At 38.4% G+C, this 144,179-nt stretch overlaps 1 protein-coding gene, 2 long non-coding RNA genes and 1 other non-coding gene across 11 annotated transcripts; 2 read left to right on the top strand and 2 right to left on the bottom strand.

Moving 5' to 3' along the window:
* The first annotated feature begins 14,783 nt into the window (after window positions 1-14,783).
* On the top strand, window positions 14,784-18,488 carry LOC137850302 (uncharacterized). The gene is made up of 4 exons (XR_011092451.1): window positions 14,784-14,845; window positions 14,967-15,104; window positions 15,204-15,272; window positions 17,275-18,488. It is a non-coding gene; the product is annotated as an uncharacterized lncRNA (long non-coding RNA).
* LOC137850303 (uncharacterized) lies at window positions 15,340-15,981 on the bottom strand. The gene is made up of 2 exons (XR_011092452.1): window positions 15,857-15,981; window positions 15,340-15,720 (listed from the first exon to the last, which is right to left on the bottom strand). It is a non-coding gene; the product is annotated as an uncharacterized lncRNA (long non-coding RNA).
* Window positions 18,489-33,999: 15,511 nt separating the features above from the next.
* Window positions 34,000-130,477, bottom strand: ADAMTS20 (ADAM metallopeptidase with thrombospondin type 1 motif 20). Of its 8 annotated transcripts, none has more exons than XR_011091994.1 (39): window positions 129,979-130,476; window positions 129,437-129,783; window positions 115,610-115,772; window positions 110,078-110,340; window positions 99,957-100,040; window positions 99,142-99,266; window positions 98,203-98,243; window positions 97,779-97,884; window positions 96,608-96,754; window positions 95,826-95,967; window positions 94,513-94,617; window positions 88,001-88,146; window positions 86,406-86,587; window positions 86,173-86,333; window positions 84,829-84,946; window positions 80,858-80,953; window positions 79,464-79,630; window positions 79,217-79,346; window positions 78,028-78,154; window positions 77,145-77,355; window positions 76,434-76,598; window positions 75,631-75,795; window positions 73,711-73,833; window positions 72,275-72,382; window positions 70,910-71,074; window positions 70,423-70,713; window positions 69,949-70,110; window positions 68,477-68,653; window positions 48,733-48,900; window positions 45,687-45,860; window positions 41,598-41,768; window positions 40,533-40,733; window positions 40,270-40,399; window positions 40,022-40,116; window positions 39,839-39,933; window positions 39,271-39,404; window positions 38,626-38,694; window positions 36,405-36,509; window positions 34,000-35,735 (listed from the first exon to the last, which is right to left on the bottom strand). XR_011091994.1 is itself a non-coding variant. In XM_068669383.1 (39 exons), the coding sequence occupies exons 1-39, from the start codon at window positions 130,067-130,069 to the stop codon at window positions 35,646-35,648; spliced, it is 5,763 nt and encodes a 1,920-aa protein (XP_068525484.1). In that variant the 5' UTR covers window positions 130,070-130,476; the 3' UTR covers window positions 34,000-35,645. The 8 variants fall into 8 exon arrangements, 7 of the variants coding, with proteins under 7 accessions (XP_068525484.1, XP_068525486.1, XP_068525485.1 ...); XM_068669383.1 differs by having other exon boundaries at window positions 38,626-38,717; XM_068669385.1 differs by having other exon boundaries at window positions 38,626-38,717; window positions 84,853-84,946.
* Window positions 130,478-136,721: 6,244 nt separating this feature from the next.
* On the top strand, window positions 136,722-136,793 carry TRNAH-GUG (transfer RNA histidin (anticodon GUG)). The gene has a single exon. It is a non-coding gene; the product is annotated as a tRNA-His (tRNA).
* The last annotated feature ends 7,386 nt before the right edge of the window (window positions 136,794-144,179 follow it).

The following is a 144,179-nucleotide window of genomic DNA, read 5'->3' as shown; positions in this document are numbered from 1 at the left end:
AAACCTGAGGTAGCCTTTCTCCTTGCTTTCTCCTCCCTTTCTCCTTGCCTTCTTTCTGCTGATTCATCAGCTCATGGAAAGCTTCATCAGGGTATACAAAGACGAGTAACCAGGACCTGGCAAGGGGATGGGGTGTATGAGGTCAGAACAGGATCTGCCTTTTGACTCTTTTCACCTGCTTTCCAAATCTAGCAGACTTTAAACATTTAAAAATAAAAGTTTTTAGAATAACAGAACAAAACCTGTTTTATTTCTTGCCCCAGCAGGATAACCTGTGAAAAGCTGAGATGTCTCCCAGTACTAGGAGTGATGTGCAGAGAGGGATCCCTTTGGGAGAGCTTCATAGCCCACACAAGCCTTGGGTGCTCAGGGATTTTCCTGCCACTGAGCTGTGAGGACCTCCTCAGACGTCCCTGACGCTGACAGCCAAGTTTTGGAAAGTCTTGCTGTGAAGGCTTGGACAAAGTCAGTGGTACAAAACATGATAGGGATTAGTAGTGACTCTGAGCATCAGAATCCCCTACACACCTGCTCAGATTAACTGAAGAACATGCCAAAATGTTGCTGCTGGCTCTCATATGTTGTCCTCAGTGTTAACTATAAGAGTTGTGCTGGAGCAGCAACAGTATGAGAAAGAGAGACCAAAAATCTTTCTGACTAGCCTGGTAGGAGTCACCTCCCCAAACCTGAGACAATCTGGAGTGAAGCACTTGGTCTGTGCCCATGGTCTGCACTTGATCTGGGTGCTGAAGGGCCATGGGTTTTCCCCCACACTCCGCAGATACTTAGGAGAGCATAGGCTCTTCCACCAACTACAGGAGAGCAGAGCAGAGCAGCCCAGATATCTGCCAGAGGTGACAGAGACAGCTTCCAGCTGATTCTCACATGCATTACCGTTCTGCCTCTTTAAAATATCTGTACTGCAACACAAGCAAGGATAGGGCAGAATAAATTGTGTTCTCTACCTTTTCTCATCACTGACACAGAAGCTGAATGAAGTGGCAGTCATCACTTGGATATGGGCAGCTATGCACAAGAAAATTGAGCGTTTCTAAGGAAAAAATAAAATAAAAATAAAAAAATAACCTGGATCTTTGCCTGATGATTAAATTATTTGAATTTCTGAATTCCAGTTATTTCCCCAAATGGTCCAAAATGTATTTGCTAGCTGTCTCAAAGTATTATGAATCAGCTGGGAGCTGACACAGACCCCAGGACATATCATTCACCCTGGCCAGAAAAAGCTACAGAACAAAGAACAGAGCTCATAAACCATATCCATTGGGCTCTGGCCAAGCAGTGACTGCGATAAGGGAGGTGACTGAGTGGGAAAATTAGTTTGATTAACTTTATCAGCAGGAAGGTGAGGAGTGGAAAATCCCTAAGCAGGAGAACAAAGGGGCAGAGGTGATAGAGCAGTGGTTTGAAGACTGAGAAGGCTTTGGGCAAAAAGGAGGAACTAAGGGGCATGCTTTCCGGGAGAGGACTTCTCTCCTCTGCACCATCATCCAAAGAAAGAGAAACCTAGAAGGAGAGGAGTGGACTCTGGAAGAGGGCAGGAGATTGTGTGCCTCAGGGTAAAATCATACAAAATCTGTGAAGAAGGAGTGGGTAAGGAAGATGACTGTTTCTGGAACTAATGCTGGTCTTGAACCAGAAGAGCTTACTGTTGGTCTTCAACCAAAACATCTCTGGATTTTCCCAGACATGTCTTTTTTTCTTCTCTACCCAGAATCTTTATCAGGAGAAAGGAAGTTTTTTGCCCTTTTGTCTGGCAGTGCAAAGAGAAGGAGAAACAATGCTAATGGAGTTGCCAGATTTCCAGAAGTCACAAACAAAACGCCATTGCACATGACAGACTACGCAGCACTTAAATTGTGAGGCAGGGGTATTCCAGAAACACTGGGCTTCTTGAATATGCCCTTTATGAACATGCACTGAACATGCACTCATGAAAAGCACCGCTCATGCTCCAGAGAGTGGAGACATACCGTGCATTGTCCTAGCAGTTGTTTGGAGGAGCTTCCAAAGATCCAGCAAGGTGCAGAGTCTCAGGTGTTCCTTTGCTAAGATCTCTGTTTCTCCTGTGCTGTCTGCTCTCAGGTAGGATGGTGATGGTCCTTTGGAGAGCCTGGGTGTCATCAATTACTTCACATTGCTTCAAATATCATGTTGTTTCAAATATCAAGCCTCTATTAGGAGCTAAATGATAAATTAAAACTGATGCTAAATTTTTGGCAAAGGGTGTATTTGCCTGCCAAGGAAATTATGGTGGGACTTAGGATGGCCATAGTCCATAGGCCATGTCATAGTCCATTTTCTTGAGGAGTAAGAGACACAAAGATTGTGCCCTTGAAATATATGAGAGAGGCTAAGAAAAAAAAAAAAAAAAAGAAAAAGAAAATAAATAGTGCTTTGGGACATCTGCAAGCATGAGAGCACACAGATCTAGCATTCTCTCAGCAGAGAGCAGTCTGACAGATAACTAGGAAGGGAAATTGTATTAGAGCTTAGCTAATCACTTTTCTTCCAGAAACATTAAATAGCTCTTCCTGCATATGAGGGGACCGAAGCAAGCAATGGGGAAGATATTCCTCCAAGGTGACCCACTAAGCCAAGTGACAGAGCTAAGAATAGACTCTGTCTCCCAAATCCTCAGTCGGACCTGCAAATACCCACCTCTTGTGCGATCATCACAGCAAGACTAAGGACATGCCAAGGTCACTGCGGGGAAGTAGAGGTAACTTGAAAGATTGTACTGTGACTACTGGGGCACAAGGCTCTGGGATTTTTCAGGGAATGCCATGAAAAAGGGGGTACCAGGATGACCATGTGTTTAAATGTGTTGACTGCCCACATTAGCACACAAAATACATAAAATAATATGGAATAAATACTGTCAGGTTGTGCCGGAGAGTGTGAACCTCTGTCACGATGACTTAACCTGCTACTGGGGAAAGTGAGGGGTCATTTGCGGTGAATCGCTGCTGAGATATGCTGTGTCTTGAAAGCACCTTTCCCAGGCACATTCCCTATCAGGAGAGGCTGCTGATACATGGTCAGTGATGCTGTTGCTTTCTTTCAGCCAGTTACTAGGAAAAATAACCATGTCTTTCACCCTGTACAAATGACCACATCATTGCAACAACCTCTCCTCAGTACTTTTGAAAAGACATTTCACGCCTGAGTGGTTCTTAACTGGCCATGTACCTACCTCACATCCGTCTCAGCTTGTATGTTATTTTCTATAGACAGAGCCTTTTTGAGACAGCTCTGGCTACACAGAAAGGGAAACTTTGTGTTCTGTCACTGCTGAGGATGAATCCTGGCTTTGGGGACAGTGAGCACCAGATAATTGGAGCAAAGCGTGACAGAGTGAATGGTAAAAGAAAGAATATGTTCAGGAGCAAGAGAAAAACCAGCAATAAATGGCCAGCAGCAAGCCATAAAGATAAAGACAGACACAGTGCTGTCTGCAGTTCACACCTCAGAGGCTCCTGCGGTTGTCTGACGACATCTAAAGAGCATGTAGTTGCTTCTCATTTTTCAAAATGGATTTCAGATCTAATTACCAAAGTAACATCAAAACCCAGAGGTAAATTCACAAACTCAGAACATTGCTCTGAGGGCTGTATCTCTGCAAGAGACCACAACATGTGTGTGAGGGGAGAAGCCAACTGTAACCTACTGTGATAAAAACTTCCCAGCATTTCCTCCTATTTAGAAACAAATCCAACAACTCCAGGAGTGTCCTTTTGCCAGAGGGTGAATGCAGTGACTGAAGACATTACCCTGCCATGGCAGTGATCTTCCCACCCCTCTGGTGCCTGCAGCTACAGGCTCCATACTGAGAACATCCCGGAAAGACCGGTCCTCTCTTATCCCCAGCCCTCTGACCACGGTGTCTGCAGGTGGCTCCATGTGCATCACGAGGGTGCAGCACAGCCCACGCACTGTGTCACAGCCTTACAGTGATATTTCAAAACACCCCCTGTCACTTGATAGTTTTTCCAGTCCGCTGCATCTTTCTGAGCACAAATGGATAGCAGGAGGGTCAAAGAAGTGCCCGAGGACAGTTCTGCATGTGCCTACAGACTGCAGGTGGAGTGTGGTGCAGGGACACACAGTGGTCCCGGCAATGACAACGGAGCTATGGGCTGCTGTACAGAGGTAGCTGGAAAATATTGCACACCACATGGGAATTTCCCTTCAAAGAGCAGATATTTCCCAAGCCATGGGACTTACAGGAATGCAAATGCACTTGAGCAGAAGGGAAATCCCCAGGTATATTGAAGGCTGGACCTGGACAGCAGAATGAGAGACCATGAGCTCCTCAGGACAATGCAGAACGGAGAAAGTCCAAGTCAGGGACTCCATTCCTCACAGGAGAAGTAGACAGGGTGTGGAGTCTCTGTGCTGCTGATCAGACGCGGTGTGCGTTGACCTGCATCCCAGCTCTCTTTCAGCAAACAGATTGTGCAGAAAGACTGTGACCACTTACTGCAGCGAGGGAGTGAGATCATTTATTCCAGCAATGTCATTGCTTGCCACCGCAAGGAGAGCGTTCCTGCAGCACAGTCTCTTGGCAATATCATTCTGTTATCAAGCATCATAAATCTTTTTGATGAAGAGCAAGCTATTAAATGTGCAGAGCTTAGCTAGTAATGCACTAAAAGTGTATGGGAGGTGTTCACTGCTTCCTGAGCACTTTCCTGGGATGTCTGTGTAACCTTTCCCGGTGTCAGCTTTCTTTCAATCTCTCAGTATCTTAGCAGCAATAAAATATTGAAGAGTGACTTCATTTGTTGCCTTTTACCTCTGGGAGCCTATGGTGAATTTGTCTCAAGTTTTTAAAGAGTGTGTTCTCTGTGGATGGATGGAGAACAGGTGTACCAAACTGACCCTGTTTTCCTTTATGTGCTTTATCCTACAGCTGAAAGTGTTCAGCTTGGAGCTGTATGTCAACATCTCAAACCTTGAAAATCTGACAGGTTGGGAATCACACACGCTCACAGAATAATCAGTTAGCCATAGTGATTATGTGTGTGCTGCAGCTGAGACTTACAGGGACAGGCTTTGGAAAGCGCAGATGGTCTTCTAGGAATCACTCAAGTGCACAACGTTTCACTGCAGCTAGCAGAGCTAGTGCTGAAGAAGGAAGTCATTTTAATGAAGGCTTTGGCTTCCAAGAATATGATCAAAAAATTTCTCTGTCCCAAGCCTGAGGCCAAAGCTTTGGCCCAACACATCACACGATGTACTCTGATTTTGTCCAAATGAGTACACAGAAGGCAAAGGAGTGTCACTAAGAAAGAGAGCAAATAATAACGTTTCAATGTTTCTTTTAACCTGTTCTCAGCTATCCTTCATTCTTGTGCAGAAAAAAAAAAAAGGATTAGTTAAAGCCTGGGCACTAACCATTTTAACCTCTTTTGTTTTGCACTGGAATGAAATAGATACACCTGAAAATGGGTCCAGAGGTAACTTAGTTTTTATCTGCTGAAGTATAGCAGGGCTTGCTGTCCACAGTGCGCACAGGAAAATCTCCTGGACAGGCTGTCCCCCTGCTAATGCTTGGCTCCTGCTTGCTTAGTGGGCACCACAGAAGCATTCAGCAGCATCGGTGTTCAGAGGTTTAGCAGCTAGCTTGGCTCCAAATCAGCAGCTAAGCATGGTTTTAACCAACAGTGTGACCAGTCCTTCAGCTTCCAGAGAGCTATGGATGTGTGTCACTAACAGGAATTTGTGCAAGGGAAAGCCGAGCTCTTGCAAATGGAAAGGGAAATAAACAACTCTAAGTAAATCTTGGCCAAATGCAAAATGAGTCAACAGCACTCAGAAAACCCTGCTCAGTTTGCAATGCTTAGGGACTGTTAGTTTCCTCCCCTCAGAAATTAAGGGTGATGCTATGGTTTCAAAATGCAATATTTCCTTTAGAAAATGTCTCCTAAATATAGCTTTAAAATTACTTCACCCGAATTAAAAGATTAAAAGGGGTCCCTGCATTGGGTCAGCCCTTGCCTGGCTGCCTGGCTGCTTGTGAGCCTGCATAGATGATCACCAGGGCATAGAAGTCATATATATTGTTCATAGTCATATATAGTCATATATATTGTTCATCTTGAAATCAAGTGAGCTGGTCGTGGGAACGCACTGTATTTGAAGCTATCCCCTTTGTGGTATTTAGAGCCTGAAGTTCAGTAAATCACCTGTTCAAGTTTGCTAACATCACATCCATTTGCCTGATGCCTCTCTGACCATCAGTTCGGTCATTATATTTTTGAAGAGCAAAAATAACGAAAAATTTGAATGAGAGCACTCATAGAGCAAAACAAAAACTAGCAGTCCTATCTTCGTGTGATCTTAATGAAGTGCCTTCATAAGTCACTGAGCACAGCTATTGCCCACCTTCCTATTGTGGTCTTGTTCCTGCAAGGTCATGAGGCAGTATGTAGGCTTGAGGAGGCACCTGCAGGGAGCCCTGAATGATGTGAGCTGTCTTGTTTCTCCACCTCCATGTGATTTATAGTCCTTCTCTCCACTTCCAGCTTGTGTTTTATGCTTAATGCAGCTGAGCACAGGGGCTGTACATTTTTAAAGGAAGCACATTCCAAAATAATTTGTCTCACTTTTTAAAATCTGAACAAACTCTATCAATAGTTTTTAGATCCACACCCGTTCATTTATTGCTTTGTGAATGTTAATTTTCAAGTATGCTGAACTAATATGACAGCATTGCAGCTGTGCAGAAGGAAGATGGTTAAAAATAGCTGTAGCTCTACATCCGCAAATAACAACCTTTCGCTCATCACCTCCACGTCCAAGCATGACAATGCCAGGCCAACCACATCAGTTCAATGCCAGATGCCTTGTGCAAGTGCACACTTGTGCTGAATGAGGAATAGAGTACTAGAGGAAAGGGAATCCCACAAATGAGGGGAGGAATTGCACTGCAGGAAGATGAGAGGAGTGATTTGTGCAGGGAAGGTGCCAGTGGGAAAGCGGGGAGCTGTGCTTGGCAGGAGAGAGCCAAACAACAAACAGATGTGGGAAAGGTGATGTTCACCTACCAAAAGCAAGTTCTGACCTGGAAAAGGATGGTGAGGTGCAGGTGTTTTAATATCTATTCCCAATATAGATTCTCCACATCTTAGACAACTTTGAGATGTAAGGCTCCCCACAGGGGTGGCTCAGTGTCTCACAAGTATGTGACAGAGGAGGGATGTGAAGTTGTTCCTCCTTAGGCAGAGTCCAGTGTCAATAACCACCAGACTGCCCTTCCTCTCTGTGTAGGCAGCTAGAGCTGACAGTCATTTCTTGCTTCACAGCGCTGTTAAGTCATTGAATTTTTTTTAACAGATGTTCACATGCTACCATCAAGAATGTTCACGTACATGTAGAAACATATACAGATAATAAAATCATGTTCATTACATTGCTTAAAGATTACACCCTTTTGATGGGCAAATTATTTGGCTTGAGTTTTGTTTTCATGTTTCCTGACCTTATTGCTCACTGTTCAGGGCTTGCCAAAGACACCTCACCGTTTAAAATACTAAAACTTTGAGAGCTGCCTGCCTTATATCTAATGATCTAACTAATGATCTAACAAATAGATCATTAAAAAAATCCTACTGCACAAATTCGTGTTAAAGAGATGAAAACTGTAAGCATAATAATTTGCATTTTTTTTTATTGTCTTAATTGAAAGCACTCCCCCTCCTTCCTCCTCCTCTTTAAACACCAGAGGAAAAAAACAAAACAAAACAAAACAAAAAACCACACATATTATTGTCCAGATATCAGAGAGAAAGGGAAGCTAGCTTCTGGTCAAAACCTGCTTAAAAGATTTATGTCATCAAATACATAAAGACGGGGCTTGGGGCAAGAAAATGATGGGTTGTAGGAAAGGGCTGGTTGTAAGAAAGTGTTAACACATTTATTATAGCTCTAGGGAAAGGTGTATTTTACATTCTTATCAGACCAGCTGTTAAACTATAAAGGCACTAAATTTTGCATCTGGTTTTGAAAACCCAGACAGAGTCACATGATTGACGCAATACTGGGTTGATCAGATCTATTTTTTAGCTATAAAATGCCTTTTTACATTAGACATAAAACCGAAGAGTCTGGTCATTATGGCCTACACACAGCAATGGTATTTCGACTTGTATTAATTTTGTTGTCAAAGATACAGCTGTTGTAGGAAATATTTAGAATTTTTAGTACCATCTGGTGTGCTGAAAGAAGAAGAAGTGCTTTAAACGTTGGCATAAATCCATTTTCTAAGTGGTTAATATTGGTGCTTTGAGAAAGGGGCTGTCAGAGCAGAAGATGAGAGGAGTTGTTAATCCGGGCTGTTTTCATCCTTCTATTGCACTACAAACCCTACCCTGCCTTGATAAAACAAACATGTTTATGACTCTTAGAGTCCTCAGAATGGTTCATCATTACTAAATACATTTGCATTATCAAACCTTTTTTTCAGGATTTGACATTCAGCTATGCTGGGAAATGATAGGCTCATGGATTGCACAAGCCAGGAAGCAGAGGGAGCCGAGACTTGGTGCAGAGGCTGTTGTAACACCTCCTTGTGGGGGTGAGTACTGCCTGATGGCCCCTCCGCAGTGATTGTACCTCCCTTTTCCTCTCCTCAGCCAGAGCAAGCAGAAATCTTACTGCTTTAACTTGCTTTTTCCGTGCAGATAACTGAATATGGGATCAACCTTTATTGTACATTTAGTTCAGAAAGAAAAAATTGAGCTTCTGTGGAAATGTTAGACAAGTGTGCTGCAGTGCACATCTAATGTCTTCAACTGAGGAGTCATTTCCTATTGTGGTGACTCAGGTTAGAGAAGTAGCAGCAGCTCAGAAGTAATAGAGCATTTCTATGGGGGAGCCCTGGAATCTTCATTCACTGAGTCTCCTTTGTAACCACAGCACTAAGACAATCTTAAAAACATGGAAACTGAAGAAGACAAAAATTAAGTATTTTGTTCCAGAGAAAACAATGAGTTGAAAACTCCCCCACAAAAATATTTTCTTCCAGTCACCAAAAGCCCGTTTGGAATCAAAATGCAGACTTCAGCATCCGGATGCTTAAATCTGTAGAGTCAATGCTGCAACTGTCCCCTTAACAAAGGAGATTTTGAAGCTGAAGACTGTTGGCATTGCCTAAATCCTACAAAGTTTGGGGGAAAAAAGCTACTGCATATCTGTGGAGACTAGGAACTCTGTGTTCTGGGGCTGCACCTACATGTGCATCCTTCCTGGAAGACTCTTGGAAATGGGCTGTAAGTTAACTTTATTGACTCTATGATACTGAAGACCCTCAACAATTAATAGTGAGCATGTATTTTATTTTTGCCTCATATTCCTCTCCTTTACAAAGCCATGCTTTGGTTATACATACTTCTTTCACAGCTGTCTACAGTGGGGGCAGAGTAGATGTTTTGAATACCATTTTCAATAAACATTAGAATTAGATGTTCTTAATCACAAGCTTGATAAAATTTAAAGTCTTTCTAAAGGGTAGCTGCATCGCCACACCATAGAGTGGAAATCAAGTCCAGGAACTGAAAACAAGACTGAGACTCATCATAATTATCTCCCATTGGAAAAGTACTTGGTTTTGCACTGGCATTTTGTAGCAGCAGGAGACCATCCTGTGATGATATTCTCTTCCACTGACATTATCACTTAATTCCCTTCTTTTTGAAGGTTTTTATAGGGATTGGGTGCAGCTGTTTCTCATCAGCCCCTTCTTATTAGAGTTTCTAAGAATCCTGATTAATTTAGAGCCCATTTCAGCTGCTGCTTAAGGAGGCTGAACATCTTGCCCTCACCCTTCTGAGTCTGCTTTCCCAATGGCTTTTAAAACATTGTGTGCAGTATTAGAAATTTCCTTCTGCTGTTAATGAGCAAATGTATGCATAAATTTCTCTGTATTAGAGGCATTTGTCTTTTTCTCAGGAGCTTAATTGTTTCCTCCCCCCTCCCCCACCCTTTTAATTTCTTGAAATGTGTCTAATTTGTAGGGTAGTATAAAAAGGCGTGGGAGTACATTTAAGCTGTAAGGAGGCACTTACAGAGCCTGGTGCTGGAAGGGGTTGAGTAATGCTAAGCTCTGCCTGAAAACAGGTCACTCACTGTATCTTGCAGGAATGGGTCTCTGTGGTTCTTTTACCAAGTGGGTTGCGTGTGTGTTTTCAGAAACTTAGCATACAAACCTTCCTAGATAAAAGAGGCATCTCCTTTCTCAGTTCCCAAGGGCGGCTGTCTTTTGGTGGCTGGTGAACACTATGCTGTGTTTGTGCTTCTGGTAGCTTTTCAAGCATATATTGATAGATTCTGGGCAAACCAGATTTTGGGGACACTGAGAATGTAGTTAAAGTGTTAGAGAATTAGAAAAGCAGAGAATGGTGCCCTGAAGACACTAAAAGAACAGTGACTGAAGAAAAATGCATTTTGGGGATGAGAAAAGAAAATCTCTTGAAGCGTTGAAGAGATGACTTTAGAAAACCAATTACTTGAGAACAGACACGTAAAATTCTAGATGAGTCCTCTGCATAGGCTACAAGTGCTTCTAACCACTTTTTGTTTCAAATGTCCCTAAAACTACTAGATGTAGTTATTTTGTTGATTTCCTACAAGTACCATTACAGACATAACAAAACTCATTTCAGTCTAAAGTTTTACGAAGTAAAACTTCTGGTTTGGTCCTTCTTAACTACATACCTTAGACACATTTCAGTAAATGTCATTTCTCTTCACCAGAAAAAGCCTCTTGATTCTTTAATATGGTGTGGCCTTGGTTTTGGGCTCTTTCAAAGATGAGATAGAAGTCATCCCATTAAAACTTTTCAAGAGTTCTTCCCAGACTTTAAGATGGTTTGGAAACCATTTGGCTCCTGAATTGAGCAAATTTTTTTCTGAATCCAGAAGCAAGTGCACTGCTAAAGCATCTGAAGAATTTTCACCAATAAATTTCAAATACAGTTTTCCTTTAGCGAATGAAACAATGGTTCTGCAGTTGTTTACTCTGTGCTTTTAGGGCATTGGGAGTTTACAATGAAAACAAAGATAGCACAGAACTGTTAAAAGGTGAAGAAATCACCTAATTATTGATTATGTTGTGTGACAGAGCCTACAAGATTCAAACCAGTTGTACTCTACTGTATAAATGATGCATATTGCATAACGCTTTTACCAGATTATTGTGGATAGAAGGTTGAATTGAGGAAAAACAACAGATTTCCTCTTAGATTGCTCAAAAAACTACGTAGAACCATCATAAGATTCTTGTTTTATATACTGGTTATTGTTTCTTTAAATGATTTAGAAATACCTTAGTTTTATGCAGGGTATCTAATCAGCCTTACCCAGATAATGTCATATACAGAGAGTAAACATTGCCTTTAACTGGGGATAGGATCATGCAGCTTGAGGTTCTGCAACCTCTTAAGCCACATTTGGAGTCTGTAACTTTTAAGTATCTGATTTCAGATTTCAGCCTGCCTTTTCTTCCCAAGCATGAAGGTTTTTTTTTTTTCTTTTTCTTTTTTTTTTTTTTTTCTTCCCTAAGTTAATGCCATAGACATACTAGTGTTACTGCAATGCTTTCATTTTCTCACTGGATTACTCCTCCTATTTTCACATTCCTGTGGAATCTCAATTAAGAATAGTGGAAACAGAGAAATAATCAATTTACAGTTAAATTTCCAAACCTGTCTTGTTAAAATAGGTCAGAAATTTTCTAAAGCAATCCTGATATTTTCCTCTTTCCAAAAGGAAAATGTAACCCTTGAGGAAGGTAACACATTTGCAGCTAGGATGTTCTAGAGAAAAAGTCTGTGGTGGACCTTATTTTCAACAATACAGTAGTTCAATTAAAAATCCCTTCATAAACAGACATTAATTTCAAAAATTCAGGCCTGTCACACCATCACATCTAAGCTGTACAATCTTTCCCTGCTTCATCTAATTTCATCCTCAGGTAGTGATTTACCTATAAGTCACTAAGTGAGCAGTGAAGCTCACTTGCTTACAGAATCCCAACCTTGGTTTTAATAAACACCTCTATAAAGTTGTGGTGGGAGACTGCTGATCTGCAGAAGTTGTTTACAGTTCAGGTTTCCCTGCGAAGGAGTGCTTCACAAACAAGTGTCCACAAACACATACTGACCTCAGCCCATTACCTTATTTTTTCTCTGCTTCATTTAGTTGTAGCATAAGAAATTCTTCATTCATACAGCAGAGTAAATGTCATGAAGAGCCTGGGGTGAGGAAGAGAGTAACAAGGAAAGCCTACAATAGACAGAGAAAAACAAAAGCTTGACTTACTACAGCAGTGCAAAAAAGAAAAAGTTGAGCGGAGCCTGATGAAAAGCTAAGGAAAGAGATAGGAGCCTTACCAAGCGAGGCAGAGATTTTGATCGACTGATATTTAATTTAACTGAGCAAGTGAATGTAGTGTTTAATAAAAGAATTATGGAGTTATTTTTCTGGTAATATTACTCTTCAGTAATGTAGTTAAATTCTGTTAGTTAGAAGTTACATGATAGTTAACTGACTGCTGTATGCATGAGCCATGTGCCAGGCAGGCTCACGGAGAAAACTGGGCAGCGCAGGGACTCGTGGTGGCACAGCCAACACTGTGAGGTTTGTAACTGGGTGCACTATCAGAGTTTTTGCTATTCACAGCCTTTTGCTACTAAGATTACAGAGAGCACACTAAACTTTATTTTCCCATCTAAGAAGCTTTGGGTTTTCTGCTGCTAAAAACAAAGACGGGCCATGGATGTAGAACTAATTTACTAACTGGATGTTTGTTCTCCCTCCATCTTGTTTTACTTCGCTATCAAAACATATTTTGTTTCTGTTAATCTAGAAATTTAAACTGTAGTAATCTAGGGCTATTTACCCTGAATGAGACTATTCACACAGAGTTTTAATATGCTATAGCTTATATAAATTGACTTCACACCTTTAGCTGATTGATTTATTTAGCTTTCCTGAGTGACCCTTTGTAGGCAGTCCAAACTGTTTCATTAGTAAAATGAGGACTACCCTTCAGGCTGTATCTCTTTCAGCTGTTCTCAGACCCTATTCAGCCCTTTTTCATTATCCTGAAAATTTAAAAGCTTGCAAGGGGCCTGAGGCCAAGTTTAGCCTACTGCTGTGGAGTATTCTTATGATCCAGCCTTTCTTTTGCCCCCATGTGAGTTTGTTTCTACCTCCATTCCTACAACACTTTTTTCTTTCCTCATAAGCAAATTTGCAGAATCAAACCTCCCAGCCTTGTGCCAGCCTGGACACCTTCTTGCCTCCATTTTTCTATTTTCCCTATCTGACATTTTTTCTGCTTCTTAACGTCATTGTATTAATTCGGTATTTTTTCCTGCAACCTTTTTCAACAACTCGGATGTCTGTGTCAGATGCATTTCCTACCAACCAACTAGCCCAAGTCAAAAGCTGTAATGTAGGAAATGCATGAGTGCCCCCTCTTGTCTGCTCTCAAGTAAAACAGCTCAGCCACCTTTGCCGTGGAAGGAAAGCAGAATAAAGTCATTTTACTTAATCCATCAATTTGCATTTATTTACAGATTGAAATGGAATAAAATAGAGATGTTCACAGCCTGATAAAAGGAGATCTGTGCACATGCTTGCAGGCTGAAAGGCTGTGCTGTTCTTTTTTTGGTGGGGAGGGGATTCAGAAGTACAGACATATGTACCATAGCACAGGCATTAGGTTTTCTGCCTACTCCACATTCTTCATTGTTTTATCTGCAGACAGAGAAATGCTTTTGGTATTGCTTTGATCAGAGAGATCATAGCTAATAAAACATTCTCTTTTTTCTCAGCCCTGCTTGAACCTTGGGATTCACTTTTCCTTGAAACAGGATCTTCAAAATGGTTATTCTGTGATATGAAGTCTGATTTCCCAGATAGTCAGACCCATAAATATTAAGAATCTCATAGCCCCTCTAGAATAATTTAGAAAAAAATATATGTCAATCCTTTTGAAATTTCCTAGATGATGAGCATCAAAATGGCAAACGAAGGCCACAAGAAAAGAATTAGCTGCCTTTTTTTTTTTTTTTTCTCTCTCTTTTTTTTTTTTCTTTAGAAGGATGAATTCATCTGCTGTTACTGTAGCTTTACTGTCATCTTAAGGAATTCTGCAAAACCAGCAGGGCTGCTGTCAGGGTAAGATGAACAACCTCACAAAGAAGGCTGTACGACAGGATTTATGGGGAATTGGGTCCATGCTATGGTCTCTATGTCCATGTTTTGTTGTGTGAGTGTTGATGGGGGGCTTTATTTACTTATTTATCTCTTTACCAATTTGTTTTAGCAAGGTCTTCGCTAAATTAGAAAGAATAACCAGCCCACAGCTCAGCAACGCCATGTCTGAGCATTGTGTGACTGAAGACCCAGGGACAGGCAGTCCTAAGCATGCAGGGAAACCTCCAGCTCCTTGCAGTTAGATGAATATGGAGAGCTCTTTGAACACAAAACTGTGGGTTTATTCATTTCCTCATAAAGAGCCCTGAAAAGTTTTCATCTTCAATTGAAATTCTGCAATGCAACCTGATTTTTTGTCTCTCTGTCTTGTCTCCATTTTCCTGCATTGCTTTTGGTTTGCTGGCTGCAAAGTGACCCCTTGAGACAAAGCTAATCTTATTTCAGGAACCGTGCCTGCAAAACAGGGAGATGACTGTGGAGTTCTGGGTAGTATTAAAGAAAAACGAAACACAATGCAGCATTAAAGCCCGTGTGAAGCCAGTGCTTGTAAGCAGTGCCAAGCTGACAGTTACAGGGAAGAAAGGCTCTGATTTAACGGGTAATGTGCAAGCCAAGGGCCATACTATCCTGCTAACATTTCTAGATATTAGGGCTGAGTCTATATTGTCTAATCAATATGGCACAGTGCCTGGCCTAATTAGCTCCATTTCTTTAATTAGGCCAGGCAGGATGCTACGCTGATGTGGTCATGCTGCTTTGGGACCTTAGCGAGCACCTCTGCAGGGCACAGCTCTGTGCCACATAGACCTGCCAGCTTGCTGCTGTTTGAGATCCCACTCTGTGCCATACTGGACATGGTAGATGTAGTCTTTGTTCATTGTCAAGACTTTGCTGAACCCTAGGATTTAGTCAAATGACCAAGGAATGACTGTGTGTTTGTGTTCTCTACTGGGAAGTGAATGATCCTACAGCTCTTTGTGGACCCAAATGGCAACCATGGTGCATGCATCTACCTCATAAAAAAGGTATTCATACATGCCAGTCTCTCCTTTCTAGTAGTAGCAAGTTCATGTCTGGTCTTTGACTCGCAGCGGAGATGTTATGGGTCAAGTTGCCCTAGAGTAGTGGACATCCCCTCTGGTGGCACATTGAACAGGAAGCCCACAAAGCACATTAATTCACCTGTAGAAACCTATAGCTAGTAAACAAAATAGGTGAAAATTCATGAATTTTGTTTAAAACTGTAGTTTGTTCCATTTAAATTTCAACCTTAAATTTTATGAGCTTTAGTGTGTTTCCCCAGCAGCAAGGTTTCTGAGATCATGCCTTCTGTGCATCTGTCCTGGAGGGTCTCCTTGCACTCGTTGCCTTGTCTCACGTAAGCTGATGGAGCTTTTAAAGATACTCAGTTTCTACAGGGTTTGTAGGAATGGGTGCCTGGGTGGAGGTCAGCCGCTGCTCGTGGAGTTAGACCTTAGGGTGGGAGAGTGCCAATGAGGGTTCTGCAGAAAGCACATTTAAGGACTCTGCCTTATTAGCCTCCAAATAATTGACTCCTCAGTCACAGTTTCTGTCTCTGAGGTAGATTCCACAGAGGAGATCTGCATACCTCACTCTTATTAAAACTGAGTTGAAAAGTCAGTCAGCCACGAACAACAAGTCCACCAGAAACCAGGTTTGATGAGTCCCAGAGCCTGGAGCAAGGATGGCTCTCCCAGCCCTGCCTGTGCGCAGGGTGGGCTGATATCAACCTCCTTGTTAATGTCGCCTAAGTCACTGGGTGATGAGATTCACCTGCCTCTGATTTAATCTGTTTTTTCATTCAAGAACTCAAATGCTAACTTATTATTTTTATTTTCTGTACAGCTTTGGGGTATTTTCACTTTCTTAGGATACTGTTCCCAGATGAGACTTCAGTGTACTGCCTCTGATCTGTACCAGAAAGAATTACAGATGTTTCAAAGGAAATGTGCAGAAACCACGCAACTGAAACAGAATAAATTATGCTTAAAATCAAGGAAATGTCCTAATAAGTGAGAAATGCACCAATTTCTCCTTGAGCTTTTTCAGTGCCACTACCACCTGTGTTTATTATTTATTTATTTATTTATTTTGCTTTACAGTATGGTACAGCAGCTGGTTCTTCCACATGAAGAAGTCTGTAGTAAGGCTGAAGTATTAAAGGATTTTTTAGAATTTCTTAATTTTCTCACTTCAGGTTACTTTAGGCAGGTGTACTTAACAGGCAGGTGTATGTCAGGTTACTTAACAGGCAGGTGTATGTCTTTTTCCCTGTGGGACAAAAAAAAAAAAAAAAAAAAGTGAGGCTTTGTGTTGTGTACCCTCCCTGACAAACTGTGGGACAAACATTTGACTCAGGCACCAAGCATAGCCACAGGTGTCTGCAAAAGTGCTCCCACAGCAACAAAATGAGCCCCTGCACTCGTCTGGGTGACATGTCTCTTTTCTGTTTGCAATGGGCTGAATTTGGAGAGGAATTTCTAATTTGTTTTCTCCCTATAGCTGTATCCCAGGTGAAGCTGCAAACATCAGTGGCAGGCAATGAGTGGCATGCCTTGGCTATTTGCTTTACGATGAGATTTTGGTTTACTTAGCAGTGCACATTGCCTGGATATACACGTGCTCCAGCAACATAAAATACTTCTGGTATCCTAATTTTAGGTTATTTTTTTTTATCAGTTTCCTCTTGGAAACAATGAAATAAAAACCTTACCCAAAAAGCCTGGCCCAAAATCTCAGAAAACCTGGTTCAACAGAAGTTACCATTTTTTTATGCCTTTCTTGCCATACTAGAGTCATGAATCAAATACTTAATGAGATCTTTTCAAAACTTGCTTGTTCTTTTCAAGTCCTTCTGAAGGAAAAGCATTTCCACTAATTTTGGGAATGAAAATACATCTTAGTGTTTTTCTGAGAGGTGGAAGGTATTTTTCTAGAAAAGTTTATTTATTTATTTATTTATTTAATGGATTTTCTGCTTCTGTGTTTTATTTCTTTAATTTACAGGATACTTATTATCTGACTATACCTGAACATCACTGTATCTTATGAGATTCCTTGAAGAACTTTGGTATTCATAGTAATAACATGCATGAGATGAGATCATCTGGCCTGTTACGGCAGAAATATGTAATTCCACAAGAATTTTATTGTAATTTAGCATGCACTTATGTCTGCTTATTTGAAAGTTTATCTGGATAATGAATTGTATCCCTTAGGCATTTTGTAATAGTTCTTATTTTAGTAATAGTATATCTTCAGTGCATTTCTAATACCAAAGAGTCCATGTCAAACATAATGATCAAAACTGAGCATAGTTTCTTCAGCGTAATTTAGCACAAATTTGAACTATGTATTTTATAGCTATGTATTTGAATTATGCAAACTAGTGACTCAAAATAATTTTCAAAGTGCTAATGGAAAGCACACCAGATTTTCCCAATTTGAAAAATGCAAATCTCTTAAGCCTTTGCTCAGCTCCCAGACTTAGTGTATTTTGATGCATCTTCGTTCTTAAAGCTCTACAGTACCGTGTCCGTAGGAGCACCTCTCACAGTACCAGGATCTTGCTGTCCTGAGTTTGGTTTATAAATATGTAATTTATTTTTTGTAGTTCACAAGTAACCTACAGCTACCACATCGCCTGTTTTTGTAACGTGTGATCCCTGGTTGTCTGGTCTGTGTGTAGAAAGACGTTGTGCATTTTCTCATGGAAGACAAATGAGCCACAATGAATCACAAGGTTGTCTTTAATATTCCCCTTCCACAGTGTAACGCTAACCAGTATGCCCAGTTAGGGCTAATATGCCGCCTAGATCTGCACATGACAAATGTGATCCTGTGCCACTTCATACACTGCAACCTATTGTCTCCCCATGTGTCTTCCCCAGAGCAGCCAGTCACGCATTCCCTGGGTATGTTGTCATGGCCACAAGGATTGTTTTCCTTTGGAGTCTAATAATAAGTCAATTAGAGCAGGATTAGCCTCTGGGAAATGAAACCAGTTACTCCCTCTCTCCCAGGATGAGGACCTTAAATGATCTGCCTGAACATTTTCCTCTCCTTCCTTTGTTTTTCCTGCAATCCAGCAAATCACTTCTCCTCTAATTAGCTTGCCAGTAGGCATCTATCAAATGTTTCTCTTGTTAACTTACAGCACCAGCCAGAAGGGTGCTTTGTAGCGCCTTGTCGGGGTTCTGCCAAGTTTAGTGTCTGGCAGAGCTGGAAAACAAACAGTCCCCCATATATATCTCCCCATCTCTTCCTCCACCTTCCCCTCGTCGTCCCCCCCACCCCCTCCCCCCCCCCCAAAAAAAAAGAAAAAAAAAGAAAAAAAAAAAAAAAAAGCTCTGCCTGACTCTGTGCTGCATTTTCACCCAGGAACAAGCTCATTTTTCTCCCTGGCTGTAGCTCTCATTTCACTCTGCAGGCACTTGGGAAGAGTCATGGTGGAGCCCTTTCTTCTAAACACCAGCATGCCAGTGTTTAGACAAGGGGAATACACTTCTGGTCACGGTTTTCATTTCCTGGATTAAGACAGGCAGAAAAAAAAATGTAGTTGTGAGTATAAATCACTTTTGGCCTTGTTCTGTGTTAAAAGATAAGCAAATTCAAAATATCAGCCAGCCTGCCAAGCCTACAATTTAAAGGATCAACACTGTCTCCTTCCGATCCCATCTGACTCTACCCCAACTCCAGGAAAACTTGATCCCACTGGCCAGGCTGGTCCTGAAAGCCACTGTCCCAGTGGAGCATCATTTGCACTGGAAGGCCCTTGGCATTATGAAATCCACCAGGAGAGGCAGCTGAGGCTGTGGAGCAGCAGTCACAGGAAACTCATGGAAAGAGCAGGGCACAGAGACATGTTCCTGCTGTCACCACAGCTGTGTGAGGTTTCCCCACATTCCCTGCTACTGCCCCAAGCTACATAGATGGTACTCCGTAGTGTGTAGGACTTGTGGGCTTGCATTATGTATGAGATGCAGGATGCATGTCTCACTGTGCCCAATCACTTCAGGGCCACAACCATCAGTAAGCAAGAAGTGGGGGCAGAACATGACAACAAAATCTGCTGACAAATGAGTTTGTGAGGAGCTGTAAGACAAAACCCTGGAAATACCCTGGGGCCTGAGGACCCCTTCTAGGTCATTCCTCTGAGTCCTAGAAAATGCATGTCTTATGCTTCTTAACGAACCACAGTCAATGTAGTGCTACAAACACCCAGCTGTAACATGGCACAATTTATGCAAAGAGCATAGTAGAAGAGTTTCAGATTAAGAGAATCACAGCATGTATTTTTGCAAGCAAGGCTGAGAAAAGCTATTGGTTCTCAAATCTGGAAAAGCAGCTTCTGCTTTTAGCTTTCCTACCTGCTGTCTGCTCCCTGCAAGGAGCCTGCAGATACAGCTGAATGCTCTGGGTGCTCTGCATGGTGCTGTGATCTGAATTGCACGCTCATGAATCTTCATCTTCGGGACTGCTGAACATGTCCTATATTTTAAAGTTAATAAAGCAAATATCAGTTGACAGGATATGAGAGGTTCGTGTCAGACAGAGCCAGTAAGAGAGACAAATGTGGACATGTGCATGCAGAAAATGTTCAGGCATTCGTCAAGCACAGCTTAATCAACTCCGATGATGGGGTCGTGCACGGTGTTCAGCAGCACCAGCACCCAGCCGTCCAAGCTGGACTCGCTGTGGGGCGGACAGGCTGCTGGGCTCTTCTCAGCATCCTCCTCCTGGCACCAGGGCTGTGATTAACAGCCTGGCCAGGCTGGGCCAGGGGCCTCCTGATAAATTCAGTGCTTTAGAACAAAGCCGTCATTCTCTTGAGCAGTTTAATGTGCCGTAATGAACTGAAATAAGGCAGAATGTAAAGGCAGGGAGATACAGGCGCTCTGCTGGAAAGCAGAGTCATTAAAAATAATGAGCAGTCTTTCACTTCCTTCTTTTTATTAACTTTCTGCAGAGGACAACCTGGCACTTTATTTTTAACACAGTCTCCACTTCACTAATATCCGTTAGACAGATGGCTAAATTTTTCCCACAACATGCTCCACAATATTTAGGAAAACAGAATAAAAAATAAATACAAATAATACAAATAATAATAATAATAATAATTATTATTATTATTATTATTAATAATAATAATAGCCTTCCTCTCCAGTTCTTCTTCTCTGCACACCCCAGCTGATTATTTTTTCCATAGCCTCTCTGAATTGTACTACTCCTGCCCCACTCTGTGGTGATCACACAAAAAGAGGCACACCGAGGTGCCGTGTCCAGGAAAGCACATATTACCCCTAACTAACCATTAGCTTAAATTTGGATTTGCAGTTTTGCAAGCTTTTCCTTATCAAGGCTTGCGTGGTCAGAGCAGAGCAGGGTGACACGGGTAACAGCACTCCCAGGTGCATGGCACAGCCTGTGTTCAAAATAGCTGCTGAAGCCTGTGTCCCCAGCCCATAGAAATACCTGCCCAGCACTGAGCAGGCTTTTAATGGTCACAGCCACTCCTCCCTACAACTGCTGAAACCTCTGGCTCCTGCCCAGAAAGGGAAGGCCTGATCCTGCCCTTGATCCCCACACACAGAGACTGCCGCTTACAGGCTCTGAGGTGCTGCTTGTCGTGAAGGTTGCGCTCGGTTACAAACAACATTAACGCATGCCATTACTGTAATCAGACATGTGGCTTAAATTATTGCCCCAGATCTGTAGAGCTGGAGAGTAGGATTTAGGCTTTTAATCTAAACTTCAAACTTGTTTAGGATGAGCTTTTTATTTATTACTGCACTTCTACTGTCCATGTTGGGGCATCCTGAGCTCCTAAAACCCAAAGCAGTTCCATGCCCCCCCCTAAGTGAGAGGGTGCCTGCTGCACCCCAAGCCGGGCTCCCAAATTTGTCTGTTCTTCACCCACTCCTGGCACTTCGGCAGTTGGATCACAGAAATCTGCCATGAGGCCAGAACTCAAAATTTCAGAAGGGTATGAGATGCATTGAGTGTAACATCAAAAATAAATAAGTAACATGTTCACATCAGACTCTCATCTTGTTTTTAATCCCCTTCTAACATTAAACTGAATGCATGTATTCCTGCTGTTTATCCTAATGTTTTCTATATCCAGAACAAGTCAATACAGCATTTTCCTACATGACCTGAGCACAGATCCCCATCATACATATTAGCCATATTAGTCTGGATCTACGTGGCTGTCATAATGACCCAGCAATGGTTACCTGATCACAGAACAAATATTTAATTTTGTTTTGATTGCAAATATTTGCACTCAAGCTGTATTCCCCAGTTGTAATTGATAAAACACATGCTGCTGATTCTGCCAGGGAAGGCCTGGTGACTTTTTCAGGTTACTTTCCTGTGTGACACTTCTATGATTTTTCTAACCATATTCTGGCTAGTTTTACAGACACTACCAGCAGCTGCAAAATGTACAAGCCAATACACCATCAGCAGGTCTGTCTCTCACACTGTAATTTGGATTTTCCAAGTTAAGCCTTTGTAGAATTTCCTGCTTTGTATCTGCATTAATACATCCAGCTATATCTAAAGATTTTGTCTGTCCCATTTGGGACTAAGTCAGATTTCTGAAAATTTTGAACTTTTCATGAGCAGCATGAAACAGCAAAGCCTTTGTTTCAGTCAGTTCACTACAGAAGGCCAGAGGAAATTCAATTAAGAGAAAAATATTCATTGTGCTTGCGTATCATCATATATTAGTCTTCTTTCTCCTGTTCTACAAATTGCTGCGGGCCATGCGGGTGTACAAGGTATATACACCAGCTGAGGATTTGTTTTTGTAAATCCCTTTTGGTTCATACTCCAGCAGGGCCTGTGCCAGCAACTATCTCTGACGGTCCAGAAGAGAGAGAGCTGTAATTGATGGTGCCCCTGGGAGCTTTTCCTCCTGTCTGTGTATGTGTGTGCACACAAGAGAGAGTGTCTTTTATCTTGTGCCAAAAGTGGCTTTAATCCAGCACTGAGCTTTTCTTCTTCTTACTTGTTCCCAAGTGCTGCAACATTTCAGGTTTTCGGGACAGGATTGGCAGAAGGCATCTTCCAGAGAAGTGGAAGAAGTGATGGCAGAGCTCAGCTTTGAAGACATGGAGGGAATGGTACCACTGCTTCACATTGGGCTTTCTGCTTTGTGCCAAAGGGCTCCTGCAGAGAAGCTCTGATGGGTCCTGATGAGGCAGTTGGAGAGGCCACAGCTTCCCTGCCTCCACTGTGGCCTCCCCTTCCTCCACTAGTTGGCCCAGTTCTGGTACAGGACGTAGTGGAGTGGCCTACATTTCACACCCAGCCTCTCAGTCAGTGAGGAGGAGGATGGTTTCTTTAGCAGGATGCACAGCACAGAAGAGGAAGATGAACTGCTCCTTCTTGCCATGCAGCCTGGAGAAATGTGTCGCTCCTCAGCCCATCCTGCTGCACTGGGTTTTGGGGGCTGCAGTTGCATGTTTGCTTGAAAAATTGCTAAATTGCTTCATAACCTCCCCACAGACTGTTGTTGTCCCCTACTTCCTATCTTATTAGCAGTTTACAGCTGAAATATACCTCTGGTGATAGAGGTTTGTTGTGTCAGGAGTGACATCCATTGGAAGTAAATGGACTACATATCACACTACCAAGAGGGGAAGGGTATAATGCCCCCAAAATATTTGGTCATATTTATAGATAAAGCAGTGATAGAGGACATTCATGTATTTTCCTAATTCTGGCCCAACTTTCCTGTGTAATTGTCTTAAAATCCCATAAATTGGGATTTTACTAATCATAACCTCTTTAGTACCTGTAAAGTAGGACCGGATTCTTTTTGGTGTAGAGAAATATTCAGAATTTAATTTTATTCTGAGGCTAAAGGGGTCATTTTTGCCTCAATCCCATTAAGTTTATGGAGTGGGCATTGGAATGGGCTGCCCAGAGAGGTGGTGGAGCACTCATCCCTGGGGGTGTTGAAGGAAAGGTTGGACCTGGCACTTTGGGACAGGGTTTAGTGGGTGATATTGGTGGTAGGGGGACAGTTGGACTAGGTGATCTTGGAGGTATTTTCCAACCTTAATTATTCTATGATTCTATGTGAGGAGATAAGCAATGTGATCTAGTTGGATGGCCAACTTGGGGCAGGGGAGGCATATATTTTCTGCAGCATATTTCATTCACTGCTTAATGATTTTTCCCCTTCATTGCTGTAACAAGCCAAGAACCTGTAATGGAATCTGACTAGAAAGACAGTCATCTGAGGATGCTTTCTCTTCTACAGTTAGATTTTTGGTTCTTCCACTAATGAAAAAAAAACACACGATAAATCATGTTAAATGCCCTGCAGAAGTATAAATAAATTTTATCAGTTTAAAACCTGTATCAACCAACCTCATTTTGTTAAAACACCCCTGTTAAAACAGCGTGAAAAATGATATTATGTGAATCTGACAAGAGCTTTTTTTTTTCCATAAAACTCTGCTGACTGGCATTGCTGATAGTATTTTCCTGCAAAAAGTACTCTTTATCAGTAGCTCTGATGTTTTGCCCAGGATTGATGGTAAAGCCCAAAGGCCCTGCTTTTGAGTCACTGTATTTATGCCTTTAAAGTATTGGCACACAAATGAGCTTTCTTGAAGGCCCCTGGAAATATAAACCAAAACTTTCCCAGTTGGGTGCCAAAGACTGCACATTTAATTTATGTCTGCAAAGGCCATGGGAATGGCAGATGCTTAAAATTGGGTCATGTTTATTTATATATTGAACATAGGTTTAGGGATTCAGCTTATTATTTGAAAATTATACAGCAAGCGTGAATAACCCACTTCCAGACAAGCATGGTTGTGCTTGTTATTATTCACTGCACTTATATGTAAAAACCTGCTAAAAGTGGGTGTAGACAGCATGAACTTGCTCAATGTGGCTGTGCCAGCAGAGGAAGGCAGGGTTTCTTCTGCTGTCAGGTGTCAAATGAAGCATCAGACAATAGCAGAGGTGTGGAGCAATGTATGGTGTGAGGCTGAACCTGTGTGGGAAGTCATCACTGAGAAGGTCCAGGATGGACATCACAAAAAAAAAATAATAATAAAATAAAAATAAAAATAAATGCAGGGAGAGAGAATAACCCTTAAAATTAGAATTAAGGTTGGAAAAAAAGTCCTCCTAAGTCCTAGTAAACTACCGGTGCTGAGAACATGGCTGTCCCTGAGTCCAAACCATCCCTCTGCTGCTGCTCATGCTGCCATCAAAGTGCTTTTCCAGCTGGCTACATCCAATATCACAGGGTAGAAGCTAAATGATGCTACACTAAATCCAATTGAATCTCGTGTGTAGTGTTAAAAATTACAAGTGCATCACAGTCATCCTTATTGGTTCTGGTCAAAGTCCTTAGGAAAGAAATTTACAGCAAATACCTTTGAAGGCAGGAGGTGAGATTTTGAAGATGATCTGAGTACATGCCTCAGCAGGAATGATTTTCCTGGGCAGGCTGCCGTGCTCACATGGCCACACTACTTCCAATAGCCAAACAAGCTTGTTCAGAACGAGTTGGGCATCTCTGCACATTATCACACAAGCTTTGCATTTAACAGTGGCTTCTGAACGCTTAAGTAATTTTAAAATGATATTTCCAGACAGAAATTGAACATATTCAGACACCAAAATCAGATTTAAATCACTGTGAATTAGATGTCTAAACACCTCTGAAAATCTGGTCCTGTGGCTTTCAAGTCACCAAAATGCATTTGTAAGTTGTAGCCAAAGGACTAGTCTGATCTTGCCATCTATTGATAGAAACCCACAGCTACAGCTGGGAATGTGTTTTCTTTACAGTCTTCCTCAGGCAACCGAAGGGCCAGAGCCACTCAGTCTATGAAAATCAGCTCCTGTCTTCACCAAAACAAAGGGCTAATATTTACAGTCTATTTACAGATTGTTTTTATTGTCCTTTGACAGGCTATAAAAGAAAAAAGAAAGAAAAAGAAAAAGAAAAAAAAAAAAAAAAAAAAAAAAGGAGCTTTGGAGCTTTGTCACCTTTATTGTTTCTAAAACAATAGGACCCAGGGAAGCAACTGTTTCTAATATAGGACAATGCAGTTACCCCCAAATGACAAGCAGTTGGTGATGTGGATGCCTGCTCCATCTCCACTCCAGTGCCCAGTTTGAGGGCATGATTTTCCAGAGATTAATTCTGCAGTTTGGGGCCCTTTCAGGCTTCTCAACTTGCTTGCCCCCAAAAAGGAAACAGCCAAAACTGGCCATAAAAAAGTCTAATAAATGATCTATCGGGGTGAGTAAGGGTAATGGAGAGAAGTTCCAGCCATCCAATTTCAGGAGCCTCAGTTTTTCCCAGACGTGTTTGTTCCCAGCCTTGCCTCTGGAGAACATGTACCTGCTCTGCAGTGATCCCTTTCCTTATGCCTCACTTACTGCAGTTTTTTTCATGTTTAATTCAGAAAGGAAAGAGTTTATGAAACATGAGATCTCACACACACAAAACACACAGAGGGAGGAGAAGGGAAGCAGTCTGGCAAAGGGATAGATCTGAAGCAATAAAACTGCTTTTCCTTCTCCAGCGTGTAGGGAACTTGTGACTCCTAATGTGGGAGGACTGAAAGTCTCTATCTAGTCCTGAAGTTAATTTAAAATACAATCAAAAAAGTACTTGAAAGAACGAACCTCTTACAAATGAGTAAGACATTAAAATATGCTCAAAGTGTGTTATATCAGCAGAGTCTAATACAACTGCATGGTAAGAAAATAGTCGGAGTCACCAAGTCTGCATGTACCACAAATCAAAGTGTTATGTAATTAGAATTATTTTGTCACCATCTTGTGGGACATTAGGGTAACATCTGGCAAGCTTCTGATTTCAACTTGTGCACCCAATATGTGCTCCAGAAACAGGGAGGAAGTGATTGCTCTAAGTGCTGCAGTGGTATCGGTGTGCATGATACTGTAAAATGAGCATTTTGGAGTTCCTGCAGTTTTACTGTGCTGCTCAGCAAACTTTCCAATTTGCAGGCAGAATATTTCTCCCAAAGGTTAAGTGTAGATTCTTATGAAAGTTGGCACAACAGAGATGTAAGAGAAACCAGATTTCTAACATAAACAGCTATGTCTTCTCAGAGAATGGGTCTGTTTCAGCCATTGGGTATTAAATGTTTTCCTTAAGCCTTAATTTATTGCTTCAAGTTCAGAAACTCTGCCTAGTCTGAAGATGCTTGAGAAATACACTCCCTCTCTCCATCGGTCCAAGCCATTGGTGTCTGATGGAAATTTTTCTGGATAAATGTGAACCAGATGTTCCCAAAACCCGACTTGTGACCTGTCCTATGTTTCCAACCCGAGATGGTGCACACTGGTTGCAGAGCTGCAAAGTGGCAAGGGGCTGTCTCTGTAAGCACACTGCTCAGACCCCTCTTCACCCAGACCCAATGCAGCATCTGCTGGAAAGAGCACCCTGACCCCAAAATGCAGAGTGGACTTATTCCAGGGTCGCTGCACATGGCCTAGCACGGTAAAAGGGATTCATAACAAGCAAACACACCACTTTGTGGGCTGCTGACTGAGGTGCCAAGCCCTCATGGGCTCATGACTGCAATCCCTCTGTGTCACCTGCAGGTACCCTGCAGAAAGCCCCCGTGCTGCTGTTGTGTTAGGCAGGACACCCTATCGGAAAGGTCCGAGATAGGGAAATCTGGAGTCAGATTGTATTTCCCAACCGTTAATAAAATTTCCCCTGGAATAAATGTAGAGGAGCTGGCGCCACGTTATGTTATTCAAAACCACAAATTTCCTCTCCCTCCCAATCTGCCAGAGTTACAGACTCTTTTGCAACTTCTTAAAAATTCAAGATGTTTTCCCCAAATGAGCATCCTCCTCCTTCAAAACGCACCCAGGGAAAATTAGCAATGCAATTTAGCTGTGCTTGTAATGAGAAGAGGGGAGGGTGGTAGTGAAACAGTGTGACAGCTCCATGCATGGGAACACATTAGCAAGTGTTTCATCCCTGCCTGGGGTGTTAGAGGTTTCTGCAGCAAAGGGAAAGGTTGATATGAAGGCTGCTGCTGCATCCAAGGTGACGAGCATAAGCTGCATGGCAGAGGGGCAAGAAAGGACTCAGCTCTCACCTCAGGCTTTCCACACCTAAACTGGACCCCAGGGGAGCTGCTGTGGGCTTTCCCAACACTGTCTCGCTGCTTGTGCCATGATTCTTGGCACTGCTGTGGCCTGTGCCACCCCGCAGATGAGCTGTGGACGTGTTTCGGAGCCAGGGGCTCCCAGCAGGAAGCAGGGCCCCCTGCCTTGGTGGGGCCTCTCGTACCTACACACCCACAGAGGTAATCTGTGTTGTGCCACTGCTTAGTAGGGTGGCTATAACCTCAAAGGCAAGACTTTACTTGATGCCAGGCTAGAGCTGTTTAATGTTTCTTGTCTGGATTGACAGTCACATGTCCCTGTTAAAAAGCACCTTTGACTCTAATGCAGGTATACAGTGACCAGGATAGGAAATCGTGAAACAGATTATTTCCCAGTTTTCAACAGCGTATGTCACCTTACATCTTTCATTGTTACTGTCCTTCAGCCCCAAGGCAGCTGGCTGTACAGGACTTTATAAAATAGACCACTGAGAGCTACTGGGCACTCTTACTGTTTCTGTAACGGACCTGTGAAATTTACTACAGACAATAAATGCTAAGAACAGTCAAAAGCCCTAAGACAAATTTGAAGAGCACACCTTTCACCTTCTATATGTCTTGCTCTTTCCAACAGGCTGAAAGACAGGTGACTCCTGGACTTCAGAGGGATGAAAGAAGATCCGTCCCGAGAGGAACACCACAGGGACCCCACTGCTGAGCCCTGAGGTTCTCTGCCAGGCTGTGTGAGACACAGCTGCATGTGGGATGTTCCTTGACAGTACCTGGGGAAAAATTAGGGCCATGAGATTGACGGAAGGCCAGCACAGCTGGAGCACAAGCTACCCATGTTGCCTCTAGGAAATGCTAAGGTGTAAGCTCTAAGCTGACCACTGAAGTCCACACAGGAGACTCTCTCCTCCTGTGGTTCACAGACAAGTCCTTTCCTGGTGATAAAGAATCAGTGCAGCATCACCAGAGCAAGGACTGGGTCAACCCAGTGCAAAAAAACTAAACCACTTTCCAGTCTAACAAGCTTTATACATGTATTTACATATACAAATAAATATATGCAAGAGAGATTCTTTGTTATGCTCTGAAATTCAGCAATTAGGAGCATATTCTTTTTAGGAAGATCAAGGTTTAAGACTCTCTTCTGATAGTTTTAGCTATGTAGGAATGGCAGCCTGGTCTCCTGTGTGCTAGGAAAACATTTTAATAACCTCATATCTAATATGCTAATATTTTTAGCTCATATTTGGGATGGCACTGATCACATCATTTAGCTTTGGCTCAGATTGTTAAGTCAGTGTAAATTAGCAGCACAGTGTACAACAAGATATATCTTTAAAGCAAAATATGCCCTCAGATTTGTATGAAATTCCGCCTTTCATAGTGAGTTACTCTTGAGTAGCTCTAGGGAATTTAATTGGCAAAATTCCTAGTAAGATTAGAAATTAAAATTTTAAATAGCAACTCATGATTAAAAATAAATATATAGAAGAAATGAAAAGCAAACAAAAAGAGTTAACGTATTACTTAATTTTTCCCTTTTTCCTATTAGTAATAGTATATTTTGAAAAATATATATGAAAAACAACCACATGCTTTGTCCTGGACAAAACACTAGAGGAAGACACATAACCAGGAACAAACTTCATTGCAAAAGTAGCTACTAGTATGTGTGTGTGTACATATGTTTATAATATATAGTGTATATATTAGTGTATATACACTGATATTTATACAGATATATATGTGTATATACATTTACATACAGACACACAGATATGTATAGAAGCAAAAAAAAAACAACCCCCACAGCCTAAGGTCTGAAGTGCAGGGAACTGGATCCCCCCGCTAGATCTGTGCACCAGCACAGAATTACGTGCTGCATATTATTGGGGTTCCAGAAAGGGCTAGCAATACATGGTGTGGTGACTCGTGGGATCAGAAGTCTTTTATTGTACTGAACTGTGAGCACACATAAAATCTTGTACCATGTTAAAAAGAAAAAAGAAAAAAAAAGAAAAAAAGAAAAAAAAAAAGCACCTCTTTGCCAAGTTTCTTTTCGTGCTTGTGCCAAATTCTTTCTTTCTTCAGACACAGAAAACACCATTGCAATGGCTTGATAAGGAGTGTATGTGTGTGGGGTGGTTGTTTCAATATCTGCTCCCTGGGCAATAATATTAGAATATGCTATCTTACATTTTCCAGAAGTAAAGCAGAAGCATTTTGAAGAACTAGTTCCTCCAAAGAACATTGTTTCAGCTTGAAATGTCAGGTTCATCCAAAGGATATGAAACAGTGTTTGTGGTACATGGAACAAAACACAGAAAGAAAAAGACACTGCACAGCAGAGAATTGCCTGTAGATGTATTTTTATTAAAATTTCATGATTCTTACTGTTTATATATAATTTATTAGGGCAGTAACAGCAGACCACACAGAGCACTGGTAACAATAGTGGGGGTTTTGTTTGATTACGGGATAGGTAAGCTTTTCAGATAGCCAGAAGCTTGTTTCCATTTTAGAGAAAAAGTCCTCTGTGTGCCTCTGCTTAAACAGGGGCATAAGTTGCTGCTCAGAGCAGTGCTCCAGAGTTCACTTCCTCTGCTTCATCAAAAATATTCTGAATGTTGAATTTCTTATGAGGCAATGCTGTCGACAGCTGGTCAGGCAAACACACTGCAGAAGAGTGCACTTCAAACCCAAAGACAATCTCCCTCTTTTAAGCCTGCCTATCTGCATTCTTCCCCATAGATCCATCTTAGAATAATCCCTCCGAGTAAATATTTGGCTGAAGAGTACCAAAAATATACCCAACCACGTAAGAAGGAATTGCAATGAATCTTTAATCCTGAAAGATATGGCTCTAGAAGTAAAACATTTTATTTTTTTTTTTTTTTCACTGGGCTCTTTCTGTTACTGTTTTTATGTTAACTGAAAAAAGAAAACAAACAAACAAACAAAAACCCACAGCTTGTGTGTTTTCCCTTTGAGGTAACAACTACGAATTGATTCCTCTTTTTCCTCTCACTCAGAATTTGCTAGCAGGGATTTGTTTGAGGAGCTGAAGATGATGTTTCTTTTCAGGCAAGAGTAGTAATAAACTCAAGACAGAAAGCAATAATGGAAGGGCAAAAGAATTCTTAGCTAAATACCTTGTAAACCCTGATGAAAGGGGCTACTGGTGGCTGCTGTCTTGGCCTTGTTTGAGCTGCAGACCTTCAAGGAACGCAAATAGTAGCAGAGCTGCTGTTTTCTTTACAGAGGTGTTAAATAAATATTTTTACAATAAGCCTTTTCTGCAGGACATTTTAAGTACAAAGCATTAAAAATAATAAAAAATGCTGCCCCCTGTATTTACTAGCACAAATGTAAATATGTTCTGTGCAACCACAGTTTTAATTATTCCAGCTTCCAGAGGAACATCAAAAAACTCACAGAGAGTGATGAACTGACCAGGAGCATCATTATCATGATCAATGAACAACCACCAGAGACAACCAAAGTGCAAAGAAGGATTAAATCCGACCAGGCACGAATATCTGTTGCTGCTATGAATCACCCCAGCCTTTTGCATATGGAAAATTCATGAGCTCTCCCTGAGTGTTCCTTGCTTCTGTAAATCAGACTGTAAAATAAGACCATACAGGGATTTCAAAAAGAGTCTTTCAGTATTCATAAATGCAGGATTTTGCTTTCCAAAACAAAATAGTAATGGTGTGCAAGACAGAAATAGTGTATTTTATTTCAGCTGCTCTGAGAGAGAGTAGAGAGCGACCATTTGCCGAGTGGGCTCTCTGTGTTGCATGCTTTGTTTAATTATACAAATAAGATTTGCAAAACATATGCAGACAAGAAAATTTTGTTGCAGGAACAGAGAAAAAACACACACACACAGATTAAAGAAGGAAACATTTGTTTATTAAAAAGGAAAAGGTTCTGGATGGCAGCACAGAGTCAGACATGAGACAGATGAATGTATGCACAGCTGTTCATGTTTAAAGACAGAATATAGACATAAATACAGTTAGATCTTTGCTCTGCTCTGCTGCTACAGTATTTTTATACAGCCAATTCAAAGGAATATCTGTCATAACTGAACACAAGAAGAAATTTATCAGAAACAGAGCACAGATTACTTCTCTAAGGCCAGGATAAACATAGCCCAGAAAAGCCTCTCAAGCTGTGGTATTGCAAAATAAACTTAATTGTGCAAACGAAACCCACCTTCTGTGGATGACGGTAAATGTTGGATTCAGCTCCAAGTCAGATAGCTTGTTCTTCTGTTTGAACATAATGCAGAAGGTAATTTTCCTTTGCTCTTATCCTAGTTACTGCTCTAAACCAGTAGTGTGAAGCAGGAATGAACTTTAAAAGCAATATGGTTCTTCTATGAGTTATTCAGCATATTTCCAAAGCACACCAGAGAGAGACAGGGGGCTCATGAGATCCCCCTCAAAGTTTTCGTTAATGCACAACCACAACAAGGCCATCCTGAAAAGATGTAAAGGCTCAGGAGATGATGACCAGAAGAACAGAACAGGCCTTACAAGAACAAGACGAGGAGCTGGTCCATAGGATGTAAATTCTTCCCCAGGGCTGCCACTCTCTAGCCTTGAGGATGTTATCTCCTACCAGTTCTGCCAGGCTGCTCTTACCTGTGTTAAGTGAGCAAAATACTGCAGAATTGTTCAATAGCTGAGCAAATATAAAGGCATTTAAGGCTAGCCGGTGGCATTTCATGGTTCAAGTACAACATCTACAAATGAAACAGGTATGAAAGCTAATTTTTGGAAAAGGTTCTGGTGGGGTTCTTTAGAGTACAACTAGGAATTGTTTTAATTTATAAATAAGTACATAGGTTCAGTATGGATTTATGGTGAACATGGAATCTCAACTGTAATGTATATATATATTCCTCATTTTAATATTTATTTCCTATTAAAATTCAATTATCATGCTTTAAAACTGTTTTTGTGTGTTATTTTTCTGTTCTCTAATTTTTAATGTGAGGTTAAAGTATTATAACATATCTCTGTTTCATTTCTCATTCACATGCAGTTTTGACAGCCACAGAACAACAAGTCATCAAGTTTCAGGAATCTACTTGTAGTATTTTATTCAGATTCGGAATTTCTCAGGGATCTCATGTGTTACCATAATAAAACTGTTATGACATAAAACCCCTCCTAGTTATGCGTAATTTTTATTTCAGATAGTAAACAAATCTGAGAAGTTATGCTATCCACATTCAAGGCTACAGGAGTTGTTTTTTTTTATGTATAGTCCCTCTTCAACATTCAGACAAGCTCTCGATGTGTGTGTGTGTGCATACACAAACAAGTTGTGTCACCTTGTAGCTGATGGGATTGAACGTGGTCTAGAAGACATCCAGGGGAAAGCATCATTACAGTCCTCTTTAACTATTATCATTCCTCAATGTTTTTTGTTTGTTTGTTTGTTTGTTTTTCTGTATGGATGAGTGATGGGACAGTTCAATGTTTCCTTTCCCATCAGCCAAGGCATCAGCCAAGGCTGGAGAACCACTTGCCTGTGACCAGTGGTGCCAGCTCGGCAGGCACAGACCCGCCTGGTAGAGCCTTCAGCCTCTCACGAAGCACCCGGCTGTGCTGACACCCAGCTGGGCTGTGATGCAGGTTTCTGGGCACATCAGTTAAAGGAAACAGAAGCCCAGTAAGTACAGCACATGATTCTCCTTTTATTAAACCTTTTAACTTGTCAGCATCACCAAGTTTCCAAATTCATCAGGCTCATGTTTTCCTCAAATTGCCCACAAGATTAAATTTATCGGAAGTTTAAATGGATTGATTAAGCCCTGTTTCTCAGAATCATAACATGAAAATAATATAGTGCCAGAACACACAAGTATTGTCTCCCTAGACTAGGGCTGAAATCCCAAAACAAGAAAAAAGGAAAGAAAGGATGAAAAAAATAATATGATGCAATGCTGTTTCATGCAAAAATTTAACATGGTCACAGGGTATACTTTAATTATAGAAAACACATTTTTATTCAAAAATCACTACTATTACCCAAGAATATGCTACACTGAGTATCAGGTTAAAGTCACTTTATCTGGATTTTCAGACTGATTCTGCAGCAGAAGAGCTGAGCATTTTCCAGCCTGTGACCAGTGTGTTTCAGGGCTGAAAAGAGAATGATCCTCCTGTAGATGGAGGCAGATTTCAGTTCACCTTCTGCCAAAGCAGCTGTTGAAGCAGCTGTTGAGGGACCGTGCTATTAAATAATTAGAAGAACTGACCAGTGGATTCATTTCAATGAATGATCTATGGGGCAACCCCACTAGATATGTATAGGTGAACACAGGAGTAGGGGCTGGAAAGAGCGTGCAGATGTGGTTTGTACCTCTGAAGTTGTATTTGCTTCCATGGAAAATGTTTGTATGACTACAACCTGCCTGTGTGACAGTTATTACAGTATAAGTCTTTATCTATAATGGTGAGGCAGTATTAATATCGTAGTTATTCTGTGCATAAACAAATTGACATATTTTTGCAATGTTCTCTGCTATTTGATTAAAAAAAAAAAAGCAAAAGGACTCAAGTACCATTCACACAAGCATATTTATTATATAAATACTTTATAAATTACAAGATTTTAATTATAAATGTAAACATTTCTAGGAAAATAATGTTTTATATTCTTATTAATGTTTACAACTAATATAAGGCACATAGTGCAAAAATACATTTCTGATGCAGAGATCACAAAATAATTACCTACATGTGTTATCTAAAAGTAGCTGCTTAGACTTATGTGGTACAGTCTTGGTTTTAATTAATACATATTGCTAATTCATGGCTAACTCCTTGTGGGTAGAAATATGATATAGCTGCCATTTGATCTAACAATTTTACTGGCATGCAAAACAGATATTTGGTTTACAGAATGCACATTGTCAGAAAAAAAAATAAAAAAAATGTCTAGTTATCCAATACATCATACATGTTATTATGCAGGTAGTAAATTTTATTCAGAATACCTGAGTGTTGGCCCTGAAACGCATTATCTTTATAAGCATATACTTCTATGGTTCTAGACTGTAAGGTGATCCAAAACAACAAATCATCTAGATAATTTTTAAAACTGTATAACTCTTTCATATACTTTTCTGGAAGACATAATTTTAACTAGCAGATGTTAGAGCTTTACTTATAGCCATTCAAAAATATCAAACGGAGTCAAAGGTGGACACCAGCCATGCTGCCTCTGCCCCAGAGTTTTCCTAAGGTTACTGAAAACTGTATTGAGTTGGAATATAAAAGGGAGGCATGCTATAGCCATTACGAATATGCTAATGGAATAAGGGGTATATGGAAAGGGTTTAAGTAAATGCATATTCATACAATCACATACAAGTGGTATGTAAACAAAACATGCTCCTTTTACAGTATTCTTAGCTGAGAGGCAGGGTTTAAAATCAGATTTCCAAGCAATTTTTCTCCTTATTTATCTCTTTCTGTAACCACAAAAAATAAGCCTAGATGTTTAACATGTGCTATAGAGACTGTAGAGGTTAAACCACACTTTCAGCATTGCTGCTAGTATTTGAGCACCACAATAGATATAATGACAGGTATGGGGAAAAATGCTTTTACTGACAGAGAAACACAGATCTATTGATCTCAAGGGAAAATACACTGGTTATATAGTTTTCTGCTGTAAATTAAAAAATTGACAGAAATTCCTAACAGGTTTCACAAAGTTGAAAGATCTGAAATTATTAACTCTTTTCTCTGTATAGGAATGACTTTTATTTCTTTTCTACATTTTAGTGTAGCTGATCAAGAAAATCAGTACAGTATGTATTTTACTGAATACTGCATACAGAATTGCACCAATAAGTTGTAGGTAATGTATTGCAATTATGGCATAGTTCAAGGTGTTACCCATGTTAGCAATCTCAGTGCAATTTACTGGTTGATATACCTACTATACATTGAATGAATGCCTCTCCATGAAAACCTGAAGGTTTATGATTGTGATTTACATACTTGTTAGCTCACAGACAGGTAGCACCTCCCCAAATAAACACTGAAGAAAACAGAACGGAATTCTTAGCAGTGAGCATTACAGTAATGAGTATTACAGAGATGAAAATTAAAAAAAAAATACATATATACACAGCACCTACAGTTTGCACCTAAATGACAGATGTTGCACTTTGATGTTCCTACCACACCAGAGTTCTCACTGTATTTGAAGCTGAAGACCAGTAATTGTGTTAGGAATACATTTCCCACAAAATCCTCCGCATCTTCCATATATTTTAGTACCATCCTGGAAATGAGACAGAGAAAGCAATCAATCAAGAGAAGTAACTGAAATCATAGTTGTACAAAAAGATCCTTGAGGTTTGCACACAATAGACATTTTGACAAATCAAACCTAGAAACACTAAATCAAGTGAGCATCAAATTAATGGAACAGGCACAGAGATCCTTTATCATTAGTGTTGTATACCTTCTTTCCCAGCTTACTATCCGATGTTTTCCTAAATTATGCATCTTTACTCTTCTTTTTCAACAGATCTTTTGGCTTCCCATATGAATCAAGTTGGAGGTAAGCAATCTGTAAGAATCTTCTGAAGTAGGTATCTTCAATAAAATGGTATTTTTTATGAGGCAATAGTAGGTATCTCCAATTTTTTTAATGAACCTAATTAATATGGAAATATTAGGCCCTTAAAACCAGTAAGAGAAGGCTAGGTAGGCAGTGTTGATTTGAATTAGATTCTGGGAGGTGTTATTAAACATTCCATGAGATTTTTAAGATGAAATTATCAGGCTTAGGTCTCATACTACACTTGAAATAAAATTTAGACAGATCAGAGACCTTGAGCACTATAGTTGATTCATAACTAGCATTGCACTAGAATGTCATCAGCAGCGCCTCCTGAGACATATTCCAAGCCATAATTGTAGGTAAAGGAGAACAACATTGACTTACGTGAGATTTGTGTATGTCAGCAGTTGCATAGTTGCCCTGAGCAATCCACCTAACTGTACTGGATAATCTCAGTCCTGTACCAGCCAAATTAATGCTGAACTGTCCCTAACAGAACAAAAACAAAAGGTAAAACACAGAGCTTTTGAACAGAGTTCAAAACACTAAAACACTTTACTTTGGCATAGCTACACACATAACTTAGGGTATATTTAGTTATACCTAAAGTACTCAAAGGGGCATGCTTAACCTAGCTTAGTTACATCACATATTTCCTAATTTTTGACTCTCGGTACACAGAGATGCATGAACAAGTTACTCTGCAGTAAGTAGCACCTGCGAAACAGCTGATCTGCAGTATCTGTTTGAAGAGCCTGAATACAGAACTAACAGCACTAACCTTGGTAAACAAACTGGGGTACAGAAAATGATTAAATTGCATTCACACAGAAGTGCAGTATGCTTAAAATATATGTTAGCTCCACAAAGAGCCTAATTCTTGTTTTAGGCAACACTGTAATCTGAAACCCCCATCCAGTTCGCTGAAGGCCTGTATTTCTGTATTCAGACCTAGTTAAAATTACTTAAAACACAAGATCAAAGTTTAAGGAAAGATAAAATCTCCATTACATATTGTAGCTTCTGTATTCTATTGTTTCTGTAGATTTCTATTAACGAATAAAGCAGCTGGGGGATATTCATTCAAATAGTGTGAAATGCTTTCCACAATTAACAGGCCCAAAGCGACTACATTTACAGGGGTATCATTTTGTAAAAATAAATTAAAAGTGCTATGTGCAGTTACAATGACAGCATAACAGCTGTCTGTCGTGCAGTAAACTCAAGACCAGGAACAGATTTCAAGGACAGAGTGAAGTAACTGAGGCTTTTTATGTACATACAGACTCAGAGCAGTAGTTTCAATGCCCATCTCACAGATGAAAACGCAGCAGTGAAAAATACATGAGCAAAGTGTCTTCCAACAAAAATTACAGGTTGCAGATAGACATGTATTGCATTAAGCCTGAAGAGTTTGCAGGTTGAAGGCATCCAACATTGTAATGAATTCCAACTGTTTCCATGTTAGGGACTAAGTTTGTCTAATTTAGGTACTTTTAAAATTAGGTACTTTTTAAATTAGGTACTCTAATTTGTACCTAAACTGTAGGTCCTAGCAGCCCTTGAATGCATCCATGCATATAGTCTGTCAATTTTAGGCACCCAGGTTAGACAGAAAACAGGGATTCACATCCATGCAAGTCTGAGCTAGTGAGTCGTAACTCCCTTTATAATCAGAGTAAAGAAATATGTGCTTCCAGAGGATGGTCAACCATAAAATGTCTAATAGGGTAAGGTTAGAGGTACTGTGTTCTAGGGGATCCCATTTCTGCCAGTGGACTTCAGGGGCAGCCTAGGTTGACTAGGTCAGACTAGGGCTATGTCTGTGTTATCAATTACGCTGAAGTATGAGCAAACCTGTAAAGTGAAAAAGGTGGGTCAGAGAACCTAATGTACAGTATGCAATACACAAATCAGGGTTTTACACTGGGCTAACTCTCATCGAGTCCCACAGACTGAATACTCATTAGCAGTTGGCATTCACTAGGGTCCTTCTGGAGCTTTGATTTACTTTCATCTGGAGGTTCATGTGTCCCAAGACTGTTCCATGGTGCAAAACTACAAGCAGTAAACTGGGACAATAGAGAGATTCGCTTAAGAAACACCAGCCAATCCAAACTAAAACAGTAACGTAGACACACCAATAGATGTATAACTTGAATTCATGTGCTAAACAGGATCAATTTCTCTGGCAGCCTTCAAAGCTATGCAGAGTCAGGAAAGAAACAGATGAGAAAGGAAAAAAATCACAGGGTTAAATAAAAGGAGAAGGAAGACTGAGAAGGGAAAACAAAGGATACCTCACATCCAGGTATTCAAGAGGGAGGGAGAGCAATACATGAAAGCAGTATAAAAATTGATACAGCTACAGGGAGCCTAGAGGCAAATCATGGAGTAAACAATTTGTGGTAGAAACAGAAAAAGAAAAAAAAAGAGATGGTGAAACAGGAGAGAAAGCCGTAAGACAAACACTTATAAAGTCATACAAAGACCAGACAGAACAGATTTTAGGTGTTTTAGAGTTACAGCTCTAAACCAGTCACACAGACTTTTTTTTTTTTTCCTCCTCTGTGCACATTTCAAGGGAAGAAGGAATCATAAATACCTGCGGACATCTGGCAGCACTGTAGCAATCTCCAGCTGTAGCAAATGGAACTGCTCTCCCAAGTATAGTCTGAGCAAAAAGAAAATCTGTGGCTAGAAAACAGAAAATTACTCAACACTAGAAGTGCTGCATTAGAAGATCAGGTGAAAACTGTGTGAAACAACAATTTTTTTTTCTCTTTTTTGACATTCTGGTTTATGTCACATCAACCCAATCTACAAGCCCAGTTTGCTTTCTGAGACAGGATGGGGATAGGAGGAGGACTGACATAAGTCCACGTGATCTGGCTGTGGCTCAGCTTGCCACCTTCAGACGGGCTTCAAAGTGCTGCAAGATCCCCCATCCTTTTGGCCTTTCTGCCATGGTCTGAGAGGGATTAACAATGACATGGCAAGACTCTCCCAAGAAGAATGTGCCAGTGGCTAAAAGGAAATGGAATAATGGGAACAAAATATTTACAAAATCACTTAAATATGAAACTGTAAAATTCATGCCACTTGACCACGTGGGACAAACTAACAAATTTTTTTCACCCAAAAATTGCATCATTGGATCCACAAGTGTGTTCAAATGAAAGTTTGGTAATCATGACCATGCACAGTATCAAGAAAGGCTCACATCGGCTAAAATTACTAAAATGCTTACTTCTAATTTGCATGGAGTCTACATCAAATCTTATTTTGCTAAAAATTGTGAAGCCAGCTGCAAGGTAATCATTTCGACAGGCACAGTCTTGCCTTCTGCTTCCATTGAAAGGACATTCATATGGATTCTGTAACCTAGAGAACAGCAAGGATTTAGTTTTCCTTTTGACATTTTTCCATAACAGAACATCATAGTGAAAAATAATTGCATTGAACTATGCCACATATAGAAAATTAACCGACAGTTACTGAACAAGAAGCTCAGCCATTAGCCTTGGCTCAGCTGAAATACTAATGTGGATTCAATCATTTTCTACTAAAATCAAGATAGAAAAAAAATTAGAATCATTTAGTGCAGTTATCTCAAGTCCAGCTTGGAAGTATCCACATTTCTGCACGTATTTATATGCCTAGATATCCAAAACAGAAGATAAAGTAAAAAATATATATATATTAATCTGTTCCTATCAGATAAATTTTATTAACTCTTATCAGGTAACTATTATTTTATTGTTTTATTTTGGGAGATATAAATGCACTTCATAAAATTAAAAAAAACACATTTGTACCTGAATCCATATACTTCAGAAAAATTGTCTGCTTCACCTTTTACCAACGTCACATATTCTCTGGGATTCTCTAAATGCATGCCTGAACAATAAATCTGCCAGAGAAAATACAACCCTTTAGCAAAATCTTTATTAAAAAAGTATTATTTAATAAAAATATGTGCTCATAAATATTAAGAGTACCTTTATCATCCTTCCTTTAATGTTGAGTAGGTATTCACCGTCTTTTCTAATCCCTTTTTTAACCTGGATATCTTTGCAGGTAGAAAGTATTTCACCTTCAAAGTGAAGGATTGAATCATATTAATATTTCCTGATCAGAGTTTAGTTGTAGGACTTTTCCATAATTATTCTCCAAATATAATCATTGCTTTTAAATAAATAAACTGGGAAAACATTAAGTTCACCCTAAAATTACAGCTTCCACTTACATTCTTCTGCATGGCAGATCTTTCTGGTATCTGGTTTTAAACGTGGCAGGCACAAGTCACTGGATAAGCCATTTTCAGTCATACATGCTACGGTTCTTTCCTTTACTCCCACTCCACAAGTCACTGAGCACTAGACATGGATAGCAATCAAAAGTTAGTTTAGAAGGTAGCAAATAATTAACATAAGTTTGTCAGCCAAATATCTTGGCATGCATTTGTGTTTGAGGCAGCTATCAAAAAGCAGTTTGCACTTCTGTACTCACCTTGGTCCACTTCCCCACTCTCCAGGTAGCTCCTTGTGAACATCCTTTGATATTACATGTATAAATGTATGGGGAGGGTGTTACAGGGCATTCTTGATATGCCACAGTTCGAAGGCCGTAGGCGTGCTTGTTTTGAACAGAATGGATTCCAACACAGTATGTGATCCTCTGCCGGTAATCCACCCCACAGCTGGCTGAACACTAAAATCAAATCCCCAAGCACAAGCATTATTTCTGCAGAGGTGAACCTTCCCACAGCATTGCAGCTACAGGTAAATCATCCCTCATTTTGGCAAAAGCCTCTAATCCTGTGTGACATCTCAGTTAATCAGTGTGCAGAAGTGAAGGTCTACAGTAATTACACACCCAAGGAGATCTTCTCAGAGCTCATGGAGGTTCCAGAGCAGTTCCCTCTCAGCTGCAGTACATGCACATACATGTAGGTAGTGCAAGGGAAACAAGAGACTGATTCCACATTTCACTGAAATCAAGGAAGGAATTTCTCTTTGCTTCAGTGAGATCAGTTTGTAAGGACGTTTCCTTTGGAGCTAGCAGAGGAGTCTGGTGGTAAGGGCAGCTGTCCTCCAGCAGGTGTTCATATCTCCCAGGCAGGCTACCAGACGACAGTCAGTGTCAAATGGCAAAGGTAACACTCTCTGTTTCACCCCTGTATTATTTTATTTATGGTGACCCTCCCTTAATCATAACACTTAGCAAACAGTCCCTAGCACTGCCTATTCCTGTTCATGTTCCCACCACTACGCATTTTAGCATTATTTAGCATCCCTCATTACAGCAAAAGCTTCTCTAAAACCAAGCACTGTTTCTTTCTAATAACTTGTTATTCCATAGCCCTTACTAATCAGAGTTTGGTAGTAGTCAGACAGAGTTACTACAATAAACAATGGCTGATTGTAAGGTTCACTGTGGAGAAAGTTGGGGCACCCTCATTCAGAAGAAAATATGCTTTTTTTCCCTCTGCACTCATAAAGTACATTTTACAGCAGTAAAATACTCTTCAGTGTAACGTTACATGAAAATGTGTGAGCAATATCGTTAGTTTACCTGTGACAGATCTCCTGTAAGCACAACATACTTAGTGGGAGCTATCCTACAGTTTTTGGTTGATGGAGGCTTTGTGGCAGGATCACAGAAGCTTTCATCCACTTGGATCTGGTTTTCATCCACACACTTAACCTTTCGGTGTATTTCCTCTCTTCTATATGATGTCGAGCACTGAGTGTGAGAAAAACAATCATGGTATGTGGAACAAAACTGGTCATTTACAGAATAAAGCTATTTGTCAATTGTCACATATCACTAAAATTCAGAGAGCCAAAACTTTTATGACATGTTATCAGAATTGGACCGAATTACTCACTGAATCAAAATCCTTTATTTTCATTGCTCAGATACCTCCAATCAGCTGCAAAAACAACAGTACATAATGGCATGACACTGCAATTGTTGGGTGAGATGGAGCAGAAAATAAAAATGTCAGGCTAAGATGATAGGTTGAGTGAAAAAGCTCTTCTGCATGAAAAGGAAACAGTCAAGATAGGATTTAAATGAAATATGGAAAGAATAACTTGGTCTTGAAAACAAAACATAAATAATCCCTGGAGGCACAACGTGATATTACACTGATAAAACAAAAGAAAACAGAACTGGCTATTAGTAAAACCAGGGGCAGTTCTGGGCAGCAGTCTCTACTGAGACTGTGCCTTTGCCCCACATGTCCTCAGATGTCCTTCCATGGCAGGTTTGTGAGACTGAGCATCAGCAGCAGCTCTGCCAGCATGGACTGTGAACCTTGCTGCCACCTAAATCCAGAAAAGATGTACAGGCTGCATAATACAGAGGTACGGGCTATGTAATAATACAGGTCAACAGCACATCCCCAGCTCCAGATGCTTAAACTAACCTCTTTGAACTGGCTGCGATAAAGAAGGAAGGCTCAAATACATAAACTCCAGTCTCAGTGGATGCATTAATCAATACCACTGTCTACTTGGTACTTTTGACTCTGAGCATAACTTTATATGGATTTGGACCCAACCACAGTCAATTAGGAGACTCATCAAGGTCTGATGTATAGGCCAAATTTATCATTCAAATTTTATTGTTATTGACTCAAAGTGGCAACCTGAAGTACAGAAAACAGATGTAAGGTAGAACAGCTCTGTGAGAGGAAACCTCTAATTTTATCAAGTTTCCTTGAAGACCTTTAAGAGACTGCACACCTTCCCTGGGCAGTCCATTCTACTGCCCAAAATGTCTTCATGGGGGAAAAGTTTTTTCCTAATAGCCAGCTCGAACCTCTGGCTTCACTTTATTCCTGTTGTGTCGTCCCACCATGCAACACTGTGTGGAGACCCTGACTCCATCTTCTTTGCAACTTCTTTGTAGATACCGAAGGCCACTGATAGGTCTCCCCAAAGCCGCCTCTTCTCTAGGCTGACCAAGCCCAGTTCCCTCAGGTTCTCCTCATGGGCAGGTTGCTTGGCCCCCATCCAGCCTCCCATTTCTCAATGTCTTTCTTGCACTGGGGAACCAAAACTGAATGTAGAAGCTACGCATGGTCTAACAAGTGCTGAGAACAAGGTATCAGTTCACTTGATGTACTGTCAGGTCTCTGTAGTATGGTCCAGGCTGTCACTGCTGCCAGCCATATGGCTGGCCCAGGCTCAGCGGCCACCAGGCCTCTGGGCTGCTCCTCCCAGCCTGGGCTGCTGCAGGATTGCTTCATTCCCAGGGCAGTACTTTGCTTTTGTCTTGTTGAAATGCAGAAAGTTGCCATCGGCCCATTCCTCCAGTGTGTCTGGACCCCCTGGATGGCAGCCCTGCCCTCCAGCATATTAACCCATCTCCGCAAGTTGGTGTCACCTGCAAACTTCATGAGCAAGCACTGAGCCCCAAGCAACTGCTTTAGAAATTTCAGTGACATAAGTACACTGTTGAAAGAAGCTGCAAAATATACACCTGGGCATACAAACCACTCTTGACCAGAAAGCTCTAAACAAGCTGAGACCGAGGTAAACAATCATTCGGATGAAAAGCTTTAGCCTTCTATTCTCTTCATGTGAGCAAGAAATTAATAGGCAAAACAATCAGTGATATCATGTTACTGATGTGGAAAAACAACAGCCTTATTCCATCTGAGATCAGCTTCTCATCACTCTTTGTAGCGGGCTTTTTTGGAGGAAAAAAGAAAAAAAAAAAGACAAAAATTCACTTGCATTGGGTAGGAGTAAGGTTTTAACACCTGAAGGAGAAATTCAAGTATTGACTCATGATTAGGGAATTAAGTGCTTATAATGTCCTAGTCTTGCCATCTGAGTGCTTGCCAACTTTCTTGAAAAGGTGAGGACACAAGCAGGATGGTGGGAAATCAGAGAGAATAATGGGTGTAAACCAGAGAGAGAGCTTACCTGCCTGTTCAGAAAATCTACAAGAGAATGGGGCTCAGTAGTGGAAGCCATATGTGCATTAAGCCTTTAAGAAATCCCATCACTCAGAGAGTGAAGATGTGTGGACTTGTATCAGGGGTGCAGTGTGGATACAGTTGGCTGTTGTAGCTTACAGAGACATCTCACCTTTTAATGGCGTGAAGTAGGTCAGAATATTAGGCACATGAGGAAGAACCCAATAATTAGGTAATGAGGACAGGCAGAAAACTACTTTTCATTATGCCTTATATGTTGTTCCAGTAGAGATTCTTCTTTTTAGTATGAAAATGCATATGTGGTATGAAAAAGCTGGCTGCTTCTAATAGCCAGCCTCCCAGCTGTAAACTGTACAAATGCTAGATCTGGAAATTTTTCTCATATGCTGTGACTAGTGAGGCAAGGAAATGACACACGAGCACTCAGAGCACAGACAGCTGGCGAAAATATTCTGAGTTTGAGTACATACTGCACCAGGAGAAGGATACAGATAAACACCTGAAGAGTTACTATCAATGCTCAGGGTTATGCATGAATCTGGGGGGAAAAGAGAATTGAACACAGGAATTTCAAGCAAACAGCAGTAAAAATGTGGAAAAATTTAGGAAGTAGACAGATGATGTTGTGAAACACAATGCATTTGTAGCGAAGAGCCCTTAATACCCAGCTGGAATATACAAGTGTTTGATAGGAAAGGAAAACTCACCCTCACTTTCTGAAAATGTACATTTCTGATAAAAGAATGTTCTGAGCCATTTCTGCTCTAATTCCTGATTTTAACAAGTTCACATTAGAAGTGAACACTTGGAAGAAACCTATATTGTCACCTTTCTCAATGTGGCTTAACAGATGATTATATGCCAGAATTGCATGAATATTATTCGGTTTTTGCAAAACACCAGCAAATAATTTATATACTAGCAGTAGCCTGTTCTACATCATTAGGTCTCTGACATTTTTGAGTCTTCATATTCAAAGCTTCAGAAGGGTTGCCCTAAAAAATGTAACGTAACAGAATGAAGATGCTGCAACTGCACAAACTAAGTTTTTGTTTAATGTTACAGTAAGAGACGGGCTCTCCTGTACACCATTTCAGGTATTATCCAGGATTTTGTTTTCTCTCCTTCTCAATCTATATGTGCATACATGGATACAAAACTTATTTTTGCATGTAGAAAATAGTGATCACGCTAAAATAATAATAATAATAATAATAATAATAATAATAATAATAATAATAATAATAATAATAATAATAATAATAATAATAATTCTTTCCTGAAAGCGTCGTTAGATTTTCTTGAGTATATGTTTGCTTTTGTTGCTTCTTTTCTGGTAAGTCTGCCATATAGAAGTTCTTGAAAAAACAACAAAAAAAAATCCCAAAGATTTTACTGCTGAGGTTTTTACTTCCAGCTGATGTTTCATCTGTATTTCTCTTCCTAAAGAAGTGTTTTTTGCATATTTCATCATTAAGTTTTATTAAAACTTTTTTGCAATATATAAAGACCTTTGTAATAAAATAACACAATCGTATCATTGGGGACATACCACAGCAGTTTTGCAAATTTGACCTTCAAAATATCCAGCATGTTCACTTGTTATTCTGCAACATAAAGGCTACTAGAAACATATCCAAAGCTGAAAAAGTAGGAAAACTCATTACATCACTCATAGTTACTTCATACAAGTTGAAAGCCTTACTTACATCTTCCCATTCATCTGCCAACCAGTGGTACTGCATACAGGCAGGCAGCCAACAGCGCCTCTGGCTAGTGGGCCGTGCAGCGTGATTACACGCAGCTTCATTCACTTGACCCAAGCCCTTCAGCTGACAGTAGATGTCCCTTTGCTGAATCCCCACTCCGCAAGACACAGAACACTGAAATGGATCAAAATTAGTTATGTCAGTGTGAAATGAGACAGTCAACAGAAAGTAGCGCAGTTTCCATTAGTGAGTGTTATTAGAATATTATTTAAAATACACTCTGCAGACCCCACCATATTATCTGAATAAATTTACGATTAAAATGTACGTTACAATTAAAATCAAAGCCTCTAAGATATACAGAAAAAAATGCATCCAATATGCCTAGATTGATCTGTCTGCTTATCTTAATTCACAGTAGGAACAATCAGCATATGCATATGCAAAACAGAAGTTTAAAGGTTTGCAGGATCAGACAGTTCAAAGTACTGAGTTCACCTTATTTCATTATTCAATTGAAGAATGTCAGTCTTGCCCATTATTGTAAAATGCAAATATTAAACAGAAAGAAAAAGAACCTCAGTATTTCATTCTAGAAAAATCTTGCAAATGATGCAGCATTTTGAGGCTATTGTCTCTCTTTTGCAGGTAGTACTAAGGATTTTAAATTATGATGAGCTTAAAATAGTTCAAAACCTGTCTACCATATGTCTCTTCTTATCTCTGGCCAAAAGGAGTTAACTGCAATGGTAGTTTACTAAGCAATACTTAATACAAAGACTTTGCTGCAATAGACGTTCTCTTCTACCCCAGTCAGAAGCACAGTTAGATCCCAAAACATACCTAAAGACTCAACCTAATCATAAAGCAGATATTGCTCTATCAGATGTGGCAGAATTGTGGAGATTGGTAATACATGGCAGCCTGCATTTTATCACCACCATTTTGGAACGGAGCTTGCATCACCCCCTCCTGTAATATCCAAAGTTTCCGTGTTTCCCTCTAAAAGGTTGAGTCTGGGTCTTTTAATGAAATCACAGAATTACCAAATGGTTAAAGATAGATAACACTAGAGAGCATCTGTTTCTGTACCTTGTGTATCCTTCAACACTCCTTATCACTCAGGTATGGTCTTTAATGCTTGGGGTAGTAACACACATTCTCTTTTCAAAGTCAGTTGTTCTTTATTCTTGTTTTTCAATCTGAGTGTAATAGCCTACCAATTTCTCTGATGTGTGAACTCACATGCATCAGTCTTATCAGGACATGTGAATTAACATTCCTGACTTTTGTACAATCTCTACCTCTAGCCCCTGTTTTAGGCAGCAGCCAGGCCCTTACTGCACCCATTTCTTTTGACAGATAAACTCTCCCTCTCTAGGGTGTCCTGGGTCTGCTAGTAGCAATCATCTGAGACTGATCATTTTTTTCCATAATAGGAATTTCTATTGTGATTCAGAAATGTTACACTGATGGATTAATACAGGAGGGTAAAACAAAAGTCTACAAATGAATGACAAAACCAAAACCTGTTTGGAACATTTTCTTCTTCTTTCATACTGTTTGAGTTAAACCAACATACTACCTATTGACCTCAGGTGAAAAGGAAAATAAAATGGAAGAGAGCTATTTCACTCTCCATGCAATTCTTCATAGATCTGTGGAGCAAGAGAATGACCATGTAGGTTAATGGTTATGCCATTTGCTTGAAAAGAAGATCTGGTTTCTATTTCTCAAATAAAAGAAGTATTTTTGCATTTAACAGAAAACAAGGCATCAGCTGCGATCAGCTTTACAGCAGACTTCTAAATGGAAATGGGTGTTTTCCTATATGAGAAGGTATGAAAATATCGAGTGAAATGCAAAATACTGCAATGTGCTGAGCTGAACACAATTTTGCAACAGCTGCCTGTTGGAAAAGAACCTGGGGTTCTGGTCAGTAGTCGGCTGAATATGAACCAGCAGCGTGCTCAGGTGGCCAAAGTCCAATGACATCCTGGTTTGTGTCAGAAATAACGTGGCCAGAAGGAGCAGGGAGGAGATTGTCCCCCTGTACTCAGCTCTGGTGAGGCCGCACCTTGAGTACTGTGTTCAGTTTTGGGCCCTTCACTACAAGAAGGACATCGAGGCCGTGGAGTGTGTCCAGAGAAGGGCTATGAAGCTGGTGAAGGGCCTGGAGCACAAGTCCTGTGAGGAGTGGCTGAGGGAACTGGAGTTGTTTAGTCTGGAGAAGAGGAGACTCAGGGGAGGCCTTAGTGCTCTCTACAACTACCTCAAAGGAAGTTTGTAGAAGGATAGGGGTTGGTCTCTTCTCCATAACAAAAAGTGATAGGACAAGAAATGACAGCAAGTTGCACCAAGAGAGGTTTAGGTTGGATATTAGGAAAAATTTCTTCACTGAAAGGGTTGTGCAGCATTGGAACAGGCTGCCCAGGAAAGTGGTTGAGTCACCATCACTGGAGGCATTCAGAAGATGTCCTTAGGAACATGGTTTAGTGGTAGAATTGGCAGTGCTAGGTTAACTAGGTTGGACTTTATGATCTTAGAGGTCTTTCTAACCTAAATGATTTTATGATTCTAACAAGGTGAGAGATATTTTACAACCTCAATATGGGGTGGAGAGACCATGTATTTGTGTCCACAAGCCATTTTTCTTCTCCTTCCCCCACAAACCTGGCTTTACTTCAATATTCAGACTATGACAGCAACAGCAGCAGTGCTACTGAATTTGTCACTGTAGGTGAGAAGTAAACTTCTAAATTTTACTGATATTTTGAATTTTCAAGTCATGGAAAGTTGCAAGTAACAATTCTGTATAAGGTTCAGATTACCAAATACTTTAAATCTTCAGAGATATTTCATGTAAAATATTGAAAAAAAAAATAAAATAAAAGCAATGAACTTCTTACAGATATTCAAATTTAATTGTGATTTGCATGTAAAAATTTGCAGACACTTATTTTTATTGAAGCACTGTGTTATGAATATGATATTGCCTTGTACTTTTATAGAAGAGAAGAATATAATTATAGCAGACTTCACATACCTCTTTCCATCTGCTCGCTTTCCAAGCAGGACATCTTCCAGCTCTACAGATTTTGTATGTCCGTGGTTTTTTTAAATGTCTGCAGTTTCCTTCCTCTATTTTAGCTTGGAAGCTGTTAAAGCAATGCACATCACGATACTTCAAACCTTTTCCACAGGAAACAGAACACTGAAAAGAGAAGTATGTTTCATTACTTCACTAAAAATCTCAGAGTAATAAGAAAATCTGAAGAATCTGTGGAGGAGCCCCAGATGGACTCTACAACTATATGAATAAGCCTCTATATTCTGACATATCTACTGTATGTATCTGAAATTTCTATGCCATTTCTATTGTACCTAGCATTATTGATCAGATCCCCATCACACATTGCTATTTCATTCAAATAGTCACTGATGAATATCTGAGCTCAGTCTCCCATGCCAGCTTGATATTACAGTCTCACAGTCAGCCTTCTGTTCCTACTAAGGATATTGATATTTTCATGTACGCATTATGCTTACCATGTTTAATATAAGTTTTAAAGAAAGAAAAATGCAAAATATGGATATGATGTTTCCAACCATTAGGCTATGAAGTCAAGCTTGCTCTGACACCTTTCCAGGAGCTTTGGGTATCTCACTGTGTGTGGCACAGAGGCCAGAGAAGATGTATTAAGCAAATCTTCCAGTTTACAGAGCAGGCCTTGGAGATTCGGCCCTGCCCCTGATCTCCCCTGGCTCTTCTGTTTCTTCCAGAAAATTGCTATGATATGCCAGGCTAGCTCTAGGACATCTCCCACTCTGACATAAAACCACTGGAGCTGCAGACATATTTTATGAAGCCCATCCCAACAGTACGTGTTTGACATGAGTAGGGCGCATCTGACAGATTATTCTGTTTTGGAGAATGAGCCATTAGTCCGCTAACCTCCTGGGCTGCAGTGAGGTTGGTCTTGAACTCTTCAGACCAGGGCTATCCCTGTCACCTGCAAAGCAGAGCTGCAGGTCCCAGGGAACTTTCAGTCAAACAAAGAGTATCTGAAGCATTTACAAATGAGGGGGCAACTCGGCTGGATTACATGTATTTTGGATCATGAACTTTCTAAAAGCAAGCACTTAAGTCTTTTTCTTTTTTTTCTTTTTTCTTTTTGTTAACCTATTTTATGTCATACTAACAAAACATTTTGATAAATGGAGACATTTCGTTTTGTGTCTGGAAAGAGAACACATTTACTTTGTTCTACAATTTACCCTGTACTTTTACACTTGGACAAACATTGCCTTTACAATCAGCTACAGAATTGGTACTCAAATAAAAATTTAATTGCTACATGGATGTCAAAAAAAAAAAGATATAAATATTTATTTCCTTTCCAAGCACCTAAAATACTTCTCTGCCTTTTATTTATTTATTTATTTATTGTGTGTGTCACTAGCATTACACACTAAATTGCTACATTCAAACACTTTAAAATAAAAAAAAAATAAATCTATTTTCAGGAAATGAAGCTCAGAACATACATCTTTCAGTACAAAGCCAAGCAAAACCTGGCTGGAGATAAGTTTTTAAAATACAGAACAAGCAACTATGTCAAATTAACCTGCTAATACAGAAACATTTTTCACAAGAGTAACTTCATTACATTAAATTGAATCTCAGCTGAATTTCTTGCCCTTGATATACAGGGATTTGTATATGTTTATAAACATTTATATGTGCAATCTTAAAGGTTTAAACCACCAATGTGTTTAAAACTAAGTCATTGCAGAATAAAGCAATACATTTCATTTATCACACAATGCAATGGATAGAGTGTTTCTCTTGCAACTATGATTATATTTGCAAAATGCTAAGGGTGCTGATTTGGTGACAACTTGCCCTTTACTTGTGTGCTAGACAATTCCACTAAATGTTTCTAAATTAAATCTTTTTGCTCTCAAAAAAAACCCCTTTCAATTCATCAGGAGGTTGAGGGAGGTGATTCTCCCTCTCTAATCCTCTCTTGTGAGACCCCACCTGGAGTGCTCTATTCAGCCCTGCGGTCCCCAGCACAAGAAGGACCTGGACCTGTTAGAATGAGGCCAGATGAGGGCCACAATAATGATCAAGGGGCTGGAGCATCTCTCCTACAAAGCCAGGCTGAGGGAATCGGGGTTGTTCAGCCTGGAGAAGAGAAGGCTCCAGGGAGACCATATAGCAGCCTTCCAATACCTAAAGAGCATATACTGGGTAACTTCCAGTACCTACAGGGGGCCTGCAGGAAAGCTGGGGAGGGACTCTTGGTAAGGGAGTGTAGTGATAGGACAAAGGGGAATGGCTTTAAACTAAAAGAGGGCATATTTAGATTAGATATAAGGAAGGAATTCTTTACTGTGAGGGTGGTGAGGCCCTGGCACAGGCTGCCCAGAGCAGCTGTGGATGCCCCATCCCTGGAAATGTTCAAGGCCAGGCTGGATGGGGCTTTGGGCAACCTGGTCTAGTGGGAGGTATTCCTGCCCATGGCAGGGAGTTGGAGCTTGGTGGTCCTAGAGGTCCCTTCAAACCCAACCCATTCTGTGATTCTATGATCATTTTAGCTTTCCAGTTAATGCAACTGATAATTCATCTGAAATTTTATTTTTTTGTTGCTTTGAGAGACAGTAGGTTATAGAATTTTGCCAACTCATAGGAAAAAATTATCCACTTTTGAATAATACTTTTTCCAGGGAGATTTTTCACTTCATGCTAATGTAATGTTATATGGAATAAATTAAAAAGGTGCATTCAACAGGTCAGGATTATGGGGGAAAAAAAAATCTGAAAAGTGCAGTAAATCATAGAATCATAGAATCATAGAATATCCTGAGTTGGAAGGGACCCTTAAGGATCATCAAGTCCAACTCTTGACACCGCACAGGTCTACCCAAGTTCAGACCATGGGCAAATCCTTATGGGCAAAGTGTAAGCTTTCCAGAAATACAGGAACAGCATTTCAGTATACAGATTTGGCATGGTTTTCTTTCACATATTCATCAAATTACAGATCTGTATTTCCATGTATCCAAATCTCCTATTTAACAGATCTTACAGTAAAACAGAAACTTCACCATGCAAGAGGTAATTCACTACTGTTCTGATACTAGGGGTTTCAACTTATGAGCTTTTTGAAGTTTTGTTCTTTATTATTATTTTTATTTTTAACTGAAAAAGACATGAAGTAATGCTGAAGTTTAAGTCATTTAGGTTAATGCATGGTTGTTGTTTCACTGAAGGAATGAAAACATCTTATTAGTAAAAAACACAAATAAAAAGACAGCAGACAGTAAGTAGCTGTAAACTTCTGCTTAAATACAATTGTGCAAATTTAAAAACAAGTAAACCACAAAACTAAGTAATTGCAAGCAGTTTTGCTTGAGTCAGGCACTTGGGGTACTGTGTCTCCTGGTACTTCATGGAGAAGCTGCTGGCACCTCCAGCACAAGACAGATTCTTATATGCACTGCAGCAAGCATCTCCCACCAACACCAGTGAGAGGAAGAGAAACCTAAGTGTCTGTGGATTGGACCCTTTGAAACTCCAGTGGGGCCTGGATGAAATTTAGACAACTAATTCCAAGACTGTTATCCTTAGTCTTGCATCCACGTCAGCTGCAGAAGCACTTAGGCAGCACTGAGCCCCAGTCTAAGACATTAAGAAATTTCTGTGAGAGTAATTCTACAACCATTTAATATACTGACCGGCTTACATCCCCATAAGGATGATCAATACCCTAAAAACAGTTTTTTATCCCTTTCCACACTGTCAGGCTAAAAAAGCAATTCCTCTTAAGAGTACACTGGTAGCACAGCAGGCACCTTACAAAACACGCTGATACACAATATTTAATGCAAACAAAGAAAGAGAAATGCTCCCTTTTTCTTTTCTTCTATATGTGGAAATGCACTCACTCTGGATATAGATGATCCAAGGATCATCAATGGAAAACTCAAGAGGGCATATTACTCTGTAGGTACAGTATTCTCCTGAAAGAGGACACATTCTGGATTCATTCCATAGATAATACATTAAAAATATTTCTTAGAAGGATTGTTTCCTCCACAAAATGCCTGGGCATCGGATGCAGGCAGGCTCAGGTGTGCTCCTTACTGGACAGTGGCCCACCCTCAGCAAGGCAAATGAAGACTGCTCCCGTCCAACACAGCTTCTCACTGGTAACTCCTGGCCAGGTGGGGGTTGCCTGTCCTCCAGCACAGAGAGTAAATACCAAAGAAAGGAAACCAGGTATCTCAAATGATGAATCAAAAGCTTTAATCAATATGAAGTGGGGATGCATCTTCTGGCTTTATGTAAAGATGGATCACAGCTGATGCTAGTTGTTTCTCAGAATGAGAAACATAGGTTCTGTGCAAGATCCCAGACTGGGAATCCCAAGTGTCTAGAAGTATCTACATACAGCTTACAGTGAGGTATCCTGTGTTTAGCTCCATTGCTATCATCTATGTTTTCCTTAGAGTTGCATATTGCACACGCTGACCTAGCACACCAGTACAAAGCATCAGATTTTCACCTGCACTGGACAAAGGCCTCATTCTGTGCTCTGGAATCCACTCATGTCCTTTTACTGAATCTAGACTACAGTGCATTTCTTAGGAGCGTGAGTTTTGCCCTCTGCAAGCCTGTATGCATATATTTTGAAGCTCCTAATACATTACTACAGGCTATTTGTGGAATCTGGTTCTCTTGCTGCTGGGTGCCCAGTCTGTTCTGTGAGATGCTCTGGTAATGATCTTCCCAAGGCTTAACTCTCCTGACTGGGAGAAGTATAACGGCACTTAACTCTCTTGCTGCTTGACTTCCTTCTACTCAGTAAATTTGCATGTGGCCAAGAACAACTTGGTCCTTACAATTCAAGACATCTGTAAAGTGGCTTCATTTGTACCACATTCCACATGATTGGAGGCTCATGGAGAGGACATTTTTTCCATACATTTTCTGTGGATTGCATGTGTAGAATAAAAATCCATAAGAACTTTAAATCTCAAAATAAATACAAACTTTTTTTTTTTTTTTTTTTTTTTTTTTTTTTTTTTAATACTAGTTGAAAAAACATCCTGTAATCATTTTATACAGAAATTCTAGCACTTGTCTCAACATTGGCTAAAGTAATATTTCCCATATGTCAGGTTCTTTTAAAAACATAAAACTGCAGCAAAAAGCTGGACTTGATTACTATTGTTCAAAGTCATTCCATAACACTGGTAACTAGGATTCATCTGTTTGGTTTTTTCATAGCAGTGAAATTCTACAAGGATCAGCCTGACAGGACTCCTGGTGCCTTCCACAGCACAGACTGATGCTCAGGCAGGCATGCCATCATCAGGTCCTACCAAATTAAGGCTCTCTCTGCAGCTGACAGCTGTAGTTTCACAAAAACCTTACTAAAAAAAAAAAGTTTTTTGATGCTTTTACTATCAGCATTATTTCATTTCAAGGTTGAAGACTTTGGATTATTTGGTGGATTTCATTCTAAATTTCCTTAACCTTTTCTTTCAACGGAGCATTTTGCGTAGCTTAGCTGGAGCTTACCAGGCTTTGAGAGACTGAAAAACAAACCAGTAAATGAGAAGCATATAACAGTGTCTCTTTGCATTCATATTAGCCATAAAGAGACTTAACACAGAAATGAATGTGATCAAACAGAGTGCTTTGCCACTAAAAATGATAACAAATATTACAGAAATGTAATGTTTTTTTTTTAAAATGTGTTCTTTTTCTTTTCCTTTTTATTTTTTTTATTTTTTTGTCTGGCACTTCTGTGACTGGACAGGAAGAATTTAAAACATGACAAAGATAACAGATCAGAAAAATTCCAGTCCTATAGGGTTGAACACAGTAGTTGCTTGAGTTGTCTGACAAACCACATTTTGATCATCTCTGTTTGGCCCAAGAGTCTGTTTGGGCTCTTTTAAAATTATATTAGAGGTAGACTGGGACCACTATTGCACAAGACACTCATAAAACATGCCTTTGAGCACTACCCAGTTGTGAGTTGTTTCAACACTTCCTTTGCTGTATTAGAATTAGTTCTTCCTGTGCCTGCCTCCTCTCTACTAGCTGCATCTCCCCAGGGGTCCGTGTGATGCTTGAGCATGAAACAGGTATGAATGAAAGCCTTCAGAGGAAAGCTTTCACAAAGCTGTCCTTCCCTTTACATTTGTAGACTACTGTCAAGAAGTAACACAGACTCTGAGAAGGGGTCCTACTGAATTCTTGGATACAGAGATTTTTTCACTAAAATGAGCACATATAGCCTGTGCCATTAGCTCAAGCAATCAGAAAGGACCATGCCTACAAAAGAACAAATAATCCTCCACTCTCACAAAGTGGATTGAATTCCAAGAGGCATGTGTATTATTTATTTTTACATGTAGCGTCAGACATATGCTAACTACAGAAGCTGCACTAAAGACATTGTCACCTCATTAAGCACAGCTTCATTTGAAAAGTTTAGTGTTATATCAGATTTCTCACGTTGGGAAAATGTTTTGTTTTGATGAAACTAAGTCCTCCTTGCAGCTGAGGTCTGTTGATCTGCCTTACCACAGTTCTAAAAAGCTAGTTGCCTTTGCAACTAGAGAAATGAAAGGGAGGAAAACTGGGCTCAGAAGGACTGGCTGCATTACAGTGTGGGAATCAGACACACAGCAGCTTCTTACCATCCATACTTTGGTTTCCATGGTATGTGTCAGGGACATGAACACCAGTGGACTCCAAACCAAATCCAATGTGGGAGTACAGGACTCTGGAGGGTATGTCCACTGAATGGCCTAACAGATAAATCTGAATGGGATGGCTGAGAACAATGAAAGACAGCAGCAGTTTGTTTGAGGTCATCTAACCTGTCCACAGTCCATAGCCACATCCTTTCTGACAGGACTAAGTGCTCTGTGCTCCACAGAAAGGCAGCCTTTGTCTGTCTCTTTTTAAGATAATAAATTTGTTTCAACTTTAATCTGAAGGATAACAGAAAAATGCACAGTTTCTGAATAATTGCTTCTCAGGCGTGTTGAATCATATCACAGAACCCTAGCATGGCTGAGGCTGGCAGGCCCTCGGGAGCTCACCTGTCCCAAGAACGGACACCCAGAGCAGGCTGCCCAGGGCCACATCCAGGTGGCTTTGGAAGATCTCCAAGGAAGGAGACTCCACAGCCTCTCTGGGCAGCCTGTGCTAATGCTCTGTCACCCTCACAGTAAAAAAGTGCTGCCTGGGTTCAGCAAAAAAGAAGTTCAGAAGTTCAGCCTCCTGTGCTCCATTTCGTGTCCACTGCCTCTTGTCCTGGCATGGGGACACCATTGAAGAGAGCATGTTCTTTGCACTCTCCCTTCATGTATTTATGGACATTGGTGAGATCCCCCCTGAGCCTCCTCTCCTCCAGGTTAAGCAGCTCCAGCTCTCTCAGACTTCCTCACAGGAGAGGTGCTCCACACCCCCAAAGATCTTCATGGCCTACGTTGGACTCTCCCCACCATGCCCATGTCTCTTGTCTCTCCTGTACTGGGGGGAGGGAGGACTGAACTGGACACAGCTGCAGCTTCACCAACACTAAGTAGAGTAAATATATATTTAGGAGGTAGATATAAATGATAAACTAAGTAAATACACCTATATGCATGGAAAAATAAGAGATGAAGAAGGAATAAAAAAGAACATTCTAGGGTTGATGTAGAGAGTGGGAAGCTAAAACTGCTATGAGAGAATCTGTAAGGCATCTAGTAGGACTGTGTGTGTTAAAAGACATCCCAATTAAATAACAAAACAAAACAAGTAGAGAAACACAAACCAAACCTTTTTCAGTATATTAAAGCCAGTCCATTCAGGACAGATGCTGAAAGAGAGTTGATTTCTTGTCTGCACAAGTCCAATTCTACCGATGGTATTACTGAGGCATTTTAGACAGTATTTAGAATTGCCTCCATGTGGTCTGAATTTCTTTGTCTTGTGCAACTGGCTGTAGTGTTAATGAGGGATACCTCTCACCAAAACAGTAATCTGCCTAGATGGCAGATGAACAACCATACTCTGTGCAGCTGCTGGAAAAATCAAAACCAGAACTCTTGAAATTCCACTTAATGATCAACCACATAATTTCATTTATTTATTCTAGTTAGATTTGTGAGTAAGTCTTTTAACTTGGCCTATGTCTCTGGCATCTCATCAAAGCACTGCCCATTACCTCAAGCTCAGCACAACCAAATCAGAAAACCAGGTCCTTCTACAAAGGCCCAATCATGTCTTCCCTGCTCAGGATGAACACCACCATTTTGTCCATCACTGCCTAAAGCCTAGCATCATTTTTGAGGCCAACTACAGAGCATTTGAAAAATAAGCTCAGCTCCCCACCTACCAGGTGCTATTCAGCAGGGTTTCACTGTGCCTTTTATTCTCAATTTGTCTACATACATCTCGTAATGAGATTGCAAGCTTTTCCAGTCAGCAACCTTGTCTTTGTTTTACCTAGATACCAGATATAATTAAACCCTCCAATAGGATCTTAGTACAATAAGACAAGAAAAACAGAACAGATAAAACAGCTGCCACTTTGTCTTAGGAACTACGGGATTTGGCTTTTATTCCACCTATACCTTTAGATCCTGTTGGGTAGTCACTTATACCCAAGTCTTTTTTAAGGGAATACTCAGATAATAATTCAATGCTCAAAGTACTACATTCCACAGGTGCTACTCCAGGTTCCTTCATTAAAGAAAAAGAAATCAGAAACTTTTTTTCTGTAAAGGACTGATCATACTTTACATATTACATAACTACTCATCCTGCATTTTCAAATTATATTTTGTCTCTAAAAATGTAAGATATATTAAGAAATAATTAGTTTAGAATTTATAGAGGACAATTCTACTGTAGAGATTTAGTAGGTGATGTAAGCACACTTAGATTGCCTCTTAAAGAGCAGTTCCTTAGCTCCCCAGGGAGTTAGCCAGTGCTCACAAAGCTCTTCATACAAAGCTACCAAAAAAACCTGTCACATCTGAACAGGAGGTGACAGAATACTCCTTGCTTTCCTGTTTGTTCTGGAGACTGCTTTTTTAAAAATAAAAAATAAAATGTATATCTACAGTAAGAGTATCAGTATGTGAGAATGTGCAGTGGAATCATACACATTCAGATATGAACTGTCATCATCTGAATCTTTTTGGTGACTTCATTGTTCTGAACAGATGTTTCTCCCCATGAAAGGAGCACAAGATTTTGCTTCTAAACAAAGTCTGACCCATTTTCTATCAAAAGAAATATGTCTGATCTGGAGGTGACTCCAGTACTTAGCTGCTACAAGGAATGCAAAGATTCCTGATGCCACGTAAAAATCTTGAGCCTGAGGAGAACTAATGAAACAGCAGCCTTTCATAGAAGTTCAATGTAGAGCCTAAAAAATCCTAATCATATAATTTGAAAAGGAAAATCTGGGCACAGGTAATACAAGAGTCTGAGTTTCATAGCAAGGAACAAAGTTGACTCCAATTTTTGACAAGTCAACATGGCTTATATTGAGGAGGCTACCATCTTCCCATTTTCCATAAGAGTATAATCCAAGGCACTAAGAACAACTGTGTTGTACTCCATGTTGTGGAAAAGCCAGTTCATAGAGATTATAGAGATTTTAGTGTGTTGATAGAAGGTTGTGTGGCACGGTGGAAGAGGATGAGTGGAAAGCAAGATGAACAGTGGCAAAAATATGAGATGTGTTAGAAGAGGGAAATGCCTCACAGAAAATAAGATCGCTGTCATACTTTAGAGAACTCAGACATGAATAGTTGAATCGAAGTCCCAAATTGTTTTCAGCTGCCGTGACTTGTCATCCAGATATTATTTTCTTCCAGGTTTCAGCTCTCCTGGAAGACAAGCTCACCATTACACACAACAGTAACCTACAGGACACCCACTGGCAGACATGCTAGCACCGCTATATGGCAACACCAGTGAGATGCAAAAACAAGCCTTGTGCTGACAATATTTTCTGTTGCTATTAACATGTGTTTGATATTTTTGAAAATTTAAAAATAACAGTCACTATTTCACAAGGGGATGATTAATGCGATCGCCTTCAACAGTAATGACATGTCACATTTGGTATCTCATTTAACACTTCCTTTATAGGTTCTATTTCATCTCTCTATTACAGTAAAAATTCGGTTGTATAGTTATTCTTCCTGCCTTACTTGCTCTTGATTTGAGTCCATTGCATCTGGTTGCCACCTGAGAATCAGAAAAACAATGGGTATTTCTGTCTCCTTTCAGCAGCCATTTGGCAGGCTCTGCTACCTCATGTGCAGGTCTGAAGATAGGCCTTACGTGTCACTGAAGGGTCTGCATATACCTCTGCTAAGAACTTCACCATCAGCCCTTATTCAAGCAACTTTATCACTGTAATTAATCAGAACATACATTAAAACAATGAGAAGTGTGATTAGCTCATTTATTTGCTGGGGGGGAGAGGACTGATAAACAGCATTGCTCAGTAAGCATTCCTGCAACAGCATATCTGGTACATGTACCTAACTTTTATCACCTTTCAGTTGATGATATATACAATGGAGACAGATGGCTGAGGCTAACCAACAAGTAAAAATACAAGAACAGTGGGAAATTAAAAAACAAAACCAGACAATTCTGCTTTACTTCTCCTTCTGATATCAATGGCAAACAGGAACAGAGACAGAACCTCACTAGATCTTTCTGAAAAATCTTAATCTATTGGTATAAATTTGTGGCAAATTTACAAGACTGAACAGCAGTTCTGTTCTTTGCCTTCTTTGGGACATCTCCTAGAAAATATTTAGTGCAGGAACGTTTAACATTGCACCATTGCAGATGGAAAAATTCTGGCGTGGCTAGACTTCAGCAAGTCTTATTCTTTCTTTTCTCCACAAGAATATAACAAGAGATACTCCTTAAAGCAATTAGATGAAGGCAGCAGCACTGGAGATAAATTGTAAGTAAAGCAAAAGTATCATGAAAAAAGGGAGACAGAAATGGAAATAGGAGATATAGTGACAGCAAAAGAGTTGTTTTGTTTGTTTGTTTGTTTTCCAATCAAGGGATAAGTTCCCAGACATATTTTCCAAAGGGAGAACAACAGATATACCTGTGTCTGTGCAGCAGTTGTACTCACAAACCTCCACAAAACAATAAAAATAAATAATAATAATAATAATAATAATTAAAAACAACAAACAAAACACACAAAAAAAATGAAACCCAACCTGACCCATTATTACTTCCAACAACTGGACAATTTAACAGTGCATCACAGGGAGTCTGGATATAGCCTCCTGCCTCTTCCAAAGCTTGGGAAGACTGAACAAAGGCATGGGAATGACATGATCTGCATTCCCACTGGAAAGTAATGTTTTCCCCTTGAGAGTGACATTTTATATAGAGATTTTCACACTAAAAGATGGACTATATTTTTAATATGATGGAGTATCTCTGGTGTGGGAGCCACATTTTCACAGAGTGATAGCACGGATAAAATGATTTGTTTCTATACTTTTCAAAATTTAAAACTTCATTTTAAGGATTCTTCTTTTTTATATTAAGACACGGGGTCTTTTCAACCAACAAAGCACAGAAATAATGACATAATGGAGTCTTACTATAGCAGACGAATTACTTTAAGCTGAGTTTGCAAAAAGGTAATCATGATCAGAAGGGAACATTGGATCCCAGTAACAGCAGTCTCTGGTTTATCATTTTCAATCATGTTAGCTGCAGCAAAACGGTAGATCAGAAATTAAAGCAATACCAAATAGATACGAACTTTTTCTGTCTGCCTGTTCTACAAAATCTACCACTTAACTTTTTTTTGTGTTGTTTGATTATTTTTTTAGTTTAAACTTTGAAAAAAAATGGAAACAGAACACTATGTGAATGATACAATATTGTCACATTTTTTTAAACTTTCTAGAAGCATGCAAAAATATAACTCTTTCTAAGGAATTTAATTAAATATCAGCTAAAGAATTAAGAAAAAAAAAAACACATTATTTTAAATATTAATTGGGTAAGAATAGATATTTATATTTTAGAACATAAGAAATACAACTTTTTACCCACCTTTGAATGTTGTCTTCCAGTTTATTTTCAACCTAAGCCATTCTTCTGTGTATTTTCAATTACTTACAGACCAATCTTTTCAACATTACTCAGTTATGTGCATAAATGTGAGCGTATACCCAAGCTTCTGAAGGACTGCATCAGCAGGAAATCTAAGTGCCTGATCCTGCTCTCACTGAAGTGCAAGGGCCATAAATATATTCATGCTAGTTCATATAATGATCAATATAGCCTTAGTGGAGGAGGCTATCTCCCACGATAATTTCACAGAAAGGACTAGGAAATGTCATAATAGAGAACTATGGAACATCTCGTTCATTTCCTAACACATTCCAGGTAACCAAAATGTGTAGTAACCTCCACAGATTTTAGACAATGCTAACACTTCAATCTACGTTTAGTAACTTTTAAATTTGGATTTCAAAATCATTTTGGGGCAATATTTATGAGCATTGTCTGGGACTTTCAGAACTGCCACACATAGCTGCCACAGGCAGCTCACAATGTTTTTCTTATGGATCTGGCCACCCAGAACCCATTGGTTTCTCTGAGATTTCATACACTACTAACAGAAATAAATACATGAGTATTTACACTCATTTTCAGTGAATGGCTATATATATTTAGGAATGGTGTTAAAGATCACCAAGATCACACATTTTTCCCCTTCCATGATACTCTTTTTTTTTTTTTTTTTTTTAACTTTCTTTACTTTTACTTTGACTGTGTTCCTTCTTCACTTGTCCTCTTCATAAATGAAAGGTATGAAAGTTATGTAAAAGTGTTTTAGGAATGTGAGAAAATGTTCTCTTTTTGAGATTATATGAGTTGAGCATTGTGTTATGATCCTCAGTTTTCCAGCCTTTTGTCACTGACTACATGGGAGCAGGACTGGGCTGTAAAATAACAGCTCCAGCAAAAGGCGTTACATGACATGTATCTTTATCACAGGAGATCAGAAGTCATCAGCCTATTTCAGTCTAATTGACCAATGGCATCAGAAGCAAGTTTATGTTTTTTTCTTGTTGTTCAAGTACAAGATCCTTTACAAATTCTGCAGAACAGCAACCTTTAATCTTTTCAGAAGGAAATTTTAAAGGTAGTTACTCCATGAAAACAATGTCATTAAAATATCTATGAAGTTCAGTAATCAAAGATTACTTAGTGCACAAAAACACACTTTTAGTAAAGTAGTTAGTTCCTTTCTTTTTTCTTTTTTTCTTTTTTTTTTTTTTTTTCCTAAGGACTTTAAACATTAGCATTCCTTAATAAAAGACACATTAAATATAAACACAAAGCCACACAACATGCATCAAAAAGAAGGGTTAAAATGCAACTGTATTTCACAGACACAAGTCACAGTCATTATATTAAATTATCAGACATACATTATAACTTATTTATTATTTCAAGCTATACAGGAAACATAGCACCAAAATGGAGAAATTTGCTCTGAAGTTGATGAACAGTACACATAAATATTTGTGTTTGAATTTTGAAAACAAGTATTTTCTTTCATTTTTATCAGCATTACCCTAAATGAAATCCACTGTCCCAAGCCTGTTTCATGACATTATTTGGGTAGTGACATATGTTATCAGTTATCTCTGAAAAGGCACTTCCCATTTCCAGAATTTTTAAAAATGAATAGCATATGCTAACATTAAGATTTCAGCCAGTGGGATATTAAATAAACGTGCTGTACTCGTAATGAGGTATTCTGAAGTTCGACATTAGGCAGCAGCAGAAGTAGAGGTATAAGACTGAAGCTGGTTTTGAAAACCAAGTTCACGGATCCTGAATTCCCTTTTAATATAAAAGATTATCTTTAAAGATATAAATACTTTTTACACATTAGAAAAAAATGAATGAAGGCACTTATCATACACAGCAAGATTATTTTTTTTTTTTTTTTGCATTAAAATGAAAACAAATAAATATTTACTTATGCATGTTTAGGCTGTTTCTGCTCCTGCAGAGATCAATAGGATGCCTGGCAATAACATCACTGGAAGGACACTGGGATGTCAATTTAAAAAAATATATATATACTTTAAAAAGTAATAACAGATTTCTTCCACTAGTGCAAAGACAGAATTAAATAGAAATTCTTCTGAAGCAAATTACTCAAGAGAAAACTGAAAAACTAGAAAAACAGCTACTCTGAAGACAATTACAGTATGTATCTGAAGGGCAGTACATAAGAATTTCCAACACTTAAAGCTAACTTAAAAGATGAGCTGAATAACTCTTTTTATGACTAAATTTATGTGAAATCAAAAATAATACAAAATTACAAAATTATGTAAAAACTTTAAGAGTAAGGAAAAAATTCCTTATTTTATCAACAGTTCAAACAAACAAAATATAGTCATTTTCTGTAAGGGTCAAACATTGCCTGTAACACTGACCATGAAGACACACAGAACAAATAGATTTATATTGTTCTGAAAGAACTCTGAAAACAACAACCTAATATTCCTAAACTGTTTATTTCCAGGACTTTTTTAATGTAATTTGAACTGTTAGTGAAACACTTGTCTGTGACACTCAATTTCTTGGCTTATACCAAAGTATAATTGAGCTGACAAGATTGTTGTCGGTGCTTTATTATGTTAATAGCTTGAACAGGTGTAAAAGCACTCTTCAGAAGCAAGAGTTGGAGTCCTAGGACAGTTTTGTTTATCCACTTTTAATTTGAGGTCCCTTTAATTACAGGAAATATTTTTTTAAACTTTAAAGTAAACAAGAAAGTAATCCTACAATTACTATCTGACTGCACAAGTGGTATATGGCTAAGTTTCAGGACAAATTGTTCAAACAAGTCATCAGTTGTTGAACAGCAGAAGGAAGAAGAGTAAAACAAAAAGTATGTTCACATTATACATTTTTCTTGGGTACCAGGCCAGGGCTTTGGCATCAGAAATCTCTTAACTTACTGCTGCATCACATTCTTTCCCAGCCAAGTACTGCACTTCACCTGGCAGGTGAACAGCTTACATTTTACAGACAGTTTTCAGCTGGGGAGTCCTTAAACCTGCTGTAACAGGTACCCTCTGCAGCAGAGTGGGTCAATCTATCAGCTACCAGTCAGCACTAGCTATGTCCTTAGACCTGGAAAACTCCTAGAGTGTGATAAAATGTCAATTACTGGATTCATAAGTAAAATTACATTCAATATTATTGTGTACTATATGCTAAAAATAGTATTTTATTCTGTAGCATACCTACTTTACATTACTGGTATCCACAAGAGCTTTAAAAGACCACGTGCACTGTAGGTTTGGTGTATCTAAGCATAACCACTGAACTGATTAACTGTTGATTTGATTATATTCCCACATAACTTTTTGTCAGGTAAGAGACAATAGCTTGGCTAAGAATACTAAAGCATTTAGATAGAGGAGATGCCGTTCAATAAAATATCAGTATTATTGAACTAATTAAAGACACGTTATCCTAAAGCACTTCAAGGAGAAATTTGTTAAATCTAGTCACTACAGTTCAGTTTTAAAATCTTATGCTATCTTGGCAAATTTGTTATACTCTCCCTTTTTGTGCTCAGGGTAAAAATTAACTTATTGTCATTAAGGTCAGAAAACCTTAACCACTATGATGAAAATTAATACAAAAACCCTCAAGTCTTACCGCATGGACTAAAACCAAAAACCCAACAATGCACTGTGGAAAGTAGAAAGGAACACAGTAAAAATCTGTATTAGAACAAAGTACTCTCAGCCAGCTGTCAGAATGCTATGGAATTTTTCTTGACATTATATAATGTGACATATGGTTTCCATACTTTGTAGCTTGTAATTTATTCATTCTTTCGTGTAGTTTTGGATCATTGCCTCAATCCCTTCACCAATGAAACCAGAGTAGCCTAAAAGAAAAATATCCAGGACACATGGGCCAAATTTACTGGTGGTGCAACTCCATTAAAGTAAGCAAAGAATGTATTTACCTGAAGTAAGTAATAACTTACAAACATATTATAAATATATACACATCAAAATATATATGCATCATAATTTACATGTATCAAAAATGAGGTAGTGTACTTAGATACAAGCCAATCAGGCTAAAACATTATCTTAAAACATTTGAATTCAGGACTGTTCATATAATATTTTGTCAACCTCATTTACATTAGGAGTTGACACCAATATTTTTTACAAACAAGTCAATCATCTAAAATCCCTCAGGGTGCAGGGACAGTGTAAACCCACTCCAGTTTTCTCTGGAATTTGATAAAGAGGCTGAACAAAAGAAGAGCAGAATTCAGTCTCTGCTAAAAAAAACAGGGCAGAAAAAAGTAAACTAAAGATAAAAAGATCACTGGCAGAGTCTCTCTGTGACCTCCAGGTCAAATGAATTCAACTTACAAGCAAAAGGCTGTGTTTTCTAGCCATCTATAAAACTGCAGAGTGCTTCTCTGGCTCAGATAGCATGAATATGAAAATTCTGGACTTAATAAAGTTCCAGGAATTCAAACAATCAAAGTTTCTGAATCTGTTTAAAATTAATTAGATAATGACATTCATTAATTTAGACTTCAGACATAAATAATTTACTTCTTCCCTCATGCTGTACAGTTAATGCTAGTTCACAACTCTAAAAATATCTATACAAAGTATCAGCCTAGAATATCAAGATGAAGAACCAAAACCATTTTTACTGCTGATTTTTGGAACAGACCTGAACTAACTGAACTAACATTCTTTTCCACATGAGAAGAATGTTTTCTTGCATCTGAGTTAGAGCTATCCCTAAGTATAAGCAAGCTTATTATCCTAAAATAGAAGTACCCAGCCTGCACTGAAGATGGAAAGATACTATACATTGCCATGCTGCAAACCTCACCTTGCCATTCTGCATATGCTCTCACAAGCAGCCTTTGTAAGTTTATTACATCAATAGTTACGGAATTACACTTAATAATTAGCTAATTATCTGAAGTGGTCAGAAGCTGCTTCTTTTAAAATACAAAGTAGTCACATAAGTTTATAAATCTGGGACCATTATTTCTATTGCACAATTTTAATTCTCAATATTTCCTGTTAAAAAAGTCCTACAAGAAATAGTTTGTAAGTGTGCACTGGACACAGCAAAAGCCTTTCCACCCAGAGCAGACACTAGAAACACTCTTGCCTGCCTCCCCTATCTTCACATGATATAACTAAACTCAGATAAGGAAATGGGTACTGAAGTCTTTTATTTATTGCTTCGGAAGACAGATTAAATATTATTTTGAAGAATTTATTCTGAGTCATTTTAATCAGTTTCCTTTTCTTTGCAGAACTGAACAAGCTCAAGCAGCCAAGCATTACAAATCACTAGATGCCAGCTCATCATGGTCTGAAGCAATTCGAAGACTAAAACAGGTAAAATACCTGATACTTCCACATGTAATTGATTAGATTTCAAGAGAGAACAGTGGACAGCTACTGTAGCGTACATGGCCAACTTTCAGTGATTTGAACCTTAAACTTCTTCAAAAGTATAAGCAAAATTCATCACTAAAATGATCAATGCAATTTTAATTATGTTCTAAATAGAGGGCAAGCACCATCAGAGGTTCACATTTCTGCAAAAAAGACACTGACAACTGCTTAACTAGAACAGTCTTTCAATGTTGTGGCTCAGGTTCTTGACTCTAAGGATTCTGGATTAGTCTTTGCTAATATCGAGCTTTTTCTGAATCCATTTCTGCTTGAACACAAAATTCAAAAGGAGACTATCAGCCTTTGTAAAAGCTGAAATAATCAGTAAGCTAAAGCTTTTAGTTCATCATGGTTTAGACAAAACTACATCTAAATGTACAGCATTTATATTAATGTACCATTAACAGCACCCTACATGAGAGCATACTGTACTCCAGGAAGGTATTGGACAGGCAGAGCCATCATCTAAGGCCAGACTGTCATATAACTAGTCAGCCAACCATAGGTGAAGACTAAACAGAACTGATTGTGCTAAGGTACGGCAGTATTTATGTGACTAAAGCTTCTACTGCTTTATAGTAGTTGTCCTCAATGAAGAAATTTTGTTCTATTTAAACAGCGACACAAATTAACTGAAGGTTGTGTGTTGGCAGTGTTCAGACTAGCTAAACTACTGAAAAGCGATACTGTATTTAGTATGTGAGCCTACTTTCATTTCCTGAACCTACTTGGTTGGTTTCTGCTCAACAACACATCGCAGATGAAATTTCTCATGAAATTAACATTATTACTGATTACCTGTAGAACTTGCAATCTCATATAAAACAGAAGCTACAATCTCTTCCCTCGCTAACTAGATTCCATTCTAAACTTAGTTTTTGAAGGATTGCATTGGCTTTAACTGAAATATAAAACAACCAAAAAATCTTTGCAAAACTAAGCCATATATGCCACTTACAATACCCTGCAATAACTTACAGGTAAGCTATTAATGCAAAGGCAACGATGTGCCGAATGCCCTGCTTGCCTCCTCAGCACCTGAAGAACATGCATTAGTAAAGTATTAGCAAGTCACCACTAATTATTTGAATAACGGCTAAAAAAGGAACTCTGGTGTCTGTTAAACACAAAACCAAAACTCTGTTTGCCCAGTGGAAGAAAGATAACTGTGGTAAACCATTAATTCAAGCTTTCATTTTAAAATGTATTTGCAATAAATTAGAGTAGATTACATAAACTAATCAATTTTTAAAGCTGAAATTGGATAATAATTTTTTAATGTTTCCATGATTATTCAAAGAACCAAATTATATATTTTTTTAAATAAAAAACTGTTATCCAGTCCATCTCCCAGTGATGTTAATGACAGGTATTCAACTGATTTCTAATGGAACCAAAATTGGATCCAACATCCTTTGATTGCCATTAATCTCTTTAAAATTGAGCACAATAACTAATAAATATTGTCAAATTCATAGCTTGGGAAATATAATGTACTCTCTATTGTAGAGTATACTATGATTATTTCTCCATGTTAATTATCTGCTAGTGGCAATTTTAAAGATTAATGGTAATTGCTGTGGTCATTTTTATACATTAATAGACAGTGACATAGACAACAACATATTATAGTTACATACATAATTATACACAGACAACTTTAATTAGTCACTGTTTTAAAACCACAAATATAAAACTTTATACACAAATTTACACGTAATATGGAGTAATATGTTGTTTGATGACAAAGTGTAATATACATGTGTGAGATAGGTTGTATTTAAATATTCTATTAGTGAAAAGTTATGCACTAGAAAGCCTTTTTTGATTTTTTTACAAATATAAATATGTAGATAATACTACAGTATAAATTACAGCATATACTTTTAAATTAAAACACAGATCAAATCATAATCCTTCAAAATAGAACAACCTAATAGGTATCACTATTAGCTATAATGATTTCTGGTAAATTTCAGAATATTCTCTATGATGTTTTACAGAGCACAATACTGTTCCCACTGAAGTAAATGGCTATTTCCCATTTAATTCAATGGCTTAATAAAAATACAGCGACTATATTTCCACATGCACTATTATTCCACTGTTATCAAATAAAATAATTGTATAATTTTTAAAAGGCAAGGGGAAATAGAGTGACAGAAAGAACAAAGAGTGAAAAATATTAGTGAATGCTATCGTACCGATTTCCATGGTCCCCGATGCCATGAAACATCACCAGGGCAAGAATGCACATTACATTGTGCCATATTAGGTGGCTTGTCTAGAATTTCACAGTTTTGATCACCCAACATTTGGCCCGTAGGAAGTTGACAAATCACCAGTCTTGTCTTTATTCCATCTCCACACGTTTGAGTACACTAAAATACAAAATTTTATAGACAGATTTTTTGTTAAGGGTCATCAAATACAACTGATGTAAAGTGATATAGCAATAATCAACACATTATTATTTACTATGTCTACTTTCATGTTTCCTGGATGCCCAACTCAAGAATAAGAACTTTCACTTTAATTTCATATGATAAGAAAATAAGTCTCACCAAAACATTTACAAAGCTACATTTTTATAATTTACCAAACTATGGAAAATATAAAAAGTTTCAGTTATAGAAAATCTATTATTTCAAGGAAAAATAGCTATTTGTGAGACTAAACATGAAAAAATGTGACACTGAGACTGGACTTGAAAGCAAAACAGCTAGATCTGGCCAAAATAGAAAATAAATAAATAACTATAAATTCACTCAATTTTTCTTTGAAAGGAAGAAAAAATCAAATCTAGATATTGATTTATCAAGAGTAAGAGAAGAGGGTAGGAACTGTAAAAGGTTATAGCAGAATGAATGCCAGACAAAACATTTTTAACATCTTCTGTAGTGTTTGATCAAGAATGCATGGTCAAAAATGACAATAGAATGGAGAAACCGTTCTTTGCCCAACAATGTATAACATTACATTAAAACATTCTAACCCTGGCACACTTTTTAGATGCATGATCTTATCTTCACACTTTGAATCTGTAACTACAATCAAGGGATTAGTTACAAGAGGGAGTTCTTTTATGTTGATGGTGGTTGGTTGGTTGTTTCTTGGGAGGGGGTTGAGGGTGTGTTTTTTTGTTGTTGTTTTTTTCATTTTTCATGCACATAACAAGTATGTCTGCTTGCAGGGTTTTTTTGTTTTGTTTTTGTTTGTTTGTTTCTAGCTAGCTATTACATTGAGGTTTTTCCTCATATAATTCAGCTTTTTGTAAAGGAAAATAATTGGCTGTTTCAAGATTCAATATACTACTACAACATTCAATTATAAGCTTTTACAGCAAGTACTCAGTGGATTGAGAAATACCAGCCACGTGTTAATAAAACTAGAATTTCTGAAGTTATCACTTTAGTATTTTTTAAAAATACAATAATATATTTCCTATTATTTTGTACACCTTTAGCATCACACAATACTTAGATCTTTTAGATGTATACTTACACTACCCATAGTTACACTAGATTTCTGAATTTCATCAAAGAACAAATTTTAGATAAACAGTTTGAAACTCGTTATTTTTAAATAAGTAAACAAAATGTTTCCATTCACATTTAAATTATTATATCTAAGCTTATGTAAATAATGTTTCCACTTGAAAGTGAAATGATCTTACTTCTCCCCAGTTCCCATAGTTCCATCGTGGGCAGGGTCCAGAATCACAGTGTCTTGACTCTGGAGGTTTTGTTGCCTCATCACAGTAACTAGCGCTTCGTCCTTCCTCATCTTGACATACTACAACCCGACGGTGAAATCCACCTGCACAAGTACTAGAGCACTACCAAAACATGTAAAAATATATATCACCATTACATAATCAGAAAAACATATAACGTGTTGGTTACAACAACTTAGAAAAAAAATGAGTTAACATTTAAAACCAGAAATTTGCAAATAAAAATTGTTGAAGTATTTTAAAGTTGCAATTGCACAAAAATTATATTTCAAATTGAATGTATTTTCATAATGGTATTTTTTTTTAAATGTACTTTTCTTTTGACCAAATACATACTGCAATAACATTTCTAGAAATGTTTACACACAAGTGAGATAACAAATTAATATATATGTAAAAAAAATAAATTCTTACTGCTCCCCAGGGTCCAGTTCTCCATTGATATCCTCCTACAGAAGGATGGTTCCACTGGTTTGTATTGTCTTGCGGATGGTGTATTGGAAGATAACCTATTTCTGGAAAATTACTTGGACGGTCATGTATTCTTGGAGTATGATGATAAACTGGTGGACATGGTGGCATGTTACATTCTCGTTCTTTAGAGGGACGGCCTTCAGGATCACAGTAATTCTCGTTGATTTGTTGATGATAGTTGACACAGATAACTTGTCTTGTTACTGTTCCACTATCACACGTAACTGTACACTGACCAAAAATTAACCCAATATTTGTGATTGAACATTGATAACTAATAACCAAAGACATTTATATTTACTTTTGGCAATAAGAAACATATACTTCACTGTACCAAAGGATGCAAATTCAATAATACATGTATAGAATATGAAGTCCCAATTTCTAACTAGAAACAAACAAAAACAACATTTCAAGCAATACTTACAGGGGACCAATTTCCAACTTGCCACTCTCCACATGGGCTAAAGCAACTTGAAACTTCAGCTGGTCGTGGTAAATGAGCACAGAAGGATTCATCTGCTATTCCTCCATGAGCATCTCTACAACTTACATAGCGAGCACGATCACCTTTCCCACAGGATGCCGAGCACTGTCAGAGAACAATCCATGTTCACCACACTTTATGAGGCCAAAAAAAGACCATGCAAGCATCAAAAATGCTAACACTGCTTAGTATTAGCTTAACTTTAGAATTAAACACTGAGAAACAGATTTTATCTCAGACCAATATACAAGTATAGAGCCATGCACTCAAGACAGAAAGCAAAATATTGCTGGATGGTTTAGGCCTTAATAATTCTTGTTGGCTTGGAACTAACATGCATAGCCTTCACTCTTGGAAAGTAATCCAGCATATCTAACAGGTATCATTTCAACTATAATATGGAATCATTATACAGTTGCAAAGGGAATTTATTAATTTATTAACAATAGACACATTAGAGAGCAAATTCCAGAACATTTTAGTTATTTCACAGTGATGCAATATTTACATCAACTGATATTAATAAAAAATGATATTCACAATTCATTTGCCATTCTAGTTCATATCAGCATATTAAATTGAGCCCCTTCTGATGCTATTATAGATAAAATGTTCCAGGGGGATTTAGTAAATGGCTTCTGAGTAGCCCCAGTCTATGCACTCTTTACTACTATTTTGTTAAAATGGTTTGTGCAAAGATATAAGTGCTATATGCTTAATTAAGAACCTCAAGGGATTAACAAATATCTACATTTTTATAGATTATTCCAAATTTTCGTATCTCTGTCAAACAAAACTAATTTTCATTAGTATGAAAATCAAAAATCAAACACTCTTTGATAAGAGTTTGTGTATAAATCAGTTTGTTGTGTAACACTTGTAAGTTACATGAAATTGAATCTTTAAAGACCCAAACTATTTAATATTGTTATTCACATACAAGATTTAAATCATATTTTAAAATGAAAGATGTTCTGCATGCTCAGACAATGATAAAAATTGTTTTGAAACACACTTCCTCGAACACTCTCAGTCCTATCAAAGCTGTTCTACTCAGATCTCCTATCCCCCAAATCCTTTTTTTTTTTTCCTTTATTTTCCCTAGCTAGATTTGAAACACACAGAATTTGCTGGGAGCATCTATCTCCTTCTAAAGAAACACGTTCTTGAAAAAAATTAGAATTTCTTAAAGATCATCTCAAAGAGATTTCAGTCTGAAAGATATACTAATGAAACCTGTATGGAAAAAGGGGTGTCAGAATGGAGGATTTCTCTGCCAGCTGTGATCACTATTACATTACATACTGGAGTCCATGATCCATATCGCCATTGGGTCACCTTCCCCACATGAATTAGAGGAAGCGATGTAGTCCATAATTTTGTAGTTTCTGGACAAGCGGGCAATTCACATTCCTGTGGGGGTGATTAATAAATAAATAAATAAATAAAGCTTTCAAAGTCTAAGATTTGGAAAAAAACAAACAAACATAAAGCAGATGGCTCCCACAAACAGACAGATGTTACTATCACAATAAGTCAGCATTAATTAAACAGTAACTACCATCTTTTACTTTTCTCTGTCATTATTAAAAGCTTTTTATTAAATTATTTTATTTCAAATTGAGAGGCTAAGACAACTTATTTAATGTTAACACTGTATGAGTAATAATTAGTAATATTTGCACTTTGAGAAATAACTGTATCAGATAACTTGCTGGAGACAAGTGGCATGAACATGACTCTGTTCTGTTTCCTGCGCTACAGAACTGAGTGAAGAAAGTGGCTGTGCCACTTTATACCTTCAGTTACAAAAAACAAGAAATTCTTCAGTTTCAGTCAACAGGTAAACGGATACCACAATTCAAAACAAGAAGCATACTCTAATTTAGAGTGGAGTGGAAATTAATCTGTACTTAATCTGTTTGGCTTTTATAATTTGAAAACTTATTCAAGAAGCCCTCACAAGGCTGGTGACTTGTGACCAGTTTATTTTGGACCACAATACCCTACGGTTTTTATTCTCAAAAAATAGATCAGTATAGAGCCTGCCCTCAGAGAGGTAAGTGGTTACCAGCCTAACTGGATATAAATGTGAAGAATCAATTTGGTAGCTAGATCAATATACATAGCATGTTAGATACTAATTGTTTTCAGTTAAAGATAAACCCATTGACTGTATTAAAGACATTTTTTATGAAAAACAATAGATTTAAATTAAAAGAAGTGAAAAAGCAAGCAAACAGAGATGGGGAAGAAATGTAGAAAACCACATTAATACCATACTGAACTATATAAAATTCATGTCTATACTGTTTCAAATTAGCATTATTGCCACCATCAAAGCTTTCCTCAAGTAACCATGACTTTCTCTTAAGAACAAACAGAATTCTAAAGTAGAGTATCAAGCCTGCTAGGTGTGATTACTAAGCATCATGACAAGCAGTCAACCTTACATTATTCTGTGTTGGAGTCTTTAAAAATTTTTATTTACAAGTAATGAAAGGTCTTTGACCCTGCCAACATATACCAAATTTTCAAATCTCTGATCTCCTTATTACTTTTCTTTTATTTAATTACCCAGGTCAAATTTGAAGCAGAGAAAAATAGCAGACAGCTTCATTTTTTTTCTCATTCTAGAAATTGTTTCTTGCAAGTTTCCCCAAAAAAGTCAGTAGACCACATTCATTTTTAAAATCTTTTAACTAAAATACACAACCAACTGAGAAGTGTTTTTAACTTACTTGGTTATCTCTAGGACGAGTAGCAGCATTACATTCTCTGTCATCATCCAGAATAACTCTGTAAGTCCCAGTAACACATTTGACTGCACGCATCTGGTATCCACGTCCACATGTCACAGTACACTGTTAATAATTTCACACACTTGAAATAGCACTATGTTTAATCCAAATTATTTTTTTAATTACAATTTTTATATTTTAAAGCTCTCTATAGCATGAACAGGAATGTGTACTGGGTCTGTCTGGGATGCAGTTAACTTTCTTCACAGCAGACCACATGGTGCTAAAAACAGTGTAACAAACCAATTTTTGGTTATTGCCCAACAGTGCTTGGACAGTGTCACTTTTTTCCCCCACTTTGCTCCCTGTAGTATGTTGGAGGTGGGCAATAGACTGGGAAAGGATGCAGCTAGGACAGATGACCCAAATTCTCCAAAGGGATTATCCATAGCATAAAATATCATGCTCAGTAATAAAAACCTGGGGTAAGGGAAGAAGTTGGGGGTGGGGTGGAGTGGGTTAATTTTTAAGAAATTAAAGAAATTTAATTCCTTGTTTGCATTTAACTTGTAGGGAGCCAGGATGCCAGCATCTTATAACCAGAATATTACCCAAAAGGAATTCAACATTATGAAGAAAGGCTGAAAGAGCTGGGGATGTTCAGCCCGAAGAAAAGAAGTCTCTGGGGTGACCTTACTGCAGCTTTTCAATACTTAAAGGGGGCTTATGGAGATGCATAAATATGGAGAGCAACTTTTTGCTCAGTCAGATAAGGACAGGACAAGGGGGAATGGTTTTAAACTGAAAGAGGGTAGATTTAGATCAGATATAAGGAGGAAATTCTTCACTATGAGAGTGGTGAAACACTGGGATAGGTTTCCCAGAGAAGCTGTGCATGCCCCATCCCTGGAGGTGTTCAAGACCAGGTTGGACAAGGCCCTGGGCAACCTGATCTAGTGGGTGGCTGGTGTCTCTGCCCATGGCAGGGAGGTTGGACCTGGATGATCTTTAAGGTCCTTTCCAACCTATGATTCTTTGGTTCTATGATTCTGTGTTAGACAACAGTGTGATTATCTCTAACATGAACAACAAATACGACATGAGAAAACATCTATACAAAAGAAATGTGTAAGTTAAATACATACTTCATTTTCAAAGGATTCATTTATTATGTATTTTACTGACAGGTTATATGTAAAAAATAAGTATTACCTGATGTTCAGTTATGAGTTCTCACTAACAAGAAACACCAAATAATCCAATATTTCTATTGGCATGGACAACTTGATTATAAGAAAGCTCCACAGCATTGAGTACCTTATTATTTTGTAATTAATGCTCATCTATTTGGTGACAAAAGCTTCCTTCAAAAATTAATTCAGCTTTTTCTGGAATTTTGAAGCCCCTCTGCTATACATAAGCATAATTAGACAAAGGAACAGCACTCTTACATTAAGATATAGAAACTCTTTCATCACTGAAGATAAAAACAAAAGAAACAAATACTAAATCTTTTTGTCTGCTATTATTAGCATGTATAATTCAATGGTCTTAATTAAATTAAAGCTATCACTTAAATATGCTGACACACCTAAATATTTGGTCTTTTACCTGTCTCATTCATTTGAATGCTTTGCTATCTACATTTTCATTATTTTGGAAGTTAAATACATTCATGTGAAATAGCACTGGCGATTTTTGATATTAAGGCTCAGAGTCAGTGTCTGTTTTAGGCATCTAACTTACATAAGGGTGTTTCTAAATTACAGGTTAGATAGTCAACAGGAACAAACAAATGTGCGAACCAATTCACCTTCAAGTAGCTGCTTAAGGTCCAATTAAAATATTTAAATGGTGTTGTTTTGTGACCGCTCATAATATGAAATACAAGACAAAAGCCAGTAATCCTGATGTACTCACTGATCCCCAAGGCCCTACTTGCCAAGATGCGCATTCATGAAGTTCACATGGTGTTACTGATCCTGGTCTATCGTTTGGATTACAGAAATCGTCTCTCAATTGTTCATCATTAAGTTGGCACCATACTTGCCGATGTTTTATTCCTTTGCCACATGTGACAGGGCACTGTAAAATAATATTAGTCATCAGTTTGTAAAGACATGAATTTGTGCTAATTGCTTCACTTTCTTATAGGAATCTTTTGGATTTTAAAGGTCACATAAATGACAAAAATATTTAATGTGTTCATCATGCAACAAAACTAGTTATTTTGTGAACTCTGTATTTCTTGTAAATATCTATGCAAACACATAACACTAAGTTTCCAAAGCTATAAAATACAAAACAATGTACAGCTCACTTGCTTCCATTAGAACAAAAAATACTTAGTTAAGATGTGAGTGCACATATCACAGGGAACGTCTAAACTATCAAGCATCGTATTATATATACATAAACTGTAATAAAATGGATTTAATTCTGTTTTTCAGTTGGTGGAATAATTCTCTTTGTTTCAGACAAAATGAATTTATATGTATGACTAGAGAGATTAAGCAATTTTGTTATCTAATATTAATGTAACAAAATTTCAGAGAAGAAATTAATTACGGGTATGCTTTTCAGAAGTTCTCATGCCATTGTACATCTGAGATGCATATCAGCACAGTCCTGGGATTAAATAGATTTTACTTTGGAAAATAACCAAAACAAAAAACAAACGCTCAATGCAGCTTATTTTAATAGCAATGACCAGGTTTCGTTACCTCACTCCACTCACTAACAGACCAGCTTGGACATAAGAATTCATTGCAACTCTGTGTTACAACTCGTGGAAGTTCTTGGCATTCTCTGTCAGGAAGATGACGACCCAAGTTGTTCAAACAGAAAGCTTCTCTGGTTCTGACACCTCTTTCACAGCTCCTGGAACACTACAGTGTTTAGAAGATTTTATGAAACAGGAAACACAGCATGATAAATACAGGTCAAAAGGCACTGTCAGTCTTAAACGTGAGACATTAAAGATTATGTTAGACAGATGTATCGTATACTACATCTAAGCTATAGACTGTTACTATGTCAACTTGAGGTAAGTTTGGCACCTTGTCTGGCAGTTTCAAGATAAAACTCATTAATGAAGATGAAAGCTGAACTCTTTTACTCCAATGCATACAGAACTAAATTATTAAGACTTCAAATAAAACACATACTTTTAACCCCCAGATCTTCTCTGTTGACGTCCAAATACAAGCTGGAAACTATTATAGACAGCTACAGTTTCTTATAAAAATACGAGGAATTACATCCAGCAGGTACCAAAATATAGAGATTGATATTAGCTCCTCCAAAAACAATGGGTTTGTCAATTATTATTTTCTTTTAGCTATTTAAACTGAAAAAAATATATAGAAACGAAGATTTGTTATGAACACTAACCAGAACTATAATGCAACAATTACAAGGTCTTCAACTTTTACCTCTGACCATTCTGTGTAGTGCCAACTTGTCAACATACAGTCACCATGACAAGGCTCTCTGGTTGGTGGCTTCTGCTGATCGGCACAGTACCTATCATCCACTGGAGCAGTGAGTCCTTTTGAAACAGAGTACTTCATGCAGCGGATTTCTATAGACCGATACCCTGGGCCACACTTTGATGTGCAGTCACTTTTGCCAATACTGTGCCACCTACAAAGATAAACTGTTATAGAAAGCTAACTATGTTTTAAAAAATAAAACTATGGTTAATTAAGCACTCAAAGAATGTACCTGAAATTGTAATACAAACTTTAGGCAACGGCTAAAACTATAAAATCTGTATCACGACTGGAATTTTCAGAACAATATAAAAGAATTTGACTCATCTTTTGAAATTTAAAGGTCCTTTTTTCCCCCAGGAGTCTCCCAGGAGACTTTGAAAAATGCAAGTTATAATTCTAACCCTTCATCTTCTGAACACTTCAGTGTGGGCTTATTTGGAGTGCAAAAACACATGTCTGTGTTTCAAATTAGTTCCAGTTGAGAGTACAATTCTGCTGAAAAATATATTGTACCCAGTAATACAATTTTTGTGTGACAGAATATAGAGGACAGATTTGCAATCCTAGCAAAAGACTTTGCACTTCATGAATAAGAATTAGAAAAATACATTAATTATACTTAATTTCAAAGGTGTAAGCCTAATGTATAAACCTATTATATTGATAGATTTGAGGGAAGAAGGGAAAGACAAGGGAGGAATGAGGGAAGGAGAAAAGGTGGTGGGAGGGACGATAAACCAGTCAATTGCTTTGTTTCAGTCTCTACCAACAAAAATAGGTAAGACCACAGTCGTTTCATCACTTAGGAACCTCTTTTCACCTTAATTCACATTCTGTATTACACTCTTCTGAGACATCCGGTACAGGAGGTATAAATTCACATCTTTGATCAGATACTACCGCATGATCACTTTTACGTATGCATGTCATTCTCCTTCTTCGAATACCTTGAAAATAAGAAAAGTGAAAAAAGGTCTGAAATAAGAGAGCCTTTCTACAGTAATAGAATCTATTAATCACTTAGGAATTTAATTGAGATACCCCATTAGCACTACTCTTTTTATACAGGAGATTCTGCACAAACATTAGCCTTGTCCCAGCTATGTCCACCACCACTGCCATCTCCTAGCTACACTGCAGTGGTCTCATGAGGATATCAAACTCCAGAAAACTACAATTAATATACGGTGCAACAGCAAATCTACTCATCAGGATAAGTATTCCATTTGCATGACATCTCTTCTTTCCTAATTACCAAATTACTGAACACCACTGTATTACCTAAAAGGTCACAATTCTTTCTTTCAGGAAGCAGAAAGTTTGAGCAGCATACCTTAAAGAACTGGAGTGCAGTTGACAGGTGCACTGCTTCCCCAGCACATGAATATGTCTACAGCCTGACTCAAAATCCAAAGAAACTCACCATTCTCTGTCTCAAGGACAAGCATTTCTATCTCCTGTATAAGAGAATTTATCAAAAATCTGAGTACGTACACTTTATAGATATACTGCATACATATTGTGGCTCCAATTTTGCACTATAATGGCCTATAGCATGACAGTTTAAAATAATATTCCCAAATAGCTTCACTCCAAATAGCAGATAACCGAAACAAGCTGAAGAAATAGATATGGAAGATACTAGACAAACCACTCAGTCACCATCTGGAAATACAATAACAGAAGCTTAATACACCTTAGTAGATATACAATTCCACTTACTAAGGATACATTATACTCAATTCAACTATTTTCTGTAAAGCAGTCCTATAGCTAAAAAAGAAAGGAGCACAAATGTAATTTTGGATATAGAATTGTGCTGCATGAATATTGAAAACAAGAAAACAAAATCAGAAGCTATTCTGCCCTTAAATGCAATGTGTGCCTAAAATTACTGAGAATGCTGAGTTTCTTCCTTAGTAGAGGTGATAAAATCTGAGTGCTTGAGACTAGTCTCTTCCTAAATGCCATCAGGTCTTTGGATCTGCTGACAAAAGAGTTCACAGTACCTCGGCACATCCTGCTGCAGTCCTGCCATGGTCCATAAGGATCCCACGTAAACAGCTCACTTCTGTCTTCTATTGGGATATTGAATGAATAACGTACATCAGGGTTGTATAAATTCCCTACACACAAAACCTTAATTGAGATAAAATGATAACTGTTTTTCAGTGAAATTGAGCATGACATAAGGTAATGAATACAATGACCATGTAGAAAATGTTTAAGCTTATGAAAAAAAAAGTAAACATTCACCTGTAAGGTTAACTCTTCTTCAATTCTATCAGTGCTGTTAATTCGTTCTATTGTATTATTTGAACCATTGTACTCAAAAATGGCTCCTTGTATATTGATTTCTCTTTTTGACATGCTTACAACAAAATTTCCATTCAAGATGAAATTTCCGTGAATATCAGATAATGCTGTAAGTAAAATAAAATATTGGAAGTAAAACAACTATTTTGACTAAAAGGTTCTATCAATCAAAACTCCTAAAATATGTCTTTGCATCAACACTTTTAGTCCACATGTAAGGTTTTACAGTTCTAATGAACAGTTTCTAATATGCATGAATTCAATCCCAACCATCAGTCACTTTCACCTGGGCAGTTGTCATGGATTTTCTCTGCAATAACACTTAACTATAATAATATTTTTTCTGCTGAAAGCTGACTATAGTCATCACTCTTAAATTTGGTTAGGTTCTGCTGGAGAAGAGAACAAGTGTTATTCATATTTGTGTCCAATTCTACAGTTCACATTCTTGTACTTGCTAGAGGCATTTTTAGTTAAGTGGCTAACTAAATAGCTACTTACTAAAAGTAAATTTAAAAGTAAAAATAAAGTAAATTATTAGGTATTTACAATTAAAAAATAATAAACAGTTTATTATAACAATGAAGATTAATAACAAAGTAAAAATAACTAAAATATTTAGTCAAGACATGCTATGTATCAGGCAGTGAGGGTTGTTTCTGTATCCTGTGAGATGCACAAGCAGCAGCAGGGTATCAGGTAGCAAGAAAAAAAACTTGAATGCTCTGAAGTCTGTCAAGTAAGATGGTAATGGAAAAAGAAAGAAGGAAATTAAGCATCACTATACTTTCAGGCACTTAAGAGGTAACATAAATATTGCAAAATAAGACAACCAAGGTTTTTGGTACAATTCACTTTGTATGGTTCACTTGTTCTTTGTTTCTATTGTATTTGCAAATTTATCAAGAAATTTATCAAAATGTGATCTTTATACCCAGACATGATAGAAAAAACAGAAATGTGAAATGACTGATGTTTGACGACTGCTTCATCTGTGAATAAACCACATGCTTCCAATGTTTGAAAACACAAATGCCTGCATTATTCTTTAGTTGACTCATGATGATTTAATTAACATGGGCACCACAAAGTCAAAAATTGACATGATCATACGATCTGTTTTAATTCTTCTCTGATACACACATTTAGGAATTAGAATCCTATCGTCATCTTATTTTTCATAAAACTAATATCTACAGAGAGAATCAGGCAAATGATGATAATGATTACATATTTACTCTAAAGCCTTTATCAGGCTTCTGACTGTGTTTAGAGCAGACCCCTAGCAAAAGCACAAAAACTATCTATCAGTATTATACACAGGAGGCTTTTACCAAGGTAGTTGTCATCTTCTGGTTTCCCTGAGTAGCTGTGCTGCCGAATATCGATGTTTGTTGCTCCTTTGGGAATCTTTACTACAACATTGTAACCTGCAATGCAATTATTCACAAATTAATTACAGACAAAAATGCTTCAATATTAGCAGATAGGAGCATAAGTTTAACTAGTTTTATTCACAAAAACCTAGAGTGCACCAGCAACTACTGCTTCTGAATACCCTCATTTGTTTAGGAAGGAAATGTGAGTATTTTTATGCATATTAAATTTCCTTTACTTTTTTTTTTTTTTTTTTAATCAGTTGAAATGAAACTTATTTTCATAAATCAAGGGACAGTTAAAAATCATTCCTATGTTCAGCAAAGTGAATTCTGTTCTTTGACAATAACATGAGTTAAACCTATTCAGAAAAATCTCTTGAGAGCTAGCAGTACTCTAAAGAGCAGTCAAGTATATCACGTGGGACTCAGGAAACATGGTGTCTGCTCACAGTTTAACCATAAAATTTTCTGAATGATATCTGAATATATCACTTAAACTCAGGTACCTCCATTCCCTGTCTGTACAATTGGGTTAGTTTTTCTCTACCTTACACGAGAGATGACAACACTCTAAGGAAGAAGTCATAAATACTCGAATACTGCAGTGCTGGAATTGATGTAGGTGTATTGGATAAACAAGCCATGCCAGATCCACGTTCTCCTACACAAATTGTTACCCTAGTGTGTGTTCTCTAAAATATAAATGCTTCACTAATGAGTGATTGTATCCTATAATGTCTCCAATGAGAATGATGGTCTTGAGGTATCAAAATAGATGCACGAAGATCTATGTTTTAGAACTGTCGATCTGTACATCCACATAAATTAAAAAAAGAAAAAGAAAAAAAAAAAAGAAAAAAAGTTGTTTTTCACAGATACTGATTATAAATTCCAAAGGACCCCAATGTCTAAGAACAACTGAATATGGCAAACATAGGAAACAATAATAAATACAAACATGCAATCTGAAGCATTAATATAATCTTTGCTAACTCTGCCACTCGTTTTGCTCTGTTTTAAAGAAAGACTTGGCTGAATTTAACTTTAGTTAGTTGACTCATATATGTGGGATGCAAATTAAATGGCAATATCCTCTTTCAATTTCAGAATTCACTAACTTCCCAGTGTTTTTAATCTAATAAAACTATGTCATGCATTTAAAATGAACATTTAATCTAATCACAGGTCCATCACGGTTACCAGCTGGGGGCAGCACTGCAATTGCAAATTGGCATGCTGCTTGCTCTGGATAAATGGTGAATCTTCCAAAATTAATGGGAAGAAAACCAAAACATGATAAAAATCTCCTCACCACACACACTGAAAACCTTGTGGCAATAGGAAGACAGAAGACAAAATATGGGAGGAAACTATAAATAAAACTGCCTAGTATATAGGACAGGAGACCAGATCATTTACTAAGGCGGTAAGAAAGACAATTTTCCAGGAAATCATCACATACTCTAGTCTGATGCAATAGCAGACAACATAACAATTATGTGCACATAATGAGATGACCATTTCCTAAACTGGGAGCTAAGCAAATTAGCGTTTCATTGTAATGAGTGTCTTATGATTGTTTCACTGCTGTTTAAACACTTAATGACAACATCACAATCATCATAACTGTATGAATACAAGCCTGTACCACTGACTGCTCTTGTCTAATTCCAAATTCTGTCTCAGTAAAATGGCTTGTGACAGTACAGAACAGGACCAGTTACAGTTAAAAGAAAAAGACCAGGTTCACAGACTGGCATTATTATCAAGTGACACCTAACTCAGGACTCTTCCCCAGACAGCGATTTCAGTCATTAGCCTGGGGGTGTCATAGGCCTCCCATGAACAGAGTTTTTAGTGGTCGGCTAGCTACAACCTTTTGTTTCCAGTGCTGCACTCCTGCCTGAGCACAGCTGTACATAATCCTGTATGTTATAGCTTACTATCCAGTAGTATAACTCAGTATTATCTTTTATGTAACTCCAAGATAAAAAAGAATGTAAATGATAAAACTATGTATACAAACCCCACCAAAATATTAAAATAAAGTTTTCCTGATCCCCCAAAATAGAAAAGAATAATTCAACTTTTTTGATCTTTTTTTGTCCTTTTCATACTGAATTTTTTTCTGATGCCCTGTTCAAGACCAGCTAAGCCACAGAAATATCCAAATGAGTCTTTTTAGCAAAAAAAAAATGCCAAGATGGTAATATTCATAAATACAGAATCTTAGATAACAAAACACAAAGCATATTGAATTACAAGAGCCCACAATAACTGAAGGACACCCAGCAGTAGCTCCAGCCAGCAGTTGTTCAAGGAATGTATGGAAAGAACTCAGGACCCTCCATCCTTTCTATGCTAACGAACTGGGAAATTTACTTTATCATACTCTTCACAGAGAATACAGTCATTTAGCTTCCCAACATAAGTATGAACTCCTGAGTTTTTTCCCTCAGAATACATAGTCCTACATTATATCAATTAAAGTATATGGGAAAACAAATGAAACAGTAGTTTTCAAATCAGACTACCTTATGTCATGGACTGTAAAAAAGAAAAAAAAATATGAGCTTCCATTTTTCATAATTCACTATTTAATATAAAATGATAGTGATTTTTTTTAGATGAATCATTTTGTTAATACAGTAAATTAAAATTTTATTACTTTGTGGAATTAATTTCATTTAGAATCAAATAAATCTGAGACGACAAGAAGCTGATTAACAGAGTGATAATGTCAATTATATTTGAATGAATGGCAGTTTCACTATACTGCTTATTTGCATCAAACATATCTGTGACATAATTAATGTGATACCTGTAAATGAAAAGATCTTTCATAGTGAAAAAAAACAACAAACACACAAACTGATAGTCCTTTACTCAGAGTTATCAAAAGTAATGCATTATTTTCCTTCAGTATTTGACCACACATTCAAAAATCCAGTCTCAATAAAAATATTTGTGTTTTATTCCAGCATCTCAAGACAGACAAGAAAAGTGACATGTATTTGTACAGGAGGGGTACTTATAGCCCACTTATAGCTTTTTGGTACTTTTTGCTTGGTACAAGCCCTCTGCCAGGAAAAAAAAAATAAAAATCCACCAGGATACTGGGCATACTTTCCTCTTTGACCAGCAATTCCTTTGTCCTTTGAAGATCCTATTTGGCAGCTCTCCAGGTATCATTTTCACTTCGCCTGTGGTCTCTTTCATCCAATGAAGCCGCATGAAGAGGCTTTTTGGAATACAATATTAATCCAGAGACTTCTGTCCTTACGTTCTACGCTCTAACTGTTGACCTGCACTGCTACATACATATGACAGTCTCTCCATACTTCCCAGAATGGACTACATGTATGAGAACTATTGGTAGCTCTATTAGAGAAATTAAATCAAAGAAATATAAAGTACCAGAGTTTTCCAGAAGACTTTCTCATTCCTTACATGCCAATGAAGAGAAAAGAACATAAATGTTGCTGCCCATATTCTCTAGAAAGAAAAGGGTCACATTTCACAGGCTTTCACTATAGGGAAAAAGAAATCTCACCAGCTGCTCACGCCACAGCCCTCTTGATATCTCCTTACACAACCAAAAGGAGATACTTCCAGATAACAGAGATCACGATGTGCACAGCAGGAAGCATTCTTCCTTTTAAAGTACTTCTGTCCTCATCATATCTTCTTTAATGGCTTTTATTTTGACCTTAAAGCAGATTGGTTTGTGCCAGTTGAATGGGTCAGTGTGTCACAGCGCTTGCCTGTGCATCCTTGAGAGGGCACGTGTGACTGACAATCAGAGATATTATTTGTTGACAGAGGCCCTAAAGAACATACACTGAAATTCCACTTCCTCAACCAACAATACAATCACTAAGCCACACTAAAATGTACATTAAGATTAAAAAAAAAGCAAAACATACCATAACGAGCACTGTTGAAAGTACCTGCAAGAGTCTTACATGAAGAATTGTCACCACCACAGATTCCACATTTGTCTCTCCTTGCCTTGGAATTCAAAACATGATCACAGCCTGCTTGCTACAAAAAAATACAATCCCGTGTCATTCAGCCCAATGTAAAACAATGAAAACATACAATGTAAACTTCCCACTCCCAAAAAACATTTTTATTCATTGTATATATCTAGTCTTGGCAATTCATGAAAAACCTTTTATGTTTTTGGGTGCTGTAATGTACAGGCAAAACACAGTAGTTGTGTTGTACAAAGAATGTATAATCCATATACACTTACTATGCCAAGAACTGTACAAGAATACGTAACAGCATGCAAAGACTTTGTATAAAAATATCAACACAGTGTATAAACTTTAAGGTATATTTGCATTAAAAAAGTCTTTGAATCCTAAAATCAGTATGTATTTGTATACAGACATCAGTTCTGTTAAAGTCTGTCATTACTACAAAACAAGAAAAGGAAAATAAGTAGACTAGCATAGGATCACTTCATTTATGTATCTTTACTTAATCTTCTGTTTTTTACATGATCATAAACAGGACTTCCTCTTTCCTCTTGATATATACTCTGAAAAAGGTTACATTTTCTCCTCATCCTGAATTTAGCCAGTTTTACTGCAATCAGCAAAACTACCGTCCCTGGGGGTGTTCAAGGAAAGGTTGGACCTGCTGCTTAAGGACATGGTTTAGTGGGTGACACTGCTAGTTGGACCAGATGACCTTGAAGGTCTTTTCCAACCTTAATGATTCTATGATTCTACCTGGGATGGACAAAAAATGTCTTGATTTTTTATAATATGCATGTTCTAGCAAAGTCTTGTGGTACTTCTATTAACTGCTATTAAGCAAACGATGATGAACTGATCCTTTTCAGGGGTCCATTCCACCTGATTTTGCAATGAAACCATAAATGTGTGATCTACCTACCCTCAGATTTTTCAGTTTTTCACTTTGCTAGCAGGCAATAATCAGACAGCATGCTTCTTTACTTCCTTTAATGCCAATTTTGGACCAGCTTCTCTCAGTTCATGTGGACAATATTAACCCTCTCACACATTAGGCTTAATGAGGAAAGACTATGGGTGTTCAGATTCAACTCTATGTTCTTCACTTAATTGCCTCCATTTCCAGATCTTAATTTGGTAGGGATTAAAATCAACTGAAGTAAATTCAAAACATCTTGCTTTACATACTTTCAGTAATGGTTATTTGGATGTATATTTATTTAGTAACTATTTAACCATCTGTTAAAATTGATTTTAATAATTAGTAAGTTTAGATTTAAATACCCTGCATAAGCCTTGAACACAAAGGTCATTGGTTTCTGCTCCACAGGGAGTACCATCAGCAACTCTGTCCTTCAGCTGATAGTAGGAAGTTGTTCCAGAAACTCGGCAAAAAAGTTTACAGCGATCTTTCATAGAAACTGGAAAGAAAATCCAACAGGTTTCTTGACTGTTTTAGGACTTTAGTTAAAATAACATTCTTATTCTGTTAATTGAAAAAATATATAATCACTTACTACCACTGTATTTTGGAAGCCAGCGGACAGCAGACGTAAGACCATTGATGTTAAAGTGTTTGCCATCAAATTCAGAGCACTGTTGCTCCCGGAAATCTTTTTTGCCCTTTGGACATGAATCAGTATTACATGATCGAAATTTCATCCTGCGGCCAACACAGTACTTTCCTCCATTCCTTGGTCTAATAAAAACAGTTAAATGTAAAACATTCTCTCTCTGTTTCTAAAATTCCTTTTTTCCATGAAAAGAGGTTTGATCTACTGATCTAAAAGGGAAAATCTCATGCAGCATTCTGTCAGTCCTGTACTGTCTTTCCCCCCCAAAACCTCTCATCTTCTATTGCACTGGGTGTACATTTGTACCCATATGAAGAAAATAAAAAAGTCTACATAAAAGATTACTGCTGGGGGAGGTGGTAAACAAGTTATGGATGATAATGTCTAATATCTTAAATGTCTATTATATTAAATGCTTTTTTATTTCTCTTATACTCATCAATATTTTGCCTGGTAAAAGGCATTATTAACTTCAATGCTTCCATTAACTTAGCCAGGATTACAGCCCTATTTTCACAGAAGCAGCACCTCCCTCAGTAATTTTAAATTATTATGTTAAAGAGTGACAAAGAAAGAAGATAAAATTAAGAGCTGCTACACTCTTCTCTTTAGTCTTAATGTCAGTTTCAGGTTGTAGATCAAAAGATCTAAAATGGGAGAATTGTGGACAACAGCCCATTTACTCTTAAGTCTAACATAGATTTCCTAACTTAAAACCCTGCTACACTATACTTTGGTATTAGCAGATTCTTTGGAGGATTGGGGAGGAAAAGAAAACAAATAAAGCAATGGCATATTGATATTACCAGATACCAAGACAGACACAGCCATATTTCATAGGAATCTAGTCTACTTAGCAGAAAAAAATAAAATAACCTGGGGTGATTTGATTGAGGTTCATTTATCCTTCCAATAATATCAAGATGACATCACTTCGTAAAAATAAAACCATAACCATAGCTTCAGCTCTTGTTCTGTAGAAGTTAAGGGTAAAGTTCTCACTGACCTTTGTTACAGAGAATGAAACCCACATGGAATTATTCAGTCAGTGGAAGTTTCTTATTATAAAGGGAAGTTGTAAATGACCCTGCTGTAACCAGTGTTCCTTGTGAACATTACTGGTGGTGATGCCGTCAAACAGCCTCAAATCTAAACAAATCAAGTGCTTCACTAAAAAGATTACCTGGCAATACATGTATTTTCATTTTGCGCCTTTCAGTCCATAAAACGTATCAGAAAGTTTAAATAAACCCTCAACATTAAGGAAAAAATAAAAAAATAAAAAAAAGACTTTACCAAAATAAGTCTTCAGATCTATCTATAAATGTGAATGATGAGGCAAAAGAAATCTAAACGCTCCCTGCATTTTGGAGTCTCTAGACTTATCCCTCTTTTCAAACATTGATGAAACAAGCAATTGCTTATTGGAGTTTTGAACAAATTTATGCAACCATAATACCTTTATTTTGTTTTGAACGAATCCATTATGTTATAATACCTTCATTATGATCTAATGTAAAGAACAGCAAAAAACATACTCTGGTCTATTACACAGCCTGGTGGTGCTCTTGATTCCACCTCCACAAGTTCTTGAACATGAGCTGTAAGGTCCCCATGGTCCCCATTCTCCATCTACAGGACGTGTCTCCATGTCTCTGCTCACACAAATTCCATGGCGGCAGTGCTGCACAGTTGACAGAAAAAGCAAAATTTGTAAGTCAAGCAACAGGTTACTACACATGAAAGAAAATTTAACCCTATTCTTAACCTGGGTCTGGACATTTAGTCTCCAGCTAGACTTTGTGCCACTGACCACCACTCTCTGGGCTTGGCCATTCAGCCAGTTATTTACCTCACTGTCTGCCCACCCAGCCCATACATCTGCAGATTGTTCACAAGGATCTTATGGAGGACAGTGTCAAAGGCCACCTTGACACTGAAAGCATCAAAGTCCTGCTGTGAAAGCCAGCTGGACAATATCCAGTGCTCTCCCCTGCTCTACCAGTCCAGTTCCACTTGAACTCTGTCTTTCCTAACTTTATCCCTGGATGCTTAGACAACCTCTCTGTATTCCTCCCAGGTTGCCTGTCCTTGCTCCTACCCTCTGTACACTTCCTTTTCATGTTTGAGTTTTTCCAGGATCTCCTTGTTCATCCATGCAATCCCCCTGGCATTTCTGCATGACTTCTTATTCTTTAAGATGGACCCCTCTTCAGCTAGGAGGTGAGCCTTGAATATTAACCAGCTTTCTTGGGTTCCTCTTCCTTCTAGAGCCTTATCCCATGGTACTCCACCAAGCAGATCCTTGAAGAAGCCAAAGTCTGTTCTCCTGAAGTCTGTGGTTGTAAACTTGTTATTCAGCCTCCTCCCTGCCATCAGGATCCTGAACTCCATCTCAAGATCACTGCAGCCACAGCTACTTTTGACCTTCCCATTCCCAACAAACCCTTCATAGTTGATGAGTCTGAGGTCCAACAGCACACCTCTCCTTACTGGCTTCTCTATCACTTGGAGAAGGAAGTTATCATCAATGCATGCCAGAAACCTCCTGGATTACTTACGCTCTGCTGTGTTGGCCCTCCAGCCATATCAGTTGAATATCAATGAAGAACCCCATGAGGACCAGGGCCTTGCTCTCCAAATAGGAATTTGTTATAGAATCTGATTCTCCATTCTGAATAATGCCTGAACTCTTAATCAAATTAGGCAATAAAATTGGATTAAATTGCCAAATATTGCAAATAAATTGCCAAATTGCCTGCACAGTTCTTGGTCGCATTGACTCTTGAGCATTGGCCATGTCTTTTAAGCCCCAAGTATGTCTCTAACTAAGAATGTTACCACTCAAGATGACTTCCAGCACAAAGCAAACATGGAGCAAAAACTAGATTTATCTTGCTATACTACTATTTAAATGATTTGGCAAACTGTCCACGTTGCTCACTTAATGCTCAGACTAATGTTGTGACTTAACACAAAAAAGACAACGTGCTTTCTGTGGGCATCTACATATCACTGCAGTGCTTACTGATACCTTTCATTACTTTTTTTCTAAATGCTTCTAGGGTACCTCTGTACCTCAACCTTCTAGTACCTTTAGGAGGTACTAGATATGGCTACACTATATGAAAGTGCAAGGTAAACATGAAGAAACATTAAGATCTAGCCTTTCCAATAACTGTCATTAAGATCTTTTGAAATAATATTTCATATATAGGCTGAGGATTCCTATAGGCTGAGGATTCTACGCCCCACTTCACAAAAGAAATACCCCATCCAAATATGTGACTAGGACCTAGAGTTTACTTTCTTCCCCTATCCACAAAAACATTTACAATAACTTGAAGTGAGAGTTCAGAAAAAGACAGAGTTGTAAAATGAAATTTTATACCCACAACAGCATTATTTTGATCCATAAAAATGCAAAGCACATGTTCACATCTGGGATTTTAATAGCTTATTCAACAAACTTGTCTCAGCTATTATTTTGCTACATTCCTACAGAAGCAACATGATGAAGTCACAGTAGAAAATTTAGGCACTAGACGCATTCCAGATGTTCCTCTTTGCTTCCTTGAATCACTGCTTCACTGAGAACACTATGATACACTGAACTCTCATAAACTTAAATATAATCACTAACATTTTTTCCTACATTTGTTATGGCAAATATAATGCATGCATCAAATGAAATGGCTATCACTTGCAATTCCAAACATACTGATTGCAGCAAGTGGCAACTCTGCTTTAGCTAGGGTGAAGAGTAGCTTTTCTGTCAAAAAGGCAGTAATTCTGACCCAAATCCATATGCAATTATTATATGTGAAGATAGGAGAGGGAGGATTAATGGTTCAAGTTTGAGATCAACGAACCTACAGGTACCCGTATTCATATTGCTTCATCGCCTGTTTACAGTAAGTAGCTTGACTCATACTTATGGATTAAACTATGACAGGATAAACTGATTTCAGGTACTTCCAGAGTATCTCATAGCTTATTGTGCTCGATAAGTTAACAGGAAAGAAAGTTTGAAAGAAATCATGAAAGTGTTGTCAGGCTATGATCAACATTGACTAAATCAGGATGATAGATGGACACAAAACAGCACCAGAGATCTTCAGAAATCAAGGACTTCATACAGAGGTTGGTACAATTCAACAGGAAAAGGACTCCAAGTTCACCCTTGCTGCTTGCATTCTCCAGAGCTACTGCCATGGCTTTTGAAGACCTTGGGGCAAAGATTGAGACACAGACAATGAGTGTGAGAGGACATAGTTTCAGGAATTGAAGTCCTGTGTAGCCATGCAGAAAAGAAGGCTTGGAAAAAATAGTTTATCTGGTTTGAAACACCACCATGTTTCCATGGATATTGCTGATAGCTGCTGATGCTGCAAAAAGAAAAATGATTGAACAGAACAGAAAAGTATTTGGGAGACATGAAAAAGACAGAGTGTCGCAGAAGTAGACATTATGGTTTGTATTTTGCTTTCCAAATATCCAGTTATATCGCTCTGATTTTTTTTTTCTTATACAATATGATTTCTTCATTCCTGATACCCTGACAGAGCTCTGAGAATAACTAAGCCAGTGGATAGAACAAGAAAAGAAAGCCGTGCTGGACTGAATATGTGAAAGGAAAACGGGCATACCTGGAGCCACAAAACAGATGAACACTAAAGGCAATGCAGAAGCATAATACCTGTTCATTATGCAGCATCTGGACTATAGCTGAAGTCTGAGCATAAGCACTCTTCAAGTAGACTCAAATTACATAGAAATGGGAAAAGAGTATGAACCTTAGAAGTTACACAGATTCAGCATGAATGAGCATGATCAATGAGCAAGGATGAAAATAAGAACATCCACTCAGACAAATGATTCTGTGATTCTGTGATATACTGAATTCATTGTGGCATCCAGTGAGCAGCCTACATCAGACTAGTAATACAGCATAACCATGGTAACTTGATTACAGAGATAAGACAAAAAAGCACTAACCATACAATAGTTTTCATATCATTGTGCCTCAATACACAATAAAAATAACATTTAACTAAACACAAAATTTAAATAATAACTATATGTTATGGTTGTATATATTATTGCCTTTAGGAAGCCAATCCAGGAATGAAGAGAATGAGAGATCTTTGGATGTCTCTCACAAAAAAAAAACAAACACATCAGAAACATTTTCAAGCAATGACTACTGTATTTCCATGGTCTGCAGAAATTAATCACTGCAAAATTTGTCAATGTTCACATACAGCATGTGAAGATATATTTACAATTATTTTCTCTCTGAAATACCAATTAGGCCAAAGACTTTAAAGACTGCATCATCTGCTTCAGGGAAGTTCAGAAGTTCTGTGTGATGTTAGAACCTGGCAGAAGCTTAGACTTCCTATGGATCTCTTTGAAGTCAAAAAAGCAAAGAAAAACACCTGAAGTGATGTAATTGATACAGGAGTATCAATGGAGTGAGAAACCATTCTCAGAGCCAGAATTGCTACATACAGGCTGCTGTCAAATCTAAGTAATCAGAATGTATAAAGAGGAGGATGAAGAGAGAAATTTTCAACCTTTGGTAGACGCCTAGCAAGTAAGAACAATTCATTTTTAAAGATAACTCTAGGATGAACAAAGTACAGTTTGATCAAATCAAATTAGTTTTACTAGACATTAAATTGTAGTAAATGGTTTCTATTTTTGTAATATGAATTCTTGATAATTAATAATATTAAAACTATGGAATTAATACAGGAATGTCTCAAATAACCAAGTAAATATTTTCTTTATTCTCTACTAAGACCCTGAAGTAAGTTAGGCTGAGTTTTCCTTTTAGTTGTACAAGACAATCTTACCTGTACCTATTACCAATACTACGTAAATTAGGAAGTCACTGAGCTGCATGTCCTAAAAAAATCTCTTTCAAAAAGCTTGCATGCTGACAGGTTGTATATGGCAAGAAGATATTCCACTGAGCTCAGAAAGAGCCGTTTGCTCATTCTCTTGAGAGTCTCTGATACCTTCTTATATTTTGGGAAAGTACAGACATAAACTATGGACTGTTATAGAGTGCTCCATAAAGCAAGATCCACTAATCAGACACAAATTGAAGAAAAACAAAAAATTACTGTGTAAGTGAACTCATGTGTCAAATCTAAGCTTAAAATGCAAATAAAATAAACTGCAAATAAAATAAACTGCAAATGCCTTAAATAGATCTTTTTGTATTTGTCACAGCAAAAATGCTACAAGCACCAAATATAAATGTATTAAGCATGCTCACAAATACTAGTTACAGTTACTAGTCACCATGCCTTAATCTCACTAAAATCAAAAGAAACTCACCCACTGAGCTTGAAAGGAACTGTCCCTTAGATAGAAACAGATGACAATTTGTCAGATTAATTGCTGCTCTTTTTCACATCTTTCAAAGGTAATGACTGTAATTAGCTCTTCACTTAGAGAAAACTGTGAAGCTGAAGAAAATTAGCTCTTCACCTAGAGAAAACTGTTTGGTTTCACTGCAGTAATTACATAAAATAGCATAAAATAGATTTTTGTATTCTTATATAAAAGAAGTGCTCTGATGTTGGCAAATTAGAGTCAATTGAATTAAATGTTACATATGAAGTTTATATAAATTATAAACTTCCTTTCTGATCAATCACTGACTGAAAAATGGATTTAATGTTATATACCATGTTATATCATCAGCTGTAAACAAGCAAAGCTTCCATTGCAACCTTCAAATAACTTTTCCTAATTTTGCAAGAGAGAAGAAATTTCTGAGACACAGTTTACCCATTAAATTATTAACCTTTAGGACAGTATTTTCAAACTTCTCACGTCTTATGTCTTATCAAATACAGAAGAAACAAACAAATAAATAAGCAATCTTTAAAGATGAAAAGTTATTGGGGGAAATTTAATAATAACTGAATAAAATATACTTTATTACACATAGAAATTAGACCATAATTTTTAAAAACATCTTTGAATGTATAAAACTATTAAAAGATAAAAATTAGCATTGCTCCCACAGCCCCTGAATCTGGCAAAGCACACTACTATTACAAACAGTTCAGCATAATAAACCTGCCAGACTTAAGATAAATGCTGTCATTTCCGAGCATGTCAAAATCTCTGAAATATTTAAATATTTATTTTCACAGTCCCTCGATGGGTGAGAAAATATTTCTGTTTGCTGGTAGTGAGCTGAGACAGGGAGAAGCCAAAGACTAGATCAGCAAAGAAATCGAGCATCTTATTTCTGTTCACATCCCAAGCTACATGCAAATCTAAGACCCTCAAATCCTCATTGTTAACACTGGATTCAACTACCATCCACCAGTACTTCTGTTTCTATCATGGTATTTTAAGTGCCGTGACTGTATCTAGTAACTAGCTATTCATGACTCCCCTGCCGAGACCAAGGCAGGCTGTGTTCTCAGAGGATACAGATCAAGATCTACGTTCAAAAAAAAAAAAATAATCTGCCATATGACAAAGTAGTGAGCTGCTCTCTCATCCTCTAAACACTCTTTATGAAATAAACCTACAAGCAGAGTATAGGAAGTCCAGCTTCCATTTCTTCCTTTTATTTCTTCCTTTAATGCAATCTGTCTCTCATACAGACAGGTCAAATAAAACACTTTATGGTGTAAACAGATGAGAAGTTCTGTTTTTTAGCCCCGAACAGATCCAAGTATCTTGAATCTAGCATCAAGTATCTACAGTAGGCAAAGCAGAATATGAGTTATGTGTGGTTAAGGTACTTACTGGAATAGATGAAAAGGTACTGATATGTGCTTTCACATTTTGTCTGAAACAAACGTAATACACAAATATCTACTAAAGCCATGAGTCTAATACAAACTCTTTTTTTTCGAAAAAAGTGTACTCCTAAACCTCAGTCACTCATACTTAATTAGTTCTGGCTCAGTGAAACAGCCTCAACAAGAGAAATTAGGGGAATATGCTTTTGGGATGTTTGGTTTCCATCAATGACTTTGCCATATGCAAGCTCTGAAAAACAAAGGCTTACCATTCCCACACCACAAACCGTTCCATCAGCCAGCGGCATGTGCTGGGTACGACATCCCTTGTGAACTCCTTCTGTGCTTGTGCACCATAAGCGTTTGCATTGTTTCTTAAACAAAACAACAACAAAAAAAACAAGATTACCTTTGTTGTACCTGTAACACCACCTCAGATATCAGCTGGGATATTTGCATTGTTTTTCTCATAATATATGGGTTTAATTTTTACTACCAGTACTATTAGTTTTTACACATAACTCCTCCCTCACCCTCCAAAAAATTGATTTTATGTAACACTAGGCAGTAATGTGGAAAATTTGAAACAGACGTAATCAGAAATAATAGATGACGTTATTTTCTAATTCAGTAGATGATTTAATTTTAAAAAAAGCATGTACAAGATTATGGTTGATACTGTGCAGCACAGTTTGAGAATAATATTCAGATAAAGACACTAATTGGAATTATTTTTTAAAAATCGCTGGCCAGAATATTAAGAAGAAAACCTTCTTTACAGATTGCTGAAAAGACTCTTAAAGGATAAATACCATTTATGATTTACTGAATTTACAAAGCAGTCTTCAGTAACCATCCCTAGGTCTTTGAATTCCTCTTTACTTTTCTATAATAATCCCATAAAGACTGACTCTTCCTAAACAATACTTTACTTCAACAGCAGCTCCACTTAATTCAGTCTGAATCTGATCTTAAATTGTCTCCTCTAAACAGCTCCAACAAACAATGCAATACAAGTACAGGTATTGAACAAGTTGGTCCAAAATCTAACTCTGTGTGACATCTTGACAGAAACAAATGAAGCCATAACACTATATTTGTCATTATGCATTGTACTGGCAAACAGGCCACATCAAGTTTTCAAAATGCAACTGAAGTTTCAATCTTTATCTACTCAATTATTTATGTTATTATTTTCTTTCCAGATCCCAATTTTGCTTCAAAGAATTTTTGGTTAAGTACATAAACTCTAACATGTACGGAAATACTTGACAAAGTAGAGGGAATCTGCATTTTGGACCAAACATTTGGAGCAAATATTTCAATTAATATATAAATTTTAAAGTTACAAATTTATAAAAGTACTTAAATCAGATAAGAAAGCTCTTAATGTAATATAGTGGTTACAATGTGAAAATGCTTTCCACTGAACTATTTCCCTTCAGCAGAATAGAATCTTCACTTTGACATATTTCAGAATAAAATTATTTCCAAAATGGAATGACTGAGATTTGATTTTTAAGCCTACCTCTCAGCAGTTTTTAGTACCTATTAAGCATGATTCTGTGCATTGTTCACTCACCAGATAGGGGCAGACTTGTGACCCAAGACCAAACATAAGCTCACACTGCTTATTGACATCATACATCGATCCAGGCAGCTGAGAGGAAAGATCATATATTCTTCCACTAGGTTTGTCTAGAAGACATTCACCATAACCAGTACTGTTGTACAAACAGGAACAAAATGTGATTTAATCATTCCTAATTAATTGGAAGCATATTAATACACTGCTTACCTACATGTATGCATATCTCAATGTAATTATGGGTTTGCACACACACTTGATTATATAAAGAACTAAATTAATTGTAATTAATAAAATAAACTAGGTCACTCGATTTTTCCTTACTGGATTATATGTTATATCCACCAAACATAGCTTAGGGTCTTTGTTTTCTGACTGTCATTTCTTATTTTTACAATCTGACAAGAAAAAATGTTACAGACTAAAATTATATCCATAACTTAATATTTTTGAAATATAAACTCCTAAAATAAAGTGTGTCTGACTATTAAAATCATACTAAAGAGTTTTTCAATAATCAAGGCCATGATATTAAAAAAAATAAATTAAAATATGCTCTTAGCTTTACATTTAGAGTGTAACTTTACTGAAACCATGGAACTAATCATCATCCAAACAGTTAAATGCTTGTCATTTCTGGAGGATTGAGGCACTACAAGTCAGTTGTTAAAGCCAACAACAACACAAAAGTGGTACTTCAGCAATACTTTTAAAATGCTTTTCAGATTGACACAAAATAGAAAACAAAAGTGCACAGCATTTATACTGGTACTTACTCAAGAAATTCTGTGATGTATTTTTGACTGCATTTTGACCAGGTCCATGGACTTGTATGGTAATTTAAAGTTGGAGCCATCACATGGTATTGATGTTTAATTCCAGCTTCTTTACATTTAAAACTGTCATCATGTGGCACATTGAACCTAAAAAGCAAAACAAACAAACTCCAAAACAAATTCAGCAATAATTACCTGATACACTTCTCTTATAGTAACAAAAGCTCCAGTTTTGAGTTTGAAAATGCCTTAGCACGGTAATGGGTCTCATTTATTATGGCTATCTGACATTATGGCTATAATGCTGAACCCAGTAAGAATTTTACAATTGTACAATTCTTCAGTTCACCAGAAAAATCCCAGTGTTTTGGGAGTATGGCATTTTAAATACACATCTACTGAACTGAATATACAGGTCACATCCAGATTGACCATAACAGATTACTCCAACATTCACATCGTAACTCTTAGTGTTCAATAACAAACTGCAGAGCACATCATCAGATTTATGTAACTAATACTTTACCATACTTCAATGATACTAAATTATATGATAAATGGCATGTCTATAAGTGAACTTCCAGGATTATGAAAATCAACTAGCTAGCTACTGAGCTCTGTAACGCCCTTGTTACCTCCACCATGTGGAGCTAGAGTATAGCACCCTTCTGCCATCACTGATGAGGTACACTTCATAAAATAAAATGCTGTCATCTCCTCTTATTTTTCTATGTAAAACATTTCTCTGTGTTACTCTATTTTATTCTGAAAGGATCACAGAGAAGGAAGAATATTTCTGCGTTATATTAACAAATGTCTTACCTGAAATTCCTTTCAGGGTTAGAATGCAAGTGGAGTTAACAGGGCTATGTTTCACACTTATGATACCTGTCCCATTGTCCCAACCAGCTGATATAACAAAAGGACAGAAGATGGCTGTATGGCCAGTATCTCCAATCATCCACATTTAGCAAGTGGCCAGGTTATAAACCTCGTGGATTCTCTACCTCTAGGTGGCTAGCAGACCTGACTTTGCAAAGGGCAAAGACAATGACTGTTCTAAAAGGATGTAGCAGACTGCTCACTCTTAGAAAAGTAGAGCCCATCACAGGAAACTGGTAGTATTCAAAAGGAAACAAAAAAATTTACCCACTGGGAAATAAGTACTTACACATGTCCAAGTTCATGTGCTATAGTAAAAGCAGCACTTAATCCATTTTCTTCACTTATAGAACAGCTGCGTAGTGGGTCACACATTGTACCTAGCTCTGCCAAACCTGAAAAATCAAATTGTTATATAAAAGCTTAATAGAACAAGTTTTCACATAGGAACGATTCTATAAGTGAACGCTAAAGCACAAGACTTGAAAGTCATGCATGACCTACGCAACCAAATTTACATTAAACCAGCTTCCACCTGAGATCACAGTATTGAAAAAATTACTTTTTTTTGTCTCTCAATTAAATTTTACATCTTTTTGTTTGTTTGTTTGTTTGTTTGTTTGTTTTTTCCTGATTACATGTATCTCCTACAGTAAAATTCTCTTACAGATTTTCTCTTGTAAGATCATACTGATTAAAAAAGAATAACTCACCTAGAGTATCGCACTTCTCTCTAGCTCTGCAGATATCTTCCCTTGAAAGAAAAAAATTATTTGAAATTACTGGAGCAAATAAAAAGTACTTCAATGTAAAGTATTTCACTATTGCTACATTCGTTACAGCAGCTGCAAATCTCAATTTTCAATTTTCAATCTTGCAGTCCATTCAAACAATTTGTATTCTTGTCATTACTTCTTGAAAGAAGTAATTTATATTCATGACACAACACTCACAGTATTAGTTACTACCTAGCTTGCAAAGAATGAAGACTGATGTACTACGCTATTTCTTCACTATGTTCACACATATTAAATGCTGCTGAAAACGTGCAGATTCCAGTCTACTTGAAAATACCTTACGCAGTGGAGCAGATGCCAAAATAACAACATATTTCAGGACATATATCAAAGAGTTTTAAGTGCTGGAGTGAGTCCAATTTGAACACCAGCTAAAAAATTAATGAAAAGGAAAAAAAATAAGAATATACTTCAGTGAATGAATGTCAGAACCTCCACTGAGGAAATCAGTGTACAACACTAATATTTTAACATTTTCCATTTGTAAGCTTTTGGCAGTTCTAATTATGCCTGGGCTATAAAGAGTTGCATCACTGCATCCTTTAGCTGATTCCATTATATGCAACTTACGTGTTCAATGGCTGAAGAAGTCACTTCCTTGTAACAATTTCAGGTCTAAATAATTTACATTATCTTTAACGTAAGTTTGATCAAATGCTTAATTACCAACACAGCACTGTAAGACTAATTGCTCACATATTTATCATTTGTGGTTAGGCAAATGCAAGACATTCTTTACTGACTCCAATTACTATTAACAGTGTCTGTGGGACAGTTAAAAATTATGATGTAAGAAAGAAATGGAAGCATTTGTCTCACCTAACTGAGTAATTCTGACTATTTCAGATATCATACCTAGTGATAAGAACAGCAGTATCATGATGAGAAGGGTGAGCATCATCCAAAGTGTTTTGTGCTTGCTGCCATAAGCAAAAATTACGAAGTGTAGTAGCTGCATTAAAAGTGATAGCTGGTCCTTCCTAAGCAAGAAATGTCCAAGAAACAAAAAAACGGTTGTAATATTCACATACTTGCACTTATTATTTTGACCGTTGTACCTCTAATCTTCAAAACAATGACTGTGAGTGGAAAGAAACTCAGAAGGACTCCACATAGGACCTCACACACACAGATTTTTTTGCAGAATCAGCATCTTAACTTAGCTAAAAGTCACCGCTCATGAGAACCCTTTTCTTAATCATGTGATAGATTCAGAAAAATAGGGTAGCAGACATTAATGATAAATATGAAAACATATACCTGAAAAATATGTATTTCTTAAAATTTAAAATATTACAGCTGTTATTGCTGAAAACTTGCAATCAAAACCCTCTATAAAAGTTGCCCTTTCCCACTCGTATTTGCATGAGTAGTTATGTCAAAAGCTTTCACAAAGTATCTGATTTAAGCCCATTTAGGTCAACAGGAGGTGCTTATAGACAGATGGTGAAATACACAAATTAAATAAAAGCTTTACAGTTAACCTCTGTATACACTCATTAAATATGCACTGTGCTACCAGCACATTTACCAGCATATTTAATATTCACTCCCTTTTCTAGAATAAAATTATACAGTTAAATTAAACAAAAAAAGTATTTAAAATACTTTCAAGTTTGGAATTATAATTATTTTTTTTTATTCTACTGTAAATATTTTAGCTTTCCTACCTGTTCATTGTGGATTACAATTAACTTTACAATAACAATATTTATAAGATTTCCAATACTTGAATCTTTATAGATTGCTGCAACCTAAAAAGGAAAAAGTGAGAAAATCAGAATATTAAACTCATTTGACAAATCATGTCATTTTGACATGCAAACAAGTTATCAAAAAAATATCTAGTTTCTATACAACAGACGTCTCAGGCATCCTTCTGTACCTTTCTACCCAAGGGTTTGGTAATGAACCTGAAGTAGCTGCCCAGCTTTAACCTAAAATGCTGCCTTGGAACAATTCACATTTACTACACACATGAAGGTCAGAATACGCATACATGATGTTTTCCAGTACTATTCTCCACATAGAAGGCAATTATCCTACAAATGTTTTCCTAAATATTAAAAATGTATTTTTAAAATATCCAAAGAGTTATAATTTCATACTCATTTCCAAACACTTAGTACGTTGGCAAGCTTAGCATAGCAAGAACACCTATTATACACTGGAAGACCTGGAATTTATTGATAAAACAACAAAGACAGAAAAAGAGTAATGCCACTGGGACCACAATAGATATAAGCTGGTTTACACAGATGATTTGTAGAATTAATACCTAAAATATTAGAAGGCTTCAGAGAGCGACTTTGAGCCAATTTGATACATTTTTGCCTCTACTTTTCATAGAGGCAGCACTGAGTTGTAAGCCTGCACTGAAAACATCCATGACACACTGCACAAAGGTTTCTTTATTCATTCATTTATTCATATTTACATAACTAACAAGTATTTTTCTGTATAATATTGTCCCAGAGAGTAAAAACTGTAAGCTATTCCCATACACCAAACTAAACCATTTGGTAAGTTATTCTTCATAAAGGCAGTAAAAATCTTTATTCACTCTCAACAACTGTTTCCATATGAACCCATCCATATGGTTTCCACCATTTGGCTGAAAGCAGCTGTTGAATAACAGCATTATCTAAATGAAAGCTGCCACCAAACACAGAAGCCCTGACCTTCCACCCCTCTGGCTTGTGCCAAGGCTGTAAGGCCACAAAAGGAGCAGGATCAAGGAACTGATGTAGCTGAAAACAGTATTTTGTTTCTTTTCTTTTTCTTCTATCACATTATATTGATCACCATGATCTCATTCCTGGTGCAGCCTCTCCAAGACAAGTGCAGACGGAGGGAACAGTACAGAAGAATAGGCTTCTTTCAAAGGTAGCCTCCACTTGAACTGGCTCAAACAGCTTGCAAAACCACAGCCTTGCTCTCAGTGAATCCTACATACCTGAGACGAAGTAATTCTGCTAAAAGTTGGCACTGACAGAGCCCTGGCTCCCCATGACTCACACCATCCCTTTCTGTACACTGGATTGAGTACAATGTGCAGCACTGTCCTTCATGCCTTTGTTGGCACACAAGGCAGATATAGAGGACTCTATAATATCAGGGAAGGAGGCTGAGTCTTGTAATCCATGTGGAAAACATATTTCAGAGAAGCCCAGCTATCTGCCTGTTTCCTTCCATATGGACTGCATCCTTGGTTGCTAACCAGCAAGTGTCCAATTATTTTGTGGAGCATCTCTCAAGTACATGCTGAACAGTTCAGTTAGGAACAGAAACATTCAGAAGACCTTTATGAAAGAACAGGTGCCTGTACAGATAGAGCTCAGGCACTATAGATTTAAAAATAAGAATTTATGAAGAGGATGTTAGCTGAGTTTGAATGGAATAAACTACCATTTAACTACTACCAAAACTACCTTTGAACTACCACAAATTATCAGCCTCAATTGTTTTTTATTCTTTTTTTTTTTTTTTTTTTATAGTCTGAGATCCACTTCAATAGTGAGGATATTTCTCTGTATTTAACCTTCTTGTGAACGATCACAAACAGCCTAGCTACGTTCCTAAATGAATTGTCTCTTAAAATAACCTAACACCATTATCACATTCATCGCCTGTAACAAACATTAAGCTATCTGCCTAACCTCGTTGGACAGTTAATGGAGAAGAAGAACAGATGAACTGTCATCTAGACATGCCTATCTGAAGAGGCATATTTAGATTTATGTATTTTCAAACAAAACAGTACAATAAATTATTTCATTTCTTCATCCACTTAACAATGGAGGGAGACTAGATGTCTAACTAACAGATGTATGAGATTAATTCCAGCCCAACTCTTTCAAGTTTTACTTCTCTTCAGCAAAGAAGAAACAGAAAACTGGTTGATACAGCATTCCAAAATATTGTCAGAGAGGAATCTGAGATGAAACCTGCAAGACTCTTTGGCTTATGCAGTCTAGAAGGAGAAAATTGTCCTAAGGACTGACTCTCCTATCACTTAAACTGATGTAAGAGCTACTTACACCATAATCAGAGAATTTGTTTCAGCACAAACCTATACAAGAACACAAAAGTGACACTGGATACACCAAAAAATACTGAAACAGGATTTGTCCAGTTCTACAAGAATATATTTCAGGTAGAATAGTCAAAGTGATTGAGGTCTGGATGGGGTTTAACTAGGTTCAGCTGATGAGAAACAAGACCACAAGAGCCTAAACTGGGACTATCATAATTTTCAGTGCATCATTACCCTTTGGTTTCATAAAGGCCTCCAGTGTTATGGTATGCGAGAGGAAGACTCATTTTTAGTCCTATGTGAGAAGAAGGATTTGGGCAAGGAGTCCAAGCTGGAGCTTTCTTGGGATTAAAACTTGGCATTTCTTGTTCTTGTTTCTTATTGTAGTCCATGGATCCTTCCTCAGATACAGTAACAGGTTTCTGAAAAATCAGCTCCTGTTGTATAACTCACGTTTGTTGAGGTTATCTGCTAGCAAAATCTGAAAACAACAGATGCAAAGAAACCAGCACAAAACCCAACCAGGTGCCTTCCTGTCTGCCTGTTGACACAACATCCATGTAAAACGTCTGAGTAAAAGCACTTTTCAAAAGCCAATGTAAATGCTCATACCTTAGAGAAGATGTATGAGCAGACTAAGTATGAGAGAAAAGAATATCTCATTGTACACCTGAAAGGCATACATCTGAAAAGACCTTAACAACATCTGAGTTATCTACTGGCTGCCTCTGTTTAGAGCACAGGTGAGGTCTGAAATCCTGTCATTCAGGTATCTGAGGCCAGCAGTTCTTGCCAGAATCTGAGGTATACTTACACTTGTACTGGAGACACATAAGTACCTGCTAAACTTGTAATCTATCACTGCTCTCATTAACCCTATGCTAAAGCATAAGTACGGATCCTCTGTCTCATGGGTGCTTTCATGACCTCCAACCATTTAGTTGTTACTGTCACTGCTTTAGAAAGATCAAGGAGCAAGACTCTGTGCTGATAATGAGATGCCCCTACCAGCAATGTACGGTATGTCCTGCAAGCTGGTTGAAAGCATGGTAAAAGAAAAATCCTGAGAGTTAAAAACAAACCAATCTTGAAAGATTTACCTATGGAACTATACAGGCTAAAATTATTGGCTGAGACTTGAAATGATAGATCAATGCAGAAATACCAAAGTCCTGGAATATGATATTATTTCTTGTTTTATTGTAAGAAGTACAGGGATAAGCACTCCCTGCCCCTGTATTCTAAAGGCACCTCTTTCAATGCTTCTTATTGGAAGCATTCATAAAAAAGGATGATGAAATGGGATAGGAATTCGACAGAACACACCATTTCTTTACAATTTCCAGATCCACTTGCATTATAGCGATCTAAATCCAGGCTTCACAAAAGAGGGAGATAACAGCCAAGATAAAGGGAATTAACTTTCAAGAGATTTTTCAGACTCTTGCTATGGGCACCTACATCACTGTACAACAGCTCAGACCGCACAACAAAGAAAGGAAAAAACAAAAACCAAACAAACAAACAAAAACACCACAAGAATGAAGGTAGTTATCCTTCAGCGGAAGGATCACAGTTTTCATTTTCAAGAAATTCTCACCAAAGACTAAAGTCAGATCATGTCATCACCTCAACTGTGGCTGGCAGGTGACTAGAAGTGACATTGTCACAGCAGAGTTTAGTTTCTCTTGCTGTCCCTGTTGTAGCTGTCCATAACACTGGAACTGTGAATTGTTGCGAACTGTCAAGTTCAGAAAAGGGGCTAGAACATGAGCAAGTACCTCTAGAGACTGGAAAAGAAGTGATATATCTAAATAGAATTGAATTTCTTCAGATCTTTTTCCCCTGAATACTGCATCACAAGACCTCTTTTTCTCTTCTTGTCTGCTACATGCAACCATGATCGCAGGAGAACACAAACATTCATATCACTTGAAAGAAACATGATATCAGCTCTTAGCTCACATGTCTTCTGCAGGCTCCAACAATCTCTTATTTATCATTGTGGTGCTGAAAGGATGTGAGATATCCAGGACCTGGGAGATTTCTCCTTCACCTCTTCCATTGTCATATCCTGATTCTGCCATATATTTTGTAAGACCCCAGAATTGTCTGAAGTCATGAGATAAAGAAGTCATCACAGCATTTATTGCTTCACTGACAGAGAATAAGAAAAAGCTGTGTTATTTCTGCCAGTGTTACTCCTATTCTGTTCCCTCCACCTTTCCTATCCAAAGTTGTTTTCTTTGGAGGAACCTAATACTGGTAGCAATAACTCATGCAAACTTGCACAGATACACAGCTCAGGGAAAACATTTTTTCCTGCCATTTCCTACCGTTCTTGCCAATCTACCATCCCCTGAGTTATTCAAGCAGAGGTTCCAGCAGACTGTTGTGCTCTGATGGAAACAAACAGAAAGAACACAGCCCTTTTAAAGGGTGAGTCACCCCGTCAGGAATGCCTGGGCTCTGTCCTATCTGTAACTTGGGGACTAAGACAGTTGCAAAGATATCCCCTTAATACTGCAAAAACTTGACAAATGGTAACTAAGTCATCACCAGCTGCAGTCTTTGAATGAAAACACACATCAAGGCTATAATCAGATCACATCAAACAGCACCACGTATGGCTCAGATGTCAAAGCATCCTTCCCTGTGAAATTACCTTTTCAGGTAGTTTCTTTCAGTTTACTAAAAGAATAATTACTAAACATCTAATTAACAATAACAACACTAGCTAACAATAGTAGTAAAGAGCACTAAGAGCAGTGAATCATAAAGACGGGCTTGCTTACGTGCTGCAGAATTTCCATCTCTCTGTTACCTGATGGACCTCAAGATACAGTATTACACGATGAGGCACTACAGCATTTGGTAAAAGGCACCCTGGAGCTGGAACAGCTGTAAGGGTTGTCAGTTAAGAAAACAAAAAGTGTTTTTATAGAGAGAGATATCTGTATGTCAAGATATAGTTTGTACAGGAATGAGCTTAAGCAAGAACAAATGGCTCTGTGCTGGCTCTCTAGATTTCACTTATCTTAAGATAAAAAGCACTGAACGTTACTGCAGCATTAATAGCAATACACTCGTCTGAGTGAAAAGGAAGAGTAAAATAAGTGTAGAAGCCTTTCAGCAGTAGAGAAACACACTCATCACAAGATTTTGAACTCAGAAATGTATTTTGTCATTCAGATGCCAACTCATACAAAAGTAATATGATTAACCTACAATTTATTTCAGTCTACTGCCTATTTTAAAAATAATGACTGTATGCTAGATTCAATAACATTAGCTGTTCCTAAACGCTAGCCTGCATCTGGTTATTTTCCCATGCTGTTATGGAAAGCTGAAATGTTAGCAGTTGCATGGCATGAACTGCTACGAAAGTCCAAAAACATTCTTCAAACGCATGCCATATATATTAGGACAAAATCATTCAGCTAGTTTTTAATGAAAGGGGGCAGCATGCTGAGGCATGGATTCTTTCCACGCAGAAAATGTTTTGGAGTGTATGCTGCTGATGATATGCTGCCACTATGCTGTCAGAAGGGAGAAAAATGGTATAAACAGGGCTAAATGAGAAGCTTTTTTTTTTTTTTTTGCTGTTAAGAACTCTTACTCAGTGCCTCACATTTTACGTCTCAGTAAATCATAGTAGACATAAAATGTTATTAAAATGACAGTAGTATATCAATGGCAGTTTGTGTAATCTTTCAGATTTATTCAGATCAAAGAAAACAACAATAAAGAGTAAAAGCCTCCCTGCACAAAGAGATGTGCAGTCCACATTAGGAATTTGATGAAAACAGAAATACCAGGATTTAATACCATTTAATAATGTTTCTGTTTTACCATTGAATAATATGATTTTATGATTCCACAAACCCCCTGCAAGTTAAATACGCTAAACTGATGCTGTCTCAATCCTCTCCATGAATGCGCGGCCGCCCTCCTGCCATACTGCAGCCCTGGCGCTCGCGACCAGATAAGCAGCCAAGTCCACGATGGGAGCTGGCCAACAGAGCTGTACCCCAGGTGGTTTTTACATGTCACGTTTTCTTTTCAGAAAGGCGAGATTACACAGGTCTTGCTGCAAGCAGACTAATAATAGACTAAGAAGTCTCCAAAATAACTATTTAAACTGTAAATTTCTTTAAAAGGGTCAGTACCAAGGTGCATGATCGAGAAAGGGACAGTGCCACAAAATGTATTATGGAACCAGATGTGACAAGTCTCTGGTGTTTTTATAGTAAACTCCAGTGTTTTAATGAATTTTAATGAATTATCTCAATTGTTTTCTAAGATCTCACTTTACTGTTTAGGAACTCTGAACTGCTGCAACCTAACTGCCTAAGACAGAGTCTTCCAGCCACAGAATCTATTGAGACAGAACCTGCTATGTTGGTGCAACATTCAGAAGAACAAGAAGGAACATGGAGAGTTAAGTGAATGCAGATTTCTTTATTAATAATTTCACATTAAATAATGCCACTGTTTATTGTATTTCAATATAAAAAATTTTGATAAAGTCCTAAGCCTTTCCATGGCAAAGCTATTCTTTGTACTTTTCAAATCCATCCTTCAACCAGCAGTAAAAAGCATTTCCAAGACAGAGTAAATACTATGAATACTCATTCCAGTTTAAATGCATTCCAGTTTCAGTTCAATGGGATTACTCACATGCTGAGAGTTAAGCCTTTTCAGGTTGAATTGGATGAGTGACAAGACACTTAAAACCCTAAAAATATTTAGCAGTATATTTTGGTTCTTATTTTCCACCCATAAAAAGAAAGAGTATTCTATAGCAGCAAGTTTACTCTTCTGGTTTTGTTGATGTTTAAAATAAGAAGGAAAAAAAAAAAAAAAAGGAAGAAAAATGGGCCAGGATCTCAAAGGTTCTTCTGGGAGTTAGATATCTAAGTTTCATTAAAATTTAATGGGATTTATACGCTTAAACTTTAGGTTTCTTTAAAATCCAAGCCAAAACTGGATATCCTTAGAAGTTTCAGAATGATAAGAGCAAAATATAATGCTTGATTCATTTGAAATGCCAGCAACCTGCCAATTTCCTGTAACAGTAGACGTTGCTTGACCAGACACAAGTACCAGTTAAATTTAATAATCAGAGCTATCTGTATAATAGTAGAAAGGATAAAGTTTAATAGTTTCATTTCTTCCCTTTGTGGGTAATGAAATAAGACTAATAAGGGTTCTATTTCAAACAGGAATAGGCAGTTCATCAAGAAAATACCCACTTGCATACTGATGAATTCTGATATAGATTACATAGCAAAGAGTGGTAGTTACTTGTTTTCCTATTCTCCACATTTATTACTAGCTTATTGAAGCATAAGTATGCTGGGGCATGAGAAGGAAGAAATGATAGTGAAGATAGTATCTTCATATGCATATATTGGATTTGTTTGACAAAGCAACATGTATATGTGTAGAGGGTTAGGTCAGATGACCTTCCAGAGGTTCCTTACAACTTATATTACTCAGTGATTCTACGACTATTTGAAATGCTTAAAGAAGTAGAGGACATTAAGCTGGGATATGTACTCTTGGGGGAAAAATTAACTAGACAGTGAAGAAAGATTTTCAGAACTAGGGTCCAATTATGTATTTCCAAGAATTATTGCATTTATAAAAACTAAGTATTTCTACATAAAGGTTTAAACAAGCTTCTGTTTCAAGATTGCCTTCAGAACTAGCAGATGTGCATGTGGACTAATAGCTGCCAAAAGACGCTAGTTATACATCTTACTGAAAACCATAATAGATAAAGATATTAAATTCACATTAAAGGTGCCTTTTTGTTGTGTGCCATTACCTCAAAGACAGCAATAAGTGACCTAAGCCCTAGTTTTACAGTATTGACAGGTGCATGCAAGAATGAAGTCACAAGATTTATAGCAAAGAACTGGTGTTGCTTCATTCATCACGTCTATGTTAAATGTTACTCTTAAAAACAGTTTATATAGGCTCTCTTTAGAAGCAGTTATACTGTGAATACCCCATTTAGTTAGTAGAATTCCAATTATGTGAGTGAAAAGACACAGGAAACAAACATAAGACACAGTGGTTGAATGAATGATCTCTACAGATGCAGGAACTGTATTTGTCCTAAACAAAAATTATATCTATCATTTTATCAAACTAGGTTTTGTAGAAAAACAGATTCTATTTTAAAATAATGTTTTGACTACTTCATTTTGATTTGAAGTACAACTCTATTAAAAAGTTTTTCTAATAATGACATCTTTAGGACAGACTGTTTCCAAATGATTTTCAAACTAAATTTGTACTGTAAGTTAAAGAGGAAAAACACCTTCCAGAGGTGATTTTTTTTTGGTCAGACATGACCACCTTTCAGACCTTCACAGCATTACTTGTCTAAAAAAATCAAAGACTATATCAAATTATTAAAAACCTGAAATGAGATTCAGCATACATTTAATTTTCATAATTCTTATAAAACGGTCAGAGAAAATTCCATCTAATTCTTGTGTAATTATAGCAGAGTTCTGAAATTATAGAACCCAGTATGGGTACTAAACTGGCATTTTCAAGTTTCATTGTGAGGTGCACAACTGGGAGAAAACACAAATTTTACAGTCTTAAAATCCCCTTTCCCCACCCTCATAATTCTTTAAAATTATATACAATTTTTCTGTGAAAAAACAATATGGCACATTAAGGCTTCTAAACTTTGATGCCTACATCGGTGTAAGAGGTGACAGCACCTCTGTCAGCTGGTCATGACGGTGAGAAGAACTAGGTTCATTTGCCTACCTACCTGTATCTAGTGTCATTTCAGATGCTTTAAGATATTTTACACCTGCAAAGAACTAGCAGGCATGACACAGGCTACACGAGACCTGCACACTTTTGTGAAGCAGCACACCTTTGTGAAGCAGCAGCTGGGGCCAAGGTGAATATCCTATGGCATCTTAATTTGTTTCGCAGAAGTATTCAGTGCCAATTAGTTAAGCTCAGTGGAAACTACTGAGCTATTCTGTTCATCCAAAAGTAGATGTCTCTAACTGGTCAAGTGAAGAGCTCACTTATTTAAACCAGATACCTCCACAGAAACCTAAGTGTAGGTATCTTCATTTACAAGCTTCATTTGCAACAAAAACATGCAGCTTTCATCTACTGAAGAAGTTTAAATTATGTAAGGATACAAATCTAGAGATTTGGACACAAATTACAGAGAATATTTTAGCACAGGTTTTAATGAAAAACAGTGCAATGGATGTCATAGTAAACGTTTTGATTTTACAGAGCATGTTGTATCGAGTTTTGAACCAATATAAGAGGTGGCTTTTAGTTGAGCTCTTTCTGTGTTGAATTCTTCCTTGAACCAAATGTCAACTCAAAATCTGACCCATATTAATTTGAAGTTACTTGAAAAAGTAGGATTACTATAATCAAGCATTTTTTCACAATGCCTTTTAACCTCTGTGTCTGCTGTAATTAATCTGTATGTTTAACTCACTGAAGCTTAGCAATTCTTTTAATGTAACAGCAAATCAGGAAATGGGTCAGAGTATTTCACCTACACATTTCACTTACTGCATTAAGCTGGAAACATGCAGAATCTGAAATTTGGGTCTTACATTTTTTTTACTTACGTAGTCTTTCTTTCAATACCGAATTCAGTCAAATCAGAAGAGTAGGGAGTTGCAAAAGAAAAAACACCAGAACAGAAATAACAAATTGCTGATAATTATGAACTTAAGTTTTACTTACTATTGACATCAGTGTTAATATATAGTGCTGTAAATTCTGCCCATGGTGACGAACCATTTTGGTGTCAGCTGTAACCATCACTTCTACGTATCGTGGGTAAGAAAGAAAACGTTTTTTCCGGGAATGTGGATTATTGCCACCAGCCTTTAAAGATAAATTTTTAAAAGCATACTCTATACTTGGGGAGTTCTGTAAAACATTTTTCTCTTCATTTAAATTGCTGAAGTCTGGATGTAGTAAAGTGCTTTCTTTCAGCTTGTTTTCTGTAAAGCAAAAAAAGATTTAATGTAGAATGCAGTTTTTAAATTTAAAAATAGGTAGGTAAAACTCTGCCTAAAATAGACAAAGAAAAATTGGAATTATGAGCTTACTTCCAATGAAACCAGTACAAGAATAAAAAAATAAATTAAACATGGAATGCTGTAATAGGAACATCAAAATAGCTATCTTGAACATTAGCATTTACTCTCTCCATATACAAATTAATTGTTGAAAGTTGGTTAAGAATTAGACAGCAGTATTATTGTTCCTGGAACACAGTGTAATCCAAACAGGCAGGCTGGAAGGAGATAAGTACTACAATCTAAGCAGTGCAAGAAAGGAAACAAATTAAAATATCCATTTTTACACACAAACCTTTAACACCAATAAAACCAACCATAGCAAGCCATAACAACGACTAGACCTGAGTCCTGAATTCAAGTCCCTGTTGACTTTTTCATTTATGTATCATTAAATTTGTATAGAGTGATTTCATTTACAGCTTTATTAATATTCATCATATTGAATCAGGGTTTAAAAGATATAGTTTGGAGGCATTTTAGTATTGCAACACTTCCCACTTATAGCATGTACTCCAGCCATCGGGGACTTCTGATGCCTGGTAAAACCCATGCATTGATCACAATCACCTCAGCAGCAGCCCATGAAAATACTTAGCTGAGAAGCACATCTGAATTCTCACTGCTCTCTGGAACTTGAGCACCTAATGAGATACTTCAAGCCACTCAGCAGCAGTGCTCACTGTTTTTCTGGAGGCTAGATGTCCTTTTAATGAGCAGCTACTAAAGAATATGGCTCACAATATAGCCATAGGGTATAGAATATATAGAATATAGTCCCAGTAACTAACTACATCCTTCCAATGACTTAGAAGGACTACAGTACTGACTACAAATATCCTGACTCAGTGTCATTCTCAGTTGGAGAGGATTTAAATCTATGCATTCCATATTTCAGTGGAAGAGCCCTCATCAGTAAATTTTAAGCTACTTTTGACAGGTAAACTGTCTGTCCCCTTTAAAGTCAGGGCACAATACAGCCAGAAAATTATAGAATCAGTAAGGCTGGAAAAGACCTCCAAGATCATCTGGTCCAACCATCCCCCTATCACCAATATCACCCACTAAACCATGTCTGTGAGCACCACATCCAACCTTTCCTTGAACACCCCCAGGGACAGTGACACCACCACTTCCCTGGGCAAGCCATTCCGATGCCTGACTGCTCTTTCTGAGAAGAAATGTCTCCTCATTTCCAACCTAAATCTCCTCTGGCACAACTTCCAGGCCATTCCCTCTTGTCCAAAATGATGCTAAAGGGACAACAGTGAGCACCTTTAAGTTTGCTGAGTAGTCACCTGAGAGTCAGTCACAAAATACAAGTGCAGTAATTGCAAAAACTATTGGCACTAACAATAGAGAGGGAATTTGAAAGAAATGTGGGGGCTGGCATAGAAAAGGAACATGTCAATGAGTATCCACACATATCAGGTATTTTCAGACTGACTGATCTTGATGCAATTAAAGAGAACTATCTGAAGCAGTCTCACATCCACATGATTTTTAGTAAGGTACAAAAGGTGTCTGAGACTCTAAAGTACTGGAAAAAGTGCAAAACAGCACCCATATTTCCAATGAGAGTTTAAGACAAATTTGTGGACCAGCCAAATCAACTTCAGTACTCGAAGAAATAAAAATAATTGTGTTTATAAATAACCAAAAGGATTAGTAGTAGCTATTGTATTTATCAAAAACATTATGACAAACTCTTCTAGTTTTCCTGTACTGAGGAAACAGAATTTATGAATAAAGGAAATGCAACAGATGTCTTATCCTGACTTGCATAGGGCTTGTAGCACAGTTTCCAATTAACTTTTCATCAGCAAGTTAAAAAGAAACTAGAAACAAGTGTGAAAAAGATTAGCTAGACATCTTTAGAAGTAATTACTATGGTCTGATTCCAAACTAAAAAGACGTATTGAATGAGACATGTCACCTTTGAAATCTATCTGCTATTCAAAATATTTTATTCACAAAGAAAAAAATAGATGTGCAGATGTCAGAGGTTGGGAAGAGTACTACACATGTTGGAGAACAGCATCAGATCTCAGAGTGATCTAGAAAAATGAAGGCAATGGCTTAGAAAAAGGAAAGCTGCAATTCATGGGAAACAAATGCAAAGTTCTACGTTTGGCCAGAGATGCATGGGATGAAAAGTGACAAGTTAAAAAGCATTTTTTTTTTTTTTATTAAGCAAAGGATCTCGAAGATTATAGTCAATGACAAGTTGAAACAATAGATTCTTTTTTTTGGGGGGGGGGGGGGGGAGGCAAGAGACAGGACAGACATGGACAACAGCAACAACATAAGTTAAATTGGAATGTATTAACTGCTGCGTTATCCATATGCATCTAAGATATTCCTTCCACACTGTTCAGCCTAGGCTATGCTTCTGCTAAAACCTTGTGTTTGGGGAAATTTCTTATTTTTTTTTTAAATTAAACTAATGTAAACAGCTTAAAAATTTATTAAATTAATTAATTTTGCCTTTTATTTTTCAAAAACAAAACAAAACCTCGAAAAAATCCAACTGTATGAAGACAACTGAACACCTGATCCATACAGAACGGTTTAGAAAAAGGGGTGTTTTTACTCCAAAGAGAAGTATGTTACCAGCAGACCTTCTTCAGATCTGCAAGGAAAAGAATACACCATCAACTCCAAAAAACAGTTGAATACCACTTGGGCTTAAATAGTTACAAGGTACCTGTAGGTAAGGTTATAAGGAAAACCTTATTTCACAAGCAGTTACGTGCAGGGATAGAAGGTCTAGGAAAGTTCGTAGTTTCCACAGAGATCTGACAAATGAACATTAGAAATGGAGGAGGAGTTGATCTTGACTTGCTACAGTAGCATAAGCAATCTTATTTCCTTTCAGTCCTTCTTTCAGTGTTTCTTGTAATTTATTTTAAGAAAACAAATAATATAAGCACAGATTAGGAAATACTGTAAAGGTAAAACAGAATATGGCAAGTCAAGATTTAACATTTTGATACAGTATCGATGAACAAGTAAGAAACAGTTTAAAACAAAAGAAAATGGATGAGGGATTCAAAGAAAATTTAGATATATCCAATACTAATTTTCTTTAGTCACAGATAATGGAATTCGTGTGAGTATATTAAACATCTATGTCTAATCATCCAGCTTCTCCTTACCCTCAGTGGAATGAAACTCACATTTCTTGGTAACAAATCATCTTACCCTAAAGAAGATGTCCAAAATAAGCACATGAATGATAGTAAATAAAAGTGACTCTCTCTTCTTTAAAGATATTCATCTTAAAGGGGCTAAGGATGACTAATGCAGATGTACAATGTCTAGAGTTGGATGAGACAGGTCACTATTGTCATTATTGTTATAAATCACAACCCGATCAAACATCCACTGCTTAACTTACTTCCCAGTAGAAAGCCTCTCCATATCCCTTTGTCAAAATCCATTAACTAAAGAACAACAAACTCTCATAATCACAAGTATTGCTATATATACTTTGTTTCTCCTTGAACAACAACAACAAAAAAAGCAAATAATCAGGCAAGACTAGCGTTAAAGGAGACAAATCTCTTAGGAGAATAGAAATATAACCACACAAGTTTTTTCTCCATAAATATTTGTGCAATGTCCACCACCCCTCAAAATAAGTTACAGTAATCCCTGGCTCAGAGTCTTTTGTAGCTGATACAATACATGAAAAGGGGAAAATGACCACATTCTTAATGCTGGGAGAGCCTTTTCTTACACTAAATTGCTTATATTAAGCATATTCTATCATATGCAGCACAGGAAAAAGAACACAACCTGAAAGATCTCTTCTTTGGTTCGGTACATACCATTCATCATTTGAAAATATATTTTTTATCAGTAGTTTCCTGGATTTTTCTATCGATAGTTGCCTGGCTTTCAAAGTACTAACTCCATCTTCTGCAATGGCAACCACAAATAAATAGATTGCAACAGCTTCCAGAAAAACAGATTCAGGAAAATAAATACAGTTCAGTAGAATTTGTTCAATGGAAGATGATCATAATTAAGGCCAGAAAAAAAAAAAAAAAAAAAAAAAAAACACCATCTAAAGAAAAGCAGAATTCAACATATTTTTCTGAGTACAAAATGCAATCTAAGAATTTTCCAAAATTCCATCACTAGCCACACAAGCTACTCCACTATTTTTACAACTGATGTTTGAAAACAGCTGGTCAGATATTCCTTAAAAGAAAGTAATAGTTGAGACTTTGTGATTTTTTTTTCTCCAGATGTACTCAGTGTTGCATAAACATTCCTGAAATGCAAGTAGATTCAAAGTGCAAGAAATGCAGATTTCAGTCTCATGTAAAGTGGAGAATTTTAATTAGACAGGATGTTTCTAAATGCCAAGCTGAACCAAATTGAAGCTGCTTTCTCCTATTTTGGGTCTCCACCCAGTTATGTTTTCTTTGATGCCCACTAAATGAAGCCCATATGCATCTATTAAAAGAAGGAAGGCATTCTCTCAATAGACTTAAAAAATGAGAAATCCTTCAAATACAGTACAAATGTTTTTAAAATGGCACTTCTAGCAAAGCTTCAGAAGTACATTTCTCAGACAGGGTCTTCAAAGGCTTCTACATCGTAACACCCCAAAGCAGATGACATTTCAGTATTTAGAATGTGACACATTCACTTGTGACACATCCTAACAGTATGCTTGTATGTTATACCCCCTTGCTTCTATTTAATTTAAATAAAGCTAAACATTGATTTGTAGTATGACTACATTATTAAAATATCCATGCAGAAAAACACCTGTATCAATGGGTAATATTATATTTACTTACATTTTTAAGGAGGACAGATGTTCTATATTATCCATTAGATTTGAAATAAATTCATTATCTTTTGTGAATATAAACAACATTAACTCCTGTGGATCTGCTCCTTAAATGTTTACATATGACACACAGGTGTAAAAATAAATCACAGAGAAGTCCTTAAAACATCAGGATACACTTCAACATACCCATTTTCTCCCACATCTAAATTAGCCACTGGCAAGAAAAAAGCAATTGTTGCCATGCCTATGTGAAAGAAAAGCATAGGTTCTAGTGGAACAATCTTTCTTTTTTTTTTTTTTTTTTTTTTTTTTTTTTTTTTTAATGTCAGAACACAAACACTTGAAAAAGTCAAATTGAAATTTAAAGTAGGACTATACCTGAAACTTCACATGGTTTATGGGATTTCTGATACTTTTTATTAAATTCTTCATGCCTGTATATAAGATGTGGTTTGTTATGCTCATCTTCATGTTCACCTCCATCCATTTTCATGAGAGGTTCTAAAAAATATTCACCATCATGTGTTTTAAAGGTGCCCATCTGAAAGTAAGAGAAGCAATTGATTTAATTTGCACTAAAATACCAATATAAAAGCAATTCTAATGGAAGTAAACAATTTAAAATAGTATTTTTAGAATAATAGAAATAAATTTGCACATGAGACAGAGGAAACTTCAGAAAAGCTGCAGAGGCGGAAGCTGGAAGTAAGGCAAAGTTTCTCTTTCAGAATCTGGTCCCACCAGTGTAAACCATAACAAAGACTACCTTAGGTATTACATATTACATAAACATATGTAAATGTTATACAGAGTTAATGCAACAAAGAAGATCAGAGAAGTCAAAACAATCTAGGCATACCCAAGCAAGATCACCTGGGAAACTGTGCAGAAGGGAGTGGAAGCCATCAAGAAATTCAGGATTTGTGTTGTCTGAGTTCTAGATGAGATCTTATTGTCCTTTATATCACTGGCATTTTTATTCTAAACTTGCATTTTGTCCACATATTAGCAACAGTGTTAACCGACTATTCTTTTCAGTATTTTTAAAAGACTGAAACTAGTTTCAGGAATTCAGAGTTGACAGTTTCATAAATATGTTTCTTCTCTCGCTTTTTTTTTTTTCCTCCTAGGGGACACACATGGTTAACTATGTACTGGGAACCAAAGAAACTTGATTACCAACCAAAGCACTGGCATACATACAAAGGAAAAGAACAGAAATTAAGCTCCTTTTCCCACCACCCCATAATCCATTCAATTACAAAACCCTAACATGGAATCTCGTCCTTCTCTCTGCACTTCTAACAAAAAATCATGGTTTCCTATGGCTTTAGTGCCATATTTCAGAAGATTACGAAAAGATGTGAAACAAAAGATGTGTAACTAACAGAGGCGAGGACAGGAGCAAGCCTCGCTTAGAAACTACACAGCAACAAATGAGGACATAGTTTTATAAAACACAATTGAGGCTAGTGCAATTGCTAGAAGGAGAAAAAAACATGTGAGAATTTCAATTTACCACTCAGAAAGAGTGGGTGCATTGCATCCTGCTGACTGTTTTGCCGTATTAGTGAGGCATTTTACCGTTAAGAGAACAGCAAACATTTACATTATATGGATTAAGAGATTAGGTATTCAAGTCAACCTTGCAAATGAAGAGTGAGTGGCAGAGCAAGGTATGTAAGAATAGATGTGAGAATTGTTTTGTTTTGTTTTCCAGCAGCCTACAGAAGTCTTTTAAAATCTGCTGCAGGCTACTTTTGTAACCAGGGCATTACACCTGAATTATATTATCCACTTGAATTCAGGGCCCATCTAGCAGTGGCCAGTTTTCTGTTTTTAAAAGACTGTTACATTTCAGGTACATGTCAGACTATCTGTAATCCTACCTGTTAAGTATCATCCAAAATTGTAAACACACCGTGGTTGAAGCCTCTGCATCATCTTTGTTGTAGCATGGAAAAGAGTCCCAACCTCACTAAATATTTCCCCTCAAGACTTGTAAAAATCTCATTTCAGTAGAAATCCTTTCCCCCCACCTCAGTTTCAAACATTTAAATTGTTTTCATGCTGGATCCTGAATGTGTTCAGAACAGTCTCTTCACACGTGTGTTTTCAGGACATGTTTACAGAGGACTGCAGACTGAGTGCACAGGGAATGCTATCTACCTTCATGAGAAGGGTCTCCAAAACCTAGGGTCTCTTGAAAACAGCTATGCTACAGCTTGTCAGTTAGACCAAAGTAGGTGAAACTTTCTGGGCAAAATGACAGGGACAGATCCTATCCATAAAGGGCAAAGCAGTAAGAAGGGATGCTAAGACTCACATCGATGCTTTTGTTTGAATTGTCTAAGTCCAAACCACCCAAGCAGCATAAGTTCAGGTGCACATGATTTGTGAACAAACATGCTAATTAATTCTTTTCTCCTGGCATATCCTAAGCCCTATTTCTAGGTAACAGAGTCTTTTATTATTATTATTATTATTATTATTATTAAGATTTAATAAGAGCAAAACCTTTACTGCTACTACTTTATTCCCCCATGCACATTTTATTTTCTTCCTACTCCTAACAGCTAGAGCAGGTTCTTTATTGGCTTCTTCCATGGCTTTTCCAATTAACAGGCTTTCAGATCTTACAAAGAAATGGTTTCAGCTATGACAAACATACCAAGTATGAGAATAATAGCACAGAACTAGCAAGGAAAGAGTTTGTGCTGCATTTTCAGACTCATCTTCCACAATAGCAAACTTCCATCAGAAAAAAAAAAAAGAAAAAAAAAGATTCAAGAACAAGGGTTTATATCTCTACCATTTCACACTCAAAAAAATAATAAAAAAAATTACTAAGATGTTTTTGAGTGAAATCAATAACTTTGAAAACTCCACTCAGCTTCCTGACCCTGTACTCAGTCAAATGCTACAAGTAGTACGCTACCTAGGAATTCAGAATTACATTTTTGAATACATTGACCTACCCAGTCCATAGAGAGAGTCAGCACAAGGCATCATGGCAAACCCAAGTCAGTCTAACATTGCTGATTTCCCCTCTTCTCTTTGGGCACTCCCACACTGCACTTCAGCACCAGCAATGCAAAGTGCACTGACATCTCTCCAGGTAAAATCTATGCCTTCTATCAAGGAAAATTATTTTTCAACCAAAATAGCAAGGGTTACCTGGGAACAGAGAACGATTTCTCCTGAAAATAAATACATAAATAAATAAAAAGCTTTGTATCAGCAAAAGCTTACTGCAAAGCCAGACTCTCAGGTACCTCAGAAGGCGCTCTTATGCCTGCCTATCCCATGGGGCCTAACTATAAATACACAATATCAAATGCCTGGCAACATCTGGGCATAACTTTCATCACCTTATAGTTTAAATATTTCAGTCAGAACTCATACAAGTATCTTCTTAACTGAAATCCAGAATCCTGTCCTAACAGTCAACACATTGAAGACATCTAGGGAAAATAGGCAGGTAATTTTCCCTCTTACAAGCTACTCAGAAGTAGCAGTAACTGTGCTTAGCTCTAGTTTACATTAAATAGAGAAAATGCCTAAAAAGCAAAGGAACAAATTCTCTTTCGTTAAAAACAGCAAAGAAAAAAAGAATACATCATAAGCTTACAACCCAAGAAGTTTGGACAGACAGCTGGAAGGGAGGAATGCTCCATTACATTTCATGCCTTCAGAATTGTTCTTAGTTTTTTCTCTCCTCAACAGTATATGGATACACAAGCAGTAACTACTGCCACTGACTGGTTAGGAACACCTCCCAGCAGCAGCCCATGATAACTGTGCAAGTTCAAGTGAACTCTTTGTATTGCAAGTGAAAACACAAAGGGTAAAAGACAAAAAAAGTGCTCTGACTTAAGAACAGAGTATTATAACTGTAATTTAAAACCCAAGCAGACATCACAACTTATTTAACAAACACCAGTGAAATAAATTTGGACTGGAATACTGAACTAACAAAAATCCAAGCTTTGGGAGACAGCAACACCCGTATGTGATTGCGGTCAGATTAATGAGTGGAAACCAGCATCTCAGAACGCAACTCTGTCAAAAGAAAAAGTTAAGAGAAGCTAAGCTTAAAACCACTAATATCAATTCTTAGACTAAAGCTGGATTTTGATTAGCTACACATGGTTTTCTCCTTGTTTGCCAAGCACAGAGGTCTACAAACTACGCTGTTCTGCCTGGTGTGCAGTCCTTCATTCACAAAAGCAATGCTTCTTCTGGTGACAGATCCTGCAGATACAAATGGAGCCGTTACTGTGAGTTAGACTCACAAGGAAGAGGGCTGTAGGATCCAAATGAAAAATACTTTGGTAAAAACAAATAAACCAAACAAAGTCACTTAGATGTACAGAGGCAGGTTGTTGAAACAGGAGCCCAAGCATTTGCAGGAAATGAAATCAGAAATGAACTGGATTTACTTATCAGCCACAGATGCCTCTCAAATCATGTAACAAGAAATCTGCCCTAAACATTCTATTTCTGTTCTCAGATAAAGAGGGAAAAGTACATTTAAAAGATCTCTTCAGTGGAAATGGAATACAAAATTGAAAACAGTCTCTTGCACATCATAAATAAGTGGTCCAAAGAAAGTAGGAAAGAGTGAGCACTACCCAGAGCTGTGTGCGTATGCACAGATTTGAGGAAATTTATGAGAAAGCCCACATGAGAAAGAGAATTTATTTCTTGGATTTAAAATCTTCTGGATGAGCTAGACACAATATATTGAATCAAGGTTCAACGGATCGATGCTGCTACTCACTCTGTATGGTATGTCTCCATGGTTTAAAGTGGCTTAAAAGTCCATAGTCTTAATCAATGTCTTTGCTCTATTCCAGGAGTAGTAGAAATAAGTATTGCAGAATTTATGGTTGAAGTACGGACCATACCCATATACAAATTACATCCTTGTGCATAATGGCAACTTGGAAGAACACATGGAAGACATAAGGGATATACAGCAGGTTTCAGAAACATGGAATTAATCTTAATATGTCCAACAGCAAAATTGGAAAGATTTCAGAAAAATGCTAACCGAATGACTGAAGTTCTGGAAAACATGACTCCAAACTGGCAGACTCCATCCCAGGTGAGCTCTGCTCCTGCACTTAAGTATTTTCCATGCCCTTGTAGCAGAGCTTCTCAACTCCAGCTCAAAATCTGCAAGTAGTTTACAGCACAGGTACTTTCTCAGTCAAAGTAAGCTAGAAAATACCTTTCTTATGTATTATTCTCTCTCTCTCATTCAGTGTTGTGTTAATTCAAAACTCTTCTGAATAATGTGAGAAGCCCTTCACCCTTCTCTGCCTGTTCCACTGTTACGTTTTCTAATGAAAGACTTGAGAAGAATAGCCTAATTAGTTCACTGAAGGAAAAAAGCATTAGAGGTTATCTGATCATGGTACAGTGCCAACATCTGGAAGAGAGATTTCTACCAGAAAACAAAGTAGAAGCACAATACGATGTAGTGGTTGCCAGCTCATTTATGAAAACTACAGATAATAAAGGAAATAGTAATAAAATAGTAAAAAATATACCATTTAAACAACATTAAAAATTCTGCCTAGCAGTGAAAAAAATGCTATCTGGTGGAACACCTTTTTAGGAGTGATTAGAAGCACCATTACATTTCAAGCTCTTAAAGACTGATAGAATAAAGTGCTAAAAAAAGAATGGGGAAGAATATTTAATCATCATTTGAATTGTATGATCTGACTTAATATTTCCTCATAATTTACTGTTACATTAATGTTTTCTGTGACACTAGGATTTCATTAGTAGATAGAAATCATACCTTTGGTGTACTAAATCACACCTGTAAACAGAATTAGTAAGGTTCACCCTTGCTCAGAAGTATCCTCATCTGGGAAGACAGGTCCCTAGTCACTGGCTGAATGCAAGTTCCAATTTGGAATTACATAATTAAGTTCCACCTAAAATCTTGAAAGACTCTTACCTACTAGTGTGTTTGAAAACTGTAGTCTCGGGCCCAGTGCCCTAGCAGCCCCCCAACAGGTTACTTTCACTCAGGAACACACAAATAAGACCAAATTTCTGTTCTGCATAACAGCGTAGGGGAAAGCTTGTACATGTGGGAAGTGGAAAACTCAATGGTAAGTACCCTGAGCATCTCTTGGTAAGACTATTCCAGACAACAAAAAGCCTGGCTGAAGCCAAGTAAAATGGCATTTCTGAAGTTTCTAAATACAATCTGGAGTAACAGACTAGCTAAATAGCGGAGAACTTGAGAGTGTTATAGTAACAATCTCAAGGACAGCTGGAAAAAGCAGGCAGAAAAGCCTGCAGGGATCGCAGCAATTAACAAGATTCATTGGAGTGGAAGGAAATGAGAGGGCCAGTTTATTTATTGTTACCTTTATATAAGATTTACAGTGAACTACTCAGACAAATCAATTTTTTAAGAATGTAACAGCTTTTGCCACTGAAACATTGCAGTTTTCATTACAGAAAAGTAGTTATTCTGTAACACCCAGTGAAACTGCAAAGTGGAGTGTACGTATACACAGATTTAGTTAGTTTTAAACACACATGAATAAGCTATCATAAGCTATCATCAAGCTAAGTATTCTCCTAGAGCACAGTCCTAAGGGATCCTCCACAGGAGAGTCTGGAAGGAAACTCCACCATATAACCTTGTCTGTCTCAGTGAATGAGAATCACACAGAATCATACAGAATTATCTAGGTTGGAAAAGACCTCAAGATCACCAACCTCTGACCTAACACTAACCAGTCCTCCACTAAACCATATCCCTAAGCTCTACATCTAAACGTCTTTTAAAGACCTCCAGGGATGGTGACTCCATCACTTCCCTGGGCAGCCCATTCCAATGCCTTGCAACCCTCTCAGTAAAGAAGTTCTTCCTAACATCCAACCTAAAACTCCCCTGGCACAACTTAAGCCCATTCCCCCTCGTCCTGTCACCAGGCACGTGGGAGAATAGACCAACGCCCACCTCGTTACAGCCTCCTTTAAGGTACCTGTAGAGAGAGTGATAAGGTCGCCCCTGAGCTTCCTCTTCTCCAGGCTGAACAAATATAGCTCCCTCAGCCACTCCTCATAGGACTTGTTCTCCAGACCCCTCACCAGCTTTGTCGCCCTTCTCTGGACTCTTTTGAGCACCTCGATGTCCTTCTGGTAGTGAGGGGCCCAAAACTGAACACAGTACTTGAGGTGCGGCCTCACCAGAGCCGAGTACAGGGGGACAATCACGTCTATAGACCTGCTGGCCACACTGCTTCTTATGCAACCCAGGATGCCGTTGGCCTTCTTGGCCACCTGAGCACACTGCTGGCTCATATTCAGCAGACTATCCACCAATACTCCCAAAAGAAGCAATATTGCATTTGAGATTTATCCCTGTTTAGGAAGAAGTTCCTAGCTTCGATGTTTTAAGAACACGCAGAACCACCTTTCACCCTCCTGGGGAGGTGAATAGCTCCAAATGGACCTTTCAACCTCAGCCTCACATACATCACCAGGCAGTTATCACTCAAGCACATACGGCTAAAGCTAGATTTTCACCTTGTTTTAGTTGATCATGCAGTAGTTACCTGGAAAACTTCTGTCGATGTATGTACACCCAGAAGGTACTGTCTCTTTTCATGGTCTAACTTTGCTACCATAACCTTGCCGTTTTCTACATGAAAGTAGATCATGAAAGTAGAACTGAAGCTACTGCAGATCTGATATCTCACATGGGAAGCCCATCAATATCCCCCAAGCACGCACAATCCCCTGGGATCCATGACAGCTAACTGTTGACTGCCCCAGGGGGTGGAAGCATTAGTTTCAGTGGTTTAGTTCTTCTGGTGACAGAGGGCCACATGATGTGTCCTTCCTCTTCCCCTAACTCAACCAACTGCTTATGTTCATGCCCAACACCCTCTGTATGCTTCCCAAAAGTTTAATTAAGCAAATCCAATCTTCTGTGACTGCACAAAGCCTTCCAGCAAGTCCACCTGTGTCACAAACCCAAACCAATGAAAAATTGTGATCTGTAAAAATTAGCAGTGCGACGAGGCCACAGCCATCAGAACAATTTATCTGACAAATAGAATGTGCTCAAGAAGCTGTCAGGAAAGAAGGCTGCCAGACACGGGATGTGGGCAAAAGGCAGAACAGAGATTGCTGAACATCTTATGTCAAGGATGCTAAGCCACCTGGGACACGCCTAGAGGAAGGAAAGTTCTTGTAGAAAGGCTGGTCAAAAGAGTAAACACACACATACTCAGAGCCTACTGTTTCTGATAAACATTTTCTGTGACAGACCTTCAGCTGTACAATTCCCGCCCCCATACATTTTCTTAGTTTAAAGTTTCATTAATTCTGCCTGTATTTGCTGGTCTGTGCCGGTCCCTGTGTAGAAAACAAACCAAAGTAAGAAAGACAAAAATTGCAATGAAATGAAGTCCACAGCAAAAGACAATGTAAAAGCCAAAGCAAAAGAAGAAATAATCAGAGAGAAAAGAAGAGAATAAAAAAATAAAGATTCAAATGAAGAGATTTTTGTACTCTATTGCTACACAGATCCTTCCACTGTAGAGAAAGTGGGGTTCAACCTACTTCCTAATATGTTTTCATTCTGTTTAGCTAAAAAATGTTACTTGAACAATCAAAAAAAATATCTTTTACAGAAGGTCCTTATACCTGAACTCATTTCATGCTTGTGAGGGATAAAGTAAGTGCAAGGGGCTATAGTGGTAGCACTGATTTTTTTTTTGTTGTTACATTGCAGGGCTTCAGGGCTAGAGGACTCACCTTGTACACCTATATGACAAGTGAAACCAGAACTATTAAGTAGAAGTCGTTGGGTCAGTCTGTCAGCACTAATAAGACTTGGTTTGTCCAAACAAGAAGTGATTCTCTTGACATTTTAACATGACTTATTCCTTGTTTATGATGCAATCTCTACATTAAGATAAAATCTACAGACACTAGAATGTGGTGAAGATTTATAAACGTGACCTGAATGCTGGAAACTAATTTGCCTTTCAGATTTAGAAGGCAACTTTTTTGAAGTGGCAGCTGCTAAGTTGCATTAAGTTACCTTAATGCATATCTTTCAGTTACAAGTGTTAAATGTTCTCTTTGGAAATAAATCACTGTAGTTTAACTCACTGAAGCTACCAGTACCACACAGCACAAAACAATGGAGGCCAGAACGTTAATGGGAAGGAGGAGTACGTTACCTACATTACAACTGCCAAAGAAGCTATATGCTGACTATACTAGTAATAGTTTATAGCTCCTGCACAATTGATTTTTTAAACCAAAAAAATAGAATTTCATTAAAATAAATTCCAGAAATGCCTACTTTCCCTAAAAAAAAAAAAAAAAAAAAAAAAAGGACCATTGTAGTTATACACAGCAGACAAGATGTTTTCAAGACCTCCCAAAAAGGTGATCCAATGATCCCCAGTAATAAAAAATAAGCACAGCCTCTTGTACTGAACAAATTTTAAAGATCCACTTCAGTTCATTTTTACATGGAGAATGGCAAGAATATGAGCTTGATGTGCAATAAAGGGGCTTCCTTGAACTCCTAAGTTGACTGCAGGAAGCTGATTTGCAAATTCATGCAAGAAGAAAATGCACGTGTACTCCTAATTTTTGCCAGTCACTTAGCATGTGACGTTTCTCTATACCCCAGAGACTGAGGGGTCCCTAGACCCCATAGACACCCAAAGAAATGTTGGTTTCTTCTTTACTTAACTTCCCTTCTCACAGTAGAATCACATCAAATACCTTTGGCATTTAGGCATTCTCCCAGTTCACAAAAACAAATTTTAGCTGTCCCCAGAGTCTGGCAACACATCCCTGACCTCCAAGGAAGAATACCAGGCTTCTCAAGGGACTAAACAATTTCTTCTATAGCTTTCAGGATAAAAAGCAAAATAACTTCAAAAAGCTCTTTTTTTTTTTTTTTTTTTTTTTTTTTTTATCTCCTGAGCGTGTTGGTAACCCAAGGCTTGTTCCAGTTAAAACTCGTTATATCTGCCTCACATCTTGATACTTTATTCATTGATATTTGTCAATCAATTTGTAGCCTATGTTACTGAAAGTTAAATTAAGCGTTTTTACCTCTGATTTTGCTGTCTGGATAATGTTTGAGAGGTCACTTTAGTCCACATGAATCCAGTGACATCCTCAGCAGATCTTGTTTCCCATGTCTGTAGGAAGTTAAAGCTGACCAATGCAGTAAAAGCAAAAAAAGATATAGAACTTAGGAAAATAAAGTGAAATAGAGTTTGAAATTTCAAAAATTACTCTCAAGATATAAGAAATATGCCTGTATGTGATCAGATGTTCAGCTAGGCACTCAGGCCATCACTCCAAACGACCTTCTGCCTTTGACAGCCTCCCGAACTTCCCTAATTACAGACTCCCTCCTAGCAATTACTACAGGCTCCCCGCTGACCTTCTAACCTCCCTTTGCCATTTGCATCCCTGAACCCAGGGCACGCTCTGAAATGTAACACAACAAAACTGCGTACAGGGTGTCAGGAGCCATTAAGCAAAACTCCACGGGTACTCTGGGCCGTACATGCTCTTGGCACACTCAGAAAAAGGCTTAACTGAGGGTGAAAAGGGAAAGCAGAGCTTGAGGGGGAGAACACAACCTGAGAATGCAAACAAGAGGAGAAGGAACTTGGGAACCAGCAGTGCAGCTGCCAATGGAGGCAGCGCAAAGGTTGGGGACAGGTGTCTATAGCATACAATGAGCGAGTGCAAGTACCTAGTATAACTTCAGATCACTCTCAGGCAGATCTTCAGAGCAAATTTTTAAGATTCCATTGTTAATTTTCCTGTATATTTTTTTTTCCCTTAAGTCCACAATCCTTTTTTCATCCCTAGCTTTTACAGCATTGGTCTGCAGCAACTGCCTCACAGATGCAAGTTTGGAAGATACAATTATACCTCATAATTCTAAGCAACCCCTCCTATTTTAATTTCTATACACCAAGCTGAAGCTCAGCAAGGGAGAAAATGGATCTCAAGAGACTGGATTTTACTTCAGATAAATATAATACAGGGTTGCTGAGTCACTATAGTCCAGTTTCTACCAACTCACAATAAATACCTCATCTTACCTCAACTGTAGTCCTTAAATCACATAAATCTTTGCATTTGTTCACAAAACAGGGTTCAGTTCAATAAAAGATAAATAACTGACCAGGTAATTTTTGCAGGTACGTTTGTTGAATGCACAAAACAAACACATTTTAAAAATCCTGAGAGAAAAAAAAAAAAAAAAAAAAAAAAAAGGAGAGAAGGAGAGATATCTTTTCACTACATTTTCTAGCCATGACAACGGTCCTAAAACATGAGGACAGCTGTGCTCAGGAGTGCAGAATGTGTTCAGGGGGGACAAGATTTCACAGAAAAAAAAAGAAATAAAAAAACCTCTGCCCCCCTCCTTTTATGTCCAGTCTTCCTTTTCAAAGAAATTCCCTCCCCTGGTAGTCATAGAATCAAAAAATTGTTAGGGTTGGAAAAGACTTCCCAGATCATCTGGTGCAAACCATCCCCCTACTGCCAATGTCACCCATTGAACCATGTCCCTTTAGCACCATGTCCAGCCTTTCCTTGAACACCCCCTCTCTGGGCAAACCGTTCCAGTGCCTGACTACGGATGAAGAACAGTAGACTGAAAGCTCTGAGTCAGGTTAGGAGGATACTCTGTGCACGTGTCAGCAACATATCTCCTCGTCCTCATACAATCCCTCTTTGGGAGCTACAGTCATGTACCACAAGAAGTGCACCAGCCACCATGTGAAGTTTTGCTTCATCTTCTCAAAACCTTACCAGGTTCATTAGCAAAGGGAAGGCAGCCACAATGCTGGGTTGTCACAGGCTGTGCTCCCCAAGGCGTTGTCTGCCTGGGCAAAAGGTGAAACAAGCAGTGAGAGAAAGTCCTGGGAGCTCTGGGACAGCAAGGACTTTGGTGGTGGTTTGGACAAGGAACTCCTAATGACAGACAGACAATAATGAAGGACACGAGGACCAGCTGGAAGCTGCAGTGAAAGCTTACAAGGCTCATCTAGAAGAGGAAAAGGCTCAGTTAACTAGCATTGAAGGATTTCTGAGTGGAAGAATGCATGGTACAGACCACAGTATAAGTGAAGTGGAGAAAGTGACAAGAGAAGTGAGACGTTTGAACTACCACAGCTAAGAAGGTCTTGTGCTGAAGATTTGAGAACTGCTAAGTAATAGGCAGTTGGGACAGCTTTGAAGTGTGGTAGGTACGTGTTTCTCAGAGAAATGATTTTCAGCACATGCGGCTCCTTCAAGCAATAAGAAGAGATTATTTGCAGGGAGAGGATTAAAACAGGCAATAAAAGTCATGAAAGGAGAAGATTTTAAGCTTCTCATGTTTATTACAGAGTATGATGCTATCCCCAGTCCCATGGTATATGAATGAACAACAACATGAAAACCTACTTGCAGTTATTTGTGATTCTTCCTTTTTTCTACTTCCCTTTGAGCTAGGCGTACAACATACTGAGGGCTTTGGTATAGGTTCTAGTTGGATTTTGTATAAAGCAGGTGAAACAATGAGATCTGTCTGTAAAGAAAGGTACTTAGGCAAAACTGTGATGAATTCAGAATTACTGGTTTAGAATGCTCGCTTCTTCAGTAATTTCCACAGAATAGCCCAAGTCTAAAGGCTTCAAACCCAAAGACAAGATGGCCTTTATCCACATATCCAAGAATAAGCACTAGACAGTAGAGGTGTCTCTTGGAAGTACCATTTTTTTCTGATCCTCTTTTCCACCACACGTATTGCCTTCTTTTAATATGCATCTCTCTTGCCCACACGCATCCAGCCAACTCCATTCTATCTTCTATATGCCACCAGAAAGAAACTAGATTATCATACCACTAGATTTTTTCACTTCTCAGAAATAAGTCTTGCACCTTTACATTCCTCATTGGCTGCAATAGAAACCTTGTCACAACCTCAACTGTCATTCACAGGAAAGTTTACAACATTGTATATTTAAGGTGTGCAACTATTTTAAAGCACTGCAAAGGAATGGCTGGTTTGGCAACAATTGTAGCTGTCACTCATCTGTCCTCAGCATTTCAATAAACAGTAATACCGTAAAGCACCAGATATCATGTCTTCACAGAACCACCTAGGTTGGAAGAGACCTCCAAGATCACCGAGTCCAACCTCTGACCTAACACTAACCAGTCCTCCACTGAACCGTATCACTAAGCTCTACATCTAATCCTCTTTTAAAGACCTCCAGGGATGGTGACTCCACCACTTCCCTGGGCAGCCCGTTCCAATGCCTAACAACCCTTTCTATAAAGAAGTTCTTCCTAATATCCAACCTAAACCTCCCCTGGCACAACTTTAGCCCATTCCCCCTCGTCCTGTCACCAGGCACGTGGAAGTCTTGTCTCTAGATACAAAACTATGAAATGCACCAACACAGTACAACGGCTTTGACAGACAGCTGTGTGGTACTATTTCTTCGTTATACCTTTAGGAAAAAAAACACAGGATACTATCAAAGTACAGTAAAGAACGCATTTCAATGGAGTTTTGATTCCTTTGCTCAATTCAATTAAGTAAAGAAGCATTTTACAGTCACACTCCCAGTGAAGTCAATAGGGATCTTCCCATTCACTTTAACAGAAAGACAATTAAAGAGTACTGCTGTGCGTCTACTGGAACATGACACATGGCTACAGGGTGACTGAAAGCACAGGAAGAAAAATATCAATACTAGTTCTTCTCTCATCATCTCAATCACCATTGTTTCGCACTCATAACCACATCACATCCATCTAGCTGCAGACACATAACTGATGCCAACTCACAGCAGCATTTTGCTAAAACAATAGCTTACTGAGCTTCTGATGCATGTTTTTTTCCCTCCATTATAATGCCGTGAGTGTCAAGAGTTACATCAACCAACTCTACGGCTGGCCAGCAACCGATCCTTTGAAAGCAGCGTTTGTACATCCCGCCAGAAGCGGCTCATCATGACCACACGCTGCCAACGCCAAGACATTTCGCGACCGACTACTTGGAGTGACGCCCAAGAACTTGCAGCTCAGCTCCGCGGTGAAGGCATCCCCCTACACTTCTTTCGGGGAGGGAAAAGAGCGTGAACAGAGACAGAAGGGAGCAACCCGGGCTCTTACCAAGCCGCCACAGATGCTGAAGACAGCCATGTGCGCCTCCTGTGCATTGACGTGCCCACGGTAGAAGCAGTGGCGCAGATCTGGGGTCACCTGCTCCCGCGGGGCCCCGACGTGCACCGTGGTGTACTGGGCGGCGATGAAGGCGGCATCAGCGCTCAGGTTGAGCTGGAAGACCTGCCCGTAGGCAGCCAGCTGGTAGTGCGTGCGGAAAGCCAAGGGCTGCGGCGGATCCCCCGAGCTCCTCTTCCTCCTGCTGAAGTGATGCGTGCGAGGGAAAGCTTCGCCGAACTCATTCACCCGCACGGGCGTGACGATCTCGTAGGAGGACAGCCGCTTCACCAAGGTCTCTGCAGCGGACAGACGGACAGACGGACACTCAGCCTCCCCGGGGCAGCTCGGCAGCCACCTCCGCCCGCTCCCTGCCGCTGACAGTACCGAGCCGCACGGCTCCCCAGAACCTCCCCCCCCCTCCAGCTCCGCGGCCCCTTCCGCAGCCCCCCGGCACCCCCCGGCCGCCTCCTCCTTTGTTGCCGCTCCTTTACCTTGCCCGGGGTGGAAGCGGAGCCCCCGCGACCCGGCGCCCAGCAGGGCGAGGGGGCAGAGCACGGCCGCCAGCCACCCCGCCGCCCGCATGGCTCGCTCCGCCCGCGGCGCGCCCGGGGGCCGCTGCCTCAGCCGCTGCCACCGCTCGGCTCCCTCATGCCGCCCCCAGCTCCCCTCCTCTCCTCCTCCTCCTCCTCTTCTCCTCCTCCTCCTCCTCCTCGGTGGGCGAGGGCGGCCCGGCCTTTCCCTCCTTCCCTCCCTCCCTCTCTCCCTCCGCCTTCCTCCTCTCCCTCGCCCCTGCCGCAGCCGCCGCAGGCGAGGCTGCCCGGCCGCCTTCAGGCGGGGGCCATCCCCGGAGCCGAGCTTCAAAGCGGGGCCGCCCCCGGGGCAGGACGGCCCCAATGGCGGAGCGCAGCCGCCCGCCGCGCAGCGCCTCCTCCGCCCGCGCCCCGCCGGCAGGCTGAGGGGGGACGGGGCCCGGCCGGCCGGAGGGGGAAAGGTGTCACTGAAAGGGGAAAATGGGGCTTTGGGAGCAAACGCCGGGTGTGGTTATTTTTTTTTTTTGAAGGAGGATCGGGGAGGTTGGCAGTCCCGGGTTCACCCCGAGAAGGGCAAAGGGAGCTCCGTGAGGTTCGGGGGTGGCCCATCAGCTCCTGTGGTTGTCCACATGCAGCCCGCTGACCGCCTTTAAGGTACCTGAGTTTTTACACACGGGTAGGGTGAGGACCTCTTCACGCACAGCTTTGAAGGAAGGGGATCTCGGCACAGAGCGCAGCCTGACACCGTGGTGTCAACAGACTCGACTTGTTGTTTAACGCCGAATCCCCTGCTTATTCTGTCTGGGCAAAGTCTTCATAAAACTGCTTAAAGCAGCATTCAGGAAGGCCCTGCATCCATTATGTGGAGATTACAGACTATCAACCTTGCTGAAAATGGTTTGTTTGGAGGCTCACAGTCACTATCAGCCAGTCTGCCCCAGCGAGCAGGAGGGCTCCCACCCCACCCCATGCTCACGTGTGTGGGTTGTGTCATTGTGTCTCTTCTACAGAAGCACTTTGAGGTTGTCCCAGCGGCTCCTAGAGGCAGTGGGATGCCTGGAGTAAGGTAGGGTCATCTTGACCCCCACATAGGACTTTGAGGAGCCCAATGAGTCTTCAGTAAGGGCAACTCCAGGATCGATGGCCCGGGATACCTCTAGACCTTCCGCATACAAAGCCTGTGCCAACCTAGTGCCAGCCACAATCCTTTAAAGGGGTGCAACCCCATCTGTGTTCATTATACAGTATTTATATTGTATATTATATGCTGTATAAATAACGTCAGTATTTATTAACAGCTTAATAAGTAACATTCTATACATTCATTATGTTGAGCAGCTTAATTAAAGATTTTTTCAGTCTTCCTTCTTAAACTAGATTTGATCTTAGGTATTCCAGAAAGTTTGCTGATTGCATTGCTGCTGCAACAGGGATTTAGCCACAGAAGTTCTCAGTTCTTCTTGTTAAAGCTGCTGCCCTTGTCTCAGAATAAATATTCCAGAAAAGGATGACAGGGAGATGGTATTTCCACAGGCTCAAGAACAAAAAAAGTTTGCCATGAAATACAGACAAGTTAAATATTGGATGCTGCAGCGTTCAGCATTGCTGTCTAAGTTCTGTGGATGTAGTCCACATGCATACAAATACATAAATCTTTTGCAGAAAATAGCTTTGCATATTTTAAGGCCACAAGGACACACTCGGCCAACCTTGTACATAACTCAAACTACAAAAATCCCTCCAATCAACTCTAGTCTTTATAGTTGCAATTAAACCTATATCTTTGGGTTAAAAAAGTCTAGTCTTGAACTAAAAAATCTCCAGGCTGGAGAATTCATTTATCTGATGAACAATTAAAGTTAAAAATGTACATGGAATGGAAGAATCATTTTCAGCTTCTGAAATCTACATGAAAATATCTACAAAGCATATACCTATTGTGACCAAGGTTTGTAAACTGGAAGCGGGTCTAGTCGATGCAGTCTGTGAGATCCACCAATGCTCTCCAGAAAATGTGCACTGTACATACAATTTTATTTTTTTTTTTCCCAAAAATATTCTTTTTGTCTTCTCTTTATAAAGTGCTTGGTCTCAAACTTTTCTTGTCTGCTTCAACAAATAGTAAGTCAGGTATATAAAGCTGTTTATAACCTTGGTAAGTGCTGTGTTCAATGAGCTTGTTTATCAGTGTGCTGGTGGCCAAGATAATGTGAACAACTTTTGAGGCTGTACCTCCTCATAGATGAGCTCTATAAAGTGCTTCTGCTAAATTTTAAATCAGGCTGTGTGAACAAATCTTCATCAGATCATATGAAACAGCATTAAAAAAGTGAAGAAAAAGAGGTCCATGTACTGCTTTAAGATGTAGTGACTTGGCTGGTACTTAAGCCAGTGTCTTTGTGAGTACCAAGGTTCCAGAAAAAGGTGAAGACACGATGCTCTTTATTGTTGATACAATTACTAATTGGAAGCCATACCAGTTGCTCATTTGTCCACCATTACCCATGCTGGCACTACTGGGAAGAGTATGGCCGTGTGTGTCAGAGCTTGAAATACCTCTTCTGTCTTCATGCTGTTTTGCAGTCTAGTTCACTTGTTACTGTAGGAATCTTGTAAGGTGGAAATGGAGTCAGAGGACATGCTTTCTTCTCCTGAAGAATGAATGAGATGATCAGGCTCTGAATGAAGGTGAGTAGTAGAGAAAGAACCTTCACTGCTCAAGTCAGTTTCCCCTGTTGGAGCCCAGGATTGTAGAAGAGGTATCTGGATTGTTCCAAAGCATATTGCTATTTTTGTCTGGCACCATCCTGAGAATATTGAGTCTTGTTGGAAATTAAGAGTAGTATGTATTTCCAGTATTTTAGAAAAGGCAACGTTTACTTCAAAATGTGAGTGTCTCAGAAATAATAACAATTTCTCTTAGACACCGTTTTAACATGCTTAACTTTTCCTGTATTCCCCATTAGAATGGAATACTTCTATAGTAAACATGGAAGGTCCATTTCTGTCTAAAGATAGACTTAGAGCAATTTAGAATTCACAACATTTATTTAGATTGCAAACGTTGTTCAGTAGTTCCTGGTAGTGCCATGGAACTATTGCTAAAAGAAAATCCAGTGCCAGTTGGGCCGATTTTTTCAATTGTGTTTTCAAATATTCATCTTAAAGAAAAAATAAATTTCAAAAAGTGTCCAGATTCTACAGTCACGTTTTCCAGATGTCTGGTGATTTAGATCATGTCAAGCATTCAAATCTAAACATTTTCTAAATGTAGAAACCACTACTTTCTCAGAAAACCAGTGTATTTAACAAAAAGAGAAGCCCTACAGATGTAATGCACAAGGCTGATTTTCAATCACAAGATGGGTTAGCTGTGCAGGAGCAAAGGAGAAATATAGGATTTTTTTAGGCAGTTGTAGTAGTATTCAAGTTACCTGAATGGCTTTGGGCAATAAGCTGCGGTCATTCAACCTGACCTCTGCCCATATGGCATCAGTTTGAGTCTTGTGACAAGTAAATATAACCCTGTATATCAAAGGAAGGGGTATATTTTTATTAAGAGGAAACATAAGTGCATCAGAAAATTCACAAGGCATAGGCATAGTGTGTTTGCTATGACATTAAGAGGTATAATGGTGAGGCATGAGGATGAAACAAAGCTGGAGAATTACAGAGGTTTTTTTAAGGAGCAACTGCAGAAATACATAATGAAAGAGTGAGTTGAAAAATAGCATTGGTTTTAGAATAATTGGTGACAGCCCTACAGGATCTGCTGTCTGCAAAAGAACCGATGAGGGGCCGGGTAGGCAATGGCAGCCTATGCTACAGCGACCCTGGCTGCAGATGGAGGCTTTTGGATACTGGGGAGAGCCTGGAAAATGTAGACTTCAGGAGAAAAACCTTCATTTTGTTTGGAAAACAGGCAGGTGGGATCTAGGCTCTCCCTGGCAAAGGAGTCCAGAAAAGCTGTTCAATGGACAAGAACAACTTCTCAAAGCACAAGAACTATTCATCCCCGTCTATCAAGAAAACAGGCAGGCTTAGCAGGCTGCCAGCATGGCTGATTGGGACATCCTGAGTGAACTCAAAAGCAAATAAATAAATAAATGAAAACCTACAGAAAGTCACAATGAACTACCCCTAATGAATATGGAAGCATCACCCAGGCACACACAATTAAGAAGGCCCAAGCTTGGCTGGAGCTGAAACAAGCAGAGGAATGAGGTTTGCTTTGCCTGGAATGGAGAAGGCTAAGGAGTTGTGTCAAGTACCTGATGGAGAGGTATAAGGAAGACAGAGCCAGGTGCTTCTCACAGGTGCACACTTAAACAACTAAAATGCAATGGTCAGAAGTTGCAGCAAGGGAAATTCCAACTGGATATATGGGAAAAAAAAAAAAAAAAAAAAAAAAAAAGCTATAAATGTGGGGTTGAGTGCTGGAACAAGGACCCAGAGAGGCTGTGCAATCTCCATCCTTGTAGATACTTGAAGTTCAGCGGGACAAGAAGGCACTGAGCAACTTGATCTGACTTTTGAAATTAGCTTTGAGCAGGATCTTTGGCTAGATGACCACCAGAGGCTCCTTCCCGCCCAGATTAATCTTTGATTCTTTTAAATAAATTTGAAAATATCCTGGAGAAATCCATGGAGACCAAAGTGTTTTCACTTAGGAAAAAGAGAATCATTAGCCCTACTAAAAGAACAGAGATATGAGGGAAAAAAAAAAAAAAAAAAAAAAAAAAAAAAAAAAAAAAAGCAGGAGAAAAGCTACAAAGAAATGGAACAGATAGAAAGGAGAAGAAACTGAAAATATTTGGCAAGTTATCAAGGTTGGAAGTTGCAGATGGGTAAGGCTCCAGCTAAGGCCATGGGACTGTGCTGGTTTACAACTGCAAACACACTCCTCAGAGATGTAATGTATTCCGACTTAATTAAATCTGCACTGACATTAAAGCTTGCTATTGAACAGTTGCCTTTAAAATGCCTCCTACATTAGTGAAATAAATCCGTCTATTTACACTGTTTATTCTTTTCACTTATCTCTTTCAGTGGAAATGTTTGGAATGAAGCGTGTTGTGCCAATTACTTTGCAAATGAATGAAATAGAAGAATATTCTGTGCTCGCTGAAACCACTTGCCTTCCTCAGGGTTTCAGTGGGACTGCGTGGACCAACTGAATTGCAATTATGTCATGATTATTCAAATATTTGCCGTGTACACTTAATGCACTGCAGGAGATAAGGCTTTCCAGATAAAAGAGTGGGATTTGTAAAAATGCACATTTAGTGGTTAATGAATTTCCTCCTTAGCTCCAGCACATTCTAGCCCAGATTAGCTATTAAATCATTCTGGCTGTCCTTGCCTCCGTTTTTTTAAAGTGGTCTTTTGTAAGTGGTTTGACTGAAAATCACAAAGTGGGAGATAGTAGCAGGATAAAAGCCAGTTGTTTAGAAAAGGCAAAGGCTGCATTTAAGTGAGATTGTTATTAAAAACAAGATTGATGAACAAATTTTATTTAGAGAAGAGGACTAGATAAAGTATGTATTCTACATCCTCATTACTATACCTTGGCATTTTTCTGTCTCGTGAAGTACAATTTAAATCAATCTTCCAGGCTTTTTATTTACTGTTCTTGTCAAGAGACAAAGCCCGTTTCACAAACGTGCTCAGTCACTTCTTGTGTTCATCACCTTGATTGATGGATATCCTGAGAAGTCTCAGAGGTTATATTTGTACTGTGATGGGACATACACCATGGAGTCCCCCCATCCCTGGCACCAGCTCAGGAGTGGCTTCATTCCCTGTTGCTCGAGGCCACTGAGGCCACTGTCACCAGGAGCGGGCTGGCCTTGCCCAGGTGCTCAGCCCTGAAGGGAGCATGGCTCAGTGCCGTGGCTCTGCTGTGCCCAGTTGGAGGGAGACATCTGTCTGGATGGATTCATGCAGGTGACCTGTACGTGGTGACAGCTGGGCTGTTCTGTGTGCCCAGCTGCTGCCACTGCAGGCAGCTTTGGCTTGTGTACGGTGGGACTCAGGGCTGGCAATGTCATCCATCAGAACACCATCAGAGCCGTTTAGCAAGGTCTCTGGGCACGCTCCAAATAACTTTAAGCCCATGTTAGTCTGATTCTCCACCCTGCTTTCCCCTCCTTAGGCACACGCCATGCCATCCTGTCCCCCCCGCAGCTTCTCTTCCAGAGGGCTGCCCACCCGCCAGCCCAGCTGCAGCTCCAGGGCTTCACGTGGGCATCTATCTGTGAGACTCCACAGTACAGGAGGATATCATAGAGGTCATGATGAAATATTGCCACCCACACAAGCAAAATAGAGGCTAAATTGCTTTAGGGTCTTAATAAAGGGCCTAAGTTTATTTAAAATGTGCTCTGGATAGCAGAGCTCTAGGGTCTTCTCTAGTCTTGAGAGCAGGATGCCAAGGTCTGTGAGATTTGAGCAGTGTATAAATATGGGTGAGGGTGTGAGGACAGCAGGGGTGCTGCTGGAGAAGCTCTTAGATAAGTCAGGGGGCTTACCCTGGCATGGTCTGATCCTCCCTCCCCGGGGGGACTGTCCCTTCCACCAGCTTGGCAGCCCAGGAGTGGGTGCTGAGGACACCAGCACACTGAGGAGCAATTCAGCGTGAGCATGTAGATGAGCCCATGAATCCAGAGAATTTAACAGGAGTGAAACTAGAGCCCTGGTAGCACGCCGTGATCGTATAGTGGTTAGTACTCTGCGTTGTGGCCGCAGCAACCTCGGTTCGAATCCGAGTCACGGCATCACCACGGCACACAGGCTCCAACAGTTTTTGCCCAGGGAAGTGGTTGAGTCACCTTCCCTGAAGGTCTTTAAAAGACATTTAGATGTAGAGCTCAGTGATATGGTCTGGTGGTGGACTTGTTAGTGTTAGGTCAGAGGTTGGACTTAGGTGATCTTGGAGGTGTCTTCCAACCTAGACGATTTGGTGATTCTGTGAAATCAATGAAATTTTATAGAGTCCAGTAGAAATCTGCAGGGGTTTTGAACAATATTACCAATTATTTCAACAGTTTGATGCAATTATCTGTTTCATTCTTAGGACGATGCAAAAGATTTTCAGATGGTGGGGTTTGCCCTATGGCATGTATTAATTTCTGTTATTATCCACTTTAAAAGTGTAATATTTGTGCAACAGTGATCACTTACTCTGCATAATGTCTGCACATTTACTCTTCCCTTAATGAAAGGTAAATGGAAGTTCATTACTCTTACATTATTTAACATGCAGCCTTTTGCCAAGTTTCATCTTGTGAAATACAGGCTTACGTAGTGACTGCCATGGTGATAAGACATACCATACTGTGGAATTGGAACTGGTTTCCGATAGCTTTTATCGGGATCTTGCATTACTTTTGATAGGAATAATTTTGCAGTATTGTCTTTACAGCAATTTCAGAAAATGAAATGTTATCGTACTGGTAAAATTATTTGCAAATAATTAAATATATGCCACACAGTCATAGCTACTAATTTAAGGATTGATTCAAATAGGTTCTTTGTGTTATAGGTGAAAACAAGCACTTTGATATCATTACAAATCAGCTGGGAAGGTAAGTGAAGAAGCATGTGCCAGCTACAAGGTATCACACCCTGGGTTGTGCAATCCCTGTGAAGTACAGGGGCTCAGTGTCCCGGGACAGGAGCTGGCAGACTGCTCTGTGCTTTCTGCTAACCCCAGGGCAGGAATCTTGCTCTGAACTTCACCCCGTCTTGGAGCTCCGTCAGCACAGTGCACCTGTCACTATCAGCCAGAGGAATTTCAGCTTTCCAGGGCAGACAAGTGTAGGTCACTGGATACTCATGGAGGTGAGTCCATAAGAAAAAACAACTTCCAACCTGAGGTTCACGAGTGACCCCACACAAATCATTCAGAAAAATAAGAATTTCTGTATTGTGAAGACAAAAGCATGTGCACTCACTCTGCCAAAAATGCAAGTTTTATTTTTTTTTCAGTCACAAGCACACTGCAGCTGTTACTTTGGCTCGAGAGAAAGTATTCCTACACTAAGGAGACATAGAGCCCAATTCATCTCTCGTATCAACCCTGTTAGTTATGCAAGGGATAATTTGGCTCACATAGCACTCTCCTAGCTACCAAGCCTTTTTCAGAGTCTCACTCTGGGTAGCACCCTAAAATTACTGCACAAGAGAATGCAGCTTTAATATTGCAAGACACTACCAATGGTCATATCATGTGAGCATCAAATTGCTAAGAGCAAGTGAAAAAGCTCCTCATTGTGCTAATTCAAACCAGTGCTTGAATGTGTTATCCTGCAGTGTTATCCCACACCCTCCAGAAATGCTGTCTTTAGCAGGAATTAGACTCCTCAAAGTCAAAAATTTGTGTTAAAGTCCATATGAGAAAGCTGCACAAAGAGAAGGATCCAGAAGCATCTCAAGTGAATTCACTGTGCTAGTATGGCTGTACAGAGAGATAAAAAAGATTAGTGAGAGCATATCACTAGGGCTACAACAGCATCATGAGACAGCCTCATATCACGGTGTTGCGATTTGGAGAGGGTTCAAGCTTTTGCACTAACTTCACTGTTCTGACATTATATTACAGCAACATCTCAGATTCATGGACCTGAGTTGTATCTTGCTGGGCAAGATGTTATCATACAATATTGGAATACCACTCATATATTAGAATATATAATTCTGAGTATGCAATTGCTGGATACAAAGGATGAGTGAAATTTTCTATAGCATTAACAGACCATTCATGGAGACAGTGTGTGCTTCATGTCTTGCAAGAAACTTCTAGGAACAGAGTTGTCAGCTCTCTGCCAGGTGACAGTCACTGAACTGGCACACCACCAGCTACCATCTTCATTCTGTTCATTCACATACATGATTTTTTAACCTCTCCTCGTGCACTATTTTTTCCCAGTTGGAGAGTCACAAGAAAAACTGACTGCCAGAACAAAGAATGGATGAGGGCTCCAGTAGCAAAACAACAAAAAACTATGTGGGGAACTGCATTCATGGTACCTGTCCTGTATACACTCAACATTCAAAGCTGAGTTATGGGTAGAGGAACCCTCCGTTTTATAAAATAAGTGTTTTTCCTTGATAGAAACATAATATATTCTTTTAATTGTTTGTTGTGTTTGTGGTGGTGGTGGTTTTTTTCTCCGATATGTACACTAAGACGCTTACCAAAATTAATTAATTTCAGTTACTTCAGTCACCCTGGTTTGGAATCCATAATTTTGTCAGGGTTGGCAACGTTGTATTTCAGTCTTTATTAAATCTGAAGGGTTATCTCCCAATAGTCAGGTTGTATGTGCTGTCTCTGCAGAAAGCAGCAATGCCCCAACCAAACTGAATACAAATTCAAGGGGAATACAATGAGATTTTTCTTTTGATAAACAAATTTGCATTCACCAGATTATTTTGACTGAATTTAATTTTAGATTTACAAAACTAATGAAGGATGAGAGCTTTTTTATCCCAGCCATCAGTTGCAGAATTGATCTAAGGGAAAGCCCAGGTTTAATCCTATTTCATCCAAAGGAGATTTGATCTGATGTTTCCATTAGCTATGCAGTAGAGTAAGCTGGGCATGCTTGTAACCCATTTTCTTGATGATGTTCCACTATATATTTTCCACATACTTTCCATTTCGCTAGCGGAAAATCTGTTACAGTATAGCAGTTAGATCAGCTTTCTGTTGCATGGTTTCATATCTCGTTATGGCAGCAACAGAAAATAAACTCCAGGATCCTGCATCATTCTTGTTGAGGTCTGTAAGCCTGGGGTTATGGAGTAGAACTTCTTTCCTTACAGCTGGAGTTCCCTGCTTTACTTCTGAAAGCTTGAAAGAAATCAAAGTAGAAGCTTTTCCAGATTTACCTTTTACATTCTTTAGTCAAGAATGTCAGGAAAAATATTTAGATCAGGTCTGAATAAAGGAATTAAAATAAAAATATGTTTCAGGCCCTGAACAAAAAGCTAATAGTTTTGTATACTGCCACACAGGACTTGAAATATTTTCCTTTAATATTTACATTTGTGAACAGATTTGAGGATGGACAGGTGAGAAAGTGTAAATTACGTGTAAAAAATAATGTGTCAAAATGTGTAAATTATGGGATGTTTGTACAGAAGTACAAGGATAGTTTCCTCAGTGCTTCAAAAACTGATTTATTAAGAGGTTACATTATTTTTCTGAGATGCCACTGTTCAACTTGATGTAAGACTTATAAAGTCACTTCCAACAAGGGAGAGGTACAAAACCAACACATTTCACTAAAACCGGCATTCAGAGAGAGTGTTTGTGCTTCTGTAACTAGGACACAAACTTTAACATTAGTGACAAGCAAAATCCAAATACCTATTACTGACGATCCTAACTTTCCTGCCAAAGGGTTTTGTGTTGTAGATCCTGTTTGCTAAGCCCTGAGGCAGAATCACCAGTACATTCATTTTAAGAACTTGTAGAGTCACAAAATGGGCAATATTTGGGTCAGTTGTAAACCACTTTGAATTTGAGCCATCTAGCAACAAGACACTTTCACTCCCTCTTTTTTATGCTTCCTAAGACAAGTTCCCTCTTCTTTTAAACATTTTCATTTCTAAAACCAAAGATATATTAAGTTTCTGTACTCAATAATGCATTTGTTACTGAAGAATGAGAAACCCCAAGTAGTTCCACTGTGATTTTAGCATTACTCTCCCACACACGCATAATGATAAGCTCTTTCATGACACTTTTAAACAATTATAAGCAGTCTTATTCAATAGATAGTAAAAGTCTGAGACCCTTTCTCATTGTGGATTTGCCTGCCTACAGAAATAAAACTGTTAAGTTGCACCTTTGCCAAACAAGACCAACTGTGCCTTTGGCTAATTGCCTATTCTTGAAACGTATGAAATCTATTAGATACTTTTGAAAGTTTGTTTAGTGCTAATTATTCTTGAAAATACATCCTAGCATAGAGATATCAGTCAAGATCTTTACTACTACCCCATCTTCTGATCGTCTCAAACTACAGAAGATTATTCACCATTTATGTGCACAGAAAACATGAATTAAATGTTCATAGACAAACTGCACATTTTCCACTTCTGGTTTATCCTAATGAGAAAGGGCTTTTAAATATTATTAAAATAAGGTTTTCTTAAAAGTTGCAATAGAGATATGCTGACATACAGATCTGTGCATTGTATAATACTGCAACTCACAGAATTATCCAACCACACGTAAACCATTTACAGGGAAAATTGCTTTGCTGAGATGTACACTTCCTTCTGGACACAAAACTACCTCTATGTTTAAATAATGAGTTAACTGTAAAACAGCCATTCTCTTAGGCTGGCCACAACAAATCAATGTGCATGTGGAGGAACGTCACATTTACGTTCTTGTAAACTATTCAAAAAGAGTGGTTATGGTAATTTCTAAATGGCTACCCTACTTCTGTTTCTGGAATACCTAGACAGTCTACATCCTAGTTTATAAATAATGAGATTTTGCTACTACAGATACTGTGCCATCCTCTGTGGCTTGACATCTTGTAGTCAAGATATCCAATGCAAAGCAAGTACCAAAATAAATAAATAAATATATAAATCTGAATTAAATACAATATTTAGATTTGGTAGAAAACCAAAGTGAATTGAGAGATAGGAAAGCATAATTCTTAAAACCTGGATCATCAGATTCCAATTTTTTTAATTAATTGCAGCCTTTTGAACTATCTAAAATTATCAGAAGACTCCTGGGGAAACACCTAGATTAAAATACCAGTTAGAGAAAGAGTTATAATCTTGTCATCAGTATTCAAAAACATCAGCCGAATTCCAGCTGTATCCCATCCAGCAGGTGGTAGGAGGAAATAGTGCCTTGTCTGATACAGTGATCCCAAGTCAGCAGGTGGTGGCATCACTCAGATTTTTAATAAAAAACAAATGAGCCTCATCAGGAAGATTAAAAACAAATAGAGAAAAACAGCATACCTCCTTAATATGTGTTACTGATTCACTTCACAAGTATTTCAACCAGTTGCGGTAACTCAAAAGCATGTAAATACAGGAGCTGTCTTAATTAATACAATGAAGTCAGTATACATTATATGTATTTTGTCTGTTTATTGCTTCGGTTTTAGTTTTCATACTGAACCTACTATTTGCTCTTTAACAGGAGTGCAAAGATACTCTGAAGTCTCCATTACCCCATGATCCTTCTGTTGTTTTATTCAGTGGATCTGTCTGCACACAGTCTGCAAAGTGCCTGCAAACTTCTTTGCTCCCAGAGGGTCACCAGTGACGTCCTGGTTACGCTCCTCTTCCTACATTCATTGCACTCCAGGCCATCAATAAGAAAATGTTACTTTAAAATATGCAATCATATTTCTTTGGTGAAGTAATGTCATGTGCTCTGTTATTCCCCTTTTCTAAACAATATTTTCATTTATACAGTTTATGATTTTTTTTCTCCTAACTTCCTTTCAGTTCATTTACTATTCAGTACATATCCTCACAGAGAAATAGATTTTAAAAATTCAGCAGATATACCTGTAACAGTTCTTTATGTTCTTTTATGTTATTATGTATGCATTTTCTAAGACATATAGCTTTGTTTTCAATAGTCAAGTTCCCTTAAACTTCTGTTTCTAGAGGATTTTGCTGCTAAATATACTCTTTTTTTAACAAATATATTCATGCACACACACTGTTCTCACAGCTGACTCTAGGCTGTACACTATGTTTAGTGTTAAATAGTTTTTTATACTCATAACTTGTGGCCATTAAATACAGTCGTTCTGGTTTTGAAACACTTTCCCTCCAATTTTCTCAAAAGCATGCTAGGGAGAATTACGCTCTCGATTTGCTACGAGATAACTACTGATAATACATGGAAACTTCTACAGCTTTCAGCAGCCTGCTTTGACACACGCCACTTGCATGAGTGAATGCCCCAACAATATGCTCTTGTGTGCATGCAGTAACGCGTTATATAATACTGCAGGCACAGTAAAAGGCTCGCTCAGAAATATGGCCAGCACATTATGTATCTGGAAGTAGAAACTAACCCGTGTTGCTTACACAATACTACTATTATTACTGTATCTCATGCCTTGTTGGAAAATAATTATTTGCTTCCACATTTAGTGAATACCAAACTTTCCCGTGCATTGCAATATGCCTATTGAATTCATCCAGATTTGTCTGATACCAGCTTGTTGCAGTTTACAGACAGACATGTAATACCTTGCAGAGGGACACTAAAATACAATCACCTGTGTCTTTCCTACTGTTTTTTGTTGTTGTTGTTGTTGTTTGTTTGTTTTGTTTTGTTTTGTTTTTTTAAAGATGAAAACAATTAGCAGCAATGACCGACTGTGGCAAACTGTTAGACAACCAGAATCTACCTGACCCAGTTCATTCCTTTCAAGTAGGTGATAAAACATCTAAAACTTGATCTGCATAACCACAGAAAAAAATACCTACAGGGAAACAGATATACTCCTTGCCTGACATACTAAATCTGAACATATTAGATAGATTTCTCATGGTCTTTTTGAAAAACCTTTATGAAAAAAATAAATGGTGTTAGATTTCTTTTTTAAGCTATAATTTCTGCACGTAGTATTAATGTGTTAAATACTCCATGGGCTTTAGTTATATACTTTTGACTTTTTTTCTGATTGGTGATTTTTCTGATTGTATTGGTGGATATAATATGAATGGAGAGAGCAGCAGAAGGCTTCAAATTTAAATGAAAGACCCTAAAGCTGGAGAATTAGAAAACAGCATCCTTTTACAAGAAAGGTTTACAAGTGGAAGTGGACTGAATGCCACACATCCAACCGGGGTCCTGGCCAAGGAAACAGCCCAGCAGGAGATGAGAGGGAAGATCTCCTCCTGCAGCATTTGGCCCAGTGACCCGAGAGAAAGCCGAGTGAGGTGGGGTGACACCAGGGTGGAGGTGACAAGAGGCAAAAAGCCACTAGCCGTTCACATCAAGGGCCGGAGGGCAGGAGTCCAAGCACAGCCACTGGACACTTGCCTTGCACTTACTGGCAGGCCAAGTGGGCTAAGCACAGCAAGCATCTCTTTCCTAATTCTCGGGGACTTGAAACGTGTACCTGTGCTGTGTTAGTATTTGGAGCTTGCTG

The sequence above is a fragment of the Anas acuta genome, chromosome 1 (genome assembly GCF_963932015.1).
Source record: "Anas acuta chromosome 1, bAnaAcu1.1, whole genome shotgun sequence".
NCBI classification, from domain to species: Eukaryota; Metazoa; Chordata; class Aves; order Anseriformes; family Anatidae; genus Anas; species Anas acuta.
Note: the sequence above shows the minus strand (reverse complement) of the source record. Positions and strands in the feature narration are given on the sequence as shown.

Bases quoted from the DNA above. Each gene is read 5' to 3' on its own strand.
- ADAMTS20 (XM_068669383.1), bottom strand. From the start codon at position 130,069: ATGCGGGCGGCGGGGTGGCTGGCGGCCGTGCTCTGCCCCCTCGCCCTG. The intron at 88,147-94,512 runs GTAAGCCTTTGT...TCAACTGTGCAG, and splicing joins CGGTTTGTGGTGTGGGAATG to CACTGCCGCCATGGAATTTG. The intron at 84,947-86,172 runs GTATTTAAATCT...ATTTTTTTGTAG, and splicing joins GTGTTCAAGGCTTATGCAGG to CAAGCAGGCTGTGATCATGT.